At 40.7% G+C, this 127984-nt stretch overlaps 2 protein-coding genes across 3 annotated transcripts; one reads left to right on the top strand and one right to left on the bottom strand.

Moving 5' to 3' along the window:
• The first annotated feature begins 12203 nt into the window (after window positions 1-12203).
• ITPKA (inositol-trisphosphate 3-kinase A) lies at window positions 12204-52979 on the top strand. Of its 2 annotated transcripts, XM_027750201.2 has the most exons (8): window positions 12204-12996; window positions 13333-13383; window positions 36626-36722; window positions 38881-39094; window positions 40749-40953; window positions 46824-46925; window positions 48013-48084; window positions 48971-52979. In XM_027750201.2, exons 1-8 carry the CDS (start codon window positions 12493-12495, stop codon window positions 49172-49174), a joined length of 1449 nt encoding a protein of 482 aa, XP_027606002.1. In that variant the 5' UTR covers window positions 12204-12492; the 3' UTR covers window positions 49175-52979. The 2 variants fall into 2 exon arrangements, with proteins under 2 accessions (XP_027606002.1, XP_027606003.1); XM_027750202.2 differs by lacking the exon at window positions 13333-13383 and having other exon boundaries at window positions 12205-12996.
• On the bottom strand, window positions 52713-116469 carry LTK (leukocyte receptor tyrosine kinase). The gene is made up of 29 exons (XM_039388995.1): window positions 116426-116469; window positions 109169-109282; window positions 105094-105249; window positions 104231-104453; window positions 97369-97508; window positions 95262-95399; window positions 94183-94335; window positions 93111-93211; window positions 91314-91480; window positions 87173-87267; window positions 82155-82253; window positions 79780-79957; window positions 79134-79284; window positions 77016-77147; window positions 76325-76481; window positions 74823-75005; window positions 74193-74291; window positions 73545-73697; window positions 72678-72788; window positions 71839-72025; window positions 71002-71092; window positions 68786-68850; window positions 66099-66228; window positions 64798-64895; window positions 62584-62676; window positions 61902-62003; window positions 60342-60476; window positions 59878-59968; window positions 52713-59151 (listed from the first exon to the last, which is right to left on the bottom strand). Exons 2-29 carry the CDS (start codon window positions 109197-109199, stop codon window positions 58378-58380), a joined length of 4233 nt encoding a protein of 1410 aa, XP_039244929.1. The 5' UTR covers window positions 109200-109282; window positions 116426-116469; the 3' UTR covers window positions 52713-58377.
• Window positions 116470-127984: the final 11515 nt, after the last annotated feature.

Raw genomic sequence — 127984 nt, 5'->3', positions numbered from 1 at the left:
CCCACAATGATGCTTTTATTTATAGCAATATTCGTTGTTGCTGTGCAAAGCCAGATGCCCACTTAGCTGTATACCATATCAACACTGGGATTTGTGTCCTCAGTTCTTGTTGCTGTGCTTTACATGCCACGGGACACTCAGGAGTATCCCATCTCACTGCTGGCAGCTGACCATGCGCTACATATCAGCATTTTTTACAGCCTCTGCCAAGGCTTTTCATTCTACTCCAGTTTTGTGACTCTGTATCTGAAACAGGTTTGGAAAAATTGCAATTTTGGGAGTTGATGAGAATATTTATTTCTCTCTAGAATAGTAACAATATAAATAAAAATAGATCTGAAATAGTTGTTTCAACCACTTATTTAATTTGTAAACTGTTCTACAAATTCCTTATATGAATTTAGGTCTTGCAACCTTAGTCAAGACAGAGTATTGCAATTCCTGTTTGCTTTGTTTTGGTTTTGTCCTTGTCTATGTTCTAACAAACTTTGGATTTTGTGAGTTTAGAGTGCCATGTAGATTGAAAGTATGAACTCGGGTATGTCACATATTAAGTTTCCATTCCCGTTGTCAATTCAATGTTAATTCAATGTCAACCCTTGTATGAATGCGTCACCTACTGAGATTTAAAAACTGAACCATGGTACTCCATGCAAACATTCCAGGACATGAGATGTGGATTCTAATCCAAGATCTTGAACCTGGACCTGTTCAAACTCTCCAGCCTCATGAGGCCAGACTTTTGGACGTTTCTTTTTTGCTTTGTTTGGTTTGGTTTCCGTTTTGGCAGCTAGCACCGTTGGAAATAAGACATTGAAACGCCCCGAGTCTTTTGAGCAAATAACCAGTTATCATCCACGTTCCTATGGGGCCATCTGGTGGCGAAGGGGCTCGGTAAGGGAGGATCGCCCGAAGAGAGGTACCCGACGGCTGCTGTGTTTAAATACTTTTTTTTACCTGAAGTCTTGTGTCTCAAGGCTCTCATGCCTGTTCTTTTTCTCCCTCTGCTTCTCTCTCCCTCTCCCTCCGATTATATCCCTCTTTCCCTGGAACAAGAATTCAGTTTCAACTCGGCCACTATTGGCTTTCTTGTCCCAGTAGTTTTTTTTTTCGCCTATTTGCCACAAGCCTTCCTCCCTAACTTGCTAGGTTGTGAGGACTGACCAGCTGCTGACACTGGAAGTTACATTATGTTACTCTAGCAAGAACTTCTTGTTTCCATGTTGCACAGCTTCTTCCATGGTGAAAGCCTACTTTGTTACTTTCCCCACCCCCCCCCCAACTGAGTAAGAAAATATAGTATTATGGATTTGATTATAATTAAGTTGTAACTGAACTTTACAGTTCAATGTCATATAAAAATGACATATGAAGACAGTATTCAGTTGACTATATTTAGAAAGGCATTTTCTTTTGTGTGCTGTGATTCATCTCTGTCACTTCTTCAGGGAGACATTTATCCATTCACCCTCTCTGAGTACCTCTTTAAGAGTTTTATCTTCATGTGACAATCTGAAAAACAGGCATGGTATACAGTTATGTATGAACATCTAACCTGTCATTAGGCATTTTTTGTGTAAAATGCAGCTCAATACCTCCATTATTAATCTCAGCCAAAATTCTACTGATGCTTACATGATGAAAGCTGCAAATAATATTGTTTTCCAGGAATCTATATACATGTGTATCGAAGGGAAAATGTTTTAATGAAAATTACAAAAAACTGCCTGTGAGAGAAATGTAGTTTCTAGACTGAAAATTAAATCCCCTGTATCATCTCAGCCCAGTTTTTTTTCCATTTCTGAAGGTCCTTATACCCTCATGAGGCACTTTCTCAAACTCTTTGACAAGAACTTTGATAACATCATAAAAGAAATATTATTCATTATTCCTCCAGCTGATATATAAAAAAAAGAAAAAAACACCAAAAAACCCCACCAACTACAAAAACATTAGGTGCCAGTTAGTAAATATCATGACTAATTAATAGTCAACCTTATCAGCTTTGTAAAGCAAAAAAACTCCAACACAAACAACAAACCAACAACAAAAAAATTCCAGAGCTAAAACCAAAAAGTGTTTCTTCAGGTTGATAACAACCCCACTAGGGAAGCAGAGGTCTTCTTGCATTTTCAAAGAGGATGTGTTTTAATTTGCTTCCTGTCTAGTCATCAGGCAGCCTTGCAGAATTGTCCTTACCTGAGGCAATATTGTATCAGATTCATGAGTAAAATATCTCTGACAATTCTTAATTTTCCTGTATTTTTTTCCATTATGTTAAATACCATGTTAATAGGGTGGTTTTGTGCTAGAAAAAGCATGGAGTATTTTTCCCCTAGTACTTTCACAGGGCTACTTTGTTTATCACTATTGACAAATTGTGCAATTTGTCACATGAAGGATTTGTCACAGGATGAAATGGTGGAAAGCACCTAGCATTCAGGAGGTTGGAAGAATGTTTAGTTGCTGAGACACTTATTCTGCCAGAGGAATCAGAAGCATTTGCTGAAAGATTGACTACCCCAGCTTTCTTCCTTAGAAGAAAGAATTATTGGTTTAATCCTGTCTTGTTTTCAGTGTCTTTTTCTAGCAATCTGCTGTCTTGGAGAGAAAACAGAGACAGAAACCCAACATAATTATCTACAATCCCAGTTTAGTTACTGAAGAGAACTTTTTGTGCTCTCAGCAGTGGCAGAAACACCAAAGTGCCAGACATAAGCTCAGCACACAGATATGGCAGCATTAACTTTTGCGGAAGAGTCCTGTGTGGTTTGTTCATGTACTGAATTTAAGAAATCCATCAGAACAATGGTGTAGGAAACCTCAGAAGTTTTCCTGTAGGCTGAAGGAGAAGACAAAGTAATTTATATTCTGATCTGAAACAAATGACAAATGAAAAAGATCTGTGGCCCTAGGAGAATTAGATCTTCTCACAATACTTATTATTGATTTGTTTCAGCAGAAATTGAGTTAACTTTTCTTTAATGCGAAAATCAGAGATTATTTTCCAGTCAGCCTTCTACCTGCTCTACCTTCCAAATAATATGAAAAAAAAGAAGTACTTGAAACTTCATACACACCATAGAAAAAGCTTGGAAGAACCAGACCTTAAGCATACCTTTTGCATGTTACTTTACCTACTTTTTATACTGATTTACTCTTGAAGCATTTAGTGCAATAGGCTGTCCATTGTGACTGCTAACACAGCCTTGATGCTTATATCATACTTGCATTAGCAGCATCATTATGGTTACAGTGTTATCATTGCTTGACTGTTTATAATGATTTAGCCGCAGATAGCAACTAAGTACACAATTGCTCTGTCACTCCACCTCCCCCTGTCCCCGGGGTGGGATGGGGAGGAGACCTGAAAAACATAAAACCCATGGGTTGAGATAAGAATAATTTAATAATTGAAATAAAGTAAAATCTAATGGTAATGGTAATAGTAATTAAGAGAGGGAGAACAAAAAGAGAGAGAGGAATAAAACCCAGGAAAAATTGTATTGCTGAACAATACAACTCTTCACCACCCTCTGACCAATGCCAAGCTTGTGTCCAAGCAGCAATTGGCCCCTCCTGGCCGTCTCCCCCAGTTTATATACTGGGCATGACATTTTATGGTTTGGAATATCCCTTTGGCCAGTTCGGATTAGCTGTCCTGGCCATGTTTACCCCTTGCCGAGCTTCTTGTGCACCTCCTCAATGGCAGAGCACGGGAAACTGAAAAAAAGTCCTTAGCTTAGGGTAAGCACTACTCAGCAACATCCAAAACATCAGTGTGTTATCAAAGTTATTCTCATACTAAACTTAAAACTTAGCACTATACCAGTTACTAGGAAGGAAACTAACTGTCCCAGCCCAAACGAGGACACTGTTTAAGAACCTTATCAGAAACTTTTTAGAGGCATTAATAGTAGAAGTAGCATTGGGGATTTCAAGATGACGACAAAATACATGTTCTCTCTTTTGAAGACAGAACCACTAATGTCACTCAGTACAAACATTAAGTTTTGGGTTGATTTTAAACACTGCTTTGGTACCAATCGCCCCACAATGTCTGGAGCTCCCAAAGCAAGCTCTCGTAGCTCGTACGGGAGGCCGAAGGCTCAGCCTGGAGGAGGGAGTGCGGTGCGGCAGCGGCGGTGTCCCGTCCGTGAGCGGGACGCGGAGCTGTCCGCGGTGCTGAACGGGCCCTGCACACCGGCCCGGCCTGCCCGGCTGCGGGGCGGCAGAGCCCCGGCACGGCGCTCACGTTACCAGCGATTGTGGGAATCTTTCTCTCCGCCTATACTTTAATTCTGCTGCTCCTGCTGAATTTCACAGGTCACTCTTTTCCCTGACACATTTATGTTGGACTGGAGGAAGTCATCACGCAATGCGCTCCTTTGCAACACTCCTGGCCTAAAAAATTTCCCAGATAGATGTAGTGAAAAACCCCTTGAAAACAGTGAGAACATGCACGTACTTATATGAGTCTAAATCTGTTTCTACTGATTCAAGTGAAGAAAGTACTTCTCACTGGCAAATAAATATAAAGCATGAAAATATTTAATTTTATGAAACAAAAATTACAAAAATCCCAAAGGAAAAGTTTCCTGAATATTTTTTGCAAATTATTTTACTTTTTATTCTATCCTGTATCTCTATTTTTATTCTATATTTCAGTTGATTCCAGAGGACAAATAATCAAGTCTTGTGAGTAAAAATCCCTGTCAAATTCCTCATACTTCTTCTTCATAATATGACCTAGCCCACAAAGCTGGGCACTGTGTGTGCCAACATGCATGCCTGGAATATGCAGTGAAAAGTGATTTTTTTTATAGACACATGGACATTAATTTGCAAGTCGGTCATACCAAAGAGCATTTTTATATCCTAAAAAATCCTCTAAAAACCATTTGGGTAATTTCACACAAGCACAAATCATACTCTCACATTAAAACAAAGCTGCTTGCTCATTGCTTAGTAGTTACTCTTGCTTATCTTTTTCTTAAAATACACTCATGTGGCATCATTAGTTTCAGTAGAGTTTGCCTATGGCTTTTCAGGATGTATTTGACTTTTAGTGCAGCTCTGTCAAATGAACTGGCAAAGCAAACTGAGTGGACAAAGAGATATTTAGGGTACTAAGATTCCCCCTTCCCACCTTCCCACCTCCAGGTAGTCAGTTGTTCAGTAAGAAGTTTTAAGGGTTTTTCAGAAATTTCCCTCTTGAAAAGCAAAATAAAAGCCTGTGACTGTTGAGATATAAACTTCTGACCACATTTATGTAGTAATACCCTTCATTAAAAAGACTATTTCAATTCAACTACCATACCAGATTGTTGTAACAAATACTACTAGCAATGGTTTCTGGCTCCAAGACAGATCTGCCACTGGTTGAGGCTGGGTCAATCAGTGATGGTAGTAATGCTTCTAGGATAACATATTTAAGAAGGAAAAAATGTTATTATGCAAAAGTACTTGAAGACCCAGAAGAGAGAAGTGAGAATACATGAGAGAAATAAACACACAGACACCAAGGTCAGTGCAGAAGGAGGAGCAGGAGGTGCTCTGGATCTGAGATTCTCTGGTAGCCCATGGTGAAGAACATGGTGAGGCAGGCTGTCCCCCTGCAGGTCAAATATCTGGGAGATATCTGGGGGAGCAAATATCTACCTGCAGCCCCTGGAGGACCCCACGCTGGAGCAGGTGGATGCCCTAAAGAAGGCTGGGACCTGGTGGGAAGCCCACACTGGAGCAGGCTCCTGGCAGGACTTGTGGACCTGTAGAGAGAGGAGCCCATGCTGGAGCAGGTTTACTGATGGGACCTGTGAACCCCTGGTGGACCTACGTTGGAGCAGCCTGTTCCTGAAGGACTGCACCCCATGAGAAGGTACCTACTCTGGAGCAGTTTGTGAAGAATTGAAGTCCATGGAAAGGACTCACATTGGAGAAGTTCATGGAGGACCATCTGCTTTGGGAGGGATCCCATGCTGGAGCAGGGGAAGGACACCTCTCCCTGAGGAAGCAGTGGCAGAAACAACATGCACTGAACTGACCACAACCCCCATTCCCATCTCCGTGCACTGCTGCAAAGAAGGAGGCAGGGGTGGGGGCAGGTGTTTTTTAAGATTTGGTTTACTTCTCATTGTCCTATTCCCATATTGGCTAGTAATAAATTCAATTAATTTCTCCAAGTCGAGTCTGTTTTGTGTGTGATAGTAATCAGTGAGTGATCTTTCCCCATCCTTACCTCAACTCATGAACTTTCATCATATTTTCTCTCCCCTGTACAGTTGAGGAGGGGGAGTGATTGAGCAGCTTTGGTGGGCACCTGGTATCCAGCCAGAATCAAATCACCACAATAATTTATACTTTTAAATGTCTTAGAAGTGGAAAAGCCTCTTGCTGAGCTATCTTTTAATCTCATCTAAGAGGGAAGAACCATGAGTTGTTCTTTAAGCACACCCACAGATTGCAGGATGAACGAACAGGTGAGATGAAACTTCTTGGAACTGTATTTACAATGAAATGTATCTTCCTCTTCTTCTTTACACGATTATGAGCCAAGAATAAATCCACAAAATTTAATGTAAGCATCACTGTAAATACAGGCAAATACATCCTAGTGCTCTGAGGGTTTATAAATGGCTAGCCAAAAATAACAATTATACTTACTTGAAGTGGTTTCACTGGAGTAATTATCTTTACATCAAATCTTCCTACTGAAGTTCTCACAGTCAGCTCACAGGGAACCAAGAGGAACGTGTTTGTTAGGGTGAGTGTTACCTGTAATCATCCAAACATGACAGCAAAACTTCCTTTTATTTTGTTATGATATTTTTGTGTGTATTTTCTGCTAAAATGACAGCTGTGGAAGATAAATCTTTTATGTATGAACAGGGAAAACACAAGCAGAGACCTTGAGAGTATCTCAGATGCTACAGGAACTTTGAGGAGGGAGCACACAATTCACACGTCAAACTAACAATCTGCAGTTGATGATGCAATACCTGGTTGGTCCTTTCAGCACACATTATTCGTGATGGAACAGTATACCTGGGGCTGTTTCTCCTTCCCCATTTTATTCTATTCCCTGGATATGTTGGCTCCCAGGCCAGGAGAAAGAATGTGAGGGATAAAAGTAGTGGTGACAGGCTGAGAGAGAAGTGAGAAGAAAAGGCCTTTCTCTTCTTCTTTCACGAAGAAGAGCAGCTGCCTGCAGCATGAGATGCTGCAGATATGGGAGAAAAATGTTTTTTCTCCCAGGCTTTTCTCCCTCCATTATGATCTTCACCTCCTGTGTAGCTCTCACTTCCCATAGTACTTCCCTACCTTTCCCTATAGGAGTAATAGTATGCTCAATATACCAGCAGACCACTGTGAGTCATTTTGGTAGCAGGGGTGCAGTGCACACTCCTTATTCCCCCCTAGTCTTATCCTTTGTGTCTTTTCTCATTGTCATGGCTGCCATCACCTTATGATCTCAAACACTTGCAGCTCCTTTTTCAAGGGGGAAGTCGTATCTGGCTGCGCCTGAGGTGTGTTTTCTGCCCCACTAGCTCCCTCTCTTCTGTTTATGAGGTAACTGAATAGTCGGAGGTGCTTTGTGCAGACATGTGACTTGGAAATGTAATTTTAATTCCAGCCACGAGGGGACCTTCATAGTTTATTGTCTCTTCCCTGCAGGTTCATCTGATCCATGCACTTAGATCTGTAGAACCATACTCACATCCACAGATATCCTACATCTCCCTCCTAGCTGAGAATCTGTTCAATCCCCTGCTAAGTCAACTGTCATATCTTGGAAACCCAACTTCATTCCACAGCATAAATCCAGGAGTTTCTTTCCTGTGTTTCCCCAGCAGCTTTGGATTCCCCTTTCAGGTCATCAACTTTCCAAAGCCTCTGGGTTGCTTGGGAGCAGTACTATGGGATACTGAGCTGACAGCAGGGCTGGGGAGTGCAAAAAGTGATTTCTGCCTGTGCAGATCCATAGATTATGAGCCAGAGGTCCAGGGTGGCTGAAGCATTCTTTGTGCCACTGCACATCTTAATAATCCAGCTACAGTATGATTTTAAAAATTGTTGCCTAAGTTACAGTTATGCTGCTTCTTAGGCAAAAAAGGATTCCTCTTTTTATTTATTTTTAATATGGCTTTCATTAGGCAGGTGTCCAGAGTTTATATTAAAAAGATCCCATGTCTTGCATACAGAAATTTGGCAAATAGCCTACAAAAATTAACCTGGAAAATAAGGAGCTTCCATTTATTGCAGCTACTGTTTTCATGTCACATAACCTGGCCTTGGAGTCTCATTCTCCTCCTGCATGCAGCAGCTGTGTACTTGCATAATTTGAACTGGTTGTGTTTGTATGACAAAAAGAGGATGAGACTGTAACATACACTGACTTGCTCACTTAGTGTAATGAGCAGCAAAGAGAGGGCAATTAAAACATGCAGACGGTGCCCCCAGCCCGGGGAGCTGGTGGCAAGCCACTGAAGCTGCCCGTTGTCACTGCCGCTGTTACTCTGCCAGCTGCACTGGGCAGGCCAGCTGGCCACCCCATCACCTGCTCTGCTCCCACCTCTTTTGTGCAGAGAAGCATCATCCCTCCACAGAGTTGCTCCTGACACCACTCCTGAGAGGCAGGCAGCCCATCCATCCCTTTCCCCCTTGACTTCTTGGGAAGACGTGCTCTTCATCTCAGCCACTGGGGGGAACCTCCACCTCAGGCATGAACGGCCCGTGGCTGAGCTCGGATCTTTCCTTAGGCACGGCCAGCACTCAGGCCATATGCCTTTCTTCCAGTTCGGAAAAAAGGAACTTTCTGTATAAAAATGCACCCAACTTTTTTTTCTCCCCAGTTATATCCTGAAAGAGATATTACAGCTACTTACAAAAGCTTGTATGTCTTGCATTCAAAAGAGACGCGATTCACAACTCTCAAGCACTTTTCAGGTGTTTTAAGTTCATGCTCAGGTTGAAATTAAAGAATGTGGCATTTCTCAGATGTCATCCTCTAGGGTCTCTGAGAAATCTCATGTGGGCAGTGAAGTATTTTGTGCTACACAGACCAAGTTAAACTCGAGGCTCCCCTCTAGATCATATTTAAACAGTTGTCTTCACGAAATCTTTCAAATTGTTTAGAAATGTCCATCACATCTTTGCCTCTGTATTGGCAAGGCTTAGACACCCTATGGGAATGCAAACTGAAAGGAATTTGAAACAAGCGATATGTTAATGAAAACAATGTTTAGAAAGGGATTTCACAGGAATGAAATAGACTCTTATTTTTGCCAATATAAATAAAGGCAGAAAGCTCTTTTTGTAGCAGGAGTGTGTGAAATGTGAAACCCCGGCAGCGCAAAGCAATGCCGATATGAATCAGAATGACTGCGATAAGCAAAACACTTTACCCCTGGAGGTGGGAACGTGATCTGGCGGTTAAAGTAGCAGAGAGCAAATTTGAAGCTCCCCATTTCTGCCCCAACAAACTATATGTCTGTAGATCATTCATGTACTGTCTATCAGTTTACCCATCTTTAAAACAGAGACATATTTATCTGTATCTTATCAGAGCCAATTCTTGCCAAGCATTGCTAATGAGCACCGAGAGCCCTGTCTTGTCAGGAATGCAGGATTTCACAAGTAGAAAGTACAAGTCATTAGCTCTTTGCCAGAACACAGAGCATCATTCCTTTTGGGAAAACAGCTGTACACTTACAAGCAAATGTGGTGATACTGACTGAAGAATCTCTTTATTCTCCTGGCAGTGTTGAAAGACTTGGAATTAAATCTTACACAAACTTCAGATCACTAGCTCTCTAAAGCATATATCGTATAAAAGAAGTCAATTAAACCAATCAATCTCCAATAATCAATATTATTAAAAAGACATTTTTTTATTTTTTATGCATTTATTAAAATAAAAATGCACTGGGTATTTTTATTTCCACCTTCATTAACTGAAAGTAAAATCTTTAAAGTGATATTTTATAACTGAACGGAGTTGGCAGTCTTACAGCTGTTGCCAAGGTTAAGGTTCCTAAATAAGGTTTCCTAACCATAGACCACACATAATCCTGTCATTGCAGAATCAGCAAACAGAACAACAGCAAAAAGAGACTGGAAATCGAAATATCCTTCCACATGCAGTAGGGCATCCCTGAAGGTTCCTGTTTGGCCTGTGAAAGCTCACACTTAACCCCTCTCCCGTGAATAAATATATTTTTCTAGCTTGCTTGCCTCCAGACGGAAGGTGACACAGTGACATAAAATAGTTACATGTGTCCAACCTGTGTGTGTGTAATCCTGGATACCCATTTAAAACTGGCCTTTACATTTTCTGCTCTATCTATAAATTTATCAGAGCCTTCTTATAAAACCATCAATTATAAAATCATGCATTTGATTAAACTGTTATGACTTTAGGTATGTATTAGACCTAATCAGATTTCATGTTTTGAGACTGCCTTTCTGCACCATGAAATCTGAAACTAATTACAAAGTTAATAATAAAAGCAGTGACTATCTTCTTTCAGAAAAAAACTTAAATCCATTACAGTTTACCATGAAGGAACACCCTCCTACAGGTGCTTTGGTTTTCTTTCTGCCTAGTGGAGAAAAGCTGCACTGCCAACCATTTTCCTCTGCACTTAACTGGTAGTGTTTTCACATAGTTTGGTGGCATTGTCACCCCTGCCTCATCTACTACATACACCTTGGGAGAACTCCCACGACTGCTTGTACACAAAGAACTAAATCCACCACAAGACTTGGCCATCTAAACTGGAAATTCAGACTGCCCAAATTCCTAGCCAGGCACCACCAAATTCTAGAAAAGTATTTGAAGATGCCTGAATTATTATTTATTAAGTTTCCCAGCTGCCTTCCTGTCTGCTCCTGAACATTCACAGGCTGCGGGCCCTGTGAGAGGCACAGCAGTCACCTCAAGAGAAGGCATGTCATCTTGAAACAGGCTTTTTCAAAGGTTGCCTGTAAGATCGGGCAGTAAAGTAGTCAAATGCAGCTGAATAATCTGAACAAATCACAGGACAGGTTACCAAATTATTTTATAGCATCACGGCACCGAGGAGTCCCAGGTGTGGCTCGGGTTGGGCCTGCGTTATGTGTGGAGTGAGCACAGCCCCTTCTGCAAGGTACTCACAGCCCAAGTACCAGGGAAGAGACAGCAGATGGTAAGAGACAGATGGGAGCGTACAAGGAAACAATGAGATAAATGAGCAAAAACTCAGTTGAAGACTTCAGCATTTGGTTCCAAAATTATTAATTTTACTAATCATTTCAGCTGATGTAACCCTACATTTGAACGCCTTTCCTGTTCCAAAGGTCTTAATAGCTACAATTACAACACATGCCTCAGCCCAGCACGGGTTACATTTTAGATAAAGAGTGGGAGTTAAGGAGGCAAGAAGTACCAAGAAGGGGGTGTCTCAAATGCTGAAATTAATTCCTAAAGGAGGCTGGGGTATCTCGGCAACATGCAGCTTAAGGCAACCTGATTAAGCACAGCTCAGTAGGCAACGCGCTGACTGACGGAAAATTCAGGCTTTACGGGAGGCCGTCACACGCGGGCGAGCCTGTTCTCAGCCAGCCGGGGATGTCACACGCGAGACGCGCAGCTCCACCAGCGCGGCCGGCGGGAGCCCCCGCGCCCCGGAGGCTCAGTCAGCTGCTGCCCCGCGCCGTGCACCGGGGCGGACTCACCGCGGGGTCACTCGCGCACAACGACCTGGTCCCCGCGGGTTGGTGACAGCCCAGTCGGCCCCCCCGCCCCCGCGGGGAGCGCTGAGCCACCCCCAGGATGTCGCGGTCCCGGACGGCAGCCCTGGAGGCCAGGGCGTGCGCCGAGGTGCATCCCGCTGGCAGGGCACATCGAGGGGCGGGGATCACACGCGGACCCTGAAGGGGCCGAAATCCCGAGAGAGCGGCAAAGGCCACCTCCCCCCGTCCCCACAGCTGGGAGGGGGCTGGGGCGGGTCGCACCGCCCCTCCGGCCCGCGGGCGGGCCGGGGCGCGCCGCCCTGCGCAGCCGCCGTGCCCGGGGAGCCGCTGCCCGGCGAGGGGCGGTGGGCGGGAGGCGGTGCCGCTCGGAGGTAAGGCGGGGGCGCCATACCGGGACATCCCACCGGGACACCCCGAGGCCGCTCCTCGGGGGCCGCCTCAGGGAAAGCGAAACCAAAAGGAGGGTGGCGGCGGGAAGGGGCGGGCAAGGGGCTCCCCCGTGGCGCGTCTCGACTCGACTCGCTCCTCCCCTCGGCGCCGAGGCGGAGCGGGCGGTGGCGGCGGGCGGGCTCAGCGCGCCCCCATGGCCCTGGTGCTGGGTCAGCGGGCACAGTAGCCGCCTCCGGCTATTCCCGCGGGTGACTCAGAGCTGCCCAGGGAAGGCAGGCTGGAGATGCGCCTCGCCTCCGGGCTTCGAGCTGCGGCCGGAGACTGAGCCACAAAGAAGTTTCTCTGGCGGCGGTGGCGAGGCGCTCCTCCATGCACCCCTCCGGCCGCCGATCCTGGGGCGCTGCTCGGCAGGCGCCCGGCGCCGACCCTGCCATGGAGCCCCGCGCGGGGCTGCACAGCAGCCCGGAGCTCAGCCGGGCCAAGCGGCTGAGCGTGGGGGAGCTCCGCTCCCTCTTCGAAGCTCGCTGCGCCGCCGTCGCTGCCGCCGCCGCCCGCCAGCTGCCTGACCCGGCGAAGAGGGGCTGCCGACGCCCCAACGGGGTGCTGCCGCCCGTCATCCCCCGGCTCACCGTCACCGCCGAGGAGAGCGAGGAGACGCAGGGCAGCCCCCAGGCGCGGCCGCCGCAGCCGGAGGGCGGCTGGCTGAGGACGGGCAGCTCGCTGCACCTGCAGTCCCGCAGACTGTCCAACTCCTCGCTCTCCTCCACCGGCTCCTCGTCCCTCCTGGAAGACTCGGAGGACGACGTGCTAAGCGACACGGAGTGCAGGAGCCAGGGTATCGTGCACTTGGAGCACGGCGAGGACACCAGCCAGGTAGGGAGGAGCGGGGGGAGCGGTTCGCGCCTGACGGGGCTGCTGGGCGTCTCACGGACGCTTCGGGGCCACCAGGCGCTCCCGCTTGAAGTTTCCGTGACCCAACTCCACGCTAACTCCGGGAAACTCCTGTCCTGGGGCCGGCAGCAGTGCAGCGCGGTACACAGGCTGTTGCGCCTGTTGGAAAAGCGCTGCTGCACGTTGGCTCTTCTAAAACCCGGCCAGGTGTGCGCTGTGGAATTGTGCTTGATGTCCCAAGAATACGGGGAAATGGTTTTTGATCATAAGTGAGTTGTTCTTTCTTTTTTTTTTTTTTTTTTTTTTTTTTTTCCCCAGTCTCCTGTGTCAAATGTTCAAAATAAAATTTTTCCAGGCACTTACCAGCAGGTATTTTTTTCTCTCTTTCAATCCTGGAGTCTGTGGTTGTCAATTTTTGAGCTGCTTCTTGCTGTGAGCATGACAGGAGATGGGGAGGAGCTTGGAATGGATAGAATGCATGCTTTTGTCTGTTCTGGCAGCAACACATTCTTCTCAGTAAATCCCCTCTGTAATTTGGCAGCTTTCATCCTTGAAGTGCACTTTTAAAGGCACATAGTTAGTTGCTTTTTCATGGTCTTTAATGTGTATTTGTCTGACTCCTTAGTGTGCTTCTGAGGCTTTTGTACCTGAAATATGTAGCTTTAGTGAATTTCCCCTCCTACCTTTATTGATACCACAACTTAAATTGTTGTTCTACTGCCAGCTCATGGGTCCTGAATTGTTTTCAAGCAGAACATATGCTTTAGTAAAAAACGTATAAGGAAGAAGTAATGCAACTTGTAGGTGATACCTCCAGCTGGACTTTTCTCATGGTAATTATGGGTTTACTACTTTAGAGGACACATAGTACAGGAGCTAAAATGCTGTGCACAATATTGGTTTTGTTTGCATCAACTTGTGGCCTGTTTTTGGAAGAGGAAAAAAATAAAAAAGTTTTTGTACTTTGTAATGTTGAATATCAAGAAACCTGTAATATTAATATTTAATTTGTACTTTTGATTCTGAGATAGAATCTGGTTTGTAGGGGAAAAAATTACTATAATTTTGCTTTCTTTTCTAAAATACATGCTGTGCTAGTGGGGATTTTCTGAAAGTAGCAGGAGAATAGCAGTTAAAGATAACAAAGAGCATATCACTGCTATTGCAATGGATGTATGTGTGGTTAATGGGGAACAAGAATTAAGTGATGACACTTTAGCAATACGGAGAACTCTGAAATGGCACTGTGGCATCTGGTTAACTTGTTTGTGAATATAGATTGAAGTAAAACTGATTCTTCAGACAAGAAGCCACGCTACCTCTAAGGTTTTGCTTCTGCATCTCTGGAGTATGTATTGTATGCAATTGGTATTGTATGCAATATTGAATCCTAAATGATTAGACGTGTAGCCTGACATGCATGTATCTAATACAGCATAAATGGATGTGAGTGGTACTACTTTCTTCTAAGAAATCTTTATAGTCACCTTTTAAAAGCCTTCAGTCACCTTTTAATTACAAGAAAATAAACTATTAAAAGAAGCAGATCTTTAACAATGATTTATAGACAAATTAAAAATGTCTCTATTATAAATGTTTTAACTCTGAGAGATTGTCCTGTTCATTAAGGTGCCCGGGAAATTGGGAACTTTGATAGTACTGTAATAATTCAGTTTTTGAAAATGTTTTTGCAGTTTTCCCAAGTTTAGCGCAGCTGCAGAATTATTTAGTGTCTCCTTCGTAAAGTAAGTATTCACTCAACTGGTAGAATATTTGATGTTTTAAAAGGCTGAGTTATTTTTCCATACCTGCAGTGTACGGGAAGATGGGGCAAACTGCCCACCATGAGCCTGCATTCTGCCTGATTTTCTTTATTTCATTATCCCTTCTGTGACAAGTTGTCAAACCAGAGCAGGGACTGGTACCTCAGACTCTAAACCAGCAGAATTTCATGGCACTGCCTAATAAATTAGATGGGCCAAACATTTCATCTTCTCAATGAGAGCTCACATGGTTCATCCCTACCTTCCTTGCTGCATTACCCTCAAATCCCAGGAATCTGCTGTTTCCCATGTGGTCAGGTACACTGCCCTTCATCTCAGATGGCCACACTGTTTGCTCACCAATACTTGGAGGCATCCAGGACAGTCTTGTTCTTGTGTTTGATATCTTCTGGTACTGGACAGTGCTGTGACACCAGCAATTACTGCACTCAGCTATCTAGACTTGACAGAAACCGTTTCTTTAGTGAAGTAGGGAGTTCATACCGTGCCAAAGTAGGAGACTGCTTTGAATCTCTGAGGGTTCAACTTTACAGGATGTCCCTTCTGCTCTTAAATCTTGAGGCAGGATGAATAAGTGTGTTTTAGAATGGAAGGCTTTGGGTTCAAGGCAGGCACATACATGTGAAAATAACTACAAATTTTGGGATAGCCCAAGGAATGATTTTATATTTTGAAGAGTTTATTTAGAGGCATTTTGGCACATTTTGTTCATATTTGTTGATTTTAGTGTATTTTAATAGGTGAAGGCTTGTTCTCAGAGTGGAACACAAAGGATAGAGACTTTTCTGAAGGAAACTGAAATCACAGGTGGGCCAGACTTACTGTTTTGTCATTTTAAAATGTCCCTTGTATTGGGGAATTTCCTTATATTTTTCTTTGGAAATGTTAGAAATTAATTTGGAGCCTGGCACCTTGTGATTAAGCTCAGACCAGTGTTCAAGGAACTGCTGGACTGTCAAGCCTACCAGGCTCACCAGTGCCTAGCAGGGACCTTGGAAACTTGCCCAGGACTTAACTGTGGGGGCAGAAGTTCTGATAATGTTCCTGTTATCAGGGCTTCAAGGCTTCCATCAGCAGATCCAGGAACGTAAGCTGAAGAAGGTCCTCCCAGGCCTCTCTAGTGTGCTGACCTGGAGATTAAGGCCCTGCGGAGTCTTTGAAATATTGTAGGCTCTCGGGCAACCTGTGCAGGACTGTGTGAGAGATGGGAAGCTCTGGAGCCCTTCCTCTCTATCCAGGGATTGCTACCCTGCAGTTCTCAGGCCTTAAATGCCAGGTTGGTATGCCTGGGAGTGCTGTCCCTAACTGTATGCCTTGGAGGACAGTTTTCCTTGGCAGCTCACTTAGTAAACAGCTCTCCAAGAGGATGAGTGATTCAGTAAAGTGTTTCACAGAGCATTCTGGGTTGGATAGATTGACACTTAATGACAATGTTAAATTTTTGTTTCTTATGGAGCACAGTATGTGGGCATGTCCCTGGAGTGTTATGGCCTGTGTTGGGGGGCATGAATACTTTGGGACTAATGGCTGACAATGACAGTGCAGTCCCAGCGTGGCTCCGCTGGAACAAAATGACGTTTTCATCTGGGCAGGCCCACCTTTGAGAGAAACTCAGTGGGTGGTGTTCCAGTTTCTCTGCATACATTACACATATCATTTTGCAGTAATTAACAGAGACTTTGGAATCCGGGCTCTTCTGGCTTTCCTGAAGGAAGACCCTTCTGACAGTGAAGAGTTGGAAGTGTGAGAGAAGCCTATTCTGTTGTTGTCCTGTTCCTTCAACTTGTGGTTCAGTGAAAACCAGTTGTGCAAAGAGGTGCTAATGGAATTAGCATAATGCCATAGTTGAAGCTTCGTCAATCTTGGCAGTTAACTTAATGAAAAAATATTGATTATTTTTTATATAGCCAATTGACAGAATAGATTTTACCCTATGGCAACAACTAACATTCCTGCCTTCTCTTGCATTCAAATGGGAAGCATACTTTTGTACCCGTGCTTCATGCCATCTGGGAGGTGTATACACACAGTTGAATCTTGCAGTGAAAACACCAGTGGTGCATTTATAGTAATGGAGAGAGTACAAGAGCTATATATTTTTGTCTTCATTCTGTGAATGAGCAATTTTAAGAAATATGAAGTCTGGTTAGCACCTTCTTCATTGGGACAGAGACTCTAAAAAGTGGTTTTCATAGAAAATAAACACCATGATAATGTACAGCAGCCTCTTGTCCTCTTTATAGGAGAGTGTTATTTACTAGATAGAAACATGCCAAATAAATCTACTAATTTTCATAACTGTGACCTGTCATTCCAAATTCCTAGAACTGTAACCATGAGAACAGCTGACAGTTTGCTAGAGAAAAAGCAGTTCTGTTCTTGTCTGTAATGATACCAGTCCAGAAACTTTGGGGGATAACCATTAGTGAAGCGTATATGGTTTCACTGATCTTCTTGCCATTATTTTTCGTGACACCAAGTACCTTAAAAAGGACAAGTGTATAGAGAGGCACACGCACTTAATAACTAACTAACTAAATTAATAAATACAGTCTGAAAGTTTCAACTACTTTGGCTCAGGGGTGGGTTACATAAGCTAATGCAGTAGAATAAAATTGTTATTTTTAAAGGAAGAATAGGAATGAAGGGATGACATAAGTAAGACTGTTAATGGGTTTTTAGCCTACTTTCAAAAGGAAAGGAAGCTTGTATAATCACTCTATCAATTCCATTTTAACAACTTCAGTAGGCTTCAGCCCAATTTGGCAGTGGCATAGACATCTCAAAGTTTCTTCAAGAACTCTTTGAAGTTCCGCAAAGCTCAGACTCTGGGTGGAAGAGAGGAAACCAAAATAAGTGCATACTTTTTCTTCTCTGGGGGAGAAGGTACAAGAGGAGTTAAGCAGTTGTCTTCTGCTTTGCTTATTGACTAGCAAATTGGTATGTGCATACTGGCTCGTCCATAGGTGCTTACATGCTTGATCCAGCTGCAGCAGGTAGTGTCTCATGTACTGAGGGTAATTAGGAGAAACCATGGAAGGCAGTATACAGTGCTGTGGGCTGGTGAGGTTAGGGAATATGGAATGCGCTAGTTAAGGGACAGGGGAGAAAGGTGACAAAATTCCCAAGAGGTGTGGAAATGTGAGAGAGATTGGAGGGCTTTTGAAACAAGTTTATAGAGGACAGTGACAAGCTGTCGATACTCTGAAAAGAGTGCAGGATAGAAGATACCAGTCAAGTAGAAACCAGGCTTCATTAGTTTGCTGCTCATGAAACAGCTACTTTTAAGGGAGTACCTTTCATGCTTCTAAAAAAATCCAGATTTATAATGACAGTACCATATACTGAAATCTTCCTATTGTATACTGAACAAATATGAGGTGAACAGCAGTAATGTTCCACATTTGCACGTTGCACAGTTATTGGAACAAATTCTGAATTGAGAGCCACCTCTCAGTTTGAGGATGGATTCTTTGCCACTGTACACTTGAGTGGTGGAGTATATCAAAACATCAGCAGTGTCAGGTCTAATGGTGGCTGTTTATTAGTAATGTGGATTCTTGTTTAAATAGCATTTTTAAGTGCTCTCCTCAGCCTTCTCTACCAAAAGAGCTTCATCTAAAAGGCTCACAAGTTGGGCAAGATGACATTGTGTGTCCATAGCATAGCATACCTGGGGAAAAATATAACGAAAAAAGTGTGTGTAGAGGGGGCTGAGCAGGTGTTAATCTCCATCAGCTCTTTCTGAACAAAAGCATAGGGAAGAGGGAGAGGCTACCTGTCCATCCAGTGTCAGACTAGCAAATACACTGGGATGTTGTTTCTTGTTTATCTTGGGATAATACATAACCAGCAACATTTGAGTGGATTTTTGGATTGATAAATGCTAAGCCTCTTGCAAGGGATGAAATTTTCTCTTACGTTCCAAAATATGGAGGTATGAGATTGATACTGTAGAAACCTACCCTGAACTCATCAGGTCTGGCTATTATTGCTTGTTACCAAATCTTCTATTCCTCAGCAAGCTTGGGAAGAAGTTAGCCAAAGACCAATTGACAGATCATTTGAAGCAGTTATCATAGGCTTGACATGATCCAGATTTAGAGCTTGGGACAAAATTTCCAAGCCAGTTGGTAACTATAGCAAGCATGACACAGATGCTGCTTTGTGGGAGCTTGGCATTAACCCAGAATCCAGGAACACTCCATATCTGCTGGCTGAGATATTCAAATAAGGTGGTGCAGTGAATGCAAGCTCTTTAAACTGTTTACCCCAGCCCACTGATACCACCTTTATTTTACTCACGTTCAACTTCAATCTGCCCTTCTTATTCAGCCTTCTGTCCCTCATCTGTACTTGAGCCACATTCATAACAGAGGTGTGGTTACAGATGATAAACAATATATAGAGATACATGTTGTGTCTGCGTGTAATTGGTACTGAAATGTCTGTGATTCACAGTCCACCAGAGGATTACCTGTTTAAGAGGAAGCTGGGATGTTGCAGAACTGTGTGAATAAGTTAGTGGGAATGGCACAGTTCACTTGTGATGTATCAGAGGAAACTACTATAGTCTTCATACAATTTTCCTGTGATAAGAATAATGCCTCTTGATAAATTACATTGAACACTGTGTAGAAAGAGAATACCAGTGATGGTAGGAACTCATCATTCAATACAACTGATTCTGTCTCCTGCTCTCTGCCATATTCCAACATGTATCTTAGATATATCTGCCTTCACTACTCTGAGCTGCTATAGAGAACACAGCTTTCTTTGTGTCTTAGCTCTTTTCAAGCAGCTCCATGTAGTTGAGGACACTGCAACAGTTCTTCTCAGTGATGTTCACTCTAGACAGCACATCTTTTCTGTGCTCTACTTTTTTTGCTTCCTGTGGTGGAATGCAGGCTTCTATTTCTCACCTTTGAGGTGCTGGTGCTCGTCAAAGTCTGTAGGTCCTGCACACGCAAGGGATCAAATGGAGCTCAGCTGTGAGCGCTGCGCTCAGCCAGCCCACTCCAGACACGGGAGGTGAGCTTGAGGAGGCTTAGTTGTGCACGAGGCAGCTGTGAACTAGGTTTTCCTGTATGAGGGCCATCTCTCACTGGCACGTTAACCTGGCTAGCCAGTGCTGGCTCACTCTGCGGCAAATACTTTGGAAATGGAGGGAGCACTGTTGCCATGTATCAACACCTTCCCATACTGGAACCTCTTCAGATGCTCTGAAATCACCACCCCTGCTGAAAATCTTCAAAGATCCTCTGAGCATGTGGCGCAGGTAGTGGTATTCTCTTGTGCTTTCAAATGACCAGTCTTATGGGCAGACACATTGTGATGGGTAGCTGCGTGATTCTAATGCAGGCTAGTCAAGAACAAAACTCTGGAGATAAAGGAGGTAAGACGGTTGTGATGGGTACAGGATATGTACAGGCAGACAGAAGGGGAGTGATTGGGAGTGGTTGGGAAGGCTGCTGGAAATGCAAGAGGAAGGACTAGAGGGAAGATCAAAACTTAATGGGCAAGCAGACTATTATTGCTTTAAAAATCAAGGAAAATACATTTTCAAAAAAAGCAGATCAGGAGAACGTGTGACAACTAAATTAAGAAATCATCAGTCAAGCATTGAAAGTATATGTAAGGAAAGAACTCAAGTGCCTGCAGTGTGGGTATATTAATGTTCTACAGTCTTTAATTACAAGCAGGCATAGCAATCGATGCACAGAATTCATGACTTTCAACTGTTTTATATTTCCAATCAACTCAAAGGACAAGTTACAGTTCCATAGTGACTGATAACATTGCAGGACCTCTATTTTTTCATAGGTAGGTATGCAGGAGATCACAGGAAGGGAAAGACTGACTTTCTGATTTGACATTGCTGAATGCTGATGTGGAGAACTACTCGCCTTTCACAGTGTCCCTGGGAAAAACTAGGCAAGTTATTTATGCAGACTATCACCATGGCCCTTAACTGTATTTTTCTTATTCTCCTATTGACTGACTTGAGAGTGTGGATCTTACTAGCAGAAATGCTCAACATTTGTACATGCAACCAAAGTTAATGGGAGCTGTTCTACAACACTGTTCTACTGTGTTGTATGACACCGGGTATTAGGAAAAGCAAACTGACATCTGAGATTAAGCTTTCAAAGTTAGTGGGTACTTTTCATATTAACCTTTCTTTCCTTCACTGTTTTTCCTATAAGATATAAACAAAACAATTCATATAACAAGACTGTGAAAACAGATTCACTAAAATTTGGAAAACACTCTACAACTGCAGTGATGGTCGTCTTAAAATGCCACACACAACTCAGTAACCATGTTTACAGTAGATTTTCAGTAGATGAAGTAAAAACGGTAAAGGCAATGAGGGCAAAATTAAAAAAAATGCTGCTTTTTATAGAAATGCTGCTTATTGTGTTTGTTTACACTGAATAAATAGGAACTACAATATGTTATTATATAATTAAAGACTGTGTCATAAGCTCTGCAGAAAACGGTAAATGTTGCCATGAATAGGATAACTTTTGTATCAAAAACCTAAATTCTGCTGATTTCTAACTTTTGAGTACTCGGTTTTTCATTTAAACCATTTTTAAAGTTCCAGTGCAAACGTAATTCTGCATCTGCATGCGTTCCAGTAGCTGAAGGTGCTGACATATGGCAGTGATGTTTCATCCTTCTTCCATTTCCAAAGCATGTGCTGCAGAGCAAGCCCAGCACTGGCCAGCCTGGTTAACTTGCCTGTACTAGAGAGGGCACTCACTAGAGTGCTGTACTTAGAGAGGCTCTTCAAGCCCTGTGAGAGATGGCCCTCTTGTATCAGGAAAACCTAGTTCACAGCTGCCTCGTGCACGGCTGAGCCTCCTCAAGCTCACCTCCTGTGTCTGAAGAGTCGGATAGGTGAACGCATCCCTTATAGACGAGCTCCATCGATCCCTTGTGTGTGCTGTGCCCAGCAGTCTCCACAGAAGGTAATTATATACTACTGAAAGCCTACTGTAAATTAATTTGAGGTTCTTACAATTTGCCAGATTTGGTCAGGTTGACTTCTGCTCTTCAGAAGCAAGCTTCTTCTTCAAAGCTTGCTTCTGCTTTGAAAACTCCGCTCTTCCTAGATTTCAGGCTTCTTCCTCAAAACTCAAGGTTAAAAAGCTTTTCAGAGGATTCATTAGCAATTTTGTAGTGGGGTCCATATGAATCTTTTTATAGCCTCGGAAACAGCTGAAGTTTTTTTGGAGTTGTTCAATCTGAAACAAACCAAACACTTTTTGCCATTTTTGCCCTTCTTTGAGGTGACTAACTTAGAACAAATAACAAGAGAATGAAACAGGAAGAATTCTTGTGCATTGGTGCTTTGGTGGCTGTACAGGACCCTGATCTTCTGAAAGAGACAGAGCTAGAGCAAGTCTGTATGGCATCTGTATTCTTCTCCATTGTTGTATGCTTATGTGATGCAGTAGAAAGGATAAAAATCTGTGTGAACAGTGTTCTTGCATGCAGATGGGCTGTTATCTTCAGTTGAGTTTGAGTGGGTTGTTGGCTAAGTGCACTTGACCTGAATGTTCTAATCACTTAAAGCTCTGCTTGCTGTGGGCTCCCTCCTTTGCCACCCATGTATGTTCTGTAGGAACAGCATCATCAACCCTACAAAGGGTCAGCTTTGATCAGAGGAAAATGTAATCTGAAGAAATTTAGAAACTTTCTTATGCTTCAGCCCTCACTTTTCCTAGTGGAAAATGCTGAGTATCAGAATTTCAAGATGATAATTGGATACAGTTTGTATTGTCTTGCTCTGTGAAATTCAGATAAGGAACTTTTTTACCTTCTTTGTGCTAACCTAGAAGGAGTAAGCAATGAAATTCCAAGGTACTCATTTTAGTACAGATCCTGCCATTCTGCTGAAAAACCTATAAAGGATTTTAAAGTGGAGACTCCTGACTTCCAGGTGCTTTTGCTTATCACTTGTTCATCACATAGCTACCACAGGCAGTCAGTAGTAAAAATAATGAGGCTATATTCTAAATATGTTAGGAAGAAGTGAGCCTCTAGAGTTCTCTCCGCCCTAGTGATCTGTCTGGATCTGGGCACTAATCAGGCCCCTATAACAGTTTCATGACTTGTTTTCCCAGCATTTATAGCAAGACCAAAGAGAATGTGTGCCTTCAGCAAAGAGACCAGGAAGGGAGGAAGTCCTGGGCTCTCTAATAGCCCAGTGCATGTTAATCACTATGCCAACAGTCTCCAAGGCTTTTTCCAGCAGTAGGACTGGCTGACGTCCTGAGCATGGTTTCCCATTCCAATGTTTAAACTGGAGTGGCAGAAAACTAATCGTATTTTTTCTGTCCCTGTTTATCAATTGGGACTTTCTGCGTTATCTGTAGAAATATATCCTCTTCCATTGCTATAGTTTTGTGTCTTGATCCTAGTCTGCCTTTTCAGTCCTGATTTTATAGGCAACAGTCCTGTCTGGGACAGGGGATGGCTATAGGATGAATGTAGCTGAGTCACCAATATTTTTTTACATTGCATTCTTAAAGAAAAAGGGCAGACAGGGCAGCAAAATCTTGGCTTGTGAAGTAACTTCTCTGCATGGCTTGTTCCCCTGTGCCCAGCTTAGGTTATCAACCATCTGCAAATGACATTTCAAATGTCTGTTTTCTCTTTGTCTGTTGAGCCCTGGCTTTGATGTTGGTTGCTCTTGGGTTCTGCTACCTTTGTCCAATCTGGCACAGAAGCTGCTGCTTGCTCCATATTTCAGGAGGCTGGTGTAGGTGGTTGTGCGAGATATGGGAGTGTGGCTTGCAGTTCTGTTGCTAGGAGCCAACAGTATGAAGTTCTTTGAAGTTTTATGGGGGTTTTTTTTGTCTCTTTTACTATGAGATAAAAATTTTGGTAGATACGTTGTTTATATAAACGACACCCTGTTTATTTTACTTTATTTTTAGGTGGGTTTACATCTTAATAGTTGGCAATTGATGTTTGTCCTTCTAAAAATGTGGGATATCCAGTATCCTGACTGTAAACACATGTGTTTACCTTTAGGGCAGAGGAAACATACTCCGTAAAACACATTCACTATTGTTCAAACACCCACAACTCTTCAGGAAAACAGATGCCTTGTTTCAGTTTCAGTCTTTCGTTGAGTCACTTGTGCTTATGTAAGATGTGAATTTGATTCTCTTTCTTAAGACTGCATTATGGAAATTGAAATCTTAAATAATCCCTTGTCTCTGGGGCTACCTACTTCTGATACGGAGGAGGAATTCAGCTCGCCTCTCTTACGTTGTTCTGCTAACATAAATTCTCTTTTGATCCTGTAGTTTTGCTGAAGGAAGAAATCTTTTCTCTGGATTTCTTACATAGTTCTTAGGGCTGACTTGGGGCAAGAAGAGTTTCTCTAATGTTAGGTTTGCTCCAAAAACAAACTACTACCTTCTAACCCTCTCGCTCAGATGGTATGAAGTGAAGGGTCCTCATTTCCATAGAATTTCAGGTTTCTTCATCATTGCCATGTTCCATTAATGGGCTCCCATCCTGCCTGGAACACTGGCCTCACTTGTTCTGTTCTGATGCTAACTTAAATAGGAATGTGGGGTTTTGTTTGTTTTGAGTTATTTTGTTTGTTTGTTTGCATTTTGGATTTTATATGTTTTTTCTTTGGTTTGTTTTGTTTTTGTCGTTTGTGGTTTCATTTTTTTATTTATCATTTTATTTTGGTTTTTTTTTTGCTTTTGAAATCCCTTCAGCATAGTTGTTTGGAATAATCTCACAGCTAAAGCTTAGAGTTATTACAGTGGTTGCTGAAGGATGTGACTTTTTCCAAGGTAAATACCACAGCCCACTAAATAATAGTGCCTATCGTATGTTGACACTTGCATTCCATTGCAAAGGGTGGGCCATGTTTGAACAGTGGAGTGCATGATAGGTGAAGCAGTAACTGCTTATGCTTCTTTGAAGGATAATGGAGGTGTGAGTTTGGAGGAGATGAGGAAGGAGAGATGGAGTACTGGACTTTGTCTTGTGATAGATTAGAAGAGCAGATGGCAAACTGCTACCATTGTACGTCTGATCTGTTTTTTACGTGATGTATTTTTAGACTCTAATAGTCCTTTTCACTTACCACTATGTTGCTGCTTATTTGAGTACCTGACTGTCTTATTTGAGTGCCTCTAATTTAGTTTACAAGCATTAATTACTTAAATTATTCAATAGTGTTCTGAGATAGAGCTGTTACAGCCTGCAGTTGTGGGAACTGGAGGAGAGAAAGGACATATGTCTAGACCTAGATCCCATATTGAAACAGTGGACTTTGGTCAGGTCTTTTGCAAATCAGTGTCTGACATTTTAGGATGTTAGAAGCTGAATTATCATGGTAAGAAAGAAAAAAGTTACGTAAGAACATTTTAAAAATCAATACCTTTTGGTAATCTCTCTATGTATGTGGCTATATACATGCATGTGTACAATAATTTTAAAAACCCTGATTTGTGGACAAGTATTGGTGTGCCTGACTTAATTTTCTAAATGAATGTTTTAATACCTTTTAGGAAATGGAAATAAAGCACAGAAAAGGTTCATGTAACTTTCTTCACTGTCCTGCAGGACATAAGTATCATAAGACCACTGATGATGAACCCTCTTGGGGCTTATGACAAGGACTCCTTTCAAAGTATTGCAACTCATTGACACTGGCAGCAGCCCAGTTCTATCTTGGTGGCAGGTCTCTCCTATGTCCGAGTTAGACCCTAATTTTACAGGCATTTGTTTTAAAACTCACTGATACACCAGATAGCCCTTTTCTCATATCTCACCTGAATATTTTGGGTTTGTTATGAATTAAAGCCATTTGTTCTTGTCATTCCCAGTGGTCATGGAGAACAAGTGACTGCTCTTATAGTTATGAAACCTTGTTGTGTATTAGAAAACAGTTGCCATGCTTGGTCCTCTCAGGATAAACAAATATAATTGTTTTGACCTCAGCAATATGATGACTGTTATTCATCCCTGGATTTTCCTCCAGTTTGTCAAAACTTTCTTGGAATAGCAACCAAAAGGGAGCACAATCATCACAGATAACCAGTAGGTATTTACAGCAACCTTAATTCTGTCCTTGTGCTCCCTATCCTTTCCTACAGAAAAAAAAATTAATTATAGCACAATAGTCTTCCACTGTTACAATGTTACATTTCTTTCAGGCACAATCTCAGTGTCTTATGGGATATGGCTTGGTATGAGCATGGTGAGCTTTCAACATGTGTCCACTAACCCAAGCTGCTAGGGATAGGAGGAGAGGAGTCTGATGATAGTGTTTTCTGGTGAGTAGGAAAGTGTAAATAAAGGATAAGCATCAAAATTTTCTTTATTTCTCTTTATCTGTTCAGACTGGAGATTCTCCTGTGGCCACTGAATCACTGGGGTGTTGAACTGGTGGTGAGCCTAGCCCCGAACTGCTGGGCAGGCAGGACAGAGCTGTATCTCCAGGTAACAGTCTGCACCAGCATAGCAAGTAAGATGAAGCACATGCTTCATCTTCCCAGGGTCACTCAGGGGAGGTTAGCTTCTTGAAGTTATTTCCTGGCTTGTTGCCAGAACACAGTCTCTCTTGATGTTATGCAGAAATTACACCTGATTTAAATGAATTGGCACTTGTAGTACATTTGGATTTGAGGTCATGCACGGTTCACAAATGACACATTTGTACCTTAATAAATTGTGCTTATGTTTTAGGCTAGACCTGTTTACTGGTCTGTGTATAGATAACTGTGGATCTGTTTGGGTTTTAAGTGTGCCCAAATATTCATCGTATTTGGAACTGATAATGCTATTTCCTACCTAATAAGATGTTAGGTTTATTTTATCATCTAAAGTGCTGTATTTCTAGATGTCCCTTTCTCATAACTGGTGATGTCAGTCAGGGACCCATGACAGGTGAAGGAGAAGTGGGGGATGGGCAGAGAATTATCAAATTGCTAAACTGTTTCTGAAGATTTAAACTGCAGTTGTTTTGGAGGTTAAGAAAGATTTCTTTCCTGCTGCCACACCATCTGCTAAAGTGATGTTTGATTTACCACAAACTTTTCTGGGTGATGGACAGCCTGAATAAATCTCAGATGTCTGGGCTCTGAAAGTGAGTCAACTTTCCTATAGAGAGGAACATTCCATTTACTTCTTGGATAATAAAATTCCAGTTTCCAGCAAGACTGATGTTCTGGCAAAACCCTGGTACAGGTAGAATGTCTTTGGTTCAGTTTTCCTGTGTTCAGTGGGGACAGGTGGCAGACTGGCTCCATCCTGTTAGAGAACCGGTGTCTTTCAGAGCAGAGCACAAGCTGTGAAAGTAGAGATAATGGCCATGTTTAATGCCTGCTATGAAAGATAGACAGTTCAGTATCCCTTAGAACAGAAACTGGTTATCATATTAAAATAAAATCTGTCAGTCAACATATCTGTGAGATAAGGAAACCCTTGTGCCAGTGCAGCTTTAAAGTCATCTATACTTGACTATTTCGTCTTTTGGCCTGGGAATAATGTAGACGTTGTAGATATTTCAGTTGGTTATAACCAGAAACAAAATGCCAACCTTGATTCCTGCAGAATAGTCAGCAGACTGTGGCTCTTGATGCTGTTTCCAGGAAGGCAAGCAATGCTTTTCTGTCTTTGTAGTTCATTTTCCTCTGATTTGGAGAGGAATTTGCTCCTGGAGTTACAAATAGAACCCAGGTGTGGAGTGGGACATAGGATTTTGTGCTCCTAATAATTTAGTCCGATACTAACCATCCATTTCTCTTAACCTTCACTTTTTCCTTTAACCCAGGCATAATGAACACCCAGCAAGCTTACCAAGTATCCTAAAGGGTAGCAAAGCCAAATAATAGGTGCATTTCACTGCATGGTGGAGCATGACAGAGGAGAAAACACAGGAACCTGAGGCTTCTGACTTGCAGTGTTCTTTCTGCTTATTGCATTAAGTGTTTCTCATGACTCTGAAGATTTAGCCCAGCCCATCATGAGTGCAGAACAAACAGGAAATAGAAACCCTGCAGTCAGAGGATACACCTGCCAAATGCTGGTTGAGCAGCTGTGGCCCTCACCCATGGCTGAGTGCAAAGCCAGAAGCATCAAGGGCTAGGTACAGGCTGAGTGCTGTTTCTCCTCAAAGGTTTGGAGGCTGAATGGTGAAAGAGAGGGAGGGAGAGATGAAGGTGTAGTCACAGTTTGCCTGGCAGTCTGATGAGAGGTGTTGATCAGGAAGCTGCTTGTGTAGTGTGCAAACTGCCATTCTTTAGGAGCACGTGTTCTCCCTTGCTGTTATCAGTCTTACAGCTCCAGCTGGCACTCGCACAGCACAGGAAGATCGACTGTGTGACAAAGCAGTGAGTGTTATGTTCTCTTGGGGACTGTAGCAGATACAACGATGGTCAAGGCTGCCAAGGCATCCAGCAGGTGGAGATTGCTCAGGGATATCCTTGACCAGGGACATGGTTACACTGTATTCCTTGAGCGACAGCTGACAGCATTTGAAGTAACGCATCTGCCCTGACAAAAGGCCAGTTGCAGTGATTTGGCCAAATTATCAGTAGGCAGTGGTTGCCATAGCACCTCAGACAGTCTGAAGAATGATGCCGTTGCATGTTCAGGGCACAGACTCTGTAAAGCTGATGCTCAAAACTCTGGACTTTGGACCAGGCTATCCAGGTGTAAGGTATCATAGAGCAACATTCTGGCCCTAAATACCTTTTTGTCCAGGGATAAATAGTCACTACTGTGCAGATTAGTATTTGTGTGCATCAGGAACCTGTTTCCTGCCCAGGACCAAGAGAAGATGAAATGTGGTAATAACAGGGCTAAGTCAACTGCTGTAGGAGCCTTACCCTATCTTGGGAGCTGAATTAAGTGTTACACTCAGAAACTTAGTTATAAAGGTTTGTGTGAGGGTTTGCTCACATACGCTTGGGGAGCATTCTTCTTGACTTGCTCTCACCTCCCACCCATTGAGATCCTTGTCTCAATTTGTGATTCATGTCTTATTCAGCCAAGTGGGTAGTAGACTTGGCAGCAAGAATCTCCTTAGCTTGAGGATTCCACAAACCTTTAATAAGGGGCAAAAGCACAGAAACAACTGCTGAAAGTATAAAGTAAGTGCCTTGTATGACAAATTCAGGAATTGTTGTTGCTGTTGTTATTTGGAGCATTTTTGGTTTAGCTATGGGAACATCTATCTTATGCCTTGCTTCCCTACACAGAACTTTTGTGGATATTTAAGTTATATTTCTCCCAACAAAAAAAGGGAAAATTGTCATGTATGCTTCACTTTCTCCATGTCTTGTTAGGTGTTCTAAGTTTCTTCAAATACCAAATGATCCCAAGCCTAGGAGTTGTTATAGTCTGGACAATTAAAAAAAAAAGTAATGGAATTTTGATTAACTGCAATGAAAAGCTTTTACTATCTGCTTTAGATATTTTAAAAGTGTGCATGAACATATGTATATATGTGTATATATTACTAGGAGAAACACCAAGGATAATTATACTTTGCTTACATTTGGCAGAAAAATGTCTGCTGTTTCAAGATCTGGATCTGACCAAATCAACTGCCTGCCTCTTTCACATCTGCAAAGACAATTACACTAAGCCTCAAAATGAAAGAACTCAAAACCAGAGTCCCTTGGTAGGCAAATTTTGTGACTGCAACCGGAAAGATACTGTGTTGCTCAGCAACTCTCACTATAATTTTTTAAATTTTTTTAATATATATAACATCACTTAAATCCCCTGTTGTCTCCATGAGATGATGGGCTATCCCAGAGCTGTACTCCCCTGAAAAAATTAAACCCCTAATAACCACTGGTTATTACACATTCACTGCTGTGAGGCTGTGCCCATGGAAAAGTAATTAGTATGGGGAAAATTATGCTGATAACAACTTGTCTTGGTAGAGTATTGTGATTTTGACAAAGCAGTAGATACACTTCAGTTGCTAAAGTGTTGTGTGATTATGTTTTTTAATAGATTGTAATTATAGTACTGTAGTTATTGATTACATTCAAAGAGAAGCAAATTTAATAACGGTAATTAAATTAGGCTAGTAACTATCTTGGTTGTGGTTTCTCAAAATTATTTCTTACAGAAGCTTTTCATGGTAGTGGCAGGTATTGACTACATTGAAATAGGTGAAAACAAAGTTTTGTTTGGTCTAGGCTTACTTCATTAAGATAATATGGTTAGTAGCTTTGGAACTACATATAGGTTCTTTACCTGTATAGGTCCAATAAGTCAGGTCAAAACCAATTCAAATAAAGTGACAAACACTAATGAAAACAGAGAACAAATCTGAATATGTTAATTTCATTTTCTAAATTATTAAATAATTGAATAAAATGGCATAGAGAATTAAGAAAACAAACTAGCTTTCAAACTGATTTCAATTTTAATAAACTATGATAAATAAAACAAGGGTTTTGTAGATAAAATTAACTCAGAGGGTTTTAAAATAATTTTCAGTTAAATAATTGTGTATACTATAGAAAGTAAAACTGGGGGCCAAGAAGGCCAGTGGTATCCTGGGGTGCATTAGAAAGAGCATTGCCAGCAGGTCGAAGGAGGTGATCCTGGACCATGTACTCAGCCCTAGGCTGCATCTGGAGTGCTGTGTTCAATTCTGTGCTCATCAGTACAAGAGGGACATGAGCTCCTTTAGCAGGTCCAGAGGAGGGCTATGTAAATGGTTAGGAGACTGGACCATCTCTCATATGAGAGAAGGCTGATGGAGATGGGCATGTTCAGCCTTGAGAAGAGATGACTGAGAGGAGACCTCATCAGTGTCTATAAGTATCTGAAGGGAAGGTGCCAAGAGGAAGGATCCAGGGTCTTCTCTTGGTAGTACCAAACAATAAAACAAGAGACAATGGGCAGAAACCGATGCACACAAAGTTCCATCTGCATGTAAGGAAGAACTTCTTTACTGTGCAGGTGACTGTGCACTGAAACGGGTTGCCCAGAAAGGTCATGGAGTCTCTCTCATTGGAGATATTAAGAACCATCTGGATGCAACCCTATGCCATGTGTTCTGGGATGACTCTGAGCAGAGAGATTGGACAGATGACCCACTGTGATCCCTTCCAATCTTACCCTTTTTGTGATTCTGTGAAGCAATAATAAAACTGTATAATATACACAGAGTTTAAAAGGAACAGTTATTAACAGAGTGACCGCCTGCTCACACTGCTACTTAAGACCCCTCTGAGAATAATATTACGGACCTCATGAGGATTTGTTGTGTCACTCAGAGTAATATTGGTGTTAGTGTGTGACAAGGAAGGAAAAAGGAAGAGAACTGGGGGCAAAAAAACCCCCATCACAGCAAAGTGAGCCACTGGAGAATGACTAATACTGTGCACAGATAAGTCATAACTGATACCCAGCTTAGTAATTCTTAGTGTTAGTTTAGGGCCTGCTTGCAGGAAGGCAGTTCCAGCTACTGGTCTGATGGGTTCCCAGGTGTTACTTTTCCAGTCACTATTACTATGGTTACTGTGCCCTGAAAGAGGCCAACACCCATCACCTTCTCATGTACTTTGCTGCTCACTGCATTGGCCAAGATCCCCAGGCAAGGTGTTGCTCTAGTGCTTTTGCGTTTTCGGCACATGGCTCTTACAGGATTATTTTGAAGTGCATGTAGTTACTTTTTGATAATTATAGTTTTCTGTACTCCTTGCAAGTCCCTGTGGAGGAACTTTGTTCCTTCTAAGAGTTAGTGAGACACTGAGTAGGCAGTGGCAACCAGCCTTATAGATCAGATTTCAGCCCCCATGTCCCAGAGTGGCAGAATTTAGCCTAAATGATGTAAAGACTTTAAGAGAACAGTAGATTATGATGACTGACAATTAAGTACTCTTTCTTAAAGCCTTTTAGGAAAAAAAATTACAAAAAAACCTTCTCATTTTCCTTTTGTTTCTTGCTGTCGTAATAGCTCTCTGTAGGCTTGTGTAGGCTTTGTACTAGTGCAGAAAAAAAGACAACAGGATCTCAGATAAAGAAACTGCTGAAATATTCCTGGAAAAAAAGGATTCAAGGGTCATTGTTTACTGAAGTCTAGTAGAATTTACATGAAGATTTACAAGCTCAGGCAAGAAACTAGTCCTCCACTCTGTTGCTGGTAGAATCATGGACGCTTTTAAAGACCCTGTTGATTCATGTTAATTTTGGTGTTCTTTTGTTCTTTAGCTCACTGTAGTTTCAAGTAGTGTGCTAGAACTATTAAAGCTGAATTACTTCCTTTTTCTGACAAAAAGATTTTTCTTATACCCCCTCCCTCAATACTTTCTAATTTAGATACGATTGATGTTTTTAATTATTGTAATTGCTGAAAAGTAGTAAGTGAAACAAATTCTTGTGTATGTTACCTGCTTGTCAAAGCTTGCCTGAGGGTAGTTACATATGTTTAAGGCGTTCACAGAACTGAGATATTTGTTTTCATTTTTACCCTTAAACAAGGGAGAGATTTTATTTATTTCTCCATAGAACAGCAGAGGAAGGTTCAGGTCCCTATCCCCCATTGCCTTTAGAGTGGTTCTCTTGTCCCTGAAGGGATTCAGCATATGCTCGGAGAGATGCTGGTTGTTCTATACTGCTTGTAAAACAAGAAGAGCAACCAAAAAACCCCCACCCAATTCAGGGAGTTTGCACTAATCTCTTCAGTGAAGTTGGCTATTAGGATGTTATAGCCCTTGTCCTGAAATGGTGGGAGGGTTTCAGGAAAGCCTGGTAGTCCCTGCAGATTAATTCTTGGGGACAGTGAGGTCTGAGTCAAAACCTCTTGAAATGGATGAAACACCTCCCAGTGATTTTAGTGATTTTTTATCGGACAAGTCCTGCTGGTGTATTTGTGCAGGGTCCCTTCCAACTCAGCATATTCTGTGATGGTGGCTGTGCTGCTCCATCCTAGTAAACATACAAAGTTGTGCGCTCATCATGGGAAAAGGCCTGGAGAAAGCTGTGCTCACAGAAGCCAGTAGCGTTCAGTTGCTGCTGCTCTTTGCTCTTTCTTAATGGATAGACATGATGGCAGCAGCTACCTTTATCCAAGGTTGAATAGTTTGGGAATACCTCATCTGGCATCTTGTCTGGATATGCTGTGCTAACACAGTGCAAGTGTGCCACCTTTCCTGCATGGATGTATGCTTCTCTTCAAAACCGTGCTTCAAATTCAGAAAAGTGGTTCAAAAGAGTAATTCAGATAGCAGATCAATGTCAGATAGCAAATCACAGTCCTTTGCGTGCATTGTGGCTGCATTGCTTGAATCGGTTCTTCCATTTTCTTCCCTGAATTTTTGTCCATTTGCTGACAGGGATACACTTGCCATGTCACAGCCTGTCACATGGGCTGACCCATTGACAGGCAACTAGCTTTTCCTCTCTTCAGTGTCCCACACCTTTTATTGCTTAGGGAGGTTTATACAGTGTGTCAGTTACAATTCACATTGAGTAATTTATATGCTGAATTTTAGAAGATTAATACTTTTCATGTTTGTCTCTTGACTCTTTTGGAATGCTTTCCTTTTTACTGTTGGAAAACTCTTGAGTATATTGATCTCAAGAGGCATATAAAACAGCATCAGTGATGTCAAGAGCATCTGACTCGGGCAATCCTGAATGCAGATACAGTACAGAGATATCTGAGTTTTCATTGGGAATCTAGAAGAAATGAGGTCTTGGAGAAATCCAGGCAGAGCAAAAAGATTGTGGAAGACTGAGCAGGAATCTAGAAGAAACAAGGACTGAGAAATAAGGACTGGAATTACAGATGGGCAGTGGTAGAAGCCCTCTTTGCCATTGCAGCATAAAACAGTGATTTGAAAAGCACATAATACCATTGCTAACAAAGAAGAAGAAATCTCGCTTTAGAAATAGAAGTGAGAAAGATTCCTCCTACTGCAGGCACAAAGTTTTCATCTTCCCACTCATACCACTGCTTCAACAGTATGCAGCTCTGCTTGCATCCTGGCAGTTTGTATCCTGGCTGAGTTAGTTGGGAGACTGGAAGTCACAGCAGAGGAATATGCAACTGCTGAACCCCTGCTGATGGCAACGTGCTCCACAGCATGGGTCTAAAAGCAGTTCTTTCCCTTCTAGCTTGAGCCTTATGCTTTCCCTGTCTTGAGGGGGGGGGGGGGGAAGGGTTTGTGAAGAAATTATTTAAAATGTTAAAAAAAGTAAATAAAAATTGTCAGTGTCTATTTATTGGATGAGCAACTTAAACATACTCATCCAAGGCACCTGTAACCTAAGCAGTCAAAGTCCACTTGAGCTGGGGCTGAATTTGGCCCATTGTCTATCCTTCACACCCACAGTACAAATAAAAGCTGCAGCCTCAGAGTTTGGTGGGAGGGAGGAGGTGGGAGAGCCACTGGAGTGTGATGTTGCATTGACAGTTGATGTGCATTCCTTGAAAACCTGTGCTCATTACTGGTGAATATAGCAGTATGACAAGTCATTGGGAAAGAGGATGCAGTTTGTTAGAAGTGGAACATTATAGAAGGATTATGGAGCAATGCTGACTTCTGATTAAGGGATATGGAAAAAGCAGTGTTACCCTGAACATTTGTATGGGATCTTGAAAAACTAAATCATCAGCAGGAGTTATATTCAAAGGGGTCATTTTACTTCAAAATATGTTTACTTTCAACTATTCTTTAAATAACTTGGGGCTGTGTCCTTCTGTAGTAGAAACAGCAAAGTAGACTAAAGGACGTCTGCTATCACTTAGATCTGGCAAATAAACTATACAAAAATAATATATCTTTGCTACTTGAATAACAATATTTACATTTCACTTTCCTCCAGAAGGAATCTATGGACATGTTTAAGTGGTGTGCAAGAGTCTCTCTCATCCTCATTAAACAGCAGCTAGCTCTGCCACAGAGGCAAGTTGCTGTTTAACACTGCAAGGCTGCAGTTTGGAACAGCTTAAGACAAATAATCTAAAATATGAAATCCAAATAATATAGCATATGAAAGGGTCATTTAAACCTGCAGAAGTTATTTATGAAATTGGAGTTCAGCTAGAGCTAGTAATAACTGTGGAGTTCTATTAAGTGCAACTGAGTCTTCATAATTCTCAAACATCCAGGATTTTCTCTGCTTCCTCTCACTGGCACAGTATGGTTTCAAAAGTATTACTGATGCATGGGGCACATATCTGACCAAGAGTGACTTCATTTCATCTTGAACTCTGTTCAAAACCAAATTTAGTTAAATAGGGAGAAGCAATGTTATTTCAGAGTAGGTATGCTCATATGGTGACTATATTGGTATGTCAGTTTTATTTGAAGCATAATGTAAAACTTTCTTGTGAAGACAAATCCTTAAAAGAAAGATTGCTTGTGTCTGTAAGTTCACATATCCTCTTAATACATTCTAAGATAGCTGCAGAGTTTTGTCCTCACATGGTGACCAGTGTTGCTAGAGGATACTTTATAAAAAATGTGGTTTAAGTGAACAAGTTTGGGGAAGTGTAGCCAGGTCACAGTGGGATCTGGAGAGTAACATTTTGCCTGTGTATTGCCTGCAATTTCACTTTTTATGTTTTTCACTTCTACAGAAGTACAGTGTAGAAGACAATAAAAATTAGGTATCCTAAGCACCTAAATTGTCAGATCAGTATTCATAGTGCATGAATAGACATGGTTGTTTTGAATGGGGATTTCTCAGGTGATGAGCAAGTACCTAAACTTATTTTCAGTGACATCAATGCCTCCCATTTATTTTGGTGAATTCCAACTAGGCCACTGATAAGCACTTCTATAAATTCAGCCTAATCCCCAACTATACTTGATCTCAACAAAAACCCCTTAGCACTAAATTGTCATGCAAGAGTATCCTGCAGCTCCATGTTTTTTCTCCAGCAGAGTATCATGTTCTGGTGAATAAGGCTGCTCCCCTTGTCTGTGAAGCACTTTGGGATTCCTCAGAGTGTAACGTGAACACTGGTGGGCTGTGGTTCTCTCCCACCTGCATTTGAGTTCCAGAGCATGAGATGTTTTCACTTTCTACTTTTTTTTTTCCTTTCTGCTTTTGTCACAGAGCACTCAGCTGCTCTTTGTGAGCAGCTGTTCTGTTTCCCTGTCTGTCTGCAGTACCCAAACAGCTGCACCCTGCGTACGCCAAAGGTTGCCAGAGCAATGCCCAGCTTTGTTAAAAAGTAACAGGATTGGGAAAGAGGGGAGGGAGCTGAAAAATTTGTGACCTGCAGGAGATCCTACAGCACACGGTCAGTGGGTGCTGAGGGACCTGGGTGAGTTCTGTGTCCAACTAGAGATACGTTTTCTATGCATCTGTCGCAGTAAGGCTTACCTACTGACTTGGAGAAAGCCGTTAATCATGAGGTGATGGTGAAGTTCTCTGGGAAAGGAAGTGTTGCTGACAGTGGCAAGCAGCTTATGTGCATGTCTCATGGAAACTTAAATGTGCGTATGTGTGTGTTCGTTCAACATCTGCTGTCCGCATACTGTGTGACTCAGACACAGAGAGAGTGAGGTGTGGCTAAGAACAAGCCTGTGACATGCAGTATGACTTTTTTTTTTTTTTATTTCTTACAAATAGCTTTCTTGTGCACGGTAGGGCGTTATCTTTATTTGTCCATTCTTGGGTTTGTGTGCATATTTTTCCAACAGTGATCATAGTGTTTGCTTTGTGGTTCCGCCTTTGAGCACTTAAAAATTAGTGAGGAACAATTCAATGTGCATGAAGCTATGTGATACATTTATGGCATGTCAGGATTTCAGCTTCTGCCCAGTGTAATGTTTCTTTTCTTTGATTTCCAGAAAAAGGCATGGCATACAATTAAAACCATGGTTAACTTACCAGTTATCAGCCCCTTCAAGAAACGCTACTCATGGGTGCAGCTGGCTGGGCATACAGGTGAGATGCGTATCTTTGATGTGTTTGTCTCTGGACTGAGGATGGCAGCAGCGAGGAAAGCAGTGTTTCTCTGTTTCCTTCAGGTAAAAAGGAAGCAGCCAATATCATATGAATCTGTGAACTAGAACATCTTTCAGTTGGGGTGGGGATAGCGAAGAGGGAGTGATACACCGGAATAATGAGATGAGCAAGGAAGCAATGGTGAGACTCTGGGGAAGGGCCAGGCTCCCGATTCCTCCTTACAAAGTGATATGTGTAAAATACATGTTAGAGGGAAATGAGGGACTGAGGAGTTAAAGCCGTAATCCATCTGTTTCCGTTGGTTGTGGTATGAGATCATTTTTCTTGACTGAGTAGCCAATAGTTAGTTCTCTAGTGGGAAGGATTACTGTTCATGTCTGTAAGTGCTTCAGCCCTGGCAAGGACAGTGTTTCTAATACCAACCACAAACTCCTCATCTTAATATAAGTCTTTGGATGGAAAACAAATGTAAAAATTGACTTGCTGACCAGGTGTTTGCATTGTGAGCCCATCACTCTTCACTGTATGAGTGCAAGGGGCAGCTCACTTGGCAGGTTCTAGTTTTGTATTTGTAGAAGTTGTTAAGTGTGCTCCTGATGTAGGCTTTGTTTCATTGGTAAGGCAAAAAACCAATGAAGGGAAGTCATCATGTTTGCATCTCTCATGCTTCATTTAATTCCTGTGCAGTGCTAGTGGGGGGGTTATTAGTACACATGTGGGCGGACACCTACGCTGTATCATGCTGTAATGCAGTACCTGAACCACCTCTTTATATGCTAATGCACTAATGTGGTGCACTTCAAAGTTGTGCTGAGGAATTTATTTAGCCCTAGAAATTGTGTAGCTGCATTTTGCACATGGTGGTGGTGGGGCTGGCTTGTATCACGCAGAGTGCCAGGGTGACCCAGTCGTAGTGCAGTTTTTATGACAGAGTGTATGGAGTTGGCTTGATCTGCTTGGAGTGATGTACTAATTATGTAACCATAACCTTCTGGAGACTTGTGCAGTAAAGTGGTAGAGGAGGGTTAAGAGTTTACTAGAAGATGATTAGGAGAGATACTGTTCCGGTTTCCTTTTAATAGTTTTCTGTGGTTGTGTTTAGTCCATCCTTTTTGCAGCTGTTCTTCTCTGATGTGACAGGTTTTTTCTGAACTAAAACCTGGGCCATCACTACTCTTACCCTTGTGCCGAAGCAGTGCCAGTTCTAGGGTTTGTCAGAGAAGAACTAGTTTGCAATGGCTGAAGGATCTTGCTGTGATAAAAGTTAAGTGTTATCCCCAGGATTAAGAGAGCTCCTACTTTGGTGCCCAATTTGTTTCATATAGATTAGAGGGTACCTCTGAATGAAATGTGTGGTTTCCTCAGCTGTTACTGGCAGGTTGCAAGACAGGAGAGTGTTTGGACAGGAATCTCCAGACAGCTGGAGTCTGCTTACTGCTAATCGTGGCCTATGCAGACTCATTTCTACTGGATACCATTCAGACACAGCACTGTAAAAAAGACAGTTTCACTACAGACTGTACCTGCAGCGTATTAGCAGATTAGCAGTTTTCCAGAGAAAAGGCAGTACCTGCAGGTAAACGCTTGCGCAGTCACTGTGTGTGTAGAAAGGCAGTGCTTGGCTTCTGGCCCGTTCCTGGCTGTTTAACGATCACTGATTGACTGCGCTGCCTCCGGACGTACACGCTCAGCAGGTATATATACCCTGTGTGAGGATTAAGGACAAAGCCAAGGCTGGCAGTGTTATGCAGCTTTAAAATAGCCTGTCAGAGGATTAATGAATTCTGGCTTGTGGCTTCTTCCTGTGCATTTGAGTAAGTATAGTACTGTTTAATAACCTAGCAAAGACCTTTAGCTTGGAAAAAAGGCAAACAACAGCCCAATGGCCTGGAGCAGCTACACTCCTTAAAGCTATAAATTCTAACATGGGAATGTATCCAAATGGACTTTCACTGCCAATGGCTGTTTGTCCTGTATATTTTATTTTTTATGAAAAGCATATTATCACTTGTATTCAGGGAAAATCTTTAACTGGTGCCATGAGGCTGAGGTAGATGAAGCTGGAGTGGTGGGGGAAGAGATTTTTCTTTTTTTGCATGTCAGTCTTGTCAGCATTTGTTTGATTTCTTTTTTTTAGGGAGTTTTAAGGCAGCTGATAGTGGGAAGATTCTCAAACGCTTCTCAGAGAATGAAAAGGAGTGTTTTGAGCGATTGATGAAAGACCCACTACGCTCCTGTGTCCCTTGCTTCCATGGTGTGGTGGAGAGAGATGGCGAGAGCTACATTCAGCTGGATGACTTGCTTACTGATTTTGAAGGGCCAAGTGTGATGGACTGCAAGATGGGGATCAGGTGGGGTAAATGAAAAAGAAAGTGCTTTCTAACCCATGTGCATTTGAAGGAAGGGAGAGATGTGGTCGTACTCTGTCTGGAGGAGTTTGGTAACATTTTTGGGTCCTTGGGATTCAGTACAGACAACCTATTGTTGTGGCAATCGCCTTGGACAGCCTGAGGGCCATATGTCCTTTTATTGCCTGATTGTACATGGATTCTGGAAACTAACTGATCTATAGCCTCAAAAACTATCCACATCAAGAAATTTTCAGGGGTGATTTGAGAAAAAGTTTCTCTGCAGTGGCCTGATAATACAAGGAAAAAACCCTACATGATTTGTTCACTGACAGTTTATTGAATCTTTTTGTATGCAGTGATTCAGAAGACCCCAGAAAGAGTAAAATTCCCATGTCCAAATGACTGAATAGCAGCATGAGAGTCCATTTCCAGTGCTTGAATGAGTCTTCACTTGTATTGATCTTTTCTGTAAAGAGCTGTCCATCTGCTCAGGACTGACCTGTGTTTTTCCCTACTCAGGCGTCTGAAGGTGTTGCTATTACCTTGTCTGTGATTAAGAGGAAAACCTTAATAATACTAAGCATAACAAAGAGATAGGGATCTGATGAGAGTCTGTAATAACAGTATAGATAGGGATCTGTTGGGAGTCTGTAGTAACAGTAGAGAGGTATGAACTGTCATAGTAATCCTTTGGGTGTCAGCTCAGATGCTCAAGAGTTATCGTCATAAATGAGTTCCTCTACTTACAGGAGTGCAGGTACTCCTTTTCAAATAGATGCAAAATTTTAAATGAATTGTCAGCTAAATCAGAGTAGAAACATGTAGCACTGATATGCTCAGAAGAAAGAGGAGAAGGATTTGCAGCAGCACATATTTTATTCAGAGTAGGTGATGTTCTGGCAATGAGTGACACCATCTCCTAAACGCCATCCTGATTTGTTACACTGTGATGCAGCAAGTAAGCTCCAGGCACTTGACAAAGTGCAAGCTTTAGTAATCCAGTGAAATGTAGAGAACATGGGCAGTGCCTTTCTAACGGTTACCGGATTAACAGATTGAGTGATAAGAGCAAAATGTGGAAGGTTTGTGACCCTTCACCTTCCTGTTCTTAGTTACCTCTTCTGATTCGGAACTGCTCAGATAATCTGCTTTACTCCTTAGTTTTTACTGTATGAAGAGTGATTCTCTGTGATGAATTAAGTAAAACTTAAACTTTCTGAGGCCTAAAAAAAAGTACTCATGACTGATGTTACAGGTTTTTTTGAAGAGAGAGAATGCAGTAAGTCTTCAGATGCCCTATTTGTTTTTAAGTGATCTCTCCTAGCTGTCCTCTGAAAATGCAGTTCTGTTTCATGGCACAGTAGGAATTCATCTTTTTTCTATTCTGTAACCAGGACATAACAATAACTTGTAACAGTAAGTAAAGGTGTAGTTAGAACAAGAAGCGAATGACAGTTCTCGATTCCTGCACCTGTTTCACTAAATACATCTGCACAGGCATTACTCTGTGTTCTTTAGTTTCCCCATATGCAAAACTGGAGCAATGATAACACTTACTTTTCTGGTTGATTTTTTTTTTAAGCCAATTTGTAAGTTGTAAAAAGAAATGTTTGGGAAGTCCTTACGGTTTTGTTGGGATGGGATGTTTTTGTAGAACGTACCTGGAGGAAGAGTTGACTAAGGCACGAGAGAAACCAAAGCTGCGTAAGGACATGTACAAAAAAATGATTGAAGTGGATCCTCTTGCTCCCACGCCTGAAGAGAATGCCCAGCATGCTGTCACCAAACCCCGCTACATGCAGTGGAGGGAAACCATCAGCTCTAGTGCCAACCTGGGTTTCAGGATTGAAGGAATTAAGGTAATAGTTTCACTTCTGCTTGTTCCTGGAGACCGAACTTTGTTTCATGTGTTGATTAATCAAAAAGCTAGTGCTAGTCCAAAGGATTATGTGAAAATGCACTAACTGAAACCATGGAGTTCACTGTATTGCAGTTTTAAAGCATTCATTCTAATTATAACAGAGCGGTGCCGATGAATTTAAACTTCAAGTACACATCAGCCGTACTTGAATCCACCACAGAGACTTTGCAGGAAGGACTCAAGGAGGTACACTGTATAGATAGAATGAAAATGAGACTCTTATGAGGAGGAATTCAGAACAGAAGAATTAACCACCTCTCCCCAGGCAATTACTTTTTTTATCCAGGAACTATACATATTTATTCCAAGTGAATCACAGTAAAGTGGGTTTGTTGCAGTTACGTTTATTTGCAAGGCATGTTAAAAGCATTTGCTTAGATACTCTTCGGATCGAGGAAACCACTTTTTCTTTTAAGTACATGACGATATCCAGTATAGATGGAGCTGGAATAAAGCCAAAATAATCCAAAATAAATTTTGTCTATCAACAAAGTCCACCTGTTCTTGATGGATAAGTCTGTACCCCTGTACCTTTCCTAGAATACTACCTTACAGCCACAGAAGAACCTTGGCAATTTCGTTTCCTACCAATTAATTCTTTATATTAAGTAGAATCATAGAATCATAGAGTGGCCTAGGTTGGAAGGAACCTTTTAAGATCGTGTAACCCCCATGCTGTGGGCAGGGACAGCTTTCACTAGACCAGGTTGCTCAGAGCTCCATCCAACCTGGCCTTAAACAATTCTAGGGATGGGGCATCCACAACTTCTCTGGGCAACCTGTTCCAGTGCCTCACTAACCTCGCAGAGAAGAATTTTTTCCTAATAACTAATCTAAACCTACTATCAGTTTGAAGCCATTCCCTGCTGTTCTATTACTATATGCTTTTGCAATAAGTCTCTCTCTATCTTATAGGTTCCCTTCAGGTACTGGAAGACCTCAGTTAGGTTATTACAAAACCTTCTCTTGTACAAGCTGGATAAACTCAATTCTCTCAGCCTTTCCTCATAGGAGAGGTGTTCCATCCCTTTAATCATCTTCATGGCGCTCCTCTGGACTTACTCCAAGAGGTCTCTGTCCTTCCTGTGCTGGGGACCCCAGAACTGGATGCAGTATTTCGGATGGGGTATCACCAGAGCACAGGGGCAAAATCCCCTCTGTCCATCTGCTGACCACACTGCTTTTGATGCAACCCAGGATACAGTTGGCTTTCTGGGCTGCAAGTGCACATTCAGTGCCAGCTCACATCCAGCCTCTCACCCACCTGCACCCCCAAGTCCTTCTTGGCAGGACTGCTCTTCATCTGTTCATCCCCCAGCCTGAATTGATACCACGGGTTGCCCTGACCCAGGTACAGCACCTTGCACTTAAACTACATGAGATTCCCATGGGCCCACTTCTTGAGCCTGTCTAGGTCCCTCTGGGTGGCATCCTGTCCTTCAGGTGTGTCAACCACACCACTCAGCTTGGTGCAAATTTGCTGAGGATGCACTCGATCCCTTTGTCTGTGTTCTTAATGAAGATATTAAATGATGCTGGTCACAATACAGACCCCTGAGGGCCATCAGTTGTCACTGATGTCCTCTGGGACTTTGAGCCATTGACCACTACCCTCTGGATGCAACTGTCCAACCACTTATCTACCTAACAGTCCACTTCTCAAATCCATCTCTCTCCAGTTTGGAGAGAAAAATGTTGTGGGGGACTATGTCAAAGGCTTTGCAGAAGTCCAGATAAATGACATCTGCAACCCTTCCCTTGTGCACTGATGTAGACACTCCATCATAGAAGGCCACTAGGTTGGTCAGGCAGGACTTGCCCTTGATGAAGCTGTTCTGGCTGTTTCGAATCACCTTCCTGTCCTGCATGTGTTGTGTTCCATGGCAATGTCAGATACCTACCAGAAGCCTACTCTCAGAATATCACCCTGACTCAGTTACTTGAATGTTAGCACTTGCTGGAATCTGGAAGCGTGCTTTCTGCTTGCATAGGCCTGTCACAGCCAACCTTAAACTAGTTTGCTTGGGTTTAGAGAGATGTGTACTTGTAGCATCAGAGAGCTTGGTGAGGGCTGTCCAAACCCACTTGCACCCTGGGTGAGTACTTGTTGCCTGAAACCCATGGCATGACAGCAGTAAAGAAGGTAGTGTGGGTTACCCTGTGTGATGTCAGGATGTTCCCAGACTATATACATTTAATTTAGGTTAATTAGGACATTGTAAATTATAACCTGGATTAGTTTTGCTTCCATTGCACAATTCAGGCACATAGAAATAAGAAAGGGATAAAAGAGGATAATGCTGATGGACAGAGGCTCTTTAAATACCCCCTTCTTCTCTGCTTCCCTGTGTTGTCTTATCCCTTCCTTATTCACAGATTCTCCTGCTGTGATACAGGAACTGGGGCTTCCAGCTCATGGTGTGTTGGCCCTCTGTACGCTGTGCCACCCACTCCTGGCTGTTAGACACAGTCATCATCATGCAGGAACTGTCTGGGTGGTAGATGATCTGGCTCCAGTCCAGCCAAGACACAGGATCTTGTCTTGCCCTTTAGCCAACTAACAATGTTATCAAGATACTTGTTTTATTCCTATACCACTTAGATTTTTGTATACTCTCTGTAAGGGAATTAGAAACCCAGATGATCTTGGGTCTTTTAATGTATGTTCTTGGAAAGATAGTTGGTCAGTGTACATGTACAGATTTATGTTGAATCCTGGAGAGTGACTGAGCTAAGGGAGCACAGGGGAGCTTCCAAATGTCTCTTGGCTTGTTCTTTATGGTTTTGTTGATTGTCAGAGATGAGTAGGAACAGTATGGCACAAGACTGTGTAATATTTCCCTCTGCGGAAACGATGCTGTAACTGTGCAAAACACGAATACTTAATCCTTGATTGCGCACAGGAAATGCTTTGGGAGTACTTCATTACATTACCTTTCCCTCTATCTCCCTGTGCTGTTATGAGGAATGTAGGTATCATTCTCCTAATTTTTTTTACATGGAGAAATGGTGGAGAAAGTGAGTTGTTCAAGCAATACAGCTCATCAGTACTCCTTACACTGTTTCACTGCAGCTGAACTGTATATCCAGTTCTGTATATTTGCAGAAAAGCAAAGCCGTTCTGCAGGGATCCCCATTTTGGGAGGAGGGCCTGATCTCCCTGATCTCAGTGATAACTCCTGGAGTTAGCTGAGAAGATATGTTGGGTTTGATCATTCAGAAATATTCCTGCTCTGTGGCTGCTTGAGTAAGAAGCAGAAGCAAAGAAAGTGAAATCATATAAGCCCTTCTATGAAGTGGCTGCCGATAAATGAGATCTTATTCACCATATGCACTCCTTCACCTTTTCTCTTTAGGATGAACAGCCTCTTTTCCTTGTCTTGCTCCCATATCTCTGAAATCAAGTCAGGTTCATTTATGGGATTTGTCACTTTTCCTCCTATCAAAAATAATTCAAACCATTTGGTTTCCCTACAGCTGGAACATGACACAAGACATGCTATCTTGTGCCTGCCAGATTCTGAATGCATGTTTCCTCTCTGGCAGGGCCTGTCTGAAGGCTGGGCATCAGAAACGTTTTCTCTACAATATGGAGCTAATAGTTTTGCAGAGTAGAGATTCATGGGACCAAGAACTGGGATTTCTGGCTTCCCATTCTATCACTGAATGTCAGTGCACTTTGAAAAGTTACTTCTTCCTTTGGTACCATTCCTTTAGCCATAGATCAGGGATAACCATGTTCCCAGGAGGACATCAGATATGATTCATAAATCTTTGTGTATCTATTAAGGTAAGCCAGAATCCTTTAAGGGAAGTCTGTGGAGGACTCTGAGCAAGACCACATGGGTTAAGATAGGTAACACTACTTTATGGAACTGTGAAACCTGCCCTTCTGCAAGCTGTGTCACAGCTTGAATTATGGCACACGTAATGAGAAGTGTTGCAAATGACCCGTGAGCTGCACTGTGTGGTGGCCTGCTCTGCTGTGCAGGAATGTATGTGGAGTCCTTGACAAAGGTATGACTTCCAGGAGTGGGTCAGGCAGGTGCCTCCTGGGGCTCAGGTACATCCAGAGGTGTTGCAGAGCCCTGGTTTAGAATACTGGGGATGATACCATTCAAAATCTGGATGTTTACAATAAGACAGGCAGCAGTTATGTTTCCTGCCAACCACTGGAAAGGAGCAAAATCATAGCAGTGTTTCTCAACCACAGGGAAACAAGCAACTACTCCGTTCAGACAAAAAAAAAAGGTTAAAAAGGAACACAGAGCAGCGATTCCAGACTGAGATTTGTGGCATAGGGAGAAATTATTTTTAAAATACCTTACTCCAATGAAGAGGTACGAGGCATCAGATGAAGTTCCAAATTTCTGTGTGCTGTTGAATATTATCATACATCAGATCAGATGGCTCCTAACTTTCACTGCCTACCTGCTGAACTGCTCTTGCATAACTTGCACATCTCATCAGGCTGACATGCCACACTTGTATCTGGCCCACAGCCTTGGAATAAAATTCTGTTTATTCTGCTCTAGAAAGTCTGGTAGGTGGGAGGCAGTTCTGCATGGCTCTGCCATTCAGTCAGTTCATTCTCTTGCATGAGAGATCTGGAATTATAGCATTATTGAAATTTTTTCATGTGTACATTAGAAGTTCAAGCTGTGGAATAAATAGTGTTTCACCTGCTGAGACTGGAGCTGAATTTATCCACTTTTGGTACAGTGACTTAATATGTAGGAGAGAATACATTTTGATGACCTGCTGATTTGCTCTTATAATGAAAATGAGGGATTTTCTGATACAGTGGAGAGGAAAACAGTTTGATAATCCTTCAGGGTTTTAGTGGATTTTTATTACCAACTGTGGTAACTGCTGTATCTTACACGATTGTCCTAAAATCTCCTATTTGTGTCTCTTGAAGCAGCAGGGATGTTACTGGAGACTTGCATATTCACATAGTCTATGTTGACAGATACCTCTGATTCATGCACTGCTCTTATTTACTTTTAATTCCAGAAGCACAAGCTGGTCTGTACCAGCACATAAAAAGACTTGTTTTTTTTCAGTAGCAGGATACTTCTGTACTGAGCCTTACTGCTAGCACAAAAATACTCTGAATTTCTCCAGGACCCACATGGAACAAGCATGCCTACATGGTCATTTGCCAAAATTCACTTTGTCTCTGCTAGCATTGCAAATCCCAAGTTGTTCCTGTCTGCAACTAGATTTCTGTTCTGTGACTTCTAGGTCACATTAATATTCAAAGGTATATTGGGAACTGAGTCCTAACTGCGATTCTTTGATTTCCACATTAATAAACAGAAATAACAATAAAAACAAACCCCACAAAACAACAACAAAAAACCGTCACCAAATGGAAAAAAAAAAAGGACTAGTAAAATTGGACGTGAAAATGTTCCCTTACGCCCTCAGCCAGGGTTTCACTACATCTAGCTAGACGAGAGGACAACCAAAGAGGTCACTGTGGTTTACCCCACTGAACTTTGCACTGCTAGCACTGACATGTGAGAAAACCCTCCTGCAAGCTTGTAATATCATGAGGTTTGTTTTTATTTTCTTGTACTCAACAGGAAATGAAGTGCCAGTGCCATTTAAAGTTATCCAATCAGCTTTTGTATCTCTTCTCCTCTACTTCTTTCTTGGTTTATCTGTTCTCTTCCTGTTCAACTACTCACTTTCATCTGGTTAGCAAGAGCTGAGCTGTTGATGGTTCAAGAGGATTGACTGATGAAGGGAATGATATGCGTGTGGTATAAATCATCTCTGTCTTTGTGTGGTTTTGTGCAGAAGGCAGATGGAACATGTAACACAAACTTCAAAACTACGAAGACACAGGAGCAAGTTCTACAGGTTTTTGTGGAATTCATTGAGGGCAACACAACTATTCTGGTGAGTTTGAACTCTTCAGGTTATCTGATCTTGGACCCAATGAAGTTGCTTCAGGGCCATGCTTTCTTTGGTACATGAAATAGGACTTAGACTACCAAGGAAGTAAATGGTTTTGACTTCAATTGCTCTCAGGACATGGAGTGGACATGCAAACTTGGTGGGCTGTGAGAAGTAGTTGACTGAGACCAGTTCTGTCAGCTCATGTCATGAGTTCACCTCAAATGCCTTGTGGTAGCAAAATGTCGTTCAGACTAACTTGCCATCAGCTTCGACCACGTGTGTCAATTGCATCAGAGAGATGATGATATCTAAGCAAGGATTGATATCTAAGCAAGGATTGTGTTGGCAGGAAAACCTGTGATTTGGGAATTCAGTCTGGGGAGGATAAAAACAGAGCATAGAGGCAGGAAGTGGGATTGGTGACTGGCTGTGCTCACATGTATGAAATTTGTCTCAAAGAGCAATTCCTGTATGCTACTTCATGGGTAGCACAGCAGGCATGTGGTAGATGGCATAACACATCTCTTGTCTTTGAAACTTCAAAGGATGCCATAGTGTTTTGCTGCAATGTGGAAGTCATTATGGAGGCAGATTAGCCCTCCAGGAGGAGCAAGGTAACACAGGGCAGCACTAAAAATCTACACTAGAGCTTTATACATTAGGCATTGATTCTTTTTATTCCCACCACTGCCCCCCACCATGGTTGAAACTCCTTGTCTCTCTAACACAATTTCATTCTCTTTTCACTGTAGATGAAAGATTTTTAATTGCTTGAAACATTTTTCTCTTTATTAAGAAGGAAAAAAACCACACACAGAAAGCCTCACTGCATCCAAATCAAGACAGAGAAGTATGCTTGGTGTAACACATGCAGCAGAGGAACCGCAGTCTGTTCATTCACTGTGAAAGCTTGCTGAAGTGTATTTTCAGATTGACTTTCAAATGATGAACCTGTTGTTTTAAAGGACCTCTAGCCTAAAAGTAATATGGTCTCTTCATTATATTGACTCTTGCAAACAGTATCTTTATTCAGTCTTCAGTTAGATGCTTATGGGTTGTTTGGGTTTTTTTTCTCTTCTTCCTCTAGAAAAAATACCTCAAGCGTCTGCAGGAAATTAATGTCATTCTTGAATCCTCAGACTTCTTCAAGCGACATGAGGTGAGCAGTGAGTGTAATGTTGTGGAGGTGCATTGCTTCTTCATTTGGTCATTCAGATGCACTTAAGAATAGCCTGCTGTATGAGTAGAAAGGAGTTTGTAGAACAAAACTAATGTATGTTAACAACACAGATACCACAAAACCTTGATCACAATGATACAGAAGATTAAACTAGTCGAGAAATAGTAAATCCTCCCATCTTTATAATATCACAGCACTTATAACTCTGGGCCACTACACAGAGTGGTTTATTAGTACTGGTTTCCTGCAGTTTCTCTAATCTTGGTGTCTTCCAGTGGGAATCTTTACAGGGGAATGGCAGTGTGGAAGTTTGCATTTGGTACAATGGCATTATTGTAGTTTGCCAATGAGGGCTGTATTAGTTATAATGGATTTACATTGAAATACTATATAATTCTGCTTTAGATGTTCTCCCTATGTGCTTTGCTGTGCAGAAGGCATCATTAGCATTGTAAGTTCTGCTTGTTACAGCTCACGATTATGAGATTAGACATTTTATTTTACCTTGTTGATGTCCTCTTATCACTGGAGATATTTTTGTTAATCATGGGTCATAGTCTGTCTTTGAAAATAGTCACTGGCCTTGCTGAATTGCTCAAATTGAGACCTATTGCTAAGTGAGATGAAGAATTGCTTTTCTTCCCGTTGTCTACTGTATCCATTTCTCATCTACATGCCCTTTTAGACCTTATTGATTGAAATGGTTATGCAAATGGGGCATGTAAATTGTCAGTGTATAAGTGCAGCCCAAAAGTGTGTTGGGCGACAGGTCATCTGAGGAGGTCACCTTCTTATCAGGAAGTGTTAAGTGATGGGGAGGGCTGAAGATGTATTTGTAACCTCATCATCTCAATCTGTCTTCCAGGTTGTTGGAAGTTCACTACTTTTTGTACATGATGGCAGTGGGAATGCCAATGTGTGGCTGATTGATTTTGGAAAGACTACCCTTCTCCCTGATGGGCAGACACTGGATCACAGAATCCCCTGGCAAGAAGGCAACAGGGAGGACGGGTACTTGTTGGGGTTGGACAATTTGATTGGCATCTTGGAAAGCATCACTGAAAGATGAGTTGAGAATGGCACAAAACTTGCAGGGCTTCTCTGTAATTTTCTGCTTTACTGAAGTAGAAGGAAACTCAGTTAGAAGGAAACCTTTAAGTCCAAACTCCTGAGGTCATCAGTGCAGAGGAAGCTACATCCAGAACCCAGCAGTTAGTGATCAAAATTACTTTGCATCAGCCCTCTATGGATGTAAACAAATAACTCCAGATTGGTCTGTATTGCATCAGATGAACTTGAGACTGGTCCTCAGAGAATGAAGATCTCCGTACTTCGGAATCACACCAGCATGAGTCAAGAGGTCTGTGTGGTAAACCAGAATGATTGTGATTTCTGGCAAAATTGGACTCCAGATTACTTCTTAGTGAACCGGGGCAAATACTTGGGGATTCAGGACAGAAAAAAACATTTCTTCAGGGAACCGCATAGTTTTAAGACCAGATTGGTTTTTTTTCTCTCTAATTCCAAGTCTTCTTGTGCCTGTGTACACTGTAAGTTGGACCAACAACTTTTACCACATTGTGTTACAGTGTGAACAAGGTGGAAATGGGTGATAATCACAAGAAACCTGGAGCAAAGGGAGACAACAGTTTGTAGTGGCTTGATGTGGCTAACTGCTCTTGACCATTCCTCCTCTTCCCCACCCTAACACCCTAACCTTGCTTCTATCCAAGAACAGCCTTGGCTTTTTATGTAGCTTCTCAGGAGTTTACAAGTACTCTAGGGAGAGAATAGCAGCCTATGGTCTCCAAAACCATTTGACTTTCCAACTGGGTAGGCTGCTGGAAATGTTAGTAGCTTGGCAAGTTTGGCCTCTTGCAGCTGAACTGCAGTTCTGAAAATCACTAATGATCTTTCACACACAGATCAGGGAACTAAGTTTTTTTTTTTCCAAGGCTTGTTTATTTTTAAGGATAAAACCCCTATACACAAGCACACAGATGCACGCACTAGTAATCAGCAACCAGTGTGATCTCTTAAGATCATGATTTGACTGTCTCCTAATATATGTGACTTCTTGGCCATGTTCCTGTTCTCAAATACAATGCTGCCACTTAAGTATGTAAACTGGCACAGCAATCAGGATGGTGATGTTTCTGCATTCACAGCATTACACAGTGATGAAATAATTCCCAGGCATCCTTCCTCCAAGGTATCAGATGTTAAATCCAGGCAGTTTGGGTGAAGGGATGTCAATATATCACATCCTCTAGTCCCTGTCTGGAATTACAGGGTGATCTGTGATTAATTCTTCTTTTACTGTGGTTCAGGCACAGCCACAGAAAATTCACAGTTTTTAGGTTAAGAAGATTGAAGTGTTTTCTTGTAGTGGCTTCACATACCTTCTCCTTGGTTTCCTCTAGTCACTTGAACAGTTCTTTAAATACTAGCAGTGTAAATACTATCATTAGTCTCATGTTCACTCACATTCCAGGTTTTAACATTAATAATGTGATGATGCAGTTTCCAAAATGTGGACTAGACTTACATTGCTACTTGATGGTTAATCTTCTTTCAACATCTAAAGCTAGTAATGCACATTGATCAGAAATTGCCGTCTTTTGCTGGTGTCCTGGGCTCAGGAGAGATTCTGAGAACTTTTGGATATATGAAGCTGACTCCACGCTTTGAGAAACTGCTACTTCAATAATAATCATTATCATGGGCAGAAAAAACCCTGTAGAGTTCAGATCTGGAATGAAATCTATGTATAACATTTGTAATTAGAACTGAAGAGCCTAAAATAATTTCTAAAATGAGTTACTTTGGATAACACACTACTGTACTAAAAGATCAGTCAGATTTAGTTACTTTTTCATCACCTCTAAACAAAACAGCAGTATTAAAAATTGAAGTTCAATTGTCACATAAAAGTTAGATGACTTAGAGTAGGTATTCTGTTAGGAAGTAATGACATGTGGAAGCATTTCATCCTAAACCAGAAGTTGTCTGAAACTGGTAATTATTTTTGCAGTTCACTGCAAATTCAGATGACTTCTGTGGCCTCTCAGAGTCTCTCAGTTTTATATGCATGATAGCATGTTAATGAATTTTCCACTTAAAAGTTTCAGAGGGTTTACACTGCTTTTTTTTTTTTTTTTAATTGACAGTGAGCACAGATATCATTCCAGATGCCTCCTAACTTTTGAACTGCTATGAGATGACAAATGGATAGCAAGTAAATAGGTCTCACAGGGAGGACTTTAATAACATTACCTTTTTTATGAGACTTCAATTGCAAACAGTCCTACCATAATAAAAAAAATTATTGAAGTTAGACATAGCACTGTGAAGATATAGTTCCTTTAGTGGTTTGCCTAATTAATCTTCAGAGTTAAATTTCTTTCTTCTGTTACCACACCTGTGAATCTTTTGCACCAGTGTAACTTATTTTCTAGAGGGGAGATTTAGATGGTAGAGGTTGATGTTCAAATGTCAGCTGAGAATTTAAGACAAACTTTTAGAATGACTGTTGGAAAGGTCAGGGAAAAATGAAAACCTCTGCAATAGCAAACCGTGGTCTGGAAACTCATTCTAGATAATACATAGTTCTAGGAAGTTAGTTTTGAAATGACCTCTTTGCCTTGCTAAGGGATCAGAAAGGAAGAAATCACAATCATCTGCTGTTGTTATGGAAAGGAGAGAAGTAGGCAGCTTTTCTTGGTAAACTGCCAAGGGCAGGATTTCCAGCTGAGCACAGGAGTTCTAGGAGGGTGAGACTATGAGCTCATAAGCAAACTACCACAGGGTATGTTAGGTACCTTGTCTCTCATCAGGTGGACCAGAGGGTCTGTCTGTGTACACTCACTTGCTAGTGTGAGGAAGCCTTCTTTCACTATGGAGTAAGTTGCCTTGAATAAGCTTATATTTACCAGAGAGTCAACATGGTGCATTTGCACAGACATGTAACGTAGAAGAGCTGATGCATGATAACCAAGGTACTTGTTCACATGCAAGTCCAGAGTGTAGTTCATTAATGCATCTGCTGGTGGGATAGTGCCTCACTCTGGAGACACTGAGTGTGTGTGTTTCCGCAGCATGGTAAGATATGCTGGCCCAGAGGCACTTTGGTGCTGAACAGCTGACCTCTGACTTAGGCACTAAGGTCTTTAAACTCACTGGTTAGATGCAGCAATGCTTACTGCTATAGCTGCTGCATTCCTATTTGAATCTGAAAGTAGGACTTCTCTCCCTCAACTTGTCATTGACTTGTTTTTTTGGCCTTGGACAACTAGGCATCAGTTTTGTTCCCATTTTACAGATGGGAACAGTACCTACTTACCTCACAGGAATGGTGTGAGGCTGTCCTTCACTATTGCCTGCAAGATGCTGTGAGATCCTTTGGAGGAAGGTGCAATATAGAAATAAATGCACAAAGAGATAGATAAGTTTAAAGATGTTGGGTGATGAGGCCCCACAGGGATATAAATGTGGCTGAAATGTAACCAAAATGGTAAAAATTGAATCCCTCTGAATTTTGTACAGGGTGAAACTCACTTAATAGGATCCAGTTCCTATTAAAGGGAAAGATTTCAGTGGGAGTTGGACCAAACCCTTAAGTATCTCAGAGAGCTTTTGCTATCTTTTTTATTGCTGTTGTTATTATTTGTTATTCTTAAGGTACTGAGATCAAATGGCCTGTATCATCCACATGCATCGGTTCTGAACACTACAATGCAATGCTGACCATGGTCACTTTTGACATTGACTGTATTGGATGAGTGTTTGTTACTCTGAAGTGTGTATGCTACTAAATAAATGAGACTAAAGAAAAAAAAAGTGCTGTGCTTTGGTCACGTTAGAATGGTATATTTTCTTCCAGAAATGCCTGAGGGAAGGGACAAAAACTATTTATTTCAATGTTTCTTTTGCTTTTAGTCTTTAGCATCTGGTATTTCCTAAAGCAAAACCAGCTCTAAGACAACTGGAAGCTAACACTGGAGCTTGATTCCAAACCCTATTGTATGTGTTAACTTTAGAATCTGATCCACACAAAGCTTGTTGGCTTCCTTCAAGGTAAATCTCAGTGAATAGCCTATAGCACACAAAAAAATGTACATAAAGAGGCACTTGTCAGACTCAAAGCAGTTAAGTGTTCCACTGGGAAGTTTTGTATGGCCACAGGAAGGAACACTCAGCATGCCAGGACCAACAACACTTCTCAGCATGAAAGAGTGTATTCTTACCTGTGTGCAAAGTGTACTTAACAGAGAGGGAAACGAATAACCACCATTAGTGTCTCTTTATTTTGTGTTGCAAATATAGAAGGATACACTTGTCCAGCTTTAAATTGCATAGAAGCAGGCATGTCATCTACTTATGTACAGTAGTCACCCAGAAAGGTAAGTTGGCAAGAAGTGCTTCCATGGTCAAAGGTAATGACAAATCAAAACAAATTCAGATAATGTGATGGGAAGATGTTAGACATGATATCACTAAAGTCTCTGCATCAGATTGAGAAGGGTGGACAGCCAGGAGGAGAGAGCACAGCCATGGTTACAGGAGAAAAACAGTCTTACAGAGCTCTGCTGCTCAGGGGTCTAAGGAAGTGTGGTCCCTGGCTGACACAGCTGTGGAGATGCAAATACATTGGGGAAAACTGTACTTGCAGCAGCAGCATTTTCTTCTCTTTTGAGTAAGTAGGGGGAGTGTACTGGAGGTGGAATAAGGTACACTTGCAAAAGCTCTTAACTATTTTATTAGTCCTGGAAAGCTTTCTTAGTGCACACCTGCCCATTGACAAATCAGTTGAGAAATTAGCTCGGGAAAAGGGTTGATATGAGGGAAACACTTTAAATGTGTATAATTAAAAATTCTTTTTCTTTAAAGGGAAAAATGAAGATGCAAAGCACTTAAATTGAGATTAAAAGTAACAAAGAAATCAGAAGCAGGAATATTAACAAACGTGAAAAGAAAGCAAAGAAAGATAAAATGAAATTTGCATTATTTTGTTGATAAGTCCTTTCTTTAAAATGTAAGTATGAGGTTTTATGAAGCAACATAAAGTACTAATGTTGAACCCATAACAAAAAACAACTCTATACACTCAAGTGCAAAAACAATTTGCTAACGTGTTAAAAGACACTTCTCAGGAAGAGCAATTGATAATAACCCTATAATGGCTGATTTTGCAGTGGGAAGTGTTGGAAGCCTTTTTGCATGGATAACAGGACTGAATTAATCCCAGATCTCCAGCTCATGTCATTCCTCTAGGAAACAAAATTGTGTTTTGTCTTTCAGTTGCCAAAGTAATCTAATTTTGACGCTATGGGTTTATCTCGTTGATTATACGCTAAAAGTGTCTCCTGAAAAAATGGTTTCAAGCAAGTTATATTTTGAAATGATAGCAATTGAGCATAATGAAATCTCTGAATGTATGAAGTAAGTTTCAGAATTTAAGGACTAAAGATTTTAGTGTGTGTCATTGTTATTTTTCTTTTCAGATAATATGGTTTGGACAGCATGTAGCATTCGGCATCACAACAGAAGCAATTTCAACATTATTTCCTCCAAGATATTAATTAAAAATTAATTATTTGTGAGGGTTTTTAAAAAGGAGCTAGAAAAAAACCTGTTGCAGGTCAAGGTTCATGGCAACTATACTGACAGAAAATTGTTCCATTTGAGAGAGTTAAGAGCTTGTATAAAATTTAGGTTGCTAATGCAGAGGCTTTTAAAATTCCCAGCTCTTTCTTTTAGTGCCCATTTGGTATCTGCAGCTCCACATCCTGTCTTCTTAGAAGAGACTACATCTGCCTTAGTACAGCCCTGAGCTACATGCTGTTGTAAACCATCAGAGTATGCCTAGGAAATAAATTATCAATTCATGCTCACTCAGCTCTTACAGTTGCTCTTCAACACCTCACTCTTGAACGCTCTTGGCGATAAGATCCTGGTCAGGATGGAGTTCTGTTCTGCCTCAGTGCAGCTTTGTCTGTGTGTTTCCTGTACTACCTTCATACAGCTATTCAGTAAAAACAGGTATTTGTGCAAAGCGCTGGACTTGCATTCTGTTTATAAAGTGAAGCACAGCTGCAGTCAGGATTGCCTGTGGCACTGGTAATACAACTGTGCTCTTCTCTCACTTCACTTTTCAGTGGCTTACCTAGTTTTATCACTATCAGCCTTTCTAAAATTTGTGACTTACATTAAGACAAGTGCTGTGTGTGGGGAAGACAGAGCTACCCCTGTGTATGAGTGGTAGCTCAAAGTGGGTAACCATATGGACAGTAGGGATTCTACCTGCTTCTCACTGCAATCTTAGTGTGTTGTTTAGTTATTTTATGAAGTAGCAGGCGCAAGACAGTTCTTTGTATTTTTAATGTAAAAAAGTCTGTGGGAAGAGAAGGTGGTATAGTTAACTTCTCATGGCTTCTGAACAAGTCTCTTGCCACCAATTTCCAACCTGTGCTGATGGGTAAGGAGAAAACAGAGTCATAATGGGCCTGCAAAAGCATGATCATGACCGCCAGTGCTCTGCTCAGGACAGAGCCTGTTACAAACAAGGGTTGAAAAGTGAGCTGGCATCATGTCCACTGCAGCTGAGCCAGGATCACTGCACTCTGCTGTGGCCTTATCACATACTCAGGGAGGAGGCAGCTGACTTGCTGATATCAAGTCACAACTGTTGGAGAGTTTAATAGGTCACCTTTGGGGGAAAAAAATACTAATGCATAAACCATATATTCTGAAAAGTAAGGATAAACTGATGAAATTCCAATTAACTAAGAGTAGATGTATTGATTTTTGACTGGAATGTTCCAGAGGTAGCCATTCTGAAACATGACCAAAAATATTAGGCTCTGCAACAGGAAAGAATGAGAAAATTTCCTGCTAAATGGGCTCTTCTGCCTCATCTAACTGGGCTGTAGCAACTCCTGAATATAAGATAGCACAGGTGATAAGCTAAATGTGGGAGAAGCCAAGAGAGCTAAAGCAAAGGTGAAAGGGAAAGAAGGGCAGGAGGCAAGGCAAACCATCTCCCTTGGTCACTAAGCTCCTCAGTGCTCACACTGCTACTGGAATTTGCCCCACACAGAGGGACCCCTGTCTTCCGACCATCTGTTGTTTTACAACATAGATTTGGAATTGTTTCCATACCATACAGGTCGTTGCTGAAAGGTGGCCGTCATCACCCTTTGTGTCTGGAAATCACAGAAGGTTGGTGTTAAAAGGGACCTCCAGAGATCATCTAGTCCAACCCCTCTGCTAAAGTAGGTTCACCTTGAGCAGGTTGCACAGCATCACATACAAATGGGTTTTGAGTGTGTCTGGAGAAGGAGACTCTTCAGCTTCTCTGGGCAACCTGTTTCAATGTTCTGTAACCCTCAAAGTAAACAAGTTTTTTTCTCGTATTTGGATGGAATGTCCTGCGTTTTAGTTTGTGCCTGTTGCCCTTAGTCCTATTGCTGGGTACCACTGGAATGAGTCTGGTCCCGTCCTCTTGACACCTGTTCTTAAGATATTTTTATGCACTGAAATGACATTATATAAAACTAGTCATTCTAAAGTCAAAGGCCTAAAACTATAGGAAGTTTGGAACAGATACAAAGTCAGACCAACAAAGCATAAACCTGTGCCAAGGGTGCATTTCACTGAGGATGGATTCACATTCTTCACTCTGTGCTTTTCTTTACCATAGGTCAGTAGCGTCCATCCCTAAATGATGTAAAGAACAGGAAGTCTGTGTGGTCAAAGCAAACCCTCTCCTATTAACACATATCTTCAGACTGTACCTACAGCTGACCACTAAGTGTAAAGCATGGACCAGAGAACCTCTTGCCTCAGAAAGAAACTAGAGTAGTCTACAACTGACTTCTCACCACCCACCTTGATTACGCACAAAGGTAATGTAATTTGCCGCTGTAGGTTGGCAGTATGACATTCAGGAGTGGTAGAAGGACAGAATGCTTCCAAGGCTGTTCAGACTTAATCCAAATTCTTTGCCTTTTCTGTCTCATTATTTTGCAGGCTTTAACCAGTACCATTAGTTTAGATCCTAAGCAACCAAAGAAAGCCTTAGAAATGAGCTGTCTTCAAAACAAACAACTACCTTTACCAGCAAGTCTATGTGCTGTGCTTACTAGGCAAGGAAAAATTATAACCTGCTCACCTGTATGAAGCAAAGTCATGGTTTTAGCTTTCTCAAATGGTCAAGCTACTCTACCTTCCTGTATAAAGAGTACCTCAAGTAGTGTTTGCGTTAGGTTTCCCTTCACTCTGCCCTTTCTTGGCATGACTTTCTACCTCAGAGACATGGGTGTTAAAACCGAGAACTCCAGTACACCAAATGCTAGACAGTCACCCAAGAACCTCAGCTTAATGCTTACCAACATAGCACAGGGAATTAATCCTGAATATCAAAGTTCTTACAAAAATTAAGTTCATCTCAAGTAAAGTCCGTTAGAAGATAAAGACAGTCCATTTCTCATCACGCCATGCAGCTCTTGCTTTCTTGAAAAACCACCTGCCCCTTCAGTGCCAGGAGCTGTGAGGAGAGCTACACCATGAGGCAGGCAGCACATTTCCTTCACTATTCCAAGGGATACTATCAGCTCCACCAACTACTGCCTTTTTAATGGTAAATTTGTTTTCCTCTTCATTGCTTGTTTTCAAAGCACATGCTCAGAGGAGTCTGATTATTTTTTTTTCATCTTTCCTACTGTTTCCTACTGCTTCCAATTTGAGCAATAGCTTTCACAAGGTCTACTAATAAAACAGATGAAAATGTGTCTGCTATTTTTTTTACTTCCCATATACTACATGAGAATTAGTAATTCATCAGGACTGTAAAAAGCTCTCAGGAATGTAGCAGCCTTTGCATTTTGGTTGCTGCTGGCACAGCACATATTTTTGGATTCTTCAGTCAGAAAGAAAAACAACCTGTATTGGTCATTATTTCCATCCAAATGCTGCAGCTGGATGGTAGGTCCATTTCTTTTCACCTGAGCATATTGAGGAGGAGTCTATTCCTTAGGTATTCAGAGAAATAATGCCATTGTTCTCCACCTCTAAGCTGGAACACATTTGAAGGACAGAGATAGAAATGCAACTATCTTTAACGATCTGGGGATCCAGCAGGTAGATGGAGAAAGCAGAACATTGCTGATGTTGAAACTTCACCCATCTGAAGGAGTTAAAATGGAGGAAGTGAAATAGGAAGCACTCCTTCCTGATACACACATTCCCTGATCTTGGGAAGAACCATTTCTGCTATACTGGAGTAACACTCAGGTCATCTGACAAAGACAGACCAGAGTCCCTCTCTCTTGATGTTTTCTCTGTTTTATAAAAAGAGTTTTCATCTCTGTTCAGACTGGAGCTTCTTAGCACAGCTGCTCTGACTTCTGCTAAAGCTAATGGCTGGTGGTCAGCACTATAGCACAGGTCATCGTAAGCATAATTTGCATTGCCACAGGGGAAAGTCTGAAGTTTCACCAGTTCTATCCCACTGATATCCAGGTGAGGACAGTTGCTTCGACTTGGAGACGCTGGAGATGTCCGAGAGCTAGGAGAACTGCAATTCCCATCAAAGCCTGAATCTTCCCGCTCTGGATTTGCTTTGAGCTTGGAGCTGGGGCTGAAGTGACAGATATTCTCTAGCACCCATGATCCGTAGGTTGGGTTCCAGAGATTTTTTGTTTTGTTTTTAGGTCTGTGGGCTGCTGGATTGGTGAGGTCTAACTTCTGGTTTGATGTCTGCTGCAGCCACGACCCACTGTTGAAATCACTGAGACATGGCAGGCTGGGCCCTCGGGCAGTCCGATTGCTCAGGTTCTCCACCAGGAGCTCTTGTGGGCATTGTACAAGTTTGTGCCCAGCATGATGAGATTCCATTGTTTTAGGTGTTGTCTGAGGTGTGAGAGAAGGGCTTACCAGCAGCGGCACTATCCCACTGGAAATGTTTGGGCGGATGACCATACTCCCTTCATCCTCTGGTGTAGGGCTACACTCCATGGGCAGCTCAGTGTTGATCACATCAGGGTCCTTAAAAGTAGAGACAAGAATCAGTTAGACCTCCAGGGTGATTGTCACATCTGCACTTTAAAAGAAATAGCTATGAGATTGAAAAAGGTTTTGGCAGAGACTGCCATCAGGTTTGGGCAATATTCCTGCACATTGTAAAAGGTGCTATGTTCCACCTGGATATCACATGCTGTTGGGAGTTGCAAAAATGCTCTCTTATCTATATGTTTCCTTTGAGCAGAGGCTGTGCTTTATTGAAATCAGTGGCTAATCTGCGGGTCACTAGTATAAAATTTCTCCTTTGAGAAGTTGGATCCAGACCTGTAGCTATAAATGCTACTAAATGGTGAACTCAGCATGCCATTTCATTCCCCCTCTCCACTCCATAACTATTCAGCTATGGCTTTTGAGCAACATTAGGCAAGGTCAAAATATGGACCTTGAAAAAGATTCTAAGTACCTCATCATGAAATGAAGGACATTTTGCTACTGAACAAGCTGAGAGCTAATGGCATCCACTTGCACAGGAACAGTATATTTTCATTTTGGCTGGGCTGAAGATGAGAGAGTGAGGATGGATACTGGAAAAGAGCAGTTGAGCCAACAGCACCACCACAACTGGGAAAGTAATTCTATCAGTCTTTCAGGACTCTTCACTTGTTTTAGGGACTAGAGCTAATGAGCTAATGTCTTTGGATAGGTGGCATTCCATGGATTATCATCCTCCTAGATTCCAAAGAGCAATACCTGTGTGCAATATTTGATTCTTTCCAGGATGGTAGAGAAGTTTGGTCGATACTCTGGGCTGTGCTGCCAGCACTGTGTCATGATCCGGTACCTTAAAGTAAGTAAAAAAAAAAAGAAAAAAAAAAAAAGAAAAAAAAAAGAAAAAAGTATTGATCAAGAAAGATAATTACAAAAAAAGTGTCTCAGTATGAAGGGATCACGGGTGCAAGGAATGGCACTTGGTACATGGCCCAAAGAAGAACAAAAGTGGATATGTCATCCCTGGATCTTGTCTCATTAGGGAACTACTACTTAAAGCAAATCCTATAGTGCTCTTAGCTGTATATAAGAGGCAGTAGCTCAAGAGATGTTTAGTAATACCCACCTGACACAGAGGGCACTCACCATTCCCTGACTAGAGGTGTCTTTGTCTACATGTGTGATACCTGCTACACCTTGGCTTGTGAGAGTAAGGAAATACTTACACTGGTCCTGGACAGTTTTTTGGCGGATCCATTCTTCCTCCACTGGTGACAAATTCCAGCACTTCCTGGTTGGTTTTGCATGGGTAGGGCATGTAGCCTAGAGAGAAAATCTCCCAAAGCAGCACACCAAAGGACCTGTGTCAGAAACCAACCAACAATACTGATTAGGTTTCATTGGTGCTCCACAAACCTAGCATGAAGCTATGTAGGTAACACCACAGCAACAACCTTTCAAAGGTGCAGTCCAACCACAGTAATGTGCAATTACTGTGATTATGAGTCAACTTTTACAAAAAAAACCCCAATCAAAACCTTTGCTCAAGCTCCAAGACTGTGAGGGTATAAAATCCCAGGCTTTCCTTTGTTTGAGGTCCCTCTTTGGAGGCAGCAGCTGGAGCTGTTATTTTGGTTTTGCACCATAATTAAATTATTTTAGGGATCCAGACGTCTGAGACTCTGCTATGGGAAACCTGGGGCTGAGTTGGTGAGGAAACCTGGTCTAACTGTGTGAGTGTGGTGTGTGTAGCTGCCAAGGGGCCTTTTTGGAGCTTAGGTGGTGTGACTGTGACTGCCAGCATGGCTCCTCGATGGTCGGACAGGAAAATTTCCTTGACAATTGAATGAGTGTTTGGGAACAAGATACTCAAGAATAAAATCAAGTAAAAGACATCCAATGAAACTGAAAGGCAGCAGCATTTTTTTTTTGTTCTGATTAGGTTGTTCTCCTTTTTTACATTTTTACAGGTTAGATAGGCACTGCCACTGGAAATTCTGTATGACCAGAAACAGGGAAGTCAAGAGGATTCTGCCAGAACTTCAGCAGGGTCAGAATTTCAAGAGTCACTATTTGCTGCAAAGGTCAAAGTAACTTCCAGTACATGCATGTTACTTATAATAGCCTATTACAGGAACTGTGGCACTTTCCTTCAAAATACTTAGTACTGGCTGCGCACAGTTAGGCACTGATAAGCAATCCTGTGTCTTCCGGCATCACTAACTTCAGGAAACTGGGTCAGTGTGGCATTTAAGGGAATGTCTCAGTACAGTATATTGAAGAATCTACTGTACAGAGAAAGAGGCATTCTTAAGCAACTGGAAAGCTTCCATTATCCAGCAGTGTGCATGAATATACAAAAGAGTAATACTGGGTAGTACAGAGAGTCACTTAAGAGGTATTTAAGCAGGCCTTGTCACTGAAGGAAACTGAGCGGCAAATACTGAGGCCTGAGGAAAATGTCTGATGGTATTTCTCTGGATTTTTAACTGAGACTTTTAGAGAATCTAATCTGCTTTCACTTCTCACTTCTTGATTGGCTTCATATGATACTCTACATTTATGCACGGGAAGTTTTTGTTACCTTCATTTACATTAGACTTCTTAATTCTTTTTAATTCTTTAGCCATGCTTCTACTGAATGCAGTGGGAAGACTTCTCATATTTTTCTAGGAAATTCTGACATTTTTTTAAGGTTCCTGCTGAGCAGACAATTATTTTCTTGAGCAGTACCTTTCTTGATGCTGATCAGTGAGTAGCAGAAGTGATTAAAAGACATTTATTACCAGGTATCAGTCTTGGAGGTGAAAATACCCTCTAGAAAAGCTTCTGGTGGCATCCACTTTACAGGAAGCATAGCTCTTCCTCCCTTGCGGTAGTAACTTGCTCTGGGGAATATAAAATGTAGAGAATGTCACACAGCATGAAAGGGCTTCGATATATAAAAGATCTTATCACCACAGTAACTCAGCTGGGGAGTGCCTACGGCAATGGGGGCCAAGCGAGAAAGAGGAAAAAGGTCATCAACACAAATAGTGCATTGGAGCAGTATTTTATATCCTCTTTGCAACTGAGATGGAAACTGAGGATGTTTAGGTGCACAGCTGAAGACATCAGACTTGGCAGGGTGTTGATGCAGCAAGTCTTCTTGACGTAATAAACTGAGAATTATGGTTGTTGTGCGGTATTTTAATTTAAGATTATTTATGATCAACTAGCTAATAAATTTGTCTATGCTTGGTTTAGTGTCCACATATGTTTGCATTTTCCTGGGGCCGCAGTTGAAGTGGATCGGCTTGTAAGCATGGATGTGGTAATTTACAGCCTGTTAACACCAGTTAGTTAACTGGTCATCAAAGTCAGACATATAATGGATGGTTCCACTGCTTTACCAGGAAACAGTTCAAATTGGTCAAAATGATACAAGTTACAGAGATACTCACAGGACTCAAATTGCCTTCCACTTACCTGTAAATATCCCTGGCCATCCCGAAGTCACCAATTTTGGCTATTCGTCCTGCTCCAGTACAGGTCAAAAGGCAATTCCTTGCAGCTATATCTCTTAAAAAAAAAAAAATCTTATTCAAAACTCTTAAGCAGCTAAAGGAATAAAGAAAGAACATTAGACCTTGTCCTGCAAGTCTCAGTTGAGTCATCTTTACACAAATGAGAAGAGCCTTGTTAAAAAAAAGAAATAATTCCAGCTACATTATAATTTTTATTAACCACAATTCTTAAACTGCATTTGCATTATATTTTCTACCCAGTGTTTTCCAAACACTCCTTACTCCCATCTTCTTTCACTAAGGCAGAAAACAGCATGAGTGTTTTAGAAGAGGGAAGATATCTCCCATGAAATCAAGCAAAACTCCATATGGGAGCAGCTACTTGATGAGTGCAGGTTTAGCTTGAGAGAAATGGCAGTGATGCCTTCCTGGCCACAGCTGAAGGATTTGTGTTCATTTTAAATATGCATTCTGAAAAAAAACTAATTAAAAATCATAGCACTATGGGGGTCCTGTTGACTGCCAAGAAAAATGAGCTCCTTGAACAACTCATATGTTTCTTCCCATTGCCAGCCTTGAAAAATCCTTCAGGATTTGGAAGTCAGGCTCAATTTTCTCTTCCATTATCAGCTGTGACTCCTAGATGACAATACTTGTCTTTAGTGATCTCTCTGCAACCCTACTACATTACTTTTCACCCCTAGGATACCTGATATCTATAATGATATCCTTCACTTCCCAACCCACTCTAAGGAATACTGACACCACTAAAAATACTAATACAGAAACTGAATGAAATTCCTTCTATACTGATTTCCTGAACTGTTGGCAAAACAAAATTAATCCATTCCCAGGTTGCTTATGTTAGAGGTCTAATAGCTCAGAAACTGACCCAAATGTTTTTTTTTTTTTTTAAAGTGATATGATGCTGTTAAAAGGATATTACTATTACTGTAAGAATTTTTAAAAAATAATGCCATAGCCATTAACTCAGAAGTTTCCAATTAAAATACTGATCCTCTCTTGTAATTATTAAGAGATCCAAGACCCAAAACTTGTTGCACATTCTTACTGCTCTTTTTTAGTAACAGAAAACTCTAACACTTTTTCACATGAACTACTTTATTGTTCCAATGTAAAGTAGCCTGAAAACTGTTTCATGTGATCTAATAATGAAGCCATAACATATTACCATACCTCAACCTCATGGCCTTTTGCTCTGATTGCTGCTTGCCAGTTGTTTCCCTAAGTTTCTCCAGTCTCTACCCACTCTAGCCTATTTCTGTCTCTTTGCTATGTGCAATGTCATGCATATATACACGTGTTTGTGCATGTGGGTGAATCAGTTCTCGACTCACAGATCTGTAGACTGTATGTCAGTTTAGTTAAAGCCTCTGTGACCCTCTTGTGCAGGTCTCTCCTCTGCTTTACATATAAGGACTGAACTCAGCATGCAGTTCATAGTAAGGAATTCAGTTGTATGCTATGCCTGGGAACATTATGAGCTGAAACAGTTCATAGTCTGAAGCAAAGGAGTCCAGTGTCCAGCTGGGAGTTAAGGATACCTAAAATAACTTTTACCTCTTCTATAATATTTTATTCTTATTTGGAGCCTGCCATATCAACAGGTTTTTGCTCTACAAAAGAGGGAATAAAAAGTGTGAACAGACAAATATGGGCTTCCCAAGACCACACAGCAGGTCAGCCACTGAGCTGGGAAGGAAGCCTGAGCTGTGTTTTTATCTCCTATTATCCCTGTTCTACTCTTCCCTAGTCATTGCCTCAAACGTGATGGGTTGTTCTGTCCTGGTGGGATAGGGAAAGCATTTAAGTCAAGTTAGGGAGATCAAACAGCCAACACAGAGTGACACTACCATCTAGTGGACTACAGGGCTCATCTCGAATGTCTTTACGTTGCAGGCACCTGAAAATTAACTTAAAGCTGCTCACTTTGAACGGAAGGTTCCTTTCTCCCCAGCAGTGCAAAGAACGGTGGAGAACCTAAGTCCTAACAAAAACCAGTGAGGCCCTCCTGGACATCTAGGCACAAGCCTGTGTTGGTAGGGGAAATATCTTTCTCCCCCCTGGAGATTAGTCCTGTCTAATCCACTGCAAATTAAATCTGTATGAGTCTCATGCACCTTGAGATACATCCAAGGGGACTGTTTCTCCTCACCTGTGGATGAAATGATTCTCTTCCAGATATTTACAGCCGCAGGCAATATCCCTAGCTATGTTCAGCAGGTCCTGCATTGTTAGCATGGATGGCCGATTCTGGAAAAAGACACACAAAAAATAGTAAGGGCAGAATAGTGGAGCAGAAGAATATAGTTCAGCCAGGGGATAAACAGAGAGGGTCAGAAGAAGGGGAAGAGAGAAACATACATTCAGGATGGTGGAAGGATTAAATGAGTTGAGCAAAGAGGAACATAAGCAGATAAAAGCAGAGTGTTAGAAAATGAGTAAACTCTTAGTTAAGACTTTCAGAAAATTTCCCCTCTCTTGAGCACGGCACATGAGTGCAAGCTGTTGAGAGATATATGGCCTGGCCTGTATAGCCTAGTAAAGGGTAAATCAAAAGACAAACAGGTTCAAAAGGTAAGATGGAAGAGAAAAAAATCCACTCACTTATAAAGAGTGAGTCAATAAACTATCAACAGAAATTAGCACAGGAACTCAGAGAGAGAGCAAAGATGCTCGAGCACACATCTCTGCACCAACAGTCAGCATTCATCAACATATCTGTTCTTGCAGAACAGCAATTACCCTCAGGAGCAGTATGCAAAAAAGGGGTGCTTTACCACAGGACTCCAGGACTGGTACTAACCCTTCACCATCTGCACTTCCCTAGCTAAGAATAATAAACAAATGTTTCTCCAGGAGCCCTGCTTATTTTCACCCCATCATTTATTTATCCATAGGGAAATTTTCTCTGTTTTTCTAGGAACTTCTTTATTGCTCTGAGGAAGGGTGGGGAGAAATTTTTACACAGATGATCAGAAATCAGAGATATATCAAATAAATTAGGCTCAGCTCTTCAACTAGTATAAATTTGTTCATCTCCATAGGATGCTGATGCACACCTGCTGAGGACCTAGTGCTATGAATTCCCATTATTACGTATAGTGTTATAACTTCAGTTCCTCATGTACCATCACAGTGCACAGAAAACAGGCAGACATTGAAGAAAGCAAGCCCCTTAATTTGTAGACCAGTTGACAGAGCACTCTGGAATGGCAGGACAGGATTTTACTCTTTCCTCCTCAGTTACTTATAGCCTGCAGTTCTGGCCTTGCTTTCATTTTGTCTCACTGACACCTTCTTACTTCAAGCAAACAGACGTAGGTATCCAGAAATCTGTCGGAGCTGGGACACACACACAGCCTAGCTTGACTTCAGTGCCTTTATCCAACTCATAAAAACATAAAACAAGTCATACTAAAGTGAACCAGAAGCCTAGCAGGGAAGTTATCTCACCATCCTGGGTCTATTCTGCCGAAGAAAGCTCTTCATATCTCCTCCAGCCATGAGCTCAAGCAGGATGAAGCGAGGCAGCGTCTGTAGGCTGACACCAATGCATTGCACGATGTTCTGGTGATTGAACTTACTGAAAGCCAACGGCAGAGCAACATGGAAGAGAAAGATAGCATTAATACCTGGTCATCATCCATCACACTCTCACTGTGCCTTGATCTTTGACAGCCAGTATTGAAGCAAATCCTGGTATGGTACAAGTTACCAAGCGAACTTCAGCCATATCAAAATACCTCTCTGGTTATGACAGTCCCAAGACCAGGGCTGTGCCTGGTTTTGCCCATAGAAAGCCTTAAACAGAAGGTAAGAATAGCTAAAAGCAAAGCAGAGCCTTCTGTCTGTGAAGATAGAGTTTAATGGACTCACTGACTGAAAGAGGAGAGTGACATCAGAGGGATAGGAAAGTTAAGCACACAAACTTTATTGACATTTGTGAAAAAAGTCTTGACTGATAGAGATTTTAATTCAGCACTGGTTATTTTAAATATAGTGCCATCTAGCTTGGTGGACTCAGTTCTCTATTTAGTCTGCCAAAGAAGGACTGAGTTCATATCTACTGCAGCAGCTGCTTATGTGATGGCTTTCTGCTCTTTACAAAAGAAAGCTGAGGTTGTCAAAAAGCTCAATAAGATTCAGTTATTAGACAGCAACATCTTCCCTTAGATAATGATTACCTGGATAATACAGGAACTAAAAATAGAAAGGAAACTGGGGAAGAGAAAGAGTTGTGTGCTACTAAGTGAATCAAGGCACCGTGTAATTGATTAAAATTGCTCTTTAAAAAAACATACATCAATGTTACTTCCTGTTCAGCTGCCAAAGTTCTTGCAGACTGTAGGAAGTGGCACTATATCATGAGATTCATGCTTTAATGCTAGAAAACAAGCATCTAGATATGAGCTGGGCCAGACAATGACAAGAGGAACTTCATGTTGCACAAATTCAAAATGTATAAATTCCGATGACTTACAATGAACCCTGACTATACTACTATTTTAAAGCCACTCTTGACTATACTGTTGTTTTAAGTTATGTATTTGTGTTAATGTAAATTCCAAAACTGGAATACTTAAAGTACAGGTGGTAGTAGGAATGGCTGTCTATTATCTTTTCCAGGCAGGTTTTATAGATCTTACAGTTCACTGTCAGAAGGTCATGCAGATGGGACCTTATAAAAGGTTCTGTTAAGCTTGCGAAAGTATCAAAAGCCAGAACACATCTAAGAAAAGTGGGTGCACTGAGAGAAGGACCTTGTTCCACCTGTGCAAGCTACACAGACAGAGCCATATTCACTACCTTATCCCTGCAGAGGTTTCAGAATATATCACTCAGCTATTTTTCTGTAAAGAAAGGGTAAAAGCCTTCACTGCAAAAAGTGCTTTCTTATGGCAAACAGTTCTGCAGATAGGAACAGCAAAAAAGTTGCTCATACACTTAGCTACTGACTGAAAACCACAATGGGAAAAGCTTTTCACAGTTTCTCCTTCAGCTGCCAAATCTGCTCCTATAAAAACTCTTAACTTTATTTGCAAGAGATAATATAGCTTAAGCCTTAGCACCTCAGCCTAAAAAACGTAACTCCCTGGCACACAGTCAGTACTGGTACTGGTCTTGCAGAGGGTGAACATCTCAGTGACTGCACAGGTGGCTCTAATCTTTATTTTTCCTATTGCTTTCCAATTCATCATTGAAAATTTGCTTAGCAAGGGCTTTGGGACATGAATTATATTTATAAAGACGGTAATAGGATTCTTTGAAAAGAGAAATATTTCAAATGCAGAACATATTTGTAAAAAATGTTGTGCCTTCTTACTCCTCTGAGCAAGACCAACCAACAGAAATTTTGTTAAATTGTTGTAATGTTTTTTGGGTGAGATAGAGTTACTTTTCTTCACAGTAGCTCATGTGCTATTTTGGATTTGTGATCAAAACAGTGTTGATAACACATTGGTATTTTAGCTACTGCTGACCAGTACTTACACAGCGTTAAGGTTTTTCACACACACACCTCCCTCCCCCTCAGTGAAAAGACTGGAGGGGAACAAGAAGTTGTGAGGGGACACAACCATTACAGCTGGCCCCAAGTGACCAAAGGGATATCCCACACCATATGGCAACATTCTCAGCAATGAAAGCTGGGGAAAGAAGGAGGAAGGAGGGGAAGGGTCATTCGAAGTTTGGCATTTTTCTTCCCAAGTAGTTTTTACACATGATGGAGCCCCATTTTCCTGGAGATGCCTGAACACCTGCCTGCCCATGGGAAGTACTGAATGACTTTAAAATTGCTTGCCTTGCACACACAGATTTTGCTTTATGTATTAAACTGTTTTTATCTCAGCAATGAGCTTTTTTTCCCCTTCTGATTCTCTTCTCCATCCCACTGCTGTGTGGGGCCAAGCTGCCTGCTGGCATTAAACCACAAGAGATGGGCAACAAAAGAACCTGAGTTATCTTGTTTGAGATAAACAAGCAGCTGAAACCAGTAACTTGTATGCTACTAAAATGCCATCTGGTGAAAAATAAGACTGGATTTAATTTCTGAACAAAGCAAGTGGATAAATGATTCTATGATGACCTGCATTACTCTTTTTCCCCCTGCCCACCATCAGTAGAAAAACCTTAAACTATACCTGATAATCAATGCTTCCATCAGGAAATCCATTTCATCCTGCTCAGAGCAGACTTCTGGCAGGGTCTGTTGAGAGGTAAAGATAACGAGGGCCATCCGACCAAAGAATTGAGAATATTTAGATGACCGCCAAAGAAAAAAAGGAAAAAAAAAGAGAAGAATAAGCATGTAATATGAATCACTTCAGGAACCTACGAGGAGGGGCTCATCTTTTCACTGCCGGGTTTATTGAAGTGCATTTGACCCATTTGGCAGTTAAAGTTGGAATAGGAAACTAGTGACCTACTTCAAGATTTTTTTGTGTGAATTTAGCTCTATACACACTTCTGAAGTAAAAATAGCTTCAGGTACACATCAAGAAAGACATTAGGTGGGGAATTACAGATCTATAAAGCTCTTTTAAATTACGGGTGCTAATTAATTCTCCCTTTTCTTTATGTGCACATTGCAGCACATGCTTGCGTGTCAAATGACACATACAACCACATGATTTAAATATTCGTGTCACGTGCCCTTTTAGCTTTCTCTCCTGCCAGCAGATTTGGACAGCATCTTCCGCTGACACAGATGAACTGAGTGCACAGGCAGCAGTAGAAGCAGCACATGCTACTGTGCCCACTGTTTTAACCTTAGAGGGTAGTTTGGCCACAGCTGTGTGTAGTGCCCATGGCCACACTGCATGCAGAGAGGTGGGATGCTCAGCGTGGTGTGTCTGGCATGGGAACAGCTCTTGTCATCAGTAGTGTGGGCTACAGGAGGCAGGGCTGCATTTTGCTGTCTGAAATAAGTGATTGATTTACACAGAACAGTGCAGATCATGTATTAAATTGGTGGAAAACCCACAAACAATATATGGATAACAAGTGCCATTGCTGCCAAGATTTTCCAAACTGTTGACATCTTCTTCTGTTTGCCACTGTGTTCTGGTGCTTCCTCCAGTCTGGATGGTGAAACTGAGTTGGTCAGTTCCAACTGCTTGCTAGTGTCCTGGGGTTTCATCCACATTCATACAGTGGCACAGGGAAGTTCATAACAAAATGCCATAATGCACAATCCTTTCACTTTTTTTTTTTTTTAAGAGGGTTTTGAAAGATGGGATGAATAACAGTAGGACTTCTTTTTATTAATGAAGGCTACATTTTTGAGCTGAATTCATTGAAGTAGATTTGGTTCTCTGAGTCACAGGTTTATAAAATAACAAAAGCAGGTTATGAGCATCCTTAACTTCAGGACTGAGTAACTGACAAATCCTGAAGAAATCTCAGTAATTTCACAGAAAAACAGCCTGTTATCTCTTGTCATTAATAACGTGGAAATTAGGATAGTATCACAGTATATATTCACAACCGCATATTTAACACTATGCAATAACAAGGGACTACTAGAAAGTTTCACATAGAGCAGAAAAACACTACTCTCAGTGTAAAGGAAAGTAACTGAGAAAACCCACAAATTTTTAAATAGGATAACATCATGTGAAAAACTTAGGAGAAAGCACTCAAACCCACTGAAATGCAGAAGCAATAATATATAGGCATTACTGTAAATGTTTACTGTTTGCTGTCATATAAATGATTCATACTAATATTTTCCAGTGCTCTCTTTTCTTTGTGCAATATTTAGAAATCCCTTTCTAGTCCTCAATGTCCCAAAATATCTATTTGTTACTATTTTTGTTCCCTTTAAGTTTCTTTCTTTCTTGGCTACTCACATCTATAAATCATTGTGGCAGAAAAGTCATTGTGGCAGATTTACTGCTAGGATGAACTGACAGTTCCGTGTTGATATATTGAGGTGTATTTATTAATGCTAATAGAAAATTAATTGTTTTATTTTAACTAATCATAATATGCAGTCTCTAGGTGACTAATTCACTCAACTTCTAATCTGAGGGCACTGATTCTACATCTACTGAGCAACAGGAATGGAGCTTAAAAAACAGATTGCCCTTTTTAGATTCTCTTTGTACTTAGATCACATCTTACAACCATTAGGCATATAGCAAAAAGACAGATGGCTTTACTTGCTAGCTGGTTCTAGTGCCATACAACTTAAAAATTAAAGTTGATAATTCCTGGATACAGCAAAGCGTGGAAATCTGCATTACACCTATACATATGTCCTTATGCATGTGATGAACGTGAATCTCCAACTGGAATAAGATAATATGGCTCTTATGGGTCATTACTGCTGTATAAGAAATTTGGGGGTACTGACCTTGATAGCAACTTGAAGAGGGTTGGGATCCCCTCCAATGCCTACCACAGTTCCCTCATAAACCTCACCAAATGCACCATGTCCTAGTGCCCTGTAAGAAAAGAAGAGAGAGAACAGATATTATATACCCTTAGATCCAACGTTGGCCAAGCTCTTCTCTTCATCCAGTCCAAGACGAGGAATAGAATCTGCTGTAAGACATGAAATCAACAACAGAGATTTGTTTTCCTCTCAAAGATTCTGAAAATAACTTATCAGTATTTTCTGTCACTAAAACAGTGCAGTTGGATCCTTGATGGTTCTGAACAAATAAAGCAGCCTGCTCAATCCTAGGCCCTATCACCAAGTATGGCAATAGCAAAATAAGAGGAAAATGGAGAACGACAGAATAAGGTGGTTGCAGACTGATATCTTCAGGAGAGGGTGTAGGACAGCAGATAAGAGTAATCAATTTTTTCCTTCCAAAGTTTATAACTTTGATCAGTATCATCTGGATGGTATGGAGTTGAAGGGCAACCTAGCATGTATTTCCTTGTGACAGGAAATTTCCTTGTGGTAGGAAAATGGTGAAAAAGAAACAGTGCTATAGATTTGGAAGGGAGTTACGCCCAGAAGGCAAGTGCTATCCAGGACATCATATAAAAACACAAAGGTGAAATACTATATGCTGTGCATGGGAACATGGAACAGGAGACTCATGATTTTATACTTCTGCTTGAGAACTTCATGGAATCAAAATATCATAGAGAACATAACAAGTATGATATCTATTGTATTTTGGCTGACTTGGACTAAGTGTTTTGCAGTTTGTCAGACAGGTGGCCCTTGTTTTCTTACCGAAGCAGAGAGATGTTCTTCCGTGGGATCTCCTTCAGCTCGCTTAGAGTGGCAGCCTTCCCTGCGAAGCAGTAGTTGGGGTTGTAATCCGTCATGATGGCAGATGTACGGATTTTGCTCAGTTTATATTCTGGGCTCTGCAGTCGTGCTCTGGCTCCATCCAGCTGCTGCTTCTTAAGGTAATAAACTGCAGGTGAGGAGACAAATAAAAATGCATAAACAAGATCAATCCCTGGACAGAAAAGATAATGCTGGCCATACAGAACAGAAAGAAACAAACCCCATAATTATAAATGCTCAAGAAGCATCTTTAGCTTGTCAGTATCACTCTCTTCTTCATGCTTTGTAGTGATTTAATACTGGATATGGAAACAGTCATTCCTGTAGGCACCTGGGAGCAACTTAGGTTTCCTATGCTTCTTTGTACTTTGGCTGAGGAAAGAGTGCTCCATAAGATGTCTTGCTGACATTGAGTCCCAAAAATCAAACCATCTCCCTGAATGAATGATATGTTTAATTGCAGATTGTGATTTCATCCTGTATAGCACTGCCTGCTAAAGAAACAGCTGCTAAGAAGGCTTTCCAAGCTCTTTATTTTTTCTGTGGCAAACACCAGGGAAGAGCAGTCCTTACCTCTTGGGACTATGCTTGTGCCTAACTGCAGGGGGTGATGTTTTCTATCGCTTCTTTTTCCCTGTCCTCTGATCCACTTGGGGATGACAACATTTTGGCTCCAAGCATTAAAAGCAGTGGCATGTGGTTGAGTAGTTAGTTTCCTTTTATCTAATTTAACTGGGAAAAGCAAGTCAAAGGATGATAAGAAGGGAAGTGTTTCTTACTGATAGATAGGCTGCCACAAGTGAGGATCATTCCAAGCACCACAATCACAGACACCACAGCCAGGAGGAGGGGAAGAGACAGGTGTCCCTCTGGGATAGGACCCTGGGGCACTAGAAAAAATAATAATAAAAAAAAATTAATGCATTAATCAGAAAGCAACCAGAGCTGCTGTAATGCATCCCTCTGAAGATTGCTTGCATTTCAGAAAACAATACAGAGGTCATGGCCAGACCATCCTATAAAAATTACAGCAAATCCCTCTACAACGCTGGAGGTTGAAAATAAACCTAAATAGTTTTAAAATTATTGTGAAGGTAGAAAACTAACTGATAAAATACATTTCTTATCCATTCTTCAGTTTTCTATAAATGAGTAACATCACTGTTCACAAGTTGAAACTCTCTACAGTCTTGATGCTTTGGAGCTCCAAGAGACTATGTCAGAAAATAACAGTGAGTACAAGGCATCAGCTGACAGGCACAGTGGGAAACTGCTGTGGAAGGAGGCAATCTGTGGCTGAAAAAACTCAGCGATAGGTGGTATGTTATCCCGGACGGGTATTTACACTTAAATAGCTGATACACTAAGCCCATTTAGGAAATTTACACCATGTCTCTTTACAAATATTTTACATTCTACTTAATCCAAACCTACCAACCTGGAGATGGTGACAGAGATCCAGCTCAGCATGTAAGGAGAGGTCATAAGGAATTTTCAGTCATGCACTTGACTGACATTTCTCACAACACCATGTCCATTGGAGCCAATAGCTGTAACTTTGGGAACTGAACATCCAAAAAGCCAGAAGGAGAGGCGATATAAAGAATACAGATGTTATCCAATGAAGCTAATATTTCACAACTTACCAGTGCAGGTGACATTGTCATTGGCTAGCACAGCCCCCATCTCACACTGGCAGACTGGCATGTTGGTGTCAGGGTCCCGCTTACAGTTGTCTGAGTGGCAGTGGCTGCAGTTAAGATAGATCTGAACCTCCACCTCACCGTGACTCTCCATGGCTGAACAAGGAATCAGACACAACAGGTGTGCTTAGTTCAGTTTTTCCTCTCTTGTTCCAGTAAGGCAAAAAAACCCAACAAAACCCAGCAGGTATCTAAAACTTCTCTCCTTCTCTGCAGCAGATCTGATAGTCCAACACAGTGTGGATATGTCAGAAGTCTGATAGGGGCCAGTAGAGAAGAAGATACTGGGTTCCTTAAGCAAACAGAGGTGCCTTGAAGTTAATTGACCTGGAAAAGTCGGGGACTGAGGATGTACGGTTGAACCTGATGACTGGGTCTCTCCTGGTTTAGAGATTGAGGAGAAAAATGGTCCCAGAGCACTATGGAAATATTTAAAGAAATGACCACAGCTAAAGATCTTACCTGCAGAATGAAATAAGTTTTAATGAAATTAACAAAAAGCAAAGACAGGAGAAGTAGCAGGAAAGAGGAAATAGAGAGGAAGAAAGGAAAAGGAGGAAAGAAATAAGAGGAATAAGAAGTATATTGTACCTGCCAAGGGATGCAAGAAGATCTCTCCAATGGGGTTCACAAAAGAGATGCCATCCTGCCCACCAGCTGTGATATCATCCTTATCAGAGGCATGCCCTCCTGGGGAGAGAAGAGTATGGCTAGCTGATCAGTACCGCATGCTGCAAAAAATGTGATGTCTCGAAGTGTTGCATTCATTCCTGGCACTTATCACCTGGGGTCACTCTGCAATCTTCCAGTAATATTAGTATGTATAATACCATTGATGGATAAACACTCACTTGACCCAGCCAGTACCAAGGTTAATGAAGTGACTTTATCTAATTTAGGTTTCTCAGTTCAGCAAGGTAAAAATGTATTTGTTTTGAACAGAAAGAAAGAAATGGAACATGGATAACTTGGAAATGGATGAAGGGGTGATTCACCACACCTTCCAAATACTAAATCACATAGGAATACTTCTATAACCTTGATTTCCCCAGGTATAGGGAGATACTGGAGAGTAGGGTGGGTTTCATACTGTTCAGCTTGAAGTATCTGTGAGTCACCTTCTGCAGCAGTGTCCCTCTGCAGTGAGTGCTAGCCCTTAACTGCAGGTGCTCTGAAGGGTACAAAATTAGATATCATGACTAATTCCTCCAGCAGACCTACCTCTGTACCCTCCGCCTCCTCCTCCAGAAGTACAGGCTCCTCCTCCCCCACCAAAACCACCAGAGGTGGCCCACTGGAGCTTGTCTAGTGCTTGGGGACAAGCTTGACCTCCCTCTCCACCTTCCAGAAGGGACTTCCCAGCCTGAGGAAGAAGACTGTCATCTTGCCAGCCACCACCTCCACCTTCAGACAGTGAGAAAATAAAACAAGAATAGGTAAGGGAAGCACATGCAGAGGAACTCTGTAGAAAGATAGAGATTAGCCCGTATTAATTCCTTAAGTATCTATTCAAGATAACATTTTCTTTAAGTTTAAGAGAATATACAGACAAGCTCCTTGCTGCCGTGGGTAATAACCAAGTGGAAATCTAATGCACAACCTACAGTAAGTGCTGCCTAAGCCAACACCTTAGCACCCATTTCTAGTGGCATTAAAGAAATAAGGAGCCCATCACTTCCCTTCAGGATAACTGGTTAGGGCTTTCAGCCGTGTGAGATGCTGAGTTTCCCACAGAAATAAAAAGAAACTGGATTTCTTCATCTCATTCTAGTGTCCCCTCTGTGAGGCTATTGCAGCAGGAGATGGACAACCACTGAATTTATCTTAGGTATAGATTCTAGGCACAGCCAACACAAGATTATAAATAAGCTTCCATTTCTGGTATAATTCCCATAATATAATTCTTGTTGTTAGGGTATCCTGATTTCAGCCAGGACAGGGTTAATTTTTGCAATAGCCGGTAGGGGGCATGTCTAGGACCCAAAAGTAATTCTATACCACCTCATATCATTGCCGGCGGGTGGGAGAGTGGGTGGAGGGGGGGGAATAAGTCGAGTAAGCGTGGTGGAGACAGTAGTGGGGTAGCGCCAGTTCTGAGCTGGAGGGAGCGGTCAGGTAAAACTGGTTCCGAGCAATCACATGTGAATCATTTGCCTATCTTGTACACTTTGTTATTAATATTGTTGTTGTTACTGTTTAATTTCTTATCTCATTGCTATGTCTAGTAATTTGTTCTTATCTCAAGCTGTGATTTTCACCTTTTGTGCCTCCAATTCTCTCCATCCCACTGCAGGGAGTAAGTGGCATGTGGTTTCGAGTCTCAGTGAGAGCACTAAATTGGGAAGTACCATTCCTAAACCACGAGATAGGGTTTCAGGGGAGTAACAGGGAAAAAGTCTTCTCTTCAAAGGCCATTGTTACAGTGTGAAGGAATGGGTTTCATCTCTCAAACATCATTGTCACTGGGTCAGTTCATAGAAGAGAAGAGTCCTCCTATGGAACAGCCTCTACTGGAGCACTCATCACCTTTCTTATGAATTCTCTTTTATCTGATGACACACCATATAAAAAACATCCCTTACAGACTACTCAGTATATTTGTAATAACTACTGCCACAGAAAAATTCCAGAAGATCAAAAGAGAAGCCCTTCACTTCATGCCCACAGGACAATGTGTGTATTCAGCCACTTAATTCAGACCTTGTGTGGTTTTAGCATCTCACCTGATGCCCCAGTCCTTCCGCTGACTCCAGGTACTGCAGTGCTGTTCTCAAATTGCTCCAGGGGTACATCATCCAGGGAGCTGTCTTGAGCCTTCAGGTAGGCTTTTCCTCCTCCTCCTGCTGCGATGAGCAAAGGTTCGAAAATCCCATCCTTCTGCTGGAAAACCCCCCATCAAACATCAGAAAAACTTCACATCCCTTTGATAGGTGAACTCACATAAACTCATCAAAGAGCATGAAAGAATCCCAAAGAAGAGTGGACCAAGGCCAGGGCAATGCTACTGATTGCTTCACAGAATCATTACGAAAATGTTTTACATCATGTTCCTGTATACAAAAGTAGCTGTTTAACTGAACACCAAGATTTTAGGATTCATTTGTTTTAGGACTGCTGCCTGTATTAAAGTGGGATCCCGGTGTAATTCCCAGATCTGAGCTGTTAAGAACTGAGAAATCAGTTCAACTAGCTTAGTGACAGTGACAAATATGATCAAGGATATGGAAAGAGATAAATAATTAAAAAGACAAAAAACAGAGACAGAAGGTGAGGGGAGAGATAGAGACAGGAGAGGGAGACTCCTTTTTCATCATCTTTCTTTAAAGAACTGGTTATCATATGACACGACTGACAGTGAGAGCTAGTTGCTCTGCTGGACACTACTCAGACAGGATGCAAAGAAGAAATACTTACTCTAAAGATGTAGGTTGCTCCTCCTCCACCCCCACCTCCTCCAGCCCACTCCCTCAGATCCTTTTTTTTTCTGTAATCTTCTTCAATGAGAGATGACTCCCCTAAGCAGATCTTCTGGGTTTCAGGATTGCTCTGAAAGGAGATGAGACATGTACTCAAATATCAGCAAAGTCCAACTCATGAGAGTTGTCCGTATATTTCAGTATAATAACATATCAGACATGTATAAAGCACTATGTAGATTATCTTTGTGGAAAGTGAATTCTTCAGCAAGGACCGATAGCTGAGGGGTAGGTCTGTCTGTTACCTTGATTTTTAAACTCCCATTATACTTGCAAGTGAAAATATAGTAATAATGATAACTCATTATTGATATCACATAATTCATATTTCACATACTTAGAACTTCTTATAACCAAAAACATTAAAATGTTTTGCATTATGGATTAATTCTCAGAATGTTCTTACTGCTGTATTTTTTAGGTATTTCTCAAGGTTGTAAACATATAAAGCACACAGAGGTGACCTGCACATAGTTAAGAATGATCTAGTGACGTATCTTGGAAGAATAACTTGAAGACCCAGTTTGCTATTCCTGCATGGCACTAGTTTTACTTCCTGTGTGCTCTCATTCATGTGGAATCATAGAAAGGTTGAATGGGTAAGGTTGGAAGGGACCACCAGAGGTCATCTAGTCCAACCTCCTTGCTCAAGCAGACTTCCTCAGAACATATAATTCAGGATTGTTTCCAGACCACTTTTGAATATCTTCAGAGAAGAAGACTCCACAACCTCTCTGGGAAACCTGTTACAGTTTTCAGTCACCCTCACAGAAAAGAAGCTCTTTGTCATGTTCAGGTGGAACATCATATGTTCCAGTTTCTGCCGATTGCATCTCATCCCAAGATTGAGACCGAGATTGATTGACAATTGACAGAGGGAGAACTCTTTCTCAATTCTGGTGGTGGTGGTTCATGGCCTTTCTTAATTGGTGGAGCAATTTAAATAAGAGAACGAAAGATGATGAGGTTAGATGAGAGGAGGGAAAAGCAACTGGGGAAATCTGAGGAGAGAGAATCAAGGTTTGGAGCTGCAGAACTTCTTCAGAGAAAGGAAAACAAACATTAGTTACCCAATATACAGATTCACTAGCATTTCCAAAGTCAAAGGAAGTTAGGCTTTGGAAGTGGGAAAAATAAACTGAAACTTTTTCCAGTAGTGGATACATTAGATAGATACAATTATTGTACTCTATAAGGTGAAGAAAAGGTGGTTTTAGAATCTGTTGCAGCATCTGGGTAAGGCATCATATGCTCTGGGCAAGGTAAACAGTAATTTTGAATGCCTACAAGAATAGTTTATGCATCTCAAAACACCTCAGTCTGTGGGGAAAGGAGAAAATGGTTTTGTTCCTGGGCAGGGGTTAACTGATCACATTTCTAGAAAAAGGCAATATCAAAGAATTCATGCTGAAAAGAGGTATTTTTTGAGCCTATGTGATGATAGGATTTTCAATTCATTTGGTCTAGCATTAGAAGACACATATATATAAGTATTCATGCCCACTTCTCGTAAGTGGTTTTTTGTCATTACAAATACCTAATCCAGGGGGCACTGTAGTTAGTGGAAACATTCTCACTGGTTTTGATAGGCTTTGAATTCAAACCTTAGTTTCTAAGCCTAGAGAGTATCTAACACAGTGCAGCCACAACACTGCTGGTTGCTTCCACAAATAATAATAAATTGTCTGAAATCCTGGCACACAGAAAGAAATCTAGGCTGTGGAAAAACAATAGAGGGAGCATACCACTTTCACCTACTAGCTTTCTGCTTAAAATAAGCACAAGAAAGCTGATGTGAACTTATTTCAAAGCCCAGGAGCTTAGAGCAAAGTTCCTGTGGGCTTCATGTTTGCCTGTGGATTTTGGGATTGTTTTTCTTTTCAGAGTTCTTTATATTTTTGAGATTCTTTCTAACTTGCGTTATTGGTTCTCTCCAGTCTCTCAACTGAATTTCATTGATGGATTCTGGGATTTCTATCTTTTATCACCAAACCCCAAGCCATCCACTGAATCAAATCTGCAAGGTCTCTGCCCACACATGCTTGGTGGCCCTCACCCCAGGGCAAGCATCCTCTCCCTGCTGCCCCACTAAGATGTACAGCAGTTCATCTTTCTCCAGGTGGAAGGTGGCTGAGATGAAGACCCCGTGGGACCTCTTATTGTGGTTTTTGGCTCCCTTGCCTCCAGCTGCTCCATAGGCAGAAATCCTGCAAGAAAAAGTAAGTAGTTCAAGAAACGACTCTCACTCTTCTCATCCCCAAAGTAACTCCATCTGCAAGGTCTCCCCAGCCTTCATTTCCAAACAGGCATTGCTCCAGAGCAGGCTCCCCTCCTGTAGCAGCTCATGGCTATTCTTTGAGATCCAGGTAGACCCAGACTAACCCTACACTCAAGTACTGGAAGCAGAGCGAATAGCATGAGCTGGTTACAGCCCAATCTAAGAGTCGAAGACTTCTGGACTAAAATGATGGCAGTACTTCTACTTGGCTGCATGCCCATTCTCACTCCTGTTCTGACCTCTTCTAAGTCACCACTCCACCCTTCCATGCTTCATAGTAGCTCAGAATGCAGATCCTTATAGCTACCACTCCTATTTCTTTGTTCCCACTCAGTACAGACGGTCCCACACTTATGGTTGCTGAAACTCCACACACAAAAAGTGGTTAAATGTGGCTGCCTCTCCAGAACACGCTGATATTCACCTGTATCGGTTTGTGGCTGGCACTCTCCAGACTTGCACTCCCCGGAGCCTGCCCTCCTTCTCCACAGTCACTGTCACACTGCTGTTCTTATAGGTACTGTCACACTGAGCTTGAGTTGGCCCATGTGGACCACTGGCACCACATGTTGAGAACCACCAGAGAACAACAGTTGTGTCTCCTGTGACCAAAACAGCAAGAGTTGGGGCAGATGTGAGCTTCCCTGTATTTCTCAGATACACAATCATAGAATTGGGAAAGACTTCTAAGATCATTGAGTCCAGCTGTTAACCCAACACTGCCAAGTCTACCACTAAACCATGTCCCCAAGTGCCACATCTACACTACTTTTAAATACCTCCAGTAAAGGAGGCCACCTGGGCAAACTGTTGGCTCGTGCTCAGCCAGCTGTTAGCCAACATCCCCAGGGCCTTTTCCACTGGGCAGCTTTCCAGCCACATGTGGAGTAACTCATAGAACTGCATAACCAAAGGATAAGTGCAATTGAAACAAACAACTGTTTCTTGTTGATATCTTTCTTTAATGATCCTTTGATAACAAAATTCACATTATTATTACTATTATTCACATAGAACATTAACCATTTCTGTATAAAAAAATAGATGATCAAAGGAAAGACCATGTTGCAACAATATTTGCTATCTACAGGGTTTAAAAACTCAGTATATCTATTTGATCACATTCTTATAATTATTATTATTATCATACAAAAAATGCTTAAACTTGCATTTTCAGTGTGAAGGTTTGCAAGTTAGTACGTACTAAAGTTGCATTTATCTATTCAACTTAATGCAGCTCCCTCATAATACAATGCACTAAAATTTCACTCTTAACTATAAGATCACAGAGTACTTATCCTCACTTCGTTCTAGTCGTAGGACAACTACTGCTCTGTGTATAGTCACTGTTTGCTTTTTCTCCATCTCACCTTATGTCCTGCACAGTATTTAATAAATCATGGACTGGAGATAAACCCCACCAGTTTTTTTATTTTTTGGGAGAGGCAGGGGGGAGGTGAGAAGGGGAGAGGGACAGGACTTCTGTAAAGGGGTTTATCCAAGTGTCTCGCAAATTTCTCTTCTCAGTGCCAATATGAAACAAGGAGATATTAGGCTTTCCAGATGAGAACTAAAGCATGTACACAGAAACAAGGGTTGAAAACATCTGCCATTATGACTACTGACCATCTATGCAACATGGTGAAAGTTTTAAGTGACTCGTCTCAGGCTTGCACAAGAAGCCCATGGCAGCAGCAATAGCCTCTTTTTATTTTCAGTAGGGGCCCTTCTCCTCCAAGCAATTTTTCCCATTAAGCATTGTTCTTTTGTTTCTACAATAGTGCAGCAGATAACTATCTCCTCCATTTCACAACCCTTGTCCAAGACCCAAACATGTCCACCTTGTCCAGTAAATGAGGCCTAAGAATAAAACTTTTCAATAACGTATCTAAAAATTGTGTGATGCAGCACGTGCACCAAAGCCAGAGTCAAAAGCAGAACTGTCAAATAGCTGAATGATTAAAACAGAGGTAAAAATCACAAATCTTTCAAAGAAAATTCAAATCTTGTTTAAAGGAAAAGACAAACAAAACTATTACCAACAGATGTCGTCCTGTGAACATGTGGATGGATCAGTGTGATACAAATGTTAGCTACATTACAGAAATGTCTGTCCCTTGAGCTAAAGGGAACTGACAGCAGTACAGATTGTCACATTCCAGGAGGACACAGCCTTCAGAAGCTGGTACAGTCACACACTCGTACTTGCCAGCTGCAAAACATCCTCAAGGACAACCTCTCTCCCTCAGCCCTTCCTTTGGACCACTCTTCTCACCCAGACAGTTGTTATCTGTCCTCCAGAGTGGTAATCTTTACTACTATCAGTAAACTAGTCCCCAGTGTCCCCTGTTCTCCTAGTTTTTCATCCAATTTTTCTATTGAATCAGTTTCCTGATCCTTACTTATTTGGCCTCCCTGGATTTTCATCTTTACACCACTATTCTGTACTCACTTTGTTCAGCTTCACTGCTCTCCAAATCCAAGTAAATCTCTATTCCCAGCTTTCTGTACTAGTCTACACCTTTCACGCACTCTGAATTTGAGTCATGCAGCTTCTGCTTTATTACTTAAAGAGATTCTGCTTTTCTTTAAAAAAAACCTGCTATTTAAAGACTGGTGAGTTGGGCTCCAGCAAACTGCTTCCCCATAGTGAAACAGAGACTACCTGACACGGTCTCCACATCTTTGGCATGGATGTAGTTGCCCTATTGCTACAGGACAGGCAGATCACACACAGGAGATAGGAAGGGAACCATCTTTTATAACCAAGAGACAGGTTTTCACTACTGAATCATGTACCTGAGAGGGAGGGCTCTTCCAGAGGTTTCAGAAGACGCTCATCCATACTAATCTCATGTGGGTACTGGCGTTTCCCACCAAAATTATTTGGTCGTCTTCCTGTAATAGTTTGTAGAATAGAGGAGAGAGGTGGGAGGATGGTAGAAAAGAGGGATGGAAAATTTCAAGATCATATGAATGAATTAAGTACAACTATTTGGTTAAATTAAGTAAATATTACCTCAGGCAGAAAAAGTATCTTAGACAATCATGATTTTGTATCAGTCTTTTAAGCCCATGTCTTGAGTTAGCTACTTGTATATGTGCTGAAGTCAGTGGGTCTTCACATGAACACAAGCCCTCTATGTTATCCCATGCAGGAAAAACTCCTCAGCCAGCAAATTACACTAGCTGGGATTACAACAGACTTTAGGAAAAATGTAGTGTTGGAGAACAGATACCAGGTGTTGATGCTCTGACAGGTGACAATTCTGGACAGTGAAATCAGTGGAGATGTAAAGGAGAGTAATAGCAAAAATCATTATCTTTGGTTCTGAGTAGCGTGATGGCAAGTAAACCAGCCTAACAGATCACTCCCCTCTCAGCAACCAACTCTGAGCACCTGAGACCTTGCTTAGAGAATAAAATACTAAATAAAATTACATGTCACACTAACACAGACAATTAAGAAATAGCAACATACCCTTGACACAAGACGTAGGTGTTTGGACAAACCCTTTTGAAAACCACAGGGCAAAACTCCACATTTCTGACCAGTGAAATAGGCCTTTAAAAATCAACCCTTTCTCAGAGAGAAGGGATTTCAAATCAATTGCTGATCCAAAACATTTGAATGCATTGAGAATACCACACAACCAGTTCTGCCTTACAACAGGAAAAAGTAACAGCTGAACCCTTGGCTTATAATCTGTAAGCATCCCATTTCAATAGTTAAATTACCCATTTTAATGCAGATTTTTTGATTGGAAAATCTCATTAAGAAGAAGGACAGACTTCCTTCCATTTTATGAACCCTCAGTTAATTTAATACTGAACATTTTTGATCAGTTGAAAAACATTACAAATATTTCAATTTGTTCCAGTTGTGAGAATTAACAGCTGTTTGATGCTCTATCCAAAAGAGACTCACTCAGTTCCAGATGGACAATTATCTCTGCCACAAAGCCACCGCTCTAAATAGCAATAATTAACACCTTTGTTAGCTGTGTCAGAAAGGCCAAATAACTAATTGAAGCATGGTGACCTCGCTGAGCTTTTACTCCTGAGAATATTCCCCCCAGGTCTGACTGAAAGCACATTGATGGATGGAAGTAAAAGAAAGCTTTGTACTGACACGCTCTGTTCATACTGAGATAGAGAACTTCAATGGATGAAATTGTCAACCCAGTAAAAAATGAAATTAACCAAAACCAAATGAAATAAATTGAATATAAGAAGGAAAACAGAATGAAAAATACAATGAAGGACCAGGAAAGACGCTCCCAAGGCCTGCACTGAATTACGAATCCCAAAGGTCACAACAGTTTCAGATATTTAGCGATGTACAAGAAGTCTGGTTATGTTTGCCAGAGCAAAGGAATGTGAATGACTCTCTAAAACAGAGAGTTGATCTGTGTGTCTGCAGCGATTTTTTTCAGCATTGCAACTGAGTATCCTAAGGCACAGCCTCATTTCCAAACAAACAATCTTTCCTCCTTCTCCAAACAGTCTCAATCCCTCACTCTCCAGAAGAAAGTTTCTGTCTCCCCTGTGCTCAGCAGCACACAAACTGCAAGACAGGCTGAGCATTGCCCTGTCCACATGAACTGCTAACTCTTAAAAGGCTGATATTTTATGCACTGTCTGACATGAACTTGTAAGGTGACTTTTTCTACAAACATGGTGTAGTCCTGGGATTCAGGGGCTGCTGCTTCTGTCTATTTTAGCTTCCACTTCCTCTTCTAGCAGCCAACATGTTGAATGTAAATGAATGAAACAAGAATTAATTCCTATTAGGTGTATCTATATCAGAAAAATATGAAGAGCATGGAACTCCTTTCTCCAGTTTTTAGCTAATGTGGTTGATTTCCCCATTGAAAAGGGACAGAGAAAAGTGCAAAGGAGAAAGACAAGGCATCTCCTGCAGCCAAGGAGATAAAGTACTTCACTCCTACTTCTCTGTCTGTGGGACTGTAATGGAACAGAGGTCTTGTGGTTGAGATTAATATGAGTAAGATGCGTCACAGGATCCTCAAGGTGTGAATGGTCTCCTCAGAGATCCCACCTTACTAATGCAGGCTGTAGTATTCCTGGAAACCTCTCCAGCTTGTTCTGGAGTGTGACAGAGAATGGGGATGCTGCACCAGCTTCTTCCTTCCCAATCCTTTTGGCTGATCTATTGGATTTCTAGTCAACACCTTCTTAAAGCTGTGAAAGGAGGCAGTAATGAGTCTTGAACCACTCCCCACCATTCACCTCAAGCAAAGAGACTTGCAGGTCAACAGAATCAGACTTTGCTGGATCAGAGACTCTAAAATCAAGAACTAGACATAGGCTATAAATCTCTTTGGACAGTCTTGTAATTTGTAAACCAGTCTTCTGAGAAATTGTAAATGACACACAGAATGAAACGTAATTTCTAGGCCAGGGTAGTAGAGTCTGATAGACCACAGACCTGTGATCTCAACTGGAACAATATGATGTTCAGAGAACAAAAAGGTAATAGCAAAGGCAGTGAGGAGGGCAACTATCAGCACTCTTTTTGCTATGTCAGTCCATGTTTTCATATTTAGACACTAAAAATTCAGACCTCTTCCTATGAAAACACTAGTTAACTAAAACAATCAAATGTCTTTATGCCTGTCCATCTGAAGTTCTCACAATGAACCAGATACATGCCATGAGGTCTGTGACACTGTCTTACATAGGGTGATTGTATAAACCAAAAGGTGGTTTCATCTCACCTTTTACACAGAGAAAACATCTGTCAATGCCCAGAAGCTGCCATCCAAAGAATAGTCTGGGGGTTTTTTTCCCTTTATTGATGTCTCTTGAGCTGCCCTCACTACCCAGTTTTCTCCTCTTAAATCTTACTGAAACTTTCCTCTCAATTTTGAGAGGTGAGGAAAACCTCACCTTCTTTCCCATCTTGCAAACATAAACACTGCTTTTAGTCTGCACTGGATTTTGTAGAGAATTGAACTACAAGACTGAAATAGATGGAGAAAATAATATTTACATCCTAGCAATAAGCAACTCCTTCCTTCCTGCCATACATCCCTCCTGCTGCCCTCATGAAAAGAATTCACTGCTTGGATTTTAATTGGCTCTGTCTCTGACATCTGAAACCTGTCTTTGCCAGGGAGAAATAATTTCATTACTGAAAACACAGCAGAGCTACTGGGCTTCTCTGCAACCTAACTGAATTAAAGTCATGAGAAGACAAATGCAAGGGATTGCTCTCAGAGGTGAGAAAACATCAATTTGCACAGAGGATTCAAGGAACAGTGGCAAGTGCAAGGCTTCCGAGAAACATGTTTCCTTTGTGGTGTGTTTCTTCTGCGTGACTCACACAGCTGTGGGACATGCCTTCAGATGGGGTAAGTACCAGCTGCTCCTTGACATCAGTACGATTTATACCAATTGAAAACAAGGAGTAACTTGGGCAGTCTAACGGACAAGCTCTGATAACATCACTGCAGGGGCATTTACACCCTACCTATTTGCGAAAGGATGCATACCTACACCAGACCCAAATGTCTGTGGGTAAACTGGAGTCTGTATCTGCTCTCAGGAGGACAGTAAACTCCAGCAGCTGGGTGCACATCAGCTGGCACAAGCACATCTGGAATCACCTCCTTCAGTTTCCTCAAGATTTCAAAACAGAGTGTGAGCATGGAGGTTCCAAAGTGTTTGGGAGCCAGGGCTGTTAAGGAGCTGGAGTGAACAAATGACATTACCATTGAGGAACAGCTTTACCTCTTAATGTCAAATGAAAATATGCATGCTTAGCATTTTATAGAAAAGTGGTTTCTGCTCACAGAACAAAGGGATCGAGAACAGGAGATTGATTCAGAAAAGGATGAGAAGGAAAAGGGGCTTTTGTTGATGAGCTTTTAACACAGATGTTTTAATATAAGCCTTCCTATTTGTTATGTTAGGCTACAGCTAGCCACTGCAGGGACATGTTATTACCCTAAATGCTGACACACTGGGTGTGGTGACACATGAAGTGTGGCACAGGACCACCAATCTACATTTTGTCTGCAACAGAAATCACAATTCAAGTGTTATCCTCCAGTTCCTTTACAACAGAGCATATGTCTTTGCTCATGGAACAAAAAGGCCATTTCTATTATTGGCATGTGGTTCAAGTATCTAACTTCTTTCCTCTTATCTGGTAAGAAAATCCAGCTCTTGCTAATATGTTTCAGAGGGTAGCGATGGCTCCATTTTTCTGTGGAATATATAGTTGTCAGTCATGTTCACAGTAATGAAGCAAAGTAAAGCTGTTATATATCTGGCAGTGACAGTTAATGCACCTCCTCACAGAGTAAAACAAACTTGTTGCAGTAATCTAAATTTTATTGTCAGAGAGTCACTTTATTCCTTCATTTTCTTCCTTTCCTCCACTAAAATATGGTGACTTTCCCCTTTGATTTCAACAAATTCCCTTCAGCTACCAGTTGCCAGGGTGCATAGGTCAGCAGGGACTGTGAAAGAACAGTGTGATGTAATCCTTCCACTTAGGGGCTAAGAAATAAGTCTAGTGTTTCTTGCCAAGACACAGACAGGTCTCAACTATACGATACAGGATATCCCAGCTTAGAGAAAAAAAGAGCACTAGAGAGTCCGATAGACCATAAAATTGCCTCTACTTGCAATCTTCAATAGGTCTGAGATAAAATGGCATTGTGCTGACTAAACTAACACAAATGATCCCTGTGCACTCTGTGGGGAGAACAGAACAGAACAGATCTGTGGGATGCTGATTACACTACCCAAATTCTTTAAGAGGTTCTGCAACATTTGTGGCTCACCGTCAGTGAAGCAGTCCAGTCCAAATGTAATATTGTCGATAGCAATGTCAGCTTGGGAATTCCAGCCCCAGGTTGCCAGGAGTTGCAGTTCAAACCTTTGCAATAAGACATAAGTTTTAGGGAAGACCAACAAAGGTGCAGGAGAGGAAAAAAAGCAAAGCAAACCAAACTAAACCCAACCCAACCCAACCCTAAAATTACAATGTTTCCTTGTCATGGAAACATGATCATCACTGTTTCCAATGTTTCCTCCAGACAAGCTCTGCTGAGCAGCCAAAAGGGCTTGCTGTACGTCTTAGACGCTCATCAACCATTAATAAGGACCAACCAACATTCATATAATTCCACAATCAATGAGGAACAAGAATGGCAGCCCTACTTCCCCTGCTGTCTGCAGACACATGTAGAAATACAAGCTACTGTCCCCCACTAGTAGTTATACAGAGACAACCGTCCATATTAAATTACCAGAAACAGTCAGGGAATTAGACATGTGTAAAAGGGAAGGGGGGAAGAAAATCTCCTTCTTTCCAGCCCAAAGAGACAGATTGAAAACTAAACAGAATATGCAGAGGTCTTGGGCCTGATCCTCAGGTAGTGTAACTCAACAAGATGACATGAGTTTATTTCAGAAGGTCTGGACATTTTAAATTTCAGCCATAACTCCCCGAAGTGTTAGCTCTCTGGGCTGTCTCATCTTTTTCCACTGTGACTAGGTGTTAGTTACGTGCCTAGGAGCTCTGTTATGTCCCATGTGCATTACTACATTCTGAATTCACAAGGAAGAAAGAAAATGGGCCGAAGGATCTCCTTCTAATGGATAGAACTGAATAGTTTTTCATTAAATTTCAGAAATAAACAGATGTCTGATGTCCAGTCCATTTAGAGTTTATTAAAAGCATATGGAGAGGACCTCTACTGCTGTCACTGGTGAAGTCAATGGTGATTTATGAGAGATCGAGCACTGACCTGCCTAACACATTAATCATTCAGCCTAGGAACACATTTGTCCTAAATTAGTGGCATTAAAATACGTGTGTGTATTCCACCCACCAACCAAATGTTGGTTGATATCCACAGTCAGGATAATGTTGCATAGCTGCATCAAAACCTTTAGGGATAAGCTGCTCTTACCCCAACTCAAGAATGACCCCTTGTGCTTAAATGAAAGCATCCACACCTACAGGATCTTAGCACTCTGGGAGTAAGTGTTGGTGCAGTGAATGCAATCAAGGGTCTCTTGAATGACCACTCTCTTAGCTGTGGGGTTAGAGAGGGAATTTTTTGTTAGATCCACTTCCTGCAGAAACACTCCTCTTCATTAGCAGGTTTAGAGGTAGTTTTGCATTTTCAAACCTTGTATGTAAGTCAACTGAAACAGTAATTTCCCCTGTCATTTGATGGAAGAGAGTCACAGCACCTTGAGCCCAAACTAGGGCACTTCTAGGATCCACAGGCATAGATACAGCACCACAGCCTACTCCTTGCTTTAGGCACTCATATGACATTATACCCTTGGTCAGATCAATCTGCTGCATCTGATCCATGGAGGCAGAGCAAAAGAGTGTCCATGGCACTGCACTACAAGGTAAATTTCTGCTCCAACTAAATACAAGCGGGAACTTGGGGAATGATCCCCCTCCCCCAGTGCATGAAAATAGACATCTCATAAACTCTGGGCTCTGTATGCCTCCCCTTCCTCATAACTTCAGAAAAAGGGGAGGAATTTGCCTTTTGAACTCTGTGCTGTGTTAGCCAGAGGGGTTTCCAGTGTTCCTGCTCATTGAGCTCATTTTGCTGACTCCAGTAGATTACATTCTCCAGCTCTCTGGTGTCTGGTCTTTTGCATGTTTGATTTTCTTCTGACGGTAGCCTTTTTCCATGTGTGTGGTATGAATCAAATAAGTGAATTTGCCAGCTGATCACCAGAAGCAATTTTCCAAGCAGTTAGATGCACAACTGGGAGGCTGATTGGCAAACTTTGTAGTCTTCCTTCTCTCCTAAGAAATAAATTAACTGGAGGAAGCTCTTGCTAAAAACTACCTGTATATCACTTCAATGGCTTCCTCATTCCTTCTGCTAAGGCTTCTGTACATCTTGCCCGTTAAGTTCAGGACCTGCTCCAGCAACTATTTGTGCTACAATTCTTGTCTACTCCTTCTCCCTGTGTGATCTGTTGCCTTTCTACCCATTTTATTACTGGCTATCATCCCTTTAAGGAACCAGGGAAAAATATAGCCCTCTAGCAAGAGAAGGACAGGAGTCTCTTGAAGATTTGGGATACAGAAAAATAATGTGACAGCACTAAAAATTTCCCTAAGTACAGCATTGCTAGAGTTTGCATTACCACAGAAAGCTGACAGCACCCATAAATGTGCAGAAAAGTAATTCATGAAGGTTTATACCAAACTGTACTAAGATTGTACAACAATGTTCATTATACACCTCTGTTTACAATTGTTTGCAACTTCACTAACCTTAAAGCAATTTAGGCTGAACTTTTCTATTTTGGGTGATTTGGTATGACTTTTCTAGTAGTCAAAAGGTTTTGCTAGTGTTGAGGATGAAATAATGCAGAGGCTCATCGTTTTGACCATGCTCAAAAATGCTGGTAACTTTTTAAGTGCTCTGTGCTACCAGGTATTGGAAGTGGGATGTGAAATTTTTGAGGAAGAGTCACATAGCAGAGATGAACTTTTTTTCCCAGGTGAATGAGAATCTGTTAAAATTTTAAGAAAATGCCTGTTAAATTTTTTAATCTCTGACACTTCCATGCCTAGTATCAGAACTAAATATTGATACAGGAATTGGAAGCTTTGGGAAACAAGTGTAAGGGACCATATATGAGAGGAGGCTGATGGTCTTAAATACCCCTGAAGAACCCCATGGTCACTGCTGTGGATAGGTCCACATGAAAGTGCCTTAGGAAAAGACCTGTTCTGGACAAATTCACGGGTCATACTTTACATATACATAACTAAACAGATGCTAATCCACAGGGCTCCAGACTGTGTCAGAGAAGAATATTAAATACAGTGCTAGCAGGCAGACCAATCCTACCCTAAAAGAATAAAACATGGGAAAAGTGCGTATGATGAACACATGATAATAGTGAGAGCAAAGGTAATCATGCAATTAAACCAGAAAGAGGGTAAAAAAAAAATGTTCTCCCTCTCTCTCTCTATCACTTCCAGACCCAAATACCGTAGCCTTTTTCACAAAGATGTAAAGAATATTTGAAGCTAAAAGGAATTTCCTCACACCTTCTATTCCATGAAGTTTTGAGTCATTATTTATTACCAATATTGGGTAGATATATTTCCATTTATAATATTCAGTATGTGTATAGACTTGGACTTTTTTTTATCTTAAGTTTCATGTGAAAGAGGCCTTCCTGAGGAAGATGAAAAAGAACAGATTGGAGAAATTGGAAACACGTTCCTGTTGTGCAAAATAACCAGCTGCCAACACCAGCTACATAGCTTGAGATGGAGTGACACTGGGTGAGGGAGGAGAAATACCTGAATAAAATTAGATCGCATTGAAATTCTTTGAATCTTCAATATTTGACTTCATTTGAGACCAATGTTGCACTGTATTTTCCCATCTAAACCCTTGAAACCTTCAGTGCAAGGCAGTCTTTTCCTAAGATTATTGCATCAGTGATGTGTCAACAAATGATCTCCAGCTGCCTAGGCTGCACTGACATAGATCGTAGACTAGACAGTGGTATTGGCTAAACTGTGGGTTTACCATCCATTTGACTGACATGACTGTTTTTTACTGTGGGAGTACAAAGTGCAGCTATGCTAATATAGCTGCTTACCTATTGGGAGCACTTTGCCCCTGCGAATATACTGGCTTTCTCAGACTGGTAAAATGTTTCTAGAACAGATGCTTCCTATTCCCAAAACCTAAGTACTGTTTGAGGCTGCACAGAAGTGCAATCACATGATGTGGGCTTGTGTTGAGCTGAGCTGTGTGTGTGCACAAAGATATGCGCTTATACTTTCTGAGTAAGCAGAGTCACTTGAAATGGCCCTGAAAGAAGACAAGAAAGAAGTGACACTTCACCATAAAGACAGTAACAATTTACTAAATCTATAGGGATAACCCTGGGTGCTGACGGTGGAGCTCTTACCGGTTCTGAAGCACTGGCATTGGTAAGGTGATGAGAAACCAGTGGTCACTCCAGCTCCCTGCCCTTTCCCACATTGGCAAAATGACTGGAGCTCCCTTTATTTCTTCCTTGACAGAGAAGGAGACAGTACCATTGTAGCTGCCAAATACATGCACTGAGAACTGGATCTGTAATAAAGGAAGAAGAGGGAAAGAACAGTAACCTGTGACAAAAAAGGAAAAGTAGTCACTTCTCCCCTCGCTGGGGATTTGAGACACCAAACCTCTGATCCTGGGTCAAACTGTTTAATCACAGAGATCACTAAGCCCCCACTCATTGATTGTGTATAACTTAACAGCATTGCTATCATAGAATTTTCTTAATTTCTCATTAATTTTCTTAATTTCTCACCCTGCTGACACTCCTGTTGGACAGCTGTTCTTTAGCCACTGACAACAATATCCATGGCCTCAGACACCATCTGGGAGTGAGAGCACTGGTTTCCTTGTTATCACCTTCTCCAAGGGGAGAGCTGTCCTGCCCCAAATACCCCTGAAATGAGGGGTATTTCCCCTAGAGGCAGGAAACCTCAGTAGATATACTTGCTCCAAATCATAGGCACCCTCTCTGTTGTAGCACCCATATGACAAGTGAACAACCTGATCACCAGGCTACAGAATATTTTGAAGCAGGACTCATTCCTCTCTTTTTTGAGCAACCGCCAGTTTGCCGCAAAGCAGGAGAAAACTGTCATTTCTGCTATTGCTTTGAATGCTCAGCTGTTCTTCATATTACAGAGAGCTCTGGTATGGGCAAGAAAAGGAGCATACACACGTGTGCTGCAAAGCACAACCACAGGAAGTTCCTTGCTCCTGAAATGTGGGTTCAAATCCTTGCCAATGGAGGAGAGAATGGATCCAAATCTCCTGTGACCTCCACACAATAACCAACAGCTAATGCTTCTCCTCTCCTCATTTTGTAAAGCTATCTCCAAGCATATTTTATTTTATTGGAATTAGCCAGAAGACATGACCTGGATTTATAAATAAATATAAATGCTGAAGCTACATTTCTGTCACCTGCACTGTATTCCTTTTCCCAGCTCTAATTAGGAGGCATCAAAGCTTTCTTTTTTCCCTAGTAAGACTCCAGCTCAAACTTGCAGCTTAATTTTCCTAAGTGTTATAACTATAATAATATTTAATAGTTTTAATTCCAACATCTCAGAGCTGCCCAAATCTCTTTGGGCTCAAATTTGGGCTCAAGACAAGTTATGTGATTTTATCCAGGCCAGGTTGCCCTTATGTTTTGAAATTCCTGAAGAACGTGAACAGAAGTTTATTATCTTCATCTGTTTCTGGAAAATCTAATGCCTTCTAACTTCACACTCCTGTCCTCAGTGAAACTGTCAAGTTGGTAACTCCTACAAAAGTATTGCAGAATTTATGAAGAGAAGTCTCAGCAGCAGGTACAGAATGGTTCAACAGCCCTACCAACCAGTTCCCTTTGCTATAAATCAAGGCTAGCCCACACACTTCCAGCTGCTGGCTACCTTTCAGAGGAATAGTTGGTACATGTAGGCTGGGGAGTCTTCCATAGTGAGTAACTGATTCGGGACTCCTGCCTTCACCTATGGGGGATGCACCTTACATCTCCTTTCCAGTTCTCAACTAGTAGCTAGCTAGGTAGTATATCCAAGTCTTCTGCTTTTCAGAGTTTTGCAGGGTGTACAGAGGGACAGGATAGTGGGTTATTGTGCAAATAGTGCTTACAGCCTGATGATTTACTCCACAAAGGTGCTAAGACAGAGTGCTATACCTGGTAGCCTTCAGTGGCAATACTGGCAGGCAAGCTGGTACTGTAAGCCTTAGCCATACCGCTCGTCTGAGTGCTGTCTGCTCGCAGGTAGAGGAAATGTCCTGTGAACATAAAAGTGAATCAGAGAAGACAAAATAATCTTTTGCTTTCTTGTGTAATCTCTTGAAATAATTTAACATCATTATTGTTAATGTAGGTACGTAAGCACAGGTAAATGTAGGTATAAGCGTAAGCATGGCTGAAAAACCTCAGATACCACTCAAGTTCTTCCCATACAGGGACTCACATCAATCTACAGCCCAATTCCTATACCATTAGCATCAATGACTCTTGCTGAGACAAACACTGGGCTGGAAGAGCTTGTTTGCAGTCTTTGTTCTCAAGAGACAAACAGGACACTCATATAGGCACCCTTCATTTTGACAGGGAACTGTGAGACAAGACTCATGTGTGTTAGCACTTCTGACTTTCATCCTGAATATGTGAGAGTCTGGCTTCCCTCCTTCTTAATTACCAAGCTGACGGTTCTGTAGTTCTGGGAATGCTTTGACTCTTTTTTTACTGTGGTATTTTATGGCACTGAATGTGTATGATCACTTGGGATATGCTTACATGTGATGTTCTTCCTAATCCAGTGGTGGAGTGTGGCAAGGGTCTTCAAAAGATTTGTTTTCACAAGCTGCCTAGTTCTGTTGGGTGATTTTTATTTTGTGATGCAACAGCTATCATATTGCTGCTTAAGTTCTCTGCAGTTGCATAGCTCATAAGAATAAGAAGGTAGAAAGAAGTTACACAGAGAGAAGAAAATTCCTTAGATAATTTTTTAAGGTGGAGGAGAATCCTAGTCTCTCATAGTTGTGTTAACTTTGTTGCGGAACTTGTTTAATATAAGTTTTGAACCAAGTTCAAAAGCTAATTTTAGGTATATTTAAAGTTGTTATAGATAATACTGATGCTAAAGTTCATTTGGCAATGGTGCCAAAATTTTTAAACTAATTAAAAAAACTTAAGTTCAAGGCTATTGTGTATATGTAGACACAGAGAGCGTGAGAGAGAACTATGAGGAACTTACCACCAGTGGCTTTCAAGGTAGACCCTACGAATAAGTCATCTTGAATCATTTCAGAAAAGCCCTGAATAGACCAAGGAGTTCCTGTAGTTTCATTCAGTGTCCAGCCACATGGACCCTCTTCAAAAGAGCAGTGTGAGCCCTCTGGGAGACCGTCTACAATTGAGAATAAGAAAAAGTAGGAAAATAGGAGAAACTTGGTTATGGAAGAACACAAACAAAAAAAGAGAAAACTCATTGCGGTTGTCCAAGCTACCCAACCAATACTACAAGCTACCCAACCTATGCTACACAGTTTCTCAATGTCAAAATACATCTCATTTGTTTATTTCCAGAGTCACCATCAGAAAGCCAACACTTTGCTTCTGGAAATATTTGAGACTTTACCATGCTTTCTAGTCTAGGTACTGTGCAAAACTGCAGCTCCCATAATTCCTTAGATTCCCAGAATCTAAGGAATATGGCACTGCCACATGTTGGTAAAGGCCTTGCTGCATATGGCATTGTAGGCATCACAGTTTTCTCTGTCCACTCAAAGGAAGGCAAATCAACAGATTATTTTAGATCTCTGCTACTGTACTTGCAACAAAGCTAAATTATGCTTCTCAGAGCTACATATACTGTCAGAGGATTTCTCTGTCCTGATGTGCAAGGACTTTGAACTTGGATCTTGGAAGGACAGATTTACGATGTTGTTGGTGACTGACAGTGGAAAGATGATCAGCACCTTCCACAGAAGGGAAGGTTTAGATCTTGGGTCCAAAAGGAAATGCTCAACCAGCTGCAGACATCTAAATAAGGTTTTGCCTTTCACTGAAGTAGCAATAACTATGAAAGACAGGTCATTTAGCTCCTTCCTGCAATATTTAAAAACTCAAACCAATCAAAAAATATAATCCATTTTATTCCATTTAGGGTGATTTCAAAGAGAATATGGGTATCCAATTAATGTAAGTGGGCCAAATTAATTCAGGAGGTAAAATACTGAATTAATCTAGAGATAAAATCAATTTATTTTTCACTCTAAATTATTTCTTCTCTTGGGATGAAGGTTCCCATGAAGTGCCATGCCCCATACTCACCACATCTCTCTCCTTCCTGTTCTTTGGCAGGGCAGTCACTGATGAATTCACAAATCTGTAGGTGGCTGACACAGCCTCCATGAAGGCAGGGGAAGGTGGAGCCTTTGTCATATATAAAAAGATCTTGATTTTCTTTATCTAATGGGAGAAAATAAAAGAGAAAGAAGACCAGAGATGAGATGAGTTGGCAGAATGTGACCCTTCATGAATATCAGCCTTCTCATGTAGGACCTCAGAAACTGTCCTTTGGATGATAAATTATACGCATCTCTGCTTTTTTATGTAGGTTTCTATCCAGAATGACATTCCTGCAGATCACCTGAGATCTCATGGGAACCAAATTTATTGGTCCTTTCTTTCTCATGTGCTGCTTCAGTTATGTTTGTGCTATCTTTAGATAACAATTATTTTTTTTTTTTTTTAAATGAAGGATCTTGCAGTTTTCTACCACTGTGTGCTCCTCAGTTCTGCACACATGACTGTGCACCTGCCAGGCAGCTGTGGCATGCTGCATGACGCTGCAGCAGGAGGCAGAGATACTCACTTAGCTCCAGTCCTGGCAGACACATTGCTATGCCCTATTGAGACTCAAGTGTAACTAATTTAACACATTTCATGAGCACTCCTGTGCTGGCTTCCAGCTGTGGCATCCAGCCTGTGAAGATAGCTGCTTTGCCAGCAAGTTGGCTTACTGTGCAGGAACTTTATTCATGCACCCTAGCTAGTCTGGTCAGCTATACTCTGGAAGCATTTGACTGACTGCACAGGTACCCATCAACCAGGCTGAACACAATTTTTAACTCTGATACTTCCCAAAAGCGTGACTTAATGCAGCCAGCCTGTCGTGTGGATGCATCTGTGCACAGGTCTGTTATGGACTGGCAGGTTTGTGTAGTTCTCCTCTGGACCTGCTGCCCTTTATCAGAGCTCTGTACACCAGATCCACTGGGATTATTACTACTCTGGAAAAAATGCAGAAGTTAGGGAACCAATTGCAGAAGAAAGAGAAAAGAACGCTTCTGCAGCCATCCAGATACACAGTCTGAAACAGTATTTTTTCATGACACTGTGTTGTGATAGATATATGCATCATTATTTAGGGACTGAGAGCACAGCACTTCAGGCTGTATGCATCCCTTCAAAACTACAGGACTGTCGAAAAATATATTAAAAATAGAGCATTATTTAAATTAAAAGATTAATGGTTGCAATAGAATTAAATCTCTAATATGATCAAAACCAGTCTCACAATATATTATGAAACAGCTCTGTGAAAAGTGTTTTCTTTTTATATTACATTCCAAGCTGTTTCTACAGAGTCTCCAAAACAGAGGCAATAACACCATATTAATGAATGAAATCCAGGAAGTGAAGATGATTATGTCTCCAACCTGAAGGCTGCCTGTGCCAACAGACTCTCACACTTCCAAGAAGCCTAAATGACATCAGCAAGGTTCTGCACAGCTATTGAGGATCATTTGCATGACGTTCACAACAAAACTGTAAGCTCCAGGTAAAACCGAGGTCTGAGATGAGCACTCAGTACTTTGGAGAAAATGTTACATTCCAGTTATTTTTATTTTAGACAGAAATTCTCAGCCCAGCAGTAGCGAACAGACCCATGGAATGCAGATCAGTCTTTGTTTCCTTTGTAGATTTGGAAGAAAAAGTCCAAGTATGAAAAAGGCTTTGGTGACACAGGATAGTTTTTTGTTCTTGACTATTTAAGAAATAAAAATATTAAATGCTGCAATAATCTAGGTAAAGACTTTTTTCATCCTTGTTGCTGAATGCAGCATAAGCCCTGGGTTTGGTTGTTTTGGGGTTGTTTTTCCCATACAAAATCAAGCAAAACAAAGCTGAAAAGCAGAGGATCACTTAAGTTAGTTCTATAATTCCAAGTTTCAACCCTGCCTTTGGAATGCATTTACATTTAAGTATATACATAATATACATACAAATGTGACCCTTGACAGGAAAGCACTCCCAGAAATCCCACAGGAGACTCAGCTTTCATTTAAGTCCTATCTGACTACCCCTCATCACACTCATCCATTTTGGTGAGGATGCATTTGGTTATTCCAAACCTGCCTGTACTGCAGCATACCATGAAAGCAGTTCCTGAGCTGCAAGGAGCCCACTGCCAGTACTCCAGCCTCCTGTGCTCCACAGTTTGAATATAGCAGGGTGATTTTAAAAGGTCTTTCTATTCGTCCAATCTGGGCCACCAGGTATTTCCACTTCATCCTAGAGGACGACAAAATGCTAGAGATATACACAGAGAACACTGAAATCCATGGAGTCTCTAGTATACAGATTTTGCACTGTACCAAAGAGAAGTAATAGTATCCGTGTGGGAAACAGGTCAATGAATGTAAATACCAACATTACAAACGGGTATTACTATAAAAGAAGTAATGTTCAGTCTAACACACTCGCGTTAGGTTATCTTTGCTGCAGAACCTATTGCTAATAATGAAAAGATCCAACCATTCCCAATGATTCTTAAGTGGTACTTAAATTATCATCACCTCCCACCCCAATATGTGCTTTCCACATACATGGTTATGTTTTGTTTGCTCTTGAAAGTATAGATCAACCACACAGCTGCACAAGTCTCTAGATCTCCTCAAGCCAACACTGACATTGTATGTTCTGGAAGTGTCTGGCCCTGACTGTTTCTGGGTTGTGTCAGGAATGAGATGCTTCTCCTGTGTGTTGTCTATCTAATTTCCCACCTTAACAAACTACAATGCACTCACATAGCAAGGGAGAGAAAAGAAGTGGTGTTCAAGAAATGCAGAGTGCTCTGGCCATTTACATTTCACTACAGAACAAATGCCATAGGCTCTAGACTACAAAAGTTTCTCAACTGTACAACTGAACTTGTGACAGTTCAGAGAAAGATAGCTGGTACCATACACTCTAATTTTAAAGATGGTTATCAAATATCAAAAACTAGAGAGAGAGATAAAATGGGAATTTTTGAAATACCTCACTCAAAGTCTGGGTATCCAGGGGTCATTTAAAAAATACAGCAGGATTATTAAAAAGATTTTTACTTTATTTTTATTTTCAAAAACTTTCCTTGTACCTCATGTTAACAAAACAATAAAATACAGTTAAAACTGTATGTTATTGTTTTGTAAAAGGGTTGTAGCAAGGATAGTGACAAAGGAATCCTTGCTCTAAGCTCTTTTCTTTCTCCATATGGAGATAAATTTACCCATCTGTACACACTGCTTATGTTGGTGGGGCTATACTGGACAAGCGACCTAAGTTAGTGCCAGTGGGGTGATAAGAAGGCATTAAGTGTGAAGATAGCTTGTTCAAGCTCTGCTCCTAGTAATACTTTTCATTTGGGAAATGCCTTTAGCTACATGAAGTAATCATCTAGCCCTCATTCTGCACTAGAAATACATTAGAAGGCAACACCCAGATTACAAACACATCTCTACTGGACTCAATACGAAAATCACAGACCAACTCATTTGCAACTTGCAAAAAATCCAAAGCAACTTTAATTTTTATCACCCTTTCCTGCATTATTCCCTTCACAAACCAATTGTATACCTTTTTCTGGATAGAGTTTCTTACTATCCCTTCTGTGGCATCTACCTACCTTTCACTTTCACCATTGTACACACACATAATTACCCACAAATACCCTAAAGTCATCTGGAATTGAAAATAATTTATTCAATTACTATAACATATTCACCATAATATATTCAATAGTTCAATATAATTTAACTCAACTTCAGAAATGTATGAATTTCAACTGCACCATCTCTACTCCCCGAAAAAAGGAGAACAACTGCTTTGCTTCATTTTTTATGTATCACATGAACACTCTAATAAATATATCCCCTCCCACCACACTGTGGGACAACATCTGAGACCATCTGGCACTGACCCAGAACTGAATCACTTCTGCTACATGACACAGCTTTGTTCATATCCCTATTGCATCCTGTTGGCCACAAAAATGAATGGGCCTTTATCAAATTGGTTCAGTGAGCCATTAAAGGTAAAGACAGTCTTAAAATATTTTAAATTTATCCATTAGGCATACAAGACTTTCCAAGCATTGAGGCATAACCTCTACCAAGTTACAATCCACCCCTCCAGCTGAGGCATCACAGTATTGCCAGTGTAAACATACCCCTGAGTGCAGGAACCTGTAGCACACAGCCTCTGATTCACAGTGTTACATTTAGTAGTAGCAACTAAAGAGCCCCACACCTGAAAGCAATGACTAGCTCAGCTCCTGTACCTTTATCCTATATGCTTTATGAATCAGACCCTTTGGAACTTGCTGTGAATATCAAAACAAATCAAAACTACTAGTCATCTAAGTCAGTAAACCAAACTCTGAAATACCATGAATTGGGAAGACCAAACCATTCTATCATCTCTGCTGGGAGAACTGTGGCAACTGGTAGAAGAGTAAGGCCACCATCTTTAACTACTACTGCTGTGAATTGGCCACTCTTCTGAGTCAGAGCCCTAAGATTTCACGAAACATTCTAGTTCTGCACTGAAGTATCTCTGGTATTGGAATTTGCTCTATTTATAACACCATAGCAAAAGCTCTCAAAATGCAAAAATGACAAGTAGCTTTGAATCACACAGTACTTCCATGTATGGAGTCTTGTCATCATCAAGGTATTCCCCTTCAGAGAAAGCCTCACCCCCTAGATCCAACTGCAGCAAGATTTCTAATGCTGTAAATAATTACACCTCTCCTTCTTGGTCCCACTATTGAAACGGGCTAGTCAGAGCCAATGTAATTTTCTTAATGGAATCAGGAATGAAGCCCATTGCTGATCTAGCAGAAGATGGATCATTGCAGCAGGCTTCCAGATAAGCCAAGCTTGGCAATAATTTTACTATTGATTTTGTGTCAAGCCAGATCTCAAATAATGAGGTAATATTACTCTTCTTGTAAACAGAGATGTTAAAATTGATTTGTATGCACAGAAGAGCTACCAGGGTATGACATAATTTTGAGAAATTTGCATGGATAGAAAGTTTTGAGTTGAAAGCACTTAATGCTTAAGGCAAGAGAATTCAAGATTCACCCTGCAAACTTCTAATTTCAACTTTTGATTTGTGATTTCTACTTTTTGTTTTCATTAACCTCTCAATCTCCTCGGTCGAACAAATGTTTTCCTCCCTCTCCTTACCAATCCTTTCCATGCCATGGCTTTCTACATCCAATAAAGGTAACTGAGGACTAATTTTAAGAAAGATTTAATATAAAGAATAGCCATTTCTCCTTAAGAGTGAAAAATACAATAAAGGAGAACAGGAAAGCTGAAACATTTTCTGAATTAGAGGGACTCACTGCATGGGTTATTGCACAAAGCTGTGTATTGTAGATGCTTCTAGACTCAATCAGTTAACATAAAAATTAGGAGGTTTACATTACTTTTCTACATACAGGAAGCTGTTGTCTGTAGGTCCTCACAAGCATCCAGTTCTAACCATCAGATTTAAAAGGAAATAGATAAGAGAGTAGAATGCATATCTATCCCTCTTGCCTTCACCAACCAGTTAGAGGGTTATTTTTTGACCCAGTGCAAGTTCAACAGAGGCATGAGGGACACTAACTAAATCATACTCCCAGATTAGTGTTCGGAAATCATAGTCTTAAGTAACAGCTGAACAGCCTCACCTTTTCTAGATACACTTTTTAATTGAAACAGCTATGCTCATTGTTGTCAGTATGCATTAGGCATTTTCTGACGACACTTACCAGACTACTCCCTTGTCATCTGTACAGTTGGAGAAGTTAAATAACTTTTGTGGATAAAAACAACCACACTAGTAGAAGAGAACTGTCAAAAATAGCAAGTTTCTACAAGTGTCTCAGAAGGTGGTGGAGAATTTTATCACCGCCACCTCTCCAAAAAAAGGAGAAGACAAAAAACTAAGAAATAAAGTTTTGTGAGGTTAGATAACTGAAAACCCATGTGTGCACATGGCTGTGAACTTTTTGTTTTCTGACCTACTAAGATGACCATGGCCAGTGCATTATATTTCAGAATGAAAACAGAATGAAATCACCTTGGCTTATCGACCACAGAAAGGGAAGATACTATCCCTGCTCCAAATGATGCTTTTTTATTTTCACTGCAGTGTGAGGACTTAAGTTGAAAGAAACTAGCTCCTTACTGAAATAGTTTTGGCTAACGATGCTGAAATAATTGCGGTCCGCAACAAATGCAAACACGTGAAACCATTCAAAAACTCGTAGGACTCAAGAATTTTCAGCTGTAGCTGATTCTGGAACTGTGTGGTAAAGATGAAAAGGTGGGATAAACAAAATAGTGAAAATGTAAAAAAAAAAAAAAAAAGACCTTAGATGTAACCTGAACAAGCACCATAACTGCAACCCTGAGAAAGTAAAGACAGCTTTGTGAGCTAAGTGCCAGACAAAGAAGACTTGGACTTGTAAGCAAGGTTGCAGGCTCTTGATTTTGAGCTTTATGGGCATAATAAAAAATATAATTTTATATAATTTTTTGTAAATACATAGAATTTCAAACACCTCACACCTTGAGCTGGTCTCCCTCTAATGGTAATGACTCAGAAAACCCATAACATACAGGTGTGGTATATAACAATAAATACTGTCACTTTGTGACTTTGTCCAACTTATTCAGAGGACATAGTGCTGAAGGTCCATCCGTTTCTTTATTCTTTTGGGTATATGTATAAAAAAAATAGTGGTAGCTTCAATACTACCAATATAATGATAAATCCTAGTAGTTAGTGAGGTGGACAGGATGGTCAGCAACTTTCTCTTACACATATATCTAAGCTTTTGAGAACTGTTTAGCTGAAGGAGGAAACATCAGCAGGAGAAGATTTCTAGGTCCAGAAAGAGGATAGTTCACTGAAGTAGTCTGGTGCAGCTGAAGTTTATGATGAAGTATAGCTTGATCATGGAATTAAGAGGTGACAAGAGGGACTGAAGCAGGACTTTCTGGAGCACCTGATTATCTGAAAAAAGCGCCACCTAGCATTTTTTCTGTGTCTAAATTTCTACTCTGATCTCAAGACAATCCCTTAGTGGTAATTGTCAATGCTTACACTATGTACTACACATAGGCATCTATCTCAGGGTTGTCCGCTCATTGTCCTTCTCGTTCTGCTCAAAATTGTGCAGCAGTATTTAGTTGACATAGAAAAGCTTGTAGAAATTCCACTCGGTATGGAAAGACCCTGTAAAGTGACAACACTTCAGGGTGATCTCTCTTCTTAACAACAAATATTACAATCTTAGTCATGGAGAGAATGTTCATTTCGGGCTACTTGCCTAGCAAGAAGCAGCTCAATCACTGTGTTGGAAATAAATTCTGCCCTGCCTGCATGATCATTTTTTTTCTGAATTGTGTCAAGATTTTAAAGAGTTTCCCTGTAATGAGGGGGAAAAGAAAGGGTGTTTGATCTAACATGGTTCCTGTCTCTGTTTTGTGTCTTTACTACCCCTCCTTTCTATCTTGATTTCAAGCAGGACTCAGTCACCATCCATGTTTAAAATCTGAAGAGTAAACTTTCTGAGCTTACCGGTGTTTCATTTCACCTACTAAGAAAAAGTAATACCAGTGTCTATACCAACTTCCAGTAAAGCCAACTCCATTCTAATAAAACTAAATACTGTCACTTTCAGAGAGATGGTAATCTTGATTTCACTTAAAATTGTTTTGCAGTGCTCAAATAAGCTGCTAAACAACATCTATGATCCATTCCAGAGGCACTGCAGCGATTGCTTGCAAAGCCTGGTCTGGCCAGCTAGGAGTAGCGAAAGGGTATTTTATGAGTTTACATAGGGGAATGGAGCTGCAGCTGCAGTTGCAGAAGTCTGTCAAATAAGCAAAGCAGCAAAGGCAGCTTTGAGTACTTAAAAAAGGACATTAGAAACTAATCCCAGAAAATGCAACAGATTCCCCATTAAATTGGCAAGAAGATGGGGAAGGAGTAGCCAGGAAGGAACTGAGTAACAGATAAAAGCAAGAGAGAGAGAGAGATCTGAAAAAAAAGTTTTTTTAGTCAAACTCTGCTATCTTTGGCTGACTGGGACTCTTGGCTACAGATCTCCATGGTAGCCTGGGGAATGCCAAAGAATTCAAAGAAAACAAGAACTGGGATCTAATGCTTAAGTTCTCCATGGGAGTCAGTCAAGTGATGGAAATAAAAAACTCTGTTGTGTGTCTGACCCAGGTTCTTACAAGTTGGATTGGAGCAAAGGAAAAACAAGCACATGGAAAATGGCAAAATTAGATGACACGTGGACTTTTCTCCTTCTTTTCCTGTTGTGATATGTTCTCTTTGCCCATTTCTCCTCCTTACTGCATTCTACTACGCACAGGAATGAAAAAGTAAAATGATCAAAGGGAATAGAGGACAAGATCTGGGACTTCAGCACTTTCTTTTATTTTCCTTCACCTCTTCTTACCTCTAGCCCCAGTTTTTCCCCTCCCTGAGCTCTACAAATGAAGGAAAAGTGGATGCTTCTGAACCTACTAGAAAGGATGAAATTACTAGAGAGGTAAAAGTAACCCCACCTCAACATGAGAACTGTGACTCTTGTAACAATGAATCCTTAGAGATATCAGTCATGTTGCCAAGTCAGCCTTTGGACTGAATGCATTTTACAGCTGAAGTTCTAGCATCAGTGGGAGAGTTAACCACTCTTCACCCTTCTAAATGTGAGGGAAGAAGAGTGAGACCTCAGTTAGTGTGTTCTTTGGAAAGGGGACACATAAAACCTGGGTCTATTATGGACATTCTGTCAGGAAGCTGTGTGCTTCAGTCCCAAGAGTTCTACCTTCCCTTTCTTCTCTAATAGCAGCAGTGATCTCAAGAAGGGAGATAAACAGCTGATAAACAGCGGCCTGGAGGAACTCCACTCTATCTTGCAACTCAAAGGCTTAACAGTTGAAAACTGATAGTCTTACCCAGCATTCTCCTCATGGCCAACTCTCAGAGAAATCATTGTATTTTTGTTTGTCTCCACATATCCAATGTCAACTGTGAACCTCTGAAGGAGAGGAACAGCATCCTGTGAACAAATGGCCAGTTCCAGCAAGCAAGAGTCCAAGCTCCCGAGCAGGATGGGACTATGCAGGCTGAACTCACATCTATCTGGGAGCCTATTGGTGTTCAGAAGGAAAATGTCCCCTGTGAGGAGAGAAAAACAAAAGAAAACAAGAGACACAGTGTGGATGGAAGAGCGATAATAAGAGGAAAATGGATAAGGAGTTTGAAGAAAAGAATCATGAGAATAAAAGAGAGGACTATGCACAGAACCCTAAAAAATAAGAGAGAAAGGAGAATAAAGTAAAAATTAGTGGTTTAGGTAAAGAAGTGATAGAAGAAATGAGAAGAAACCAAACAAAGCAAAGTGAAGACATCTCCAACAAAACAAAAGGCAAAGTCTTTGCAAGTCAGACAGCAGACCTGGAGCCTCTGGCTTGTAAAGGGTTGAGTTTCCTAAGAAAAATCCAGTTACTGTAAGCAAAAGTAGCTTATCCCAAAATGGGGAGATACAAAATGAGTTTATAATGAGGCTGCCTGTTTACAGGGTACATACATACACAACTCGGGCAGCATACATGCATTACATGGCTCTTATTGGCTCTTGGGCACTGACAGCACCTTTAGGAGTACTGCACCACAACCAGCACTTTTAAAAGGTGGTACTTTTAGTTACATGGACCTGAGGCCTCAGCCTGCTGACTCCTGCTGCTGCCACCCGCAGCTGCAACCAGAGCTGGGAGAAAGCAGATATCCATTTGAGGGGAACTGTAATGCCGCCTACCTTCAACATCTCCACAGGAGGAACTGTTTTCCAGAAGCAGCTGCTGCCTCTCCTGAGACACCAGGACACCAATGGAAGATAACACCCAGTCCGGTTTTCCAAAACTGTCTGTAGACGTCACCCATGAACAGCTTGAGCCGATGACACAAGAGACTTCTGTTATGAGAAACCAAAGGTTTCGCTGAGGCTTACCACAGCTCAAGGGGCAGGGGTAACACAGACACATGAATGAGCAGATGTAGAGTGTATGGGGGCTATATCTCCCAAGAAATGGAAGAGTTGAAGGGAAAAAAGAAAGTTTATCTTGGGCAACAACAACAGAATCTCTCCCACAGCAAGTCAAAGTACATGCCAGAATGAAAAACTAACCTACAAATTCTTCACAGGTGTAAGTCAATATCCTCCCGCTGATATCAACAGTGAATTTATATCAGTGGAAGGTCTAGACCAGAAGTACACAAAATCCCAAATGAGAATAATACCCAGTGCAACAAGGATATTGAAACTGTATGGATTTAGTATTTTGGCAGAGAGAAAGAACTTATACTTGAAGGTCAACCCTCTCTCAGCAGTACAAAGAGCTTGACAGTGTCTCAAGCAGAATAGCTGAGCAACGCAAGCTTTACATAATCTTTTATTTTTATCTTTTAAAAATGGTCTTGCTTTTCTCCAGCAGGATGGATAAGAACACCTTCTTAACAAACTCCAGAGTCTCTTTGCAGTACTGAAAACACTAGATCATCCTGGCCAGAATTTTTCATAATCAGCGTATTATAAGCCAGACAAAAAGTAATTCTCTGTTCTCTCATCAATCTAATATAAACTCCCTGAAGGGATGTTAGCTGCACAAAGCTCTCCCACACAGAGTGGAGCTGAATAGATATTGTAAGCTGATATTAACTTTCATGATATTTATTTTCAGTAGTAATAATAATATTACTGTAATAACTGGAGCATCCCCAGGCCATATAAGAAATAGCAAGAGACTAAACATTCATATTTAGGATCCTGATGTTCTGAGGGTATTCGGGCCTTGCAAACATGAATGACATAAAGTTATCCCTTTGGTAGTCCTATTCCTGTGGAAGAGAACAGGCAGGTATGGAGAACAGAGTTAAGATCACGCATATAACAAGGACATGCAGTCGTACAGGCAACACAGGTGGGGTAGAAATAAAAAACGTAAGAGCCTCCAGAAGATTGCCTATACTTCACCTAAACTTTCAGAAAAAAAGAGGAAACAGAAGCATCTTTTGAGTGCAACAGCAAAAGCAGACAAGTTTTCTTATTACTGAAGTTAATTCTAACTTTGTTTTTACAAAACACCACCCAGTGTACAGGGGTAAGAGAAACATGAATCTTACAGAGTTGCTCCTCATCTCCTCTGCCATTACTTTGGACACTCTAAACCTTTCTGGCCTGTTTGAACTGGAGGTTGCTGACTTTCTCAGTCTAACACCTGGACCAACCATCCAAATATCTTCTCAGCCCAACTCATCAAATGCATACAGCTTAGCAAAGGTCTGCTGCAGTGTTCAGCCTATCATTTTTAAATGGAAGCCACAAGCAGATTAACTGGCAAATTGTGCATGTGTGTGTCTGTGTATGAAATGCCAGATTCCAGCAGGGCATAGGAAGGAAGACATCAGCCACTCCCGTGGTGCTGCTGGATCTAAAGAAAAATGTCTGTGCACAGCTTCAGGCTACGGTTTGATGATCCAGTTAAAACAGCTTTAAGGATCTGAAAAGCTCAGAAACTCCATTGCTGTGTGAGACAAAGCAGAGTCCTGATCCATACCTGCTGTGCTGTTTCAAATTTAATGAAGTCTGACAGGTTAACTTAGTATCCATAGTGTCATAGTGGATACTAATACTAAAATTAATATTTTTATCAGATAACTTTCTAGTTGGTCATAAAACCCAGAAAACAATTTCTCTCACAACAGCATGCCAGTGGAAGAAACCAAAGTGAAAGCTCAGGAAAGAAAAAATTCCTCCTTTTTTTTAAATAGGCAATTACTTGAAACCGAAACTATTATTTATGACAAAATAATTTCATCAAATCTTATCAATACCTCTGCTTGCAGTAGCAAGGACTGTACCAATGCAGACTTAATTCTTTGAGCGTGCCTCACATAACAAGGCAGTTCACAGCTCAGACAGAAGGTGAACACAACTTTACCCCTGAAAAGCACCTACTTCATATACTCTCTAGGCTATATAAAGCCTATCTGCCACAAGCTGAGACTGGAGAGGATCTGAATAACTGGAAGAGTCTGAAACAGATCAGGAAAGTTTTGGACATCCAGTAAAAAAACCTACTGTTTTTTCTGTTATTGCATTGTGGTGGAAAGACTGATCAACAAGAAGCTGTTGTTTAACATAAATCACAGAGCTAAAGAGCTGGGTACATTCATGGTCACAGTGAAAGAGAACACTGGAAGATGAAACCACTGACACCGCTGTGTACCACCTTACAGATGTTTCACATCCAGCTTTGTTTAGCACCTATGAACTTGGAGAACAAGTCCAAGTCAGCAAAAAGGGAAAATATGACAGAAATGAAAAGGTAAAACTAAGTGCAATAGAGAAATATATCTATATTACAACAACCAGAAAAGGGTGTATCTTAAGACATTACAAAAACGCTCTGAAGAAGTTTAGATTGAAGAAAGCTCATGGGCAGTCCAGAGTATGTCATCAAGGACTTTAAAGAATTTGATACCATCTGCAAGATGGTACTATAAGGAACATTGCCTAGCCAGGCAAGGCTAGGTCACCTAACCACCTCCTGGGAGGAATGTGTGACTTTTCTAGCACCACAGGCCTTTCTTTATTGTTTAGCATCTTCATTAACGACCTGAAAAGGGGGTAGAGTGTACCCTCAGCAAGTTCACAGAGGTTACTAAACAGGAGAGTGGAGAGGGTGACTCACCATATGGCTGTGCTGCCATTCAGAGCAACCTAGGCAGGCTGAGGATCGGGCCAATAGAAACCCCTCGAAGAAAAAGCCAACTCCTGCACCTTGGGAGGTATAACCCCCTGTACCAGGGCCTGACTGCCTGCAAAGCAGTTCTGAAGAGAAGAACTTTGGGGGATGTGGTGGATAGCAAGCTTTCCATGAGCAAGCAATACACCCTTAGAACAAAGGCAACTAACAGCTTTCTGGGCTGCATTAGAAAGAACATGGCCAGTAGATCAAGAGAGGTGATTCTTCCACTCTACTCGGCACTGGTAAGACCACATCTGGAGTGCTGTGATCAGCTCTGGGCTCTTTAGTACAAGAAGGATACAGATTTACAGGAACAAGTCCAGCACAGGTCCACAAAGGAAACTGAGGGACTGGAGCATCTGTCATTAGAGAAGAGGCTGACAGAGCTGGGACTGCTCAGTCTGTAGAAGAGAAGGGTCAGGGGGATTTTATCGCTGTGTACAAACACACTGATGAGAGGGAATGAAGCAGAAGCCAGGCAATTCTCAGTAGCATACACTGACAGGACAAGAGGCAACTGATACAAAATTAAAAACCTCACAGTTCACTGTGCTTTTACAATGCCAAGAAAAAGAAAATTTCAGCTGAAAAGAAAACTTCATTCAGTATCAAGAAAGATAGTTTGTTCTACAGTTGTGGGAAAGCAGCTCCACTAATTGGCTTTTATTTTAAGAATTCCCAATCCTAAATCTGGTGAATTTCAGTGTGCTGAATGGAGAAGATTTTATTTTTCTTTCCTTTTTTATTTTTTTTTCTCTTTCTTTTCCTTTTGCTTTTCCTGCTGTGTTGGGGGTGGGGTTTTTTTAGGGTTGGTTTGTTTGTTTTTATTTTTGGGGGGTGTTTGGCTGGTTTTTTGTGGGTTTGTTTGCTTGCTTTGTTTTGTTTGGGTTTGGTTTTATTTAATATGGAAGTAAGGGATTCCCTTAAGTTTACTCTGGCCTTTCTGAGTCATTGCTCCATTTCCAACCAGAAATACAGCGTCACAGCTTTCTGGTAAAGGGTGCTTGTGACTGCTGGCATCTATCTTACGCCTAGATTCTGAAGGAGAAATAAGGAGGATGGAGGGAAGAGGACTTGTGGTACCTGGTTTAGAAGGCTGATGCAATGAAACCATCCTATTTTTTATCACAGAGAGCTTCTGAGGTGGATTTGGTGAAGAAGAGTTTTCTTCTTGTGATCCAGAACAGGAGACAACAACTATAACAAAATAAAAAGAACAGGTGATGTGTTTGATACAAAACTATGTGTTTCTATACAAAACTATGCTCCCATATTGTTAAGAATGAACAGATATTTAACAAAGCTCTATTATATTACTCTCAACCCCATTACAGTTCTTGGTGCAGTACTGTCCTGATGATGCTTCAAAGTGGCCCCAACACTTCCCAGAAACATAACTACAACAAAATATTTTACTTATCAACATGTTCTTTATTGTTCTTTACACATTCCCATCTTTATCAGTATATAACCTCTAGACACTGTACATTCGAGTACTGCCTGTGTTGCAGTAACAGTACATCTACCTGCCAGCTGGCAACTACATCTCTAAAGTATTCAGGCTGGACAGGGCTTTGAGCAACCTGATCTAGTGAAAAAGATGTCCTTGCGTATGACAGGGTGGTTGGACAGATAAACTTTAAAGGCCTCTTCTGACCCAAACCATTCCATGATTCTGTGATTAGAAAAAGGGTTCACCTGTAAAACATATACTATCTATACAATACATGACATGGATTTATCAGCAATCTTTTGGGAGGACATGGGTAAGACCTCTCATCTTCACCACACAAGAACACCCCATCTGAAACTAACACTAATAAAACTTTTACATCACTGCACACAATCGGGAAACAATTTTCTTTCTTACTGCCAGGCAAGAAGGCTGTTTTTTTCAAAGGAATCAAGTAACTTTCCTCTATCTGATATATAGTAATATGTACTCTCTCCAATACCCTTCTTATTAATCCCCCTGCACTGCTCTATCTGAGGGATTCCTTTGTCATGGATCTATAAAAACCTCCATTAGTAACTGTGATATTTGATCATAATTATGGCATCAATTTACACACAGTTGTGTATTTTTATTCATATAAAAATGTAGAATCCTGATGCAAAGTTTGGTTGTGCTGGAGAAAAAGACCAAAATCTCAGAAGATAGGTTATAGAAACTATTCTCTACTTCACCCATGTGAATAGTAGATCCAGCATGCTAAGATTAGCTAGTTTTAAATGGAGGTATACTTCTGAATCATCTTTGTTATTCAAAGTAAAACAAATGTATCAAAATTACTATCTATTTCAGTCAATTAAACATTCATGCATGAAAATGCTGTATCCTTCCATCTTCTATTACATTATTAAAGACAGTCATTCAAGGGGTTCCAGGGAAGGGTAACTTTTGAACAGAATAGCATTTTGCTGGAGCAGACACATGCTGTACTGATGACAGATTCGGAGTTTCCACAGACCCACTGCCAAACACTACATTTTTCCCTGCCCCTATTTTCAAATATGTAGGGACATAATTGTTGGAAAATTTGATTCTGCACTGCACATAAGACATGGACACTGCCCTGATAAGTAAGGTATCTTCAATAATAGAATGAAATCCTCAAAAAGAATGGGCCAGCCTTATGAAAGGGTTGCCTTATGAATAATCCGTGCTAATAATCAACCATATATTGCCAATAAATCTAATTTACCATATTAAAAGAAATTCAGCTGCAGAAAAGAGAAGAACTTGACAACTGAAATCTGCTCCTCCCAACTTTTCTTCTGTGCCTGTTGAGATGTTGCTCAGTTTTGTATCTCCCGATCTTTGTTAAGCGCTGCTGTAGCTTCAGTATTTACTTCCCTCAGGGCTTTCTGTAAAGTCTGTTCCAACCACTCATCTCCTCACACACTCCAAGCTGCTTGTGTATTTTGGAAATAGCCTGAATATCATGGGACCCACAAAACATAGTACATTCATAGCAGAAGTTCTGCTGGAGACATTCCTCCTCATAAAACTAAAACTTAATCAAAATATTTGACTTGCACATCCACTACAAACACCTTCTGGATGTTTCTATTCTTTCTCATTAGCATGCACAAGGTCCAGTGGCAGATTACCATGAACAGTGCCCTAAGTTACTTGCAACATGAATTTACTCCTTTAGTGTGGAAAAAATCTCCATTGCCATTGGTGATGGCTGAGACAAACAAGGTACAAAACAACAAAAACATCCTATTTAATTTTGGCAAAAAACAAAAAAGGGTTCATTATAATGCATGTAACAACTCTATTCACTCTGGGAAGATGCCACTTAAGAAACTGGGCATATGAGAGGAAGGAAAGGCAGTCATTACAGCTGAGTTCACTGACAAATGAAATATACTTGGACAGAAGACTCTAGACACAGGGATAGGCAAGGAATTTGTTCATATGCACCCACAAAAACATTCACCCATTCATTTATTTCCTCATAGCAAAGAATTTTTGGCTATAGAGGAGCAGAAGAGGACTCACAGTAGCAGCTTTGAAGCACTCCAGTCCAGCCTACACTCTTACTTTATACCTCAGTTATTTTTCTCTCTCACTCATTCAACCTCTTTGATTGAACTGAAAATCTAGTGCACATAATCTCTAAAAGAAACTGGGACCTGCAGAGGTGCTTCTGATAATCCTTTCACACATTTATATGTAATTTTTTTATTATATGAATCTTCAGCTTTAAATAAATAATAAAGACTATTGCTTTTCAACTCCATGATTTCTCTATATTGATCAGCAAAAGAAAATTATTTAAGTGAAAAGAAATACAAGATGGAAAGGAAGGAGATTCATGATTTAAATTAAGTCTGCCATCAAGGAACATAAAATGATCAGGAAGAAATAGCAAGTATAACATATTCAACTGTCATAGCAAAAAATATGGGATCTTTTAACAGCACAGCACAAATTCATCTCTTTTTCAGTAACATCAGAAGCCTCCAACACTGAGAACGCAATTCTGTTCTACTCAGAGGGAAAAAAAAAAGCACTAAGATACCTGGAGGGTTGATTTTTTTCCTGAATCCTGATGTTACTTCGCAGAAGAGAAGAAAATTACAGAAAATACTTATAGAACTCATGATGGGAAATCAATTCCTGGTCAGCCAAGACATCTTCCTGACAAAATAGGAATTTCCTTTAGAGCATTTTCTAGTGGTTTTGCCCATCTAATATCAAAATAGCAACTCAATATTTCTCACTGCTTCTCTGAGAAGGATAAACTAATGTACAGGGTAATAGGTCTGACTGTCAGGAAGTCAGACTAAGCAAACAGAAGACTCTTTGTCTACTATCTATCCAAGTATTTTTCAATGACTCCTAAACCTTTCACTTTCAGCTCAATAAATAATCTCTCTCCTTCATCTCTCTCCTTACAGCTTTACGTTACTGACCTTTCACCTTGAAAATGTCACTGTGATCTCCTGCTGCTAGCTATTAGACTCTTTTATTCTTTGCTCATTAGTTGGTTCACCTCCATGTCCCTTGCTTATTTCATCACTCATATTGTACTCTGTCTAGATAGATTGCGGGTAATGGTCGAAAGGGGAACAACACAACCAAATTCAGTTTTGCCAAAGCTTATTAAATAAGGTGGTATTGCAGGATTTTCCCAGAGCCCTCTCCAGTTTTTCAGGGAAAAAGGCAGAAAGGCAAACATCAGTGCACACTGATGTCATACTATGCAGAATGACTATTCTGCTCCCTCCTGAGATCTCCCTGTTCATCCATGCAACAATCTCATTGGTCATTTTGGTAAAAAAAAATATTTTAATCAATCATTCACCTTGACATCAAGTCTCTCTGTGGCATATTTCATTCCAGAACAGGTATTCCTACCTTCAATATCTGTAGTATTTCCCTTTGAGATATTTAGTTTTATTGCATTGATGAGTTGATCTCAGCCTTATTTTTTCTACCTTAAGTTACCAGCAGATCAGTACAGTTTTAATGTTGTCTTCTGACGTACTGCTAAACTGCTAAATAGAATATAACCCAGAATTTACCCTTACAGGAAACTTATAGGCAGAGTTAATTGACAACAATTCCCACAATGATTCCTATTTATACTTTTATTTTTAACCCACATGGAACATAATGATTTATATCAGGTGCTCACTAAAGTACATATGCAGAGTTATCAATTTAAGAACATTTCTTAAGTTGAAATGTCCACACTATAACTTTTATTGAACTGGTAAACTCATTTTAAAAAATGACACTGCAACAAGAAGTCTTTTCAAATAAGCTCTTTAGATTAACAAGTGATTATAAACCCCTTTCTAGTTTTTTGATCCTATGTCAAATACTCTGTTATTTTTACTCACAATGATGTTAAGGCAGCAACCTTTGTATTACCAAACAGTCTTATTTGCAGGAGTAGGGCAAATGTAATTAAGTACAGTTATACAGCATGTTCCATTTACCCCTTTTAAATACTACTGCAGCGTTAACTTTCTTCCAGTTCCCCAGAATTTCCTCAGCATCCTGACACTTATTGCAAAATTTCAACATGGATGTCTCTCAAAGTTCCTTAACTAGTTCTTTTAAAATTCTTGAACGCAAGCTTTCTTGGCTAGTTGTTTTACAAAGTAGGCATTCTAATAACTGCTCTCTCACAGCACTTTTGGGTTGTTAAGAGAGCTATTGCATTGTTTCTATCTGACAGTAAAAAATCAATTGCTTGATTTATTTTTTTCCTAGAAGACAAATATTTATTGAACAGTTTCTTTTTGTCTCTATTATTGAGAAACCTACCACACATTTCTGTGACAGATTCATATCATTGCTAAGATGTTTTTGCTACTAATGCAGTTGGAAAATTTCCTTAGGCTTCCTGCTGATTTCTTCTTCATTTCTTTTGCTTTTTTTATCTATTGCTAAACTTTCAACTTTTCAACTTCTTTTTACTGCAAGTAATGTCATATTTTTGTAATTTTTAATAGCGTAGCATTCCCTTTCAGCTATAGGTTTGTGTCTTTCTAGCTTTTTACACAAAGAACTCAATTATTATCTGAATTTTTTATCCACAGATTTTCTTTCAACTGAGTTAGTGTGACACTGTTTTAAATTCTGGGAGATATATCACTTCTGGAAGTACCAAGATACAGCACTTTTATAAGTTATTTATTTATTAAAGTCCATTTATTTGAATGTCTAAGCTGAAGTACATATCACACCATTTCCAATTTTTATTCTGTTTCAAAGAAAGGTGTATTCAAGCACAAGCACTTCCACTTGAGGAACATCCGAGTTTAGTTCTGAGCTCAGTTCTTACCTCAATTATTTATTTGCTGAAATTGGATGTAAAACATTATCCTAATAAGTGCTATGAGGATTTGGATTCAGATATTGTCATCTATTCAATATTTGCAAATATACTCTCATGCTAGCAGAATGAAACCACCAATACGACACTTGTGTTGAAGGCTTTACACACACACACATACACACACACACACATACACACAAGGCTTTTTTTCCCTCCCCTTACACACAACAGGCTACTTAGTATTTCATCCAGATCTTTAGCTGGATTTGACAGTCTGTAGCAGTCATCAGCAAACACATCGACATTTATTTTAGGTATTAATTGTCCTTCAAGATCATTTTGTTCAATAGTTGCGGAAAGAGGCAATGTAATTTCTGTCATTGCTGTACAATGCTGTTCCAAACCTACTTCTGACATTCAATTCCAGTCACAGGAATCCTCCCTCCTAGTCTGAGAAATTCCAGGTTTAGAAATTAGCAATTGCATTCCATTGCTACTTGCTTATTAGCCGGTCTTATCAAGTTGGCAGTAGGCAGTTGAAGAACTCTTTCAGTCCTTGGTGGCTTGATTAATTGTATTCTCAACACCTTGACTCTGCTAAACAAGTGTTTCTATTCCTTGCTTTTCAGTAATTTCCCTTGGTTGCTAGTTTAACACCATCTGAAAAGGTGTGGCCTAACAAGTCTAGAAGGTTACTTCTCTAGTGAGTTGGAGGCCAGTCAAACCATATAGTCTCTTTTCACCAGAGAATATAGACATGCATTTCATTGACCCAAGTCTTATACAACTTACCTGCCTAGCAGAATACTTATAGACTTGTTTGTTTCTTTGACTTCCTATACTGTTTTATATGCAGAACATGAATGACATCTAAGAACATACCTTATACCTTCTTTGGCACCATAACAAGATTTCCAAGAGTTAGTTATATTCTGAAAAACTAAACCCAGTCATTTATGCTAGTACAGACTATATGTGGTAGTGTGCGCTAATTTACTTCAAAGAACCTTCTCAGATGTTGCAATCCCATCTGGTATCCCATCCACCAGAGACAGAATGTCACCTCCTTGACCACCTGCTGACTGCTGACAAGAATCTTCTTGAAGGGTAGTAAGTGGATCACTCTGAAGAGCTTTTAACAACCCTGTTATAATACTCACTTGGATTGCCAAAGATCATCCGCAGTTTCCATGACATACTGAATGATTAGACATTTCTGATTGTACAAAATTCCTACAGTCCTCTCTCCTGCTGCTCACAGCATGCCTGCTTCCTGACTGCCTCCAGTTACACAAAGTGCTGCTTTGTCTCTCATTTCCTTGCCTTCTTTTTTTGGTCGCTCAGTGGCCAGTTCCTTCCCTGGATAGTGATGTTTCCTGAATCGTTTTGTGCAATCACTCTTAATTCTCCCCAAAGCTTTGTAGAGTGTATACCCAACCTTTCATGCATCGAATACTTGTTTCTAATAAAATCACCATGCTTCACTTAAAAATTAAAGACTCGTTAAGCTCTGGCACTAAGTACAGTACGTTGCAGGTTTCCATCCCTGTGCTACAGCAACTGGATAGAACTCACACAAAAATAAGTTTTGCCCATGCCATCTATATTTTTCTCACAAACCTCACCTATTGGATAAGATACAAGATGCAATTCTTGGGTCCTCCTCTTGATACTACTTCCCTAACTTGGCATATTGCTTTTGAATAGCAACTTGCTAATTATGACCTCTTATTCAGCTTTCAGTGTACATCTACACCTACTGAAATAGATCTGAATTACTATTTTAAGTCCATTTGACAAATTGAATGCCAAAAACACTTCTTGAAATCCAAAAATATGCCATCTACTTCATCCTCCTAATTTACTAATTATGTAGTGTACACATGCACATACTTGTGTGCATATATTGTCACATTAACTTAGAAAGATTTCACTTTTTATAGCACAGTTTCTCAATACTCACATGTCTATTTTTATAATACTATCTGCTTACTACTCACAAATAATAAGGGCTAGGTTTTTCATTGTGTCTCACCTCTCTTAAGGCTGCCTGGAATCGATCATACGGTGCACAACAGTTCAAAGGCTTTCCAAGGACCTTTAAGATGCACTGTTTGGGGGAACTCCATTCTGCTCCAGTTTTTACTTTCTCTTCCCTTTTCAGACTGGAGTGATTGCTAGAAGAGGCATCTACTGCACTTCTGCTAGTTGTGTACAGTCATGGTACTGACAGTTAACACAGGCTGTACCAATGCTTGTTCTGAATAAGAAGGATTTGTCCATATGACTTACAACTTCAATGGCAATGAAATTTTGTTTTTCTTGGTAGACTTCCATTGGTCTGAGCTACAGCCTTGCATCTGAAAGTTGGCCATTCCTGGGGTGACAGAATGTAAAAAACACACTTCATTTGAGACAGCAGAATTCCTGAATTCTTAATCTGGAACATTTTCTCCCCTTCCTCCTCCACTTGCACTAATGGGGAAAGAAAAATACAAAATAATTTAAGAGAGGCATAACTGCTTATCTCAGAGGAATATAGATCTTCTTAGGTTCCAAAAAACTGGCCAAAACAGTGGTGCGAAAAAGAAGAAAAGTAAAAAAAAAAAAATAATCAAAAGTGTTAAGTGAATCAAAAAGTGAACAAAAAAAAATTTTTTTTGATTCTTCAGAACCTTTTCTCTTGTCTTTAAACCTCAAAACACTTTTTTATTTTTCTGCAGTATAAAAAACATCCATTCTAAAGAAAAATTTTCCTCTGTCATTAGTTAATTTTTTTAGATATTTCAATCTAGTTTACAGTCAGACCACACTGTCTCTTGCCAAAACCACAAGGATGACGAGCTGGGGAGATGAAGGATGCAAACCTTTCAAATTGGCTTTGCAATTAGAGAAATGGGATGTGAGATTGCACCCTAAGATACCTGTTTTACAACAAATTGCCAAAGAACCATCATCCTAGAGGGAACATAACTTGGATGTCTGGCTTACATTAGATGGATAACACTGAGATTAATAAAATTTAGGAAGATGTGTCCAACTCTTAATAGATGCTTTCAAGCAGCTACAAAGAAGAACCAAGAATACTGGATGGAAATACATTTTGTCTTCCAAGGGAACAGCACTTCAAAACTGTTGTGCTCTGTCACATAAATTTAGAGGAAGAAGTATAATTGTTTTATTCCTTTAGAACAGCACTCTTCAGAGGGTTTTTCAACTGCAGTTTAAAAGGAGATGTGTATGTGTGAATTCACCATGCAGATGTGACAGGCATAATTAGTCACAAGAGAAGGTGAAGGAAAACATGAAGCTTGCAGATGCAGAGACAATTAGAAAGCTAAAGAGAAGTGCTCCCTCACAAGATTACCCAAAGCCTCACTTCCTGCTGATGACTGCAAAATGCTGAACAGTGACCATTTTCTCATGGTGTGTCTTTATATGAAAATGTCAGTTCCCAGTATTAATAGGAAATACTAATATCTTCCAAATATGTGGAAACGATTATAGCATTTTATTAAGGTTGAAACATGTCATCTTTACTCTGTAATCTACTCTGAGTTCTGAGTTTGTAACATTAAAGCAGTAAAATGATGTAATACATAGCTGAAGAAAAATACTTTCATGCTCTCAAAACAGACTGTTTGCCATACCGAATGACTCATTTTTATTAAGTCAAAGCATGAATTTGGAACAATTTGGTTTGTGAAAAATGTTAAGATTTTGAGTCTCCATCATGATTAGACATGGAAGAAGACTTCTAAAATCAGTTTCCCATGAGACAGAATATCTAGTTTACATCAAACTCACATGCTAAGATGCTAAAAAAAACTTCCATAAATTGTCCAGAGCAACCAATACAATTAGGTGAAAGAGAAATGGGATACATAATTGCTAGACAGCTGCCCTATGGGAAATGCTCAGCTATCAGCTTCAGGATGCCTCTGCATTTTGTGGCCTGTGTCCCTGCTCTTTAGCTTCCACATAACAGCAGTGCAACATTTTGCAGCAAGAGAGGAATTGTGTGCCAGCAAGAAGTGAAAAGAAATTGAATTTTCAGATTCAGGTTTTGATTGAATTATTACAATTAATATGGAATTGATCCTGTAGAATTCAATTTAGCAAAAGAAAAATTATTTTCAATTACTTGATTTCACAAACATAAGTGGAGAGGACAAAGGTGACTTTCAGCTGTCCTTGAGCTGCCTTGATCTTTGAGATTACTTTATGTCCCTTTCCATCCTTGTTTTACTAGTAAGAGCCTTAGAAATGCTCTAAATCTATGCACTGCTCCAAGAATCCCTCAGGGGCTGCTCTGCTCTCAAAGGTTATCCAAGCACAAAGGCACATTTCCTGCATTTCTTTTTCCTTGATCTACTTTTGTCACAAGGATGACTGCCAACAGCTCTTCATCCTGTAAGGATTCCCCTTTGAGTACTTAACCCCTGCAGAGCAGAGTAAGGATGTAAGGATGCTCCATACGTCATTAAAAGCAGTCTTTTTTAGATACACACCTTTCTCTGGTAACTCTTCCCAGAAAGGAACTTTCTGGGAACAGAAAGGCTTTCAGGGTACAGTATTGTGTAGCAGAGACACTACTCAGGAGCAGGATTTCCATTCCTGTCCTGCTATTAACCCTCTGAGTCACTGTGTATAACTACACAAATGATGGGATCAACCTCCTGGGGAAGGTGCTTTTAGCAAAACGAGGGAAAATTGTGGTGCAAAGACTTGATTACTGTAGCCTTCCTTATAAATGCTCCTGGTTCACCTGGAGAAGGAAGAACTATCACAGCCAGCACTAATCCTTCTCCAGGGTTTTTGGCCATCAAATCCTACAAGTTTTTCTCCAACATTCAGCTTCTGATGAATCTGTTTTGAGATTATGAGGGATCAGAAACTAAACTGTACATGGTAGGTAATTCTATCCTTTTGCAACTTCATATCAGAAACAGTGACATGTCCTAGTTTCATTAAAACCTACTAAAATCCACTCTCTGCTGAAAAGCACATGGTTACCAGTAAATTCTGCAGCACTGAGAGGGTACTAGTAACAGAAGAAAAGTGCCTAAAAACTTGCATGCTCCCAGATGGTTCCCATGTTAATACTCAAAGCTCCATGCATAGACTGCATGCAAAGTGCTTCTCTGTAGTTCTACTTTGCAGAGGGCATATACAGTTGGGCACTGTGTCCTCACATACAAATGTAATGTTCACATACACAAAGTCATTTGCACAAGTCTGCCCAGCAGTGAAACAAGAAAAATAATTCATCTCTTTTTAACAATAAGAATACACTCAGATATTAAATTAAATAGAAGATATATAAACCAACCAGCTTGATATATACAGTTGTTTCCAAAAGGTGGCAGTGACAAATGTAGCCAGTTTGGGAAAGTACCGTATGGTATGTTAAAAGCTGAAAAAAAATCATGTTTAATCAAAAAAAGGTCAGTCCAATACACATAAAGCCATCTGTAAATAGTAAGCACCCATTTCCTTTGACCATACCAATCTTTAAGAATATTGTTTGGCCATTTTCTGCTATTGGGCATACTGTGTTTTCTCTTCTAAACCACAAAATCCTCCTTATGGAATCAGTAGTAATCATATAACACTGAACTTACTCTAGCTCCTTTTTGTTCATCACCCTTACTAATGACTGATGGCTTTATTAAAAAAAATTAAACTCTCCTTGCTTGTATCTATAACTTTTAAATGACTCTCCTCTCTGCTTCTTTTTAATGAGAAGTAAGGAGGGAAGAAGAAGGAAGAGTTACATTGTCCCTATAGAAAGACAAAAGACTGAAAGAGTTGCTAGTTAGTTGCTTTTACTCATCTCTTTATCTCTTCAGAGGCTGCCCCAGAGATGACTGTCATCCCAACACTAGGAGGAACAAGGGATTAGGAAAGGTCTAAATAAATCTATCAAAGAGATAACTCATAGGTATTGCAGATTCATCATTAGACAAATTACTACATAAGCCCCAAAAACCACTTCCTCACTCAAAGCAACTTTAAAAAGAAAATAAATAAACAACCCATATACCCACATACGACTTGAGCAGAGTGGCTAACAAAGAGCAAGGAGAAGCAGTGGTACCAGCTACTTGATTTTTTTCCTAGGAGACCGTGGAAAATACTGTTAAATTATCAATTCTATAAGGACACCTACATAGCTACATCTAATGTTGAGCTGATACATGAAGAGCCTCTGTAAAGAAGGCAAAATTCTTGCAACAGGAAAAGCTCCCAGTTCTTGTCCTCCTAGTGCTGAAATGTGATCTGGTATCAGAAGCTCAATGTGTGATTTAAAGTACTGATCTGAGTAGAAAAGTGTAAGAATGAGAATCAAAACTCTTATTCTAACATAGCACAAATATGCCTGATGAAAAAAAGCATCCAGTAGAGAAGTGGTCAGTAGGTACAGAGCATAGGGTGTAGAATGAGAGAGGTGCTAGAACAGGGTTATTCCTGGTTGTCTTTGGTCTGATGCTGGTATAGATCCATTCAGAAATGGTACCTATTATTACAAGCTACTACCATTGATGTTTCTTCTGAAGCAGAGTTTCACACTAACAACAGAGCAAAACACTGTAAACTGCATTTGGATTATTGTAGTTATGGCTACTATGGTCATTTTGATTAATTAATTTGAGAAAAAATTTCAAATGTATCAAGGTGAGCTGAGCAAATAACAAATATTTTGATGTGATAGTTATTGCAACCTATCATTCATCACTTAGCAATTCAGATTCACAAAAGAGAGGAGAATGCTATTGTTACTGCCTATACTTGATGCCTTTACACGTAAAAACACATGAACTGGGAAGCAGTTAAAGCACAAACATGCTGGGAAACCAGAACAGCAATATTTTACCAAGAATGTTACCCAGTTACCCAGCTAGCAGAAGGGGATAGCAGAATTTCCGAGAGACAGTCAACAGTAAGTTTTAATGGGTATCAACTGTACAATTCGCATTAAAAGCAAATGTCTGGAATTCTTAAAAGGTCATTCAGAACCAAAAAAAGCCAAAGGACAAAATAGATTTATTCTTCTTGTAGCATCTAGAATGCTAAATACATTTTGACACATGATGATCCAGACGGTCAGTCAGCAGCTGCCAACCAAAACACTTGTCAGCCCCAGATAAAACCCCCAACAGAGATGGAAGGGGTCTGGGATCAAGAAACTTTGTGAAACCAAAGTCCAAATAAGTTGTTGGTGCAAATGTAGAACGAGGCAGACTCGCAGACTGCTTTGCCAGGTCACTTCCCTGACTTCCCATCTTGACCATCTGGTTCTGTGTTCTACAGAGGGTTCATGTGCTAGTCTGTGAGTGAGAAGTTTTATTCTCATTATTCAAAAGAGAAGAAAAGTAATAATAATCAGTAGGACTAGTTGTTAGTCATCTCTTTCATCTAACAGACTTGCTACCTAGGGACCAGGTAGCAAAAAATTGGTCTTTTATCAGCTCTTTCATGAAATTTCTCCTTTATCTCAGAGAGATTCACTGGCAAGCTTCCTACTGTTTCTCATAACAGCATCAATGATAGCTTGAACAGAATATCTGACTTCAAAATATTTCAAAAAAGTACAGCTGCAATGTTAGCCCTTTTTGTCAATATAGAAAAGTATATCAGAAAGGTAACATACCCTAGACAAGAAATAAAGAAAAAGGGCTATTAAAGTTCAGGGAAAGAAAAAGATGTGTGCAACAAGAAACTTGTTATCCAAACACGTGTGTTTCTATAACCAGGAGAGGAATGAGAAAAACAACCAATGTTACTGTTTTGTTTACTTTTTTCCTTTTTCCTAGTTGGTCACCCTCATGTGAAAGTCACTCTGGGCTCTATGACTTCAAAGGATAATATCTTATACACAAGGAAAGATACCTTTGCCATTTGACTTGCAATTTAATATTATGATAATGTTTTCTTTTAATGAAAGTGCAGAGAGCGTTTATTTGAAAGTTGGCTGCTGGCCACCTCTTTTTAAGCTATATGAGACTGTGGTTTCTTCTAGCTGTGTGAAACATCTGTTATGAAATTCAGGAGGGAAAGAGAAACCCTCAAGACCTGAAGAACTGGGTCTGATTTTCAGCTCTTCCATAGATTATTAACAGTTTAGACATGGGCAGAAGCTCTGATCAATAATATATTCTACATAGATAATGCAGATAAAATAGAATCAGGTTCTATCCAGTGCACAGAAAGGTAAATTCCCAGGTCACACCTCACATTCTCAGACAAGAGATAATGAAGAAATATCACTGCAAATGAAGATGTATGGAGAGAGGAGGAACAAATACATATGAGAGAAGAGAAAGACGCAACTGAATTGCACTCAAATATCAAAATTTTTCGGGTTTTTGTCTTTCAGGGGGTTTTGAGGTTTGCTTGGGGTTTCTTTGGTTTTTTGTTTGTTTGTTTGTTTGTTTTTTTGGGGTTTTTTTTGGTTTTTTTTGGGGGGTTTTGTTTTGTTTTGTTTTTGGTTGGTTGGTTTGGTTTTTTTGTTTTGTTGTTGTTGTCTTTCATTTGTTTGGGGGGTTTTGGTTTGTTTTGTGGTTAACAAACTGGAGAAATTAGCTATGAACCTTAGGTAATACCCATTATTTTGAAAATACATCACTGGACTCCCAAAGTGAATAGCATTCAGCTGTCACAAGCTATGTTGTCAATTCCTGTTTTACCAAGCAGAAGACTAGATATGGTACCTCCTGGAAACTACAGAAACTACACTAACACTACAGGAGTGTTATTGGTAGAGTATACTTAATAAAACTGACTGCTATATTGCAACAAAGCTATGTTCTCATCCAAGAGCACCATTCCTTAAATTCCCATTTGTTGGCAGCCAAAGACTGTAGCTGTACCTTGGGGTAACCTCATAAGGGAGTACAAGACCAATGACTTTTTAGAGGAGAGGCATTTGCATTTTGCAATACAATACTGACTTCCTCAGAATTATTTTGCTCAGAAGCCCCACCCAGCACTCTTTATTCAACCCAGTGACAAGGGAAAAATACACCACGCCATAATTATGGTGAGCTTCCACATAAGAAGGCAGCATCTGAGTATATATTGTTACTTACAGTTCACACATTACTATAGATTTTATCTAGAGGTATCACTGAGCATACATGTAAACACGTATACACTGAGCATACGTGTGTGCCTGCATATACTAGTGACTGAGATTCTATTACTTTTGCTTTGTGCAAAAGATAAAGTTATGAAAATGTCGTTAAACAGAGATTAATTTTAGTCATGATCAATTTTCCCTAATGGATAAACTGACTTCTTTTGTGCCAATGCAATGCCATACCTGTTTTTGGAGTTAGGAAAGCCCTTTTGATCGTTTATTAAAACTTCAAAAGGCATTTTTATGACCAGAATCTTAGACCTTGAACATGTGTCACTACAACTTAAGTCTTGTTAGGAGTTTAGGCAGCATCTTCAGATCTAAGTCATTTTCATACCAGCCTAGAGCAATCCCCACACATCCTGGACAGCTGTTATACCAGTCATGTGCTGCCAATGTGCCTGACAGGCAGACTGTTTACTTCTGTAAAGCAAACAAACAAAGGCAGGAGGAAAAAATAGCAGACCAAAATCTAAGTAAAAATGGCAATAGGTAATCAAAAGGCTGCATTCCAGAAGGTTTATATCCTTAAAGGTGAGATAAGTTTTTATACTGCAAAATCATATTTTAGAAATTGTAAACACTCTTTTTCTACTGCATATTCTACTTACCTCTTGCTCTTTCCTGCTCAAAAAACCTTACCTGTTCTTTCCAAAGGGCCAGAGACTGCAACACATCCTTATACGAAATAGTATTTTGCTCAAAACAAGCAAAGGCTTGCCCAGATATTGATAGAAGTAAGAAATGAAGCGGGAATGAGTTTTAATGGTGATACAAACTTTTGAGGTGTGACAGACTTCATCTTACCGTGGATACTTTGCCCTAGTTCTGAGAAAAGGATGTGTCATTAAAAGGAATCTTAGGAAATATCATTTGCATGCAAAGTACAGTGGTCCTGCAAGTACAGAAATAACATTTCTCTTCTTGGTTGAAATCATGACCAAAGACATTCACTGTTCAACATCATGTACTGAAAATGTTCCCCCAGGAATATAAAAGGAGAAGGAATATACAGGATACACTCCTCTAGATCATGTGAGAAAATGGTTCTCAATTTTACACCCAGTTGTGAAATCTTGGTTTAGGCCACGTATAGAAAAAGACGCCAAAGCTACTTTATTTGCTTGATCGCTTGGAGGAAAAATGCAGTTATTTTTATTAAAGGAAAGGATATATTTTTCCTCTTCAATAGACAATTTGATCCTTTCTTCAGGATTCTTCTGTAATTCCTGCTACTAATGTCCATCACATGTCTGACAGGCCAAGTTCTCTCTCCCTCCCTAAAATGGCGGCCCTTGTTCTGCCACATCCTCTGAAGCCATAATGCTTTTAATTGATTGTTTTTCTCACTTCCTTTTCTTAAGCATGCTTTTAAAGTTACTCTACAATCTACGCACACTCAACAACCACTTCAGTTACCTTTCCTGAGATTTATGTGTGTGAAAACCCATTGCTTTATATCTTAGGCTCAAAACCCCTCAAGCAAGACAGGAAAACCTTAAAATCTTTATTTCTCAATTAGTTGGGGTTTTGTTTTGTTGTTTTTTGATTTTTGGGTGGTTTTTTTTCCAGAGGACAGAGAAAAGTAGCAGCTGCGGTAAATGGAAGAAATTAAAAATAGAGTCAACCTTGTATCCTATACCTTCTCAAAAAGATATCCCCTCTCACCTAGTTTGTGAGCTCTGTTATTGTGAATCAACAGAGCAGACAAGGCAATGACCATGAAAAGAAGGTCCATGATGGAGAGTTTTCTGCACATCTGTTTCATTCATGAATTGCACACCAATGTTAGATGGATTAGAAGCAAGACAAACGTCTGCCTTAAGACAAAACAGAAAAAGTCACAATCTGTTGATGTCTGTAAAACTTTGTGGACAACAAAGTTGTCCTGTCTTGATGACTTTTCCATGCAACACAAAATCCAAGATTGAATAAAGGTTCTTCTGCCCATTATTCTTCTGCCGTTCCCAGTAAAACTGGGCCATTTGACTCCAGGAAGGAAAAAGGCAGATCAATGAACATCCAGTTGAACTTGCAGCTCATATGAAGGGAATTACCAAACACCTTAAAAGCACATCTTACTTCTTCATTGTGTTATGCCATTAGCAGAGACATTCATGGAAAATACTGTTATTGGTTTTACATCCTAAGTCTGCTCTTTCTTTAGAAATCAGTCTAAATAACTGAACTACAGAGGAGCAAGGAAGAATGACTCCAATTTCTTTTTTACCTCAAAAAATCAGGGCAGCAGGCATGCTGCACAGTTAGTACTTCATTTCCTTGCTGGTAGGACTGGTATATAGGACAATTTGTTTGGAAAGTTTTAAATCAGCATTTTAGAAATTAAGAAGAGTCATTTCCTTTCAGCATATTCCATTAAACAGGAAGAATCTTAGCATGAGGGATACTGTTATTTAAGCTGTCTAAAATTGATTTCAGATGTTTAGAAAAATCAAGTAAGTGAAAAGAACTCATATTATTACTTTTTGTTGCTCCCACAAGCAGAGTACATGTTCAGTTACCCACTTTAGTTTGATACTCCTGCAATACTGCAGTGGCCTTTGTGGCACAGTTCAAACCAAATCATCATTTAATGAGGCAACTATCTTTTTCAGGTGGAATGATACAACTGGCACATGGAAAAGAAATCAGTCTTAATCTTTGGCTCCTACACTTGGCCTGGGTCAGAAAACCAGTAAGAGAACTCTGCTTGATTGCCACAGATTTGAGAGTTCAGCATCAGAGCTAGCTCTTGCTGTTTTTTGCATTTCCATCACTCCCAGCACAGATTGACTGTTTTGTGGTCCTTTCTCATCTAAATTTCCATGACAGGGTTGCCTGGATTTGTGGCAGTTTGTATTCAATAACCCAAGGGACTCAATGGATCCTATAGTCCCCTGTTTTTCACAGCATGCTTGGCTGCTCAAGTAAAACTGGTGTCAGTAAGTCACACACTTGATGTGTGTGTAGCCTTGGCAGGCTACACCACCATTATGTAAGTCCACGTAGTCTGGCATGAACACCAAATCAGACAAAAACCCATGAAGAAATCAGGCTATAGGGCTGCTTTAGCATTAGTGATGCAACAACGCTTTTGAATGTTCTGAATATTCTCAAGCAATAAATATCAAAGTGTCCTCCTAGATAGATAACATATTTCCGCTTCCTGCAGAACAGACCTTCATCTGCAGAAGCCTTTCACCTCTCTACTGAGTCTGAATTCCCACCCACGGATGACATTATTGTAGCTTTCCCTTTGATCTGTCCCCTTAGCACACTGTATTCACTCACAGTCATTTCAGGATCCTTTCACTGAAGGATCCTGTTAAATAGAAAAGCTTTTGACTTCCAACCAAGTCTCCAAATATGTGGATTTGATGAGTCATTTTGAACAACATTACGATATTTCAGTCAAGCTAAATGTTGGGGGTTTAGATATTATTTTCTTAGCTATTTATATTTCTGACAACTCAGTTCACAGTACAGTAAGGACTGGGTTTTATGTGTACGAACTGACACATTTAAGAGATTTGCTAAAATGAATGACTGGTAGTTTGTGGGTAATTACCTGTTATTAGTTGATTTGGGATTTTGTAATGACCAAACTGCAACTTAGAGGGTCTTACTTCCCCAATGCTTGAAGCACTGTGCAGTATGTGGAAACAAAGGATTTAATTTAAAGAGTGCTGTATCTTTCAAACACCAGAGCTAAATTACATTTTTTTCCCTGAAGGTTTCTGGATTTTAAAGAAAAAATAATAACAAAACATAGATTTATGCCTTCTGCATAGATTGTGTCTCTAAAAATTAGGAAGTAAATATTAAGAACAAAACAAGATATCACTGGGTCAAAACCAGTTTAACTTCTCTAAATTAAAATCTAACCATAGCCAAGTCTAGGTCACAAAGAATTTAGATCAATAAATCAAAGAGGTTAATGGTGATGTCTTACATAATCAAATTCTGAAATCATCAGATGAATGCATCAGCTAATCAAATCAAATCACGAGGTTAACACAGACAGAATTGCTTTTCATCAATCCTTTACCAGGAGATTGAAAGTGATGGCTGTTTCCCTTTGATATGGAGCCACACCTTGGTTCTGATCTAGCACACTGGTCTTGGTGTGGCTATTGTGGAACATGACATGACTTTAAACCCTTAAACAAGTTTTAAGAGAGGGCAGAAAGCTTCTTTCTTGTATCACATCATTGTTAAACAAACTATTGCTCTGCTAGTCTTATTTCTGACCTTGTATACAAAACCCTGAACGTTTAATGAAAGTCATTATTGAAACAGACTGGTAACTCCCAGTACTAGCTCTGGATAACTATTCTTCACCTGTTTACTGGTTTCCACTATCCAGTTCTCATTTACATGCAGGGAATTATTAACAGCATTATTCCCCACCACTTCAATCATGCTCACACTCTACATTTTTCTGTAGGGTGA

The sequence above is a fragment of the Pipra filicauda genome, unplaced genomic scaffold (assembly GCF_003945595.2).
Source record: "Pipra filicauda isolate LSUMZ 115617 unplaced genomic scaffold, ASM394559v2 scaffold6_size6359152_pilon, whole genome shotgun sequence".
Classification (NCBI taxonomy): Eukaryota; Metazoa; Chordata; class Aves; order Passeriformes; family Pipridae; genus Pipra; species Pipra filicauda.
The sequence above is the reverse complement of the archived record's forward strand: the minus strand, read 5'-3'. Positions and strand labels throughout refer to the sequence as shown.

Excerpts from the sequence above, each read along its gene's own strand:
- LTK (XM_039388995.1), bottom strand. The coding sequence starts at position 109,199 with ATGGTTTCATTGCATCAGCCTTCTAAACCAG. Across the intron at positions 87,268-91,313 it reads ATGCCAGTGCTTCAGAACCG|GTTTGAACTGCAACTCCTGG; the intron begins GTAAGAGCTCCA and ends CTTATTGCAAAG. Across the intron at positions 60,477-61,901 it reads ACCTCCAAGACTGATACCTG|GTCCTTTGGTGTGCTGCTTT; the intron begins GTAATAAATGTC and ends TTTCTGACACAG.
- ITPKA (XM_027750201.2), top strand. The coding sequence starts at position 12,493 with ATGCACCCCTCCGGCCGCCGATCCTGGGGCGCTGCTCGGCAGGCGCCC. Across the intron at positions 13,384-36,625 it reads TTCCAGGCACTTACCAGCAG|AAAAAGGCATGGCATACAAT; the intron begins GTATTTTTTTCT and ends TTTGATTTCCAG. Across the intron at positions 36,723-38,880 it reads GCAGCTGGCTGGGCATACAG|GGAGTTTTAAGGCAGCTGAT; the intron begins GTGAGATGCGTA and ends TCTTTTTTTTAG.